Here is a 144,179-nt window from a genome sequence, read left to right as displayed (position 1 = left end):
CCCATTGTTATGGACTGAATGTTTGTGTACTCCAAATTCGTATGTTGAAGCCATAACTTCCTGTGTGGCTGTATTTGGAGATGGGGCCACCAAAGAAGTAATTAAGGTGGGGCTCTGATCCACTGAATTAGCATCCTTGTAAGAAGAGACACCAGAGAACACTCTCTCTCCCTGTGCACACACGCTGAGAAAGGGTCATGTGAAGACATAGCAAGAAGGTAGCCATCTAAAAGCCGGGAAGAGAACTCTCACCAGAAACCGAACTAGGCAGATCTTGACCTTGGACTTATAACCTCCTGAACTGCGAGAAGATAAATTTCTGTTTTTAAGTCACCCAGGCTATGACACTTTGTTATGGCAGCCGAGTTATCTAATACACCCATAGAGATGCTTTAGGGGATAAAATAAAAGAACACCTAACCAGCTTCCAGTGTTCAATAAATACTGGCAGTGATCATTAAAAATCTGAGACCAGTGGATAGAAATGAAAGGTGAGCACCCAACATGGAAGGGGATGCCTTGGCAGCTATAACAGCCACCATGAAGAAATTCAAGCATAGGCCAGAGTCCCTTTGGGGAGTGTTGTCACAGAGATAATTCAAGCATCAAAAAGTGGTTGGAGAACATGTCTTTTCAGCTCCTTTCCAATCCCAAGCGTTTTGGAAAGTTTGCACTAGGATTTTAAAGTCCCTGCAAGCTGCCTTAGTATTCACTTTCTCTGGGTAATATATTCCCAAACCTATAAAGTGATGGTAAATGCCATAAAAAATAATCAGAGGGCTTCCCTGGTGGCGCAGTGGTTGAGAATCCGCCTGCCGATGCAGGGGACATGGGTTCGTGCCCTGGTCCGGGAAGATCCCACATGCCGCGGAGTGGCTGGGCCCGTGAACCACGGCCGCTGAGCCTGCACGTCCGGAGCCTGTGTTCCACAATGGGAGAGGCCACAACAGTGAGAGACCCGCGTACCAAAAAAAAAAAAAAAAAAATCAGAAAAAGTGCCCCTGTTGAGCTGTCCTCTTTTGTGTGTGTGCGTGTGTACATGGTAGGTGCCATGTGTATATGTGTGTGTGTGCTTGTAGTATTGAAAATTTCTGCTTTCATGCTTCTCTAATATCAGTGTAGCAGCTTTTTCACAGACCACCTGCCGGGTGACAATATTGTCATGTACACACACGCAGAGAGGAAAAAGCCAACAGAACAGTTCATCTGTGGCTTCTTCAACTATGTGCAACAGGGCAGGGCAGCCCTAACAAATCCCTCCCTGTTTGGCTTATCAAGGAAACTTCTTCCCCACCTGAGTCACTGCATAGGCATTAAGAGCTGATTTTCTTAATGGGCAACTCAGGGTTCTTAGTCAAAGGACCCACTCTTGGCTCCAAATGTGTCCCAACATTTTCCTCCTGAAGAGAGACCACTCCCTGGTCTGCCAGCATCCCATCACACCAGCCTGCTGTGTGCCTGTGAGGCGTCCAACTTGGGCTCTGGTCCTGGGATCCCCCTCACAGGACCCCAGAATCATCACAATGACTCAGACAACTCTGCCCTTCTCCACTGGTTTCCTCTCCTTGAGAAAAGCCACAACAGGACGCTACAATGAGCAGAACTCCATCTGTTTCACTATTTGGAAGTAACAATTCCTTTGTCTGTGCTTTGAACACCTTTGAGTTTTGTCAAAGATGGACAGCTGGGTGAGGCTGGCTACTGTCATCAGTAGATGATGGCACAGACCCAATGTGTTCAAACCACGAAAGATGCTGAGAATCGTGAAGTCGGGGATTGTGCTGGCAGCGCCCTCTGGTGGACAAAGGGAATGCTGCCTCTTGGTCTCCGCAAAACTACAAAAAAATTGTATTAAACTGTAAAATCCATCTGATAAAGTTAATAAAGTCATACATATTTTCCTGTTTTCCAAAATTAATTGGTAAGTTTATTTAATGTTATTGAAGTAGCACAGCGGCTAGGAGTGTAGGATTTTTTTTTGGCGGTACGCGGGCCTCTCACTGTTGTGGCCTCTCCCGTTGCGGAGCACAGGCTCCAGACGCGCAGGCCCAGCGGCCATGGCTCACAGGCCCAGCCGCTCCACGGCATGTGGGATCTTCCCAGACCGGGGCACGAACCCGTGTTCCCTGCATCCGCAGGCGGACTCTCAACCACTGTGCCACCAGGGAAGCCCCAAGACTGTAGGATTTATAGATATCCAGATTGTGGGACTTCCTTGGTGGTGCAGTGGTTGAGAATCCGCCTGACAGTTCAGGGGATACGGGTTCGATCCCTGGTCCGGGAAGATCCCACATGCCGCGGAGCAACTAAGCCCGTGCACCACAACTACTGAGCCGGCACTCTAGAGCCCACAAGCCACAACTACTGCGCCCATGTGCCACAACTACTGAAGCCCGCACGTCTAGAGTTCGTGCTCCTCAACAAGAGAAGCCACCGCAATGATGAAGCCCGCGCACAGCAATGAAGAGTAGCTCCCCCTCACTGCAACTAGAGAAAGCCTGCACACAGCAACGAAGACCCAACGCAGCCAAAATTAATTAATTAATAAAAATTAAAAAAAAAAAAAGACAGCCAGCTTGGGTTTGACTCTCAGCAAAGCTATTTTGTACCTGTATAAACTTTGGCAAATTATTTTAACTCTTTATGCTTCAGTTTCCTACTCTACAAAATATCTCATACTGTGTTGTAATAATTAAATGGGTAAATACGTGCAAAGTGCTTAGAACAGTGCCTAGCACTAAATAAATGCTAATTTTTAGTCTTAAAAGATGCTGAGAAATCAGGTGTCTAATTCAAAGTTACCTTTTCTCCAGAAATCTTTTATTAACCAAGGGCCCTGCTTTGATCAGTGCTATAATCAAGATTTCTACCTCTGAAACTGACACAATCTTTGTATCTACCCTTCAGCAGGTGTTTCCTGCCCTCACTGCAGGCTCTTAGCCCCTGTACTGACCCGGACTAGTCTAGCTGGGTCACACCACTATCCCATGGTTGTGACAAATACAGTATGATGTCACTTATATGTGGAATCTAAAACAGCCAAACTCAAAGAAACAGAATAGATTGGCGGTCCCAGGAGCAGGAGGGGTGGGGGAAATGGGGACATGTTGGTCAAAGGGTATAAACTTTCAGTTATAAGGTTAACAAGCTCTGGGGATCCTGTGTACGCATGGTGATTATAGCTAATACTACTTTATTATATATTTGCAAGTGGCTAAGAGAGTAAATCTTAAATATTCTCACCCCAAAAGAGAAATGGTCATTATGTGACGTGATGGAGGTGTGAGCTAATGGTAGCACCAAAATGGTAATCATTTTGCAATAGAGAAATGTGTCAAATGTACACCTTAAACTTACACAGTGTTACGTGTCAATTACATCTCAATAAACCTGGGGAAATTTTTTTAAAATAAATGTCTGGGCATGTCCTTTGTTCATTTATCTGTAGGGTCTTGTGTTCTGCTTATCTGTTTTTCTGAGTACTTCATCTACGGAGCTACTGATGTCGCTCTATTAGTATCGAATATTGTTTGCATTATATTGTGTTCATTTTTCCTAAATCTTACGTTTGTTTCTAGATAATCAGGTCTTTGTTTTTAAATAGAAACCTATCTCAATGGAAAAAATAAATAATAAAAATAAAAAATGAGCCCACAGAAGGATTATGGGTGAGGCTATTGGCACATAACGGCGTTCTTTTTTTTTTAATAGATTATTATTATTCATTTATTTATTTATTTTTGGCTGCGTTGGGTCTTCGTCGCTGTACGCAGGTTTGCTCTAGTTGCGGCGAACAGGGGCTACTCTTCATTGCGTGCACGGGCTTCTCATTGCGGTGGCTTCTCTTGTTGTGGAGCACGGGCTCTAGGTGCACGGGCTCAGTAGTTGTGGCGCAGGGACTTAGCTGCTCTGCAGCACGTGGGATCTTCCCGGACCAGGACTCAAACCCATGTCACCTGCATTGGCAGGCAGATTCTTAACCACTGCGCCACCAGGGAAGCCCCATAACGGCGTTCTTGAATCAGACAGATCGGAATCCCACTAAGTTTTTCAAGGGGTTATACATCCAAATGAACAACCAGTATAGACTAAAGGGGACTGCAATAACTTCAGGCCCTATTTGAGACCCAGTCTGGGCACCTCCGCAGACAGCTGCCCCTGGGCCTCAGCCACTTGCCCTTCTCCCTACACAAAGCGACCCCAGCAAAGGTTCACAGCACTCCTCTGCTCATACAATCTGGCTGCTGCCCCATTACTTCATCTTCTTCTCTCATACAATATTTATTGGGATATAATTCACATACCACAAAATTCACCCATTTAAAGTGTTCCACTCAGTGGTCTAGTATATTCAAAAACTTGGGCAACTGTCATCACTAATTCTAGTTCATTTTCATCACCCCAGAAAGAAACCTTGTACCCAGGAGGAGTCACTCCCTCCCCCTCCCCCCCCCACCCCCAAGTCCCCGATGGTACTAATCTACTTTCTGTCTCTAGGAGTTTGCCTATCCTGGGCATTTCATATAGATGAAACAACATAACAGCTGGCCCTTTTGTCTGCTTTCTTTGACCTACTGTAATGTTTTTATTGTTCATCCATGCTGTAACATGTTTCAGTACTTTATTCTTTCTCTGTCTGAATAATATTCCATTGTATGGCTATACTACATTTTCTTATCCATTCATCAACTGATGGACATTTGGGTTATTTCAACTTTGTGGCTATCAGGAATGAATAATGTTCATTCGTGTACGAATGTTTGTGTGGACCTAGGCTTTCGGTTCTCTTGGAGAACACCTAGGAGTAGAATTGCTGGGCCACATGGTGTCTTTATGTTTGACTTTTTGAGGAATGCCCAAGCTGTTTTCCATGGCAGCTACAACATTTTACCTTTCCACCAGCAGCGTATGAGGGGTCCAGTTTTTCTACATCCTCACCAACACTTTTTGTTTATAGTCATCCTAGCAGGTGTGAAGTGGTATCTCGTGTTCTTCATTTGCCTTTCCCTAATGGCAAATGATAACAAGTCTCTTGTCATGTGCTTATTGATCATTTGTGAATATTTTTTGGAGAAATTTCCATTCAAATCCTTTGTCCATTTTTACACATATCCAGAGAAGCTATGGTTCAAAAGGATACGTGCACCCCAATGTTCATTGCCGTGCTGTTTACAATAGCCAAGACATGAAAACAACCTAAATGTCCATCACCAGATGAATGGATAAAGAAGATGTGGTACATATATACAATGGAATATTACACAGCCACTAACAAGAATGAAATGATGCCATTTGCAGCAACATGGATGGACCTGGAGATTATCATTCTAAGTGAAGTAAGTCAGAGAGAGAAAGACAAATATCATATGATATTGCTTATATGCAGAATCTTTTAAAAAATGATACAAATGAATTTATTTACAAACAGAAACAGACTCACAGACTTAGAAAACAAACTTATGGTTACCAAAGGGGAAAGGTGAGGGGGGGTGATAAATTGGGAGTTTGGGACTGACATATACACACTACTATATTTAAAATAGATAACCAAAAAGGACCTACTGTACAGCACAGGGAACTCTGCTCAATATACTGTAACAACCTAAATGGGAAAAGAATTAGAAAAGGAAGAGATACATGTATACATATAACATATATATATGCATCACTCTGCTGTACACCTGAAACTAACACAACATTCTTAATCAACCATACTCCAGTATAAAGTTAAAATTCTTTTTAAAGAAATTAAAAAAAAAAACAAATCCATTGCCCATTTTGAAACTGGGTTTTCTTTTCATTATTGAATTTTAATATTTCTTTGTATATTCTAGATACTAGTCTTTTATCAGAGATGATTTGCAAATATTTTACTCTATTCTCACCTCTGATTTATCTTCTAACCCTACTGATTATCACAGTCTTTACCAGGTGTGAGCACCAGGGTTCATCACAGCTTTGTTGTTTTTATCACAGCAGTATTCAAAAACTCCAGCGCCCAGTTCAGCCAGCTGGAGCCAGGGAAACTCTGGCTTCCCCAGTGGCCACTCAGTAGGATCAGATACTACAACCCAGAAACATGAGGGAGTTAGTGCCTCAAGAGGTGGGCACTGGTTAGTGAGGGACAGAAGACTGGAAGGGTCAGCAGACAATCGCCTATTCCTCCTCCATATGATGGACGATTCTGAGACACAGTAGCTTTGATGTGATCAAGCAACCTCCCGCATTTTCTTGTGAAGTTGTGACCAGCTAGGGACCCATAGGCTGAGACAGGGGCCCCACCTATCTACAAGACCAAAAAAGCCGGTCAGCCCTCAAAAAGGGCACATTTTCCAAAGCTCATTTCTTATGTGACCAAGGAAGATCACGGAAAAGGAAGACCATCACAGAGGCTGGAGTAAGGGACCATGGGAGGAGCACCGGGGACTAGTCAATGCCGTTGACTAGAACACCATGCACTGGCTATCCATCCCCAAGGGGAGAACTCCAAACACTGCTTCCCACTGCATCTTGGTATCAAAAAACACAACATACTCAAGCACTGAATGGAACAATGCTTTACTTACATGGAGAACAGTCAGAGCCAGTTCAGCTCCAATCATGCTCAATGGTCCCTCATGACCAGTGGGTCCCCCCGGCAGCCAACAAAGGGCAAATGGTTTATGTGCACCCCTCTCATGCCACAGTCCGTCCCCCAGAGAGTTTGAAAGACTGAAAGCTGAGGGCTTAACTGAAGGCCCTTGGTGCACACACTTAAGTAGAACAAAGGAATATTCACTGAACATGAAACAGGAGAAGACATTCCCGCACAAGGCATAAGCCCTGCGCGGGCTATGTGGGCTTCCTCTTGGTAGGAAGTGTTCCAGGCCCAACGCCCATCCTTCTACAGCTGAGTGGAGGTTGAAAGACCAAATGCATGAGACTCTCTTTCCCAACAAATCGTGGGTCCTGCTGTCACCCGTCTCTAGGTTGCTTCCCTATCCTGTGTATCTGCTCAGCTCTTTCTTCACTTGTGTAACGGAGTCTCTGTTTCATAACATTTCTTTGAGATGCATAGAGTGCTTCTGAGGTCCAAGAGTTTGGGAGTTCCTCAAAAAGTTAAACACAAGGAAATCCCCCGCAAATATGATTTAAGGACACCTCAGGATAATAGCTGTGCCTCAGGTACAGAGGAAAATCATTCTGAACTGGAGACGATCAGAAATTTCAGGGTGACTATTCCTCAGGAAGATGAAATTGATAGAATACCTGATGAGTCTGAATATCATGAGAGAAGATTTAGACAATTGTGGCTTAGGGGTTATATGTGTGGTAAGCTCATGAAAAAAAATAATACCGCTTAAACCATCATTACATTGGGAAAACAGTTTTATCCTCATATTCCATGGAGCTTAAAACTAAAAAGAAAAAGCAAAAACCAATAAAGCCATGTTCTTTAGAGTTATTGAGATAAATCCCAAAATTATCAGCTAAAAGGAATAAAAAGAATTGCTTCTGGGAGAGGGACCAAGGGGCTACTGCTACTTTTTCTAACAAACCTGGTGGGATGTGGTACCTTTTAAAGTCCAAAACAACAGCATGCATAACTTGACACCAATAAAAGCTGAAAAAACCAAATTTTTTCAAAAGGCATAGGAATCTAGAGGCCTGAGCTGCATAGGACTCTCCTCCCGGCACGGAATGCAAGGCTGAGTTTCTTGTTGTTGTTGTTGTTTCTGGCTGCATTGGGTCTTTGTTGCTGCGCGCGGGCTTTCTCTAGTTGCGCGAGCGGGGGCTACTCTTCGTGGCGGTGCATGGGCTTCTCGTTGGGGTGGCTTATCTTGTTGCAGAACACGGGGTCTAGGTGCACGGGCTTCAGTAGTTGTGGCTCGTGGGCTCAGTAGTTGTGGCTTGTGGGCTCAGTAGTTGTGGTTCGTGGGCTCAGTAGTTGTGGCTCGCAGGCTCCAGAGCGCAGGCTCAGTAGTTGTGCCGCACGGGATTTGTTGCTCCATGGCCTGTGGAATCTTCCCCAACCAGGGCTTGAACCTGTGTCCCCTGCATTGCAGACGGATTCTTAACTACTGTGCCACCAGGGACGTCCCAAGGCTGAGTTTGAGAAAGGTGAGAGTATATTTCTTGTTGGTGAAGAGGATAATATATTTTGCTAGTTAGTCAAAATCAGCTGTTATAGCCCCTTGCTCTTCTCCTCCCCCACAAATATGTCACTACACCAGCAAAGACCTGTGAGGACCACACTCGACACTGAGAAGCAAAAGGACCAGAGCCAGGTAATGTGTTCTGTCTCATAGCTCTGGGGTGGGGTGGGGGGGTGTCATTTTAAATAATCCCAGAGAAAGAGCTCTGATGGTTTTATTTTTTTCAATTAAATTGCTTTTATTTGAATTAAAATTAAATTTTGAATATAATTGGTTTAGCTATTGATTCAGCTAGGTCAAACAAGTAATTTTTTAGTTTTACAAAGACAGTCATACTTCATCTCAGGCAGCTCACCCAGCATTTTTTACAGATAACGTTGTTTATAATCCCCATCAAAGAGTGCTCTAAACGTGCAACTGAGTCATGCTGATAGACAGTAAACATCTAAGTCGTGAGCATGAGGATCTGCTTTCTTGTAACACTGACTTTCTATCCTTTGCAAATTATTCTAACTCCGTAGGAAAAATGGGTAGCCCTTTGGCATTGTGCCTGTTAGCTCAAGAAGCTCTGATGTTTTTAAAATCTCAAGGAGGAGGCTGGCTAGAAGATGTCTTGAAGCTGCCAAAGGAATAGGAAATCGAAGGCCATTTCATCTGGGGGTGGTGTCTTGGTCATGTGTCACCTTGGCTGGGCTGAGTTACATTTCCCACAACTGCCTTTCTTTTGTGTTTCCGGTTAGAGTGATCCCAGAGCAGAGGGGAAACGGCAGCTCGCACACTTTGCTGAGGATCTGCTGACTCATCTCACTGGCGTGAAGCAGCGGCTGGACCTGGACCAGCTCTTCCTTCCCCGGGAGCCTCCCTCCACCTCTCCGACTCCCGGGTCAGGCGTGTGTGTTTAGCTGCATTAAAAAAGTCTCCACCTTCTGCAGGACACTCATACCACAAGGTCAGAGGCAACAAGAACTGACACGGTTTCAGTCCATCCTCAGGGGTTCCAGCCATGCTTGCACCTTCCAGGCTGCCCCTGACATTCATCTTCCCTTCCCGACTCCGTGTCCCGTGGACTTAAAGCTCCAGCATCATGCGTGGAGACCACAGCCTCAGAGAGACTGCCTAACCAGCTCCCACGATTGTGGAGGCCGTCTCTGTAACAATCCCTTGACCCTTTATCCTGTGGCATATTTAGATTCCTTTTCCTATGGGTTCTGCTTCTCTGGTTGAAGCCAGAATAATACACTTGGGATTTTTAGATGAATTTTATCTCCTTCCAGGGATGGGAGTGGGGCAGACTCTGTGTGGAGGCTGGCTTGGAAGAGTTAGAGCAGCAATGTTGCACGCTGCATGTGCGGGGCCGGAAAAGCCCGAAGCAAGAGGTGACTGAGGTATCAGAGAGGTCGCAACCACGCTTTTAATGGGTGAAGGAGGGAGCTGAGGCACAGAGCCAGTGTCAGTCACATGCAAAACACGTTAGTAAGAGCCATGATAGTTGATGGCAGACAAGCGTCATACCTGTGCTACAGAAGCCACAGTGGCCAAGGCGCTCGGGGTTGAGTAGAGCAGAGAAGAAACTGGCTTGAGAAGCCAGTGACCCCTTCCCCCCGTACCCCATCCAGACACACGCCTGATCAGGGTGTGTTTGCATCAGCTCACCTGCACGTTGTGTCAGTCAATACCCAGACAGAGAAACAGAAATCGCCCTGCATCGTTAGAGTAGAATGGAATTTAACGCAACGTATTGCTTACAAGTGTGTTGGCATCACTGCAGACGTAAAATAGGAGGGCTTGGGGGTTACCCAGAGATCAGGAAGCTGCTCCCCGAGCTGCAGCTGCACTTGCTGCTTCCTGAGCCAGAAACAGGAAGCTCTTGGTATCCGGTTTCCCGCTAGGGCTTCCACTGACAGCCCTTACCTGGGAAGCAGCTAGCAACAGGGACTGGGGAAGGCGTTTTGGGGGCAGTTGTGGAGCTGAGTAGTAACAGCTTCTGATATGCATGGAGCACTTTTATTTTTCCAATTTGGCTACAAGGAATGGGGAAGACATTTTTATGAACCGCCGTCTTGGGGAGAAATGTGGACAAGAGGAGATGGCACGAAATCTGTTTCACCTAGTCCCTTGGACCAATTATGATCCATCCTGGAGCAAAGTCAGAGGCATCAGCAGCTGCAGGAGATGGTTTTTTGAAAGAAAGCGGGAGGGCCCTAGGGACAGGGCGTGAAAAATCTGCAGGAATTGGGTTTGCTGGATCGCAACCAAGTGTTGAAATTCCTAGGAACATGAGACAAGCGTGCAAACCGCTTGTTCAGCTGTAAGGATTCAGGTACAAAGAGGGTGGGAAGGAAGATGGAACACTGCTTTGCAGGCAGAGGGAGTTTGTGAAGCTCTGAGGAGCCCCGTGCTAGCTGGCTGGACTCCCATAAAAAGGCACCGTGGGCTGGACAGCTTAAACAACAGACCTATAGTGTCTCACAGTTCTGGAGGCTGGAAGTCCAAGATCAAGGTGTTGGCAGGCTTGGTTTTCCCTGAGGCTCTCTCCTTGGCTTGTAGATGGTGGTCTTCCCTCTATGTGTCTGTGTCCTCATCTCCTCTTCTTATAAGAACAGCAGTCATACTGGGTTGTAAGGCCCATCCTAATGACCTCATTTAACTTAACTACGTCTTTGAAGACCTCCTCTCCAAATATAGTCACATCTGAGGTCCTGGGGGTTAGAACTTCAACTTATGAATGGGGGGTGGGAGATACACATTTCATCCTATAACAATTCCAGAGGCCAAAGAATCCTCAGTAATTTCTCCAGCTCTGAGCAGCCACTCTTCCGTACCAGAGAGCCTCATGCAACTTCTCAACATAAAAAGACATATATAAACACATTCAGGTTAAAAGGACACCTATGCTTCTTCAGCAGGTGCCACTGCTTCTGATCACTGCCTGCTAATTTATAATATTGGATGTCTACAGTCAGGGTCCTAGCCAGTGTTTCTTAAACGTTCATCTGCACACAATTCTCCTGGGAGCTTGTTTACATGCAGATTTTGACTCAGTGGGTTGGGGGGATGGGGCAATGTGGCCTGAGATTTTGCATTTCTGTACACTGCTAATGCCTACCCATATTCCTGGTCTGCAGACCATACTTTAGGTAGCAAGGTAGTTAGTGATTCTCAACCTTGACCATGTCAGAATCTGGGGAGCTTTTACAACTTCCAAGGTCCAGGCTATACCCTCAAACCAATTAAATCAGAATGTTGATTTCCAGGGCAGAGGCATCCGAATTTGTGTAGCTTCCCAGGTGATTCCAAGGTCCAGCCAAGATGGAGAACCACTTCTGTTGTTGAATTCCCACTACCCAAAGTGTGATGGAACTGGGGAAAAGACAATTCCTCCACCTGTACCCGCACCATGTCACCCCTACCAGGCATCTTTGACACCAGGTGGCACTCAGAGTGGCAGCCAGTGACACTGCATTCGTGTGGCAGTGCCAGAAACAAAGGCATGGGACCTCTACCAGAGACAGAGAGGATGTGGGGAAACACAGGTGACTCCCCGAAATAACTGGGGGAGAATTTAAGGAAGCTTAACTTTCAGTCAGACCAGCATGTGGGAGATACAAAGTTAGAAAAGTCTGGTGTCCGTTTTAAAGTGACCACTTTCACACCACAAGTCTGGTGAAATGCAGGTATGAAATTCAGCTTACAGAGGTTCAAAGACCAGAACAATCAACGAGGCGAGTGGAGCTATCATCAGAGGCAAAAAACAGCCTAAAAACCTGCACAGCATCAGGAGACGGGAAACTGGTCACCAGGCACAGGCCTGCCTGTTATTCTGCAAAGTGACTTAAAGGTATGAAGCAAGGCAGCCTGGTCCGGACTCATGCAGACGCTGGCCTGACTGCACACAGCTGTCGTCCTGTGTCTAGGGAAAGCATTTCTTTTTCTTAGTGCATTTGGGCAAATGTACAGGACATCTGAACGCTCCCCACACGCATGTACTCTCAGAATAAAGAAGAGGCTTAATGTATAGCAAACAAAAGATCCTATACTAAGTTGACAGATTTTAGAGGGGAACCGAGTTTCCTCCATATTCCAATTGTCTAAATATAACTGGATCACCCTGGGGGCTGGAGGGATGAGGGTCTGCCTGTCTGAGGTCCTCCACGTGGAACATCTTCAACCTGAACTAGGCCGCTCAATCCAGACTCCCTGGTCTCAGTCTGCCTTCCCCCTGCGCTGTGCTCCCTCCACCCTGGAATCTGCAGGATGCTAAGCAGGCAGGCGAAGCAGGACGAAGGAGGAGGAATTGCCCTGTACTTCTGCTACAATGGTGGCCTTTCAATTTTCCTTCTCTCTCCTTGTTCAAGTTTTGATATTGGAAGCCCTCTGCTCACCCTCAACGTGGGGGCCACGTAAAGAACATTCTCCAGGGATCTGTGTTCTTCTTCCTGTAGGTGGCCACGCTGTACTATATGACGCACTACATGATCGCTGATCATGGAGGACAGGACCAGGGTGGGCCCCGGAGCACCTTTACCGTGCCAGGCCAGTTAAAGCCCTGACCTCAGTGTTTGGAATCCAGGACACGTAGAGTCAGACCCTTGATCTGCAGGGAATCAAACTGTCAGATCATGAAGGTTAGGTCTGTGTCAAGCCAAAGCCACCTGCAAAGCAAAGTGGACAGGGAAGTCAGCGAGGAGACTGGTCTCCATGGGCCGAAAGCAGCAGACACAGAGGCGTGTGATCGCTGAGAGCAGGAGGGGAGCCAAGTTCACATGAAGCCCAGCGGCATCTCATTTCCTCGCCTCAAAGTCCCATGAGAATAGGAGCTTTAAACTCGGCTTCCTCAGAGAGAGGGATTCCCAGGACTAGTGTAGCTGCTGGCCTGGAGTGCGGTGCTAGTGAATTTCTCCTCCCTCCAGGTTCATGGTTCAATTACCAGATACACAGAGCGGACCCTAAGAAAGAGGCAACAGGAATTGATTTGCCCATGGAGAAGGGCATTTTGACGTTGGGTGATGACACGGTACTACCTTGACATTGATAACTGGGAACTATAGGCAACTGGGCCTGTGCTGTACCTGCTGTCTCTGAGACGGTGAGACCCTTGCTTAGTGGAATGCTCTGTTCCCATCAACCTCTCTCAGGTTCACTCACTTTGGGCCAGTGTCAAGTTATCCAGTCCTGACTGAGAAGTGTTTAAACAACATCATTTCTTCTGTTGCTGGTAAAGATATAGCCAGGGGCCTCTGTTCTAGTCAACATACAGTTTACACCTCTTACTTAAAGCCTTAGCTTCCTGAAAAAGGGAAACCCTAAGTCAAATAACACAGAGGGAGCCCATCTTTTCTTGGAATGGATGTCAAGGGGCTCTGTTACTTTAAGGAGGCCTCTTCAATACATCAAGCATTTAATAATCCCCCAGTCTTTACATACAAAGCAAATCACGTTCCCTTAATTGTGTACATTTATAACCTAGTTATGGCTCTAAGCAAAGACAGTTTTGTTTTTGGGTTTTTTTTTGCGGTACGCGGGCCTCTCACTGTTGTGGCCTCTCCCGTTGTAGAGCACAGGCTCCGGATGCGCAGGCTCAGTGGCCAGGGCTCACGGGCCCAGCCGCTCTGCGACATGTGGGATTTTCCCGGACCGGGGCACGAACCCGTGTCCCCTGCATCGGCAGGCGGACTCTCAACCACTGCGCCACCAGGGAAGCCCAGCACAGACAGTTTTATGGGCAAGTCTTTTTGAACTTTCAAAAAACAGACAATTCTTATGCTATGTAAACTATTCTGTAGCACAGAAACAAAAGGAAACGATCCCAATTAGTTGAAGAAGATATCATAGCCCTAAAGCCAAAATCTGCCCAAATTAGCATATACATAAAAAATAGACCAATCTCAATTACAAAAATATACCCAAAAAGTCTAAATAAAATTCTAACACATCGATATCAGTTTTCTGATAAAAAAAATAATATGCCTGAGTTAATTTGATTTGTCACTTTAAGAGATCAAAAAGGAAAAATCACATAATCATCCCAATAGTATTTGTTACAGTTTGGCATCTGTTCTTTAAAAAAAAGAGAATTCTTCCTAAAATAGGCTTTAAAAAACACGTTCCTAGCATGATAAAGAATAACTATGTGAACACAATAGCCGTATTTGGTATTTCTTACAATGTGTTCTAAATAATTTTAGTACTGAGGGATTTTATCAGTAAGTGTAGAAATGGTGCTGTGGTCAAATAAACTTGAGAAATGACTAACCACATTAAACAGGCTTTTATGTGCTTATGTGGATTCTAACTTTCCAAATGTTCCATAACCCTTTGACCTTATAGGACATTGTTTGCACAGAGCATCTCATCAGACTAGTATTTTATAGGAAGTCACTTTGGAAAATGTTATAGTGATGGTCTCTCAATAATGTGGAAAACAAAATAAGAATGTTACTGGCTCCACTTGAATGTTGTTCTACAATTTCAGATCAAATTGTTCTCAGCTAACATACCGGGATGAGTTAATGTAAGAAGTAGACAGATTATCACTGTGGACATCAGGAGAGTTGAATGATTCTATCAGCCAACTTGACCTACTGACATTTACAGAACACTTCATCCCCCAACAGCAGAAAATCCATTCATCTCAAGTGTGCTTGGAACATTTTCCAAGATGGACCACATTTAGGGCCATAAAACAATTCTCAATAAATTTAAAGTTATTTAAGTCATATAAAATATGTTCTTTAACTACAATTAAGTTAACATAGAAATGAATAACAGAAAGATCTCTAGATAATCTTCAAATATTTAGAAACTAACATACGTCTCAATAACTCATGGATAAAAGAAGAAAGTAAAACAGTAACTAGGGTAAGATTTATGGCACTAAAGGCCTATATTAGAAAACAAGAAATAGTTCAGATTCACTGTGGGAAACTAGAAAAAGAAGGGCAAATTAAACCCAAAGCAAATAAAAGAAAGGAAATTATATGGGACTTCCCTCATGGCGCAGTGGTTAAGAATCCGCCTGCCAACGCAGGGAACATGGGTTCGAGCCCTGGTCCGGGAAGATCCCACATGCGCAGAGCAACTAAGCCCGTGCGCCACAACTACTGAAGCCCGAGTGCCTAGAGCCTGTGCTCTGCAACAAGAGAGGCCACCGCAATGAGAAGCCTGTGCATGGCAATGAAGAGTAGCCCCCGCTCACCACAACTAGAGAAAGCCCACGCACAGCAACAAAGACCTAGGGCAGCCAAAAGTTAATTAATTAATTTTAATTAATTAACTTAAAAAATGTTTTAAAAAATAAGGCACGAAAAATAAAGGCACCAAGATTAGAAAGAAAGAAGCAAAATTGTTTTTATTTGCAGACTACCTGGTTGTCTAGGTAGAAAATCAAATAGGACCTACAAAAAGCTACTGGGACATATAAGCAAGATTATCAAGATTGCAAGATTGATATACGAAGATGACTGTATTTCTAAACACTAACAATGAAAAATTGGAACTTAGAATCTATGAAACAATCCCATATAAAATAACATCAAAAATACAAAGTACTTAGGGATAAATCTGACAAACATGAAAGATGTGTCACTAAAAATCTACATGCTCTGCCCTTAAAGAAGTGGGGCATAACTCTTCACTCCTTAAGTGAGAAATGTGCATAAAGTAAGTCCCTTCCATACTAACGAGTTCCGTTCGGAGAGCGTGTTTGTAAGTCTAATTTGTTCGTTAAGTCCAACAAAGTTAGCACAGGTACCCAACTAACACAATCAGCTATATAGTACTGTACTGTGATAGGTTTATAATACTTTTCACACAAATAATACATAAAAAGAAACAAAAAAATAAAGAAAACATTTTTAATCTTACAGTACAGTACCTTGAAAAGTACAGCAGTACAGAACAACAGCTGGCATCCAGGGGCTGACATGGAGTGAACAGGCAAGAAGAGTTACTGACTGGAGGAGGGAGAGGAGGTGGGAGATGGTAGAGCTGAAGGATGGTCAGCAATAGGAGAGGGAGGGTAGGCTGCAATGTCACTCACGCCTGATGTTGATGGCACAGGTTCTGGTTCCTTGCTGGATTTAATTCTATCTACCCTCTTGAAAAGACAATCCAGTTTTTTCAAACGATCCAGTTTTGCATCTTTGAAAGTTCGCAACTTGAAGGTTCATATGTAGGGAAATTACTGTAATGACTGCCTTCCAAAGGGGACAGTAAGTAATGAAGGAAAAAAAGGGTAACTTCACAGAAGAGAAACCTGAAAAACACTACCTCAATCACGAGACCAAGATTTACATCAATAGTAATAAGCTATGTCGATAGTATATACCCTTGATATGTGATGAGAGACAATATGACACTTTACCTTTGTGGTCATCCTCCAAAAACCAACAACTCCAGTCTAATCATGAGAAAAAACATCTGACAAATCCCTACTGAGGGACATTCTTCAAAACGCCTGGCCAGTACTCCTCAAAACTATCAAGATCATCAAACACAAGGGAAATCTGAGAAACTGCACAGCCAAGAGGAGCCCAAGGAGACATGACGACTAATAATGTGGTGTCCTGGGTGGGATCCTGGACCAGAAAGAGGACATCAGGTGGAAACTAAGGATACATGAGCAAAGTATGGACTTTATTATTAATAGCATATCAATATTGGTTCACTAAATTTGACAAATGTGCCACGCTTACATAAGATGTTAATATTAGGGGAAACTGGGTGTGGAGTACATGGGAAATCTCTGTACTATCTTCACAATTTTTCTGTAACTCCAAAACTATTATAAAGAAAATATATATATAATTTTAAAATATATATAATTAAAATAAAAATGTATATGCTGATAGAAATTCTATAAAAACCTTAATAAATGGAGAGATGTACCATGTTTACAGGTCAGAAAATTCAGTATTGTTAGAATGTTAATTCTCCCCCAAATTGATCTATCTAGTCAACGCAATTCCAATCAGGCTTTTTCTGTAAAAACTGACAGACTGATTCTAAAATTCATACAGAAGTTCCGGAATAGCCCAAGCAACTTTGAAAAAGGAGAACTAAGTTTGAGAACTAAAACTAACTGATTTCAAGACTGATTATCAAGACAGTGGGACACTGGAGTCAAGACAGAAAAATAGGTCAACACCACAGATTATAAAATAAGTTCACACAGAGATGGACATCTGTTTTTTAATATAAGTACAAAGGCAATTCAGTGGAGAATGAAAAGGCAATCCATAAATTGGGAGAGAATACCTAAGAACTTGAATCCAGAATATTTTTAAATGCTTAAATATCAACAATATTAAGTGCCAGAGAAGATAGACAGCAAATAAGCATATGCGTCATTGAGGAAACGCAATTTAAATATTAAAAAGACAGACCATACTGTGTATTAGTTAGGGGAGGAAGCAATTGGAACTCTCATCTGCTGATGGAAACGTAAACTGGTGCAACCACTTGGAAGTAGCTGGGCAATTTCCTTTAAAAAGTCAAACGTGCCGTGTGACCCAGCCATTCCACGCCTATCTACATATGAACACATATGTCCAACTGTACAAGAAAGTCCATAACAGTTTTTATGTTATAGCCATAAACTGGAAATAATCCAAATGTCTATTAACAAGCGAATGAATAAACAACCTGTCTCTGTGATGTAATACGACCCAGTGATGAGAAAGAAATGAACTCTTGAGATACGCAACAACATGGATGAAAATAAAGTGAATTAAACTGAGAGAACGAAGCCAGACAAAGAGAAAGAATCCAGGTAAAATGAATCATCCTTACCACATGATTCCATTTACATAAAAATTCTAGAAAATCCAAATTAATTCATAGTGACAGAAAGCAGGTTAACGGTTGCCTGGGGATAGGGATAGGAGGCAGGGAGGGGAGAGAGAGAGGAATTACATGGGTTCAGTGAAACTTTCAGGGTAATTGAAATGTTCATTATCTTTTTGATCATTACCTTTATCAGTCTATGTCAATTATACTTCAATAAAGCTATTTTAAAATTAAAATGAACACTTATTTGGGGCTTCCCTGGTGGCACAGTGGTTAAGAATCCGCCTGCCAATGCAGGGGACACGGGTTCGAGCCCTGGTCCGGGAAGATCCCACCTGCCACGGAGCAACTAAGCCCACGCGCCACAACTACTGAGACTGAGCGCTAGAGCCCATGTGCCACAAATACTGAAGCCCGCACACCACAACTACTGAAGCCCATGTGCCTAGAGCCCATGCTCTGCAACAAGAGAAGCCACCACAATGAGAAGCCCGCGTACCACAACGAAGAGTAGCCCCCGCTCACCGCAACTAGAGAAAGCCTGCGTGCAGCAGCGAAGACCCAGTGCAGCCAAAAATAAAATAAATAAAATTTTAAAAAATTAACACTTATTTTAACTTTTAAAAAGCAAGTGACGGGACCTCCCTGGTGGTCCAGTGGTTAAGACTCCATGCTTCCACTGCAGGGAGCACCAGTTCGAGCCCTGGTCGGGGAACTAGGATCCCACGTGCCACTTGGTGCACCAGAACAGAAAAAAAAAAAAAAAAGCAAGTAAAATTGGAGAAAATATTTGTACATTACAGGAAAAGGGTAAATATAATTCACATACAAAGAGTTTATACAAATCAATGAGGAAAAATCACTATAAATTGTAAATGGACAAATGACATAAATATACAGTTCACAAAGAATAAGTACGAATGGTTAATAAAGATAAGAAACAGTAACATAAATAACACAAAAAATAGAATACTCTCAACTATCAAATTGGCAATACTATTTTAAAAGTTATTATATTCAGTGTTAGAGAGGACACGAGGGCTCATACACACTTTCTCAAGGTCACTTTGATGATGCTTATCGTCTCAAAATGGGCATACCTTTTAACTAAAGAATTCAGCTTCTAGCAATTTGTACTAAGGCTATAATCATGAATGAAAACAAATATTTATCTGCAAGTATGTTCATTAAAGAATTAATTATAATAGAAAAAATGAAAACCAACATAACTACCCAAGAATAGGGGATTAAACATATTATACTTCCTTAGAATCGAGAACTAGCCAGTCATTTAAAATGATATTACTAAAAACTATGTCTGTACAGTATACACAGAATGATATCAGTTTGGCAGTGGTGGGGGGGGAATATATGAATATACATACCAAAATGTATTTGCTCCTTTTTGTTTTTTTTTTTTTACATTTAACATGTATTACTATATTGTTTTTTAAAAGCTTACTTGTCATGTTCCATTCATTTAGGGTGCTAAGCCTTAATTAGTACAGATAAATGAATTTGCATCAGTGGTATATAAGCAGCTAATATATTACCTATCCCAGTTTTCGTAACACCTTGACTCACTTAAAATACAAATGTAAAGAGAACACCTCTCCAACAAATGACTCTATAATGGAAAGCCCATGTCTCCCAGGATACCCTAAACGGCAATGTGTATCCTCATACGCCTGTACATCAAGCAGTAGGACAGCCAAACATGGGCATGGGGAGTGGGAACCGGGATGGGAAGGAATAAGATGAAGTATGGAGAGAGAGAGAGAGAGAGAGAGAAACTGACTCTGACTACAGGACATCAACATGAAACACCAAAACAGCCTACAAGAAGAAATGAAGAGCCCAATCCTATTGTATCTGGTTAGTTAGTTGACAACTTGGCAGTAAACTATTAGAAAACAGGCCACCTCTAACAGGAAGACCATCTTATTAATGAGGGACTTTGAGACTTTGACCCCTAGTAGTCAACTGTTTTAGTGATTCGTAAAATCTACACACCCACTTTGCATTAATACATAAAACTCTCCAAACAAGGAGCCATCCCTCGGTCTCTTCATGGACAGAACGTAGCCCATGCATTAGGGAGCTCACTGGGCGCTTGTTTAGGAATGGGTCATTCACTGACTTTCTCTGTTCATGCTCTGTTTCAAGGGTTGGGAACTGGTGTTTGCACAGCTCATGCACTGCTGCCATCTACTGGAAAACCTGTGCAACCTGCCAGAGCTAAGTTTTTTTATTTGTTTTATAAATTTGTTTATTTTTGGCTGCGTTGGGTCTTTGTTGCTGTGCGCAGGCTTTCTCTAGTTGTGGCGAGCAGGGGCTGCTCTTCGTTGTGGTGCGCGGGCTTCTCATTGCAGTGGCTTCTCTTGTTGCGGAGCATAGGCTCTAGGCGAGTGGGCTCGGTAGTTGTGGCGCACAGACTTAGGTGCTCCGGGGCATGTGGGATCTTCCCAGAGCAGGGCTCGAACCCATGTCCACTGCACTGGCAGATGAATTCTTAACCACTGTGCCACCAGAGAAGCCCCAGAGCTAAGTTTTTAATAGGCTTCCTTCCAAATTCCTCAACAAATGTTTTGTCAACCGAGCCTATCATCTTGTCATAGCCCTGCCATCCAGGAGGGAAAGGACACAGCAAGAGCAGACATGACCCTTATTAAAGTGGAATTAAGCATTTAAAGGCCATCAGGTGAAGGACCATTCTAAGTAAGAACCTGAAGAAGAGGATGCCCACTCAAATGGGTAGAAGCTGAAATGTCCAAGTGGGGTGTGGAGGAAAACCTGGAGAACTGGGAATGAGGAAGAGACAGAGAAATAATAATCCCAATGAAGTAACCCTTTATGAACATTACAGCATTTCAATAAGTGGCCCAATATCAGATTTGCAAATGAGTCACTGAGAACGGGTAGAAAATTCTTGAGGAATAAAAAACAGGACCAGAGAAATAGGACTTCTGTCACATCACTAATCACAATTATTTGCTTATACATTTGCCTTCCCCTCTAGACTGAGACCTAACTAGATTCATTTTCTATTGTATTGGAAGAGCCCACAGACACCTGGGTTTGGTGGGGATTCACCTCTCTACAAGCAGACAGCTACAGTTACCAAAGGGGAAAGGGATGGGGCGGGAAAGGAGGAATTGAGAGTATGGAATTAACAAACTACTATACATAAAATAGATAATCAATGAGGATATACTGTATAGCACAGGGAATTATATTCAATATCTTGTAATAACCTATAATGGAAACTAATCTGAAATACATATATAAATGTATATATATATACACATATAACTGAATCACTTTGCTGTATACCTGAAACTAACACAATATTGTAAATCAACTACACTTCAATAAAAAAAAGAAAGACTCAAATAAGCAAAATAAGAAAGAGGAGAAATAATGATAAGTATCACAGAGATACAAAATAACTATAAGACAATAGTACAAACAGTTATATTCAAACAAATGGGACGACCTAGAGGAAATGGACAAAAAAACTATTAGAACTAATAAATGAATTCAGTGAAGTTGCAGGATACAAGATTAATACACAGAAATCTGTTGTTTTTGTATACACTAATAAAGAACTATCAGAAAGAGAAAGCAAGAATACAATCCCGGAGGCTTCCGGGAAGATGGCGGAAGAGTAAGACGCGGAGATCACCTTCCTCCCCACAGATACACCAGAAATACATCTACACGTGGAACAACTCCTACAGAACACCTACTGGACGCTGGCAGAAGACCTCAGACCTCCCAACAGGCAAGTAACTCCCCACGTACCTGGGTAGGGCAAAAGAAAAAAGAAAAAACAGAGACAAAAGGATAGGGACGGGACCTGCACCAGTGGCAGGGAGCTGTGAAGGAGGAAAGATTTCCACACACTAGAAGCCCCTTCGCGGGCGGAGACTGCGGGTGGCGGAGGGGGGAAGCTTCGGAGCCGCGGAGAGCACAGCAACAGGGGTGCGGGGGGCAAAGCGGGGAGATTCCCGCACAGAGGATCAGGGCCGACCGGCACTCACCAGCTCGAGAGGCTTGTCTGCTCACCCGCCGGGGCGGGCGGGGCCTGGAGTTGAGGCTCGGGCTTCGGTCGGAGCGCAGGGAGAGGACTGGGGTTGGCGGCGTGAACACAGCCTGCAGGGGGTTAGTGCGCCACGGCTGGCCGGGAGGGAGTCCGGGGAAAAGTCTGGACCAGCCGAAGAGGCAAGAGACTTTTTCTTCCCTCTTTGTTTCCTGGTGCGCGAGGAGAGGGGATTAAGAGCGCTGCTTAAAGGAGCTCCAGAGACGGGCGCGAGCCGCGGCTAAAAGCGCGGACTCCAGAGACGGGCATGAGACGCTAAGGCTGCTGCTGCCGCCACCAAGAAGCCTGTGTGCGAGCACAGGTCACTCTCCACACCCCCCTTCCGGGGAGCCTGTGCAGCCCGCCACTGCCAGAGTCCCGGGATCCAGGGACAACTTCCCCGGGAGAACGCACTGCGCGCCTCAGGCTGTGCAACGTCACGGCCGGCCTCTGCCGCCGCAGGCCCGCCCCGCCCTCCATGCCCCGCCCCTGCCCCCCCCCCCCCCCGCCCCCGGCCAGAGTGAGCCAGAGCCCGCGAATCAGCGGCTCCTTTAACCCCGTCCTGTCTGAGCGAAAAACAGACGCCCTCCGGTGACCTACACGCAGAGGCGGGGCCAAATCCAAAGCTGAGCCCCGGGAGCTGTGAGAACAAAGAAGAGAAAGGGAAATCTCTCCCAGCAGCCTCAGGAGCAGCGGATTAAAGCTCCACAATCAACTTGATGTACTGCATCTGTGGAATACATGAATAGACAACGAATCATCCCAAATTAAGGAGATGGACTTTGAGAGCAAGATTTATGATTTTTTCCCCTTTTCGTCTCTTTGTGAGTGTGTATGTGTATGCTTCTGTGTGAGATTTTTGTCTGTATAGCTTTGCTTCCACCATTTGTCCTAGGGTTCTATCCGTCCATTTTGTTTTGTTTTGTTTTTTAAAAATTTTTTTCTTAATAATTATTTTTTATTTTAATAACTTTATTTTACTTTATCTTCTTTCTTTTTTCCTTCCTTCCCTCCTTCTTTCCTTCCTCCCTCCCACCCTCCCTCCCTCCTTTCTTTCTTTCTTTCTTTCTTTCTTTCTTTCTTCTTCTACTAATTCTTTCTTTCTACTTTTTCTCCCTTTTATTCTGAGCCATGTGGATGAAAGGCTCTTGGTGCTGCAGCCAGGAGTCAGTGCTGTGCCTCTGAGGTGGGAGAGCCAACTTCAGGGCACTGGTCCACAAGAGACCTCCCAGCTCCACATAATATCAAATGGCGAAAATCTCCCAGAGATCTCCATCTCAACACCAGCACCCAGCTTCACTCAACGACCAGCAAGCTACAGTGCTGGACATCCTATGCCAAACAACTAGCGAGACAGGAACACAACCCCACCCATTATCAGAGAGGCTGCCTAAAATCATAACAAGTCCACAGACACCCCAAAACAAACCACCAGACGTGGACCTGACCACCAGAAAGACAAGATCCAGCCTCATCCACCAGAACACAGGCACTAGTCCCCTCCACCAGGAAGCCTACACAGCCCACTGAACCAACCTTAGCCACTGGGGACAGACACCGAAAACAGCGGGAACTACAAACCTGCAGCCTGCAAAAAGGAGACCCCAAACACAGTAAGATAAGCAAAATGAGAAGATAGAAAAACACACAGCAGATGAAGGAGCAAGATCAAAACCCACCAGACCTAACAAATGAAGAGGAAATAGGCAGTCTACCTGAAAAAGAATTCAGAATAATGATAGTAAACATGATCCAAAATCTTGGAAATAGAATAGACAAGATGCAAGAAACATTTAACAAGGACCTAGAAGAACTAAAGATGAAACAAACAGCGATGAACAATACAATAAATGAAATGAAAAATACTCTAGATGGGATCAATAGCAGAATAACTGAGGCAGAAGAACGGATAAGTGACCTGGAAGATAAAATAGTGGAAATAACTACTGCAGAGCTGAATAAAGAAAAAAGAATGAAAAGAACTGAGGACAGTCTCAGAGACCTCTGGGACAACATTAAACACACCAACATTCGAATTATAGGGGTTCCAGAAGAAGAAGAGAAAAAGAAAGGGACTGAGAAAATATTTGAAGAGATTGTAGTTGAAAACTTCCCTAATATGGGAAAGGAAATAGTTGGTCAAGTCCAGGAAGCACAGAGAGTCCCATACAGGATAAATCCAAGGAGAAATACACCAAGACACATATTAATCATACTGTCAAAAATTAAATACCAAGAAAACATATTAAAAGCAGCAAGGGAAAAACAACAAATAACACACAAGGGAATCCCCATAAGGTTAACAGCTGATCTTTCAGCAGAAACTCTGCAAGCCAGAAGGGACTGGCAGGACATATTTAAAATGATGAAGGAGAAAAACCTGCAACCAAGATTACTCTACCCAGCAAGGATCTCATTCAGATTTGATGGAGAAATTAAAACCGTTACAGACAAGCAAAAGCTGAGAGAGTTCAGCACCACCAAACCAGCTTTGCAACAACTGCTAAAGGAACTTCTCTAGGCAAGAAACACAAGAGAAGGAAAAGACCTACAATAATGAACCCAAAACAATTAAGGAAATGGGAATAGGAACATACATATCTATAATTACCTTAAATGTAAATGGACTAAATGCTCCCACCAAAAGACACAGATTGGCTGAATGGGTACAAAAACAAGACCCATATATTTGCTGTCTACAAGAGACCCACTTCAGACCTAGAGACAAATACAGACTGAAAGTAAGGGGTTGGAAAAAGATATTTCATGCAAATGGAAACGAAAAGAAAGCTGGAGTAGCAATTCTCATATCAGACAAAATAGACTTTAAAATAAAGACTATTACAAGAGACAAAGAAGGACACTGCATAATGATCAAGGGATCGATCCAAGAAGAAGATATAACAATTGTAAATATTTATGCATCCAACATAGGAGCACCTCAATACATAAGGCAAATACTAACAGCCATAAAAGGGGAAATCGACAGTAACACATTCATAGTAGGGGACTTTAACACCCCGCTTTCACCAATGGACAGATCATCCAAAATGAAAATAAATCAGGAAACACAAGCTTTAAATGATACATTAAACAAGATGGACTTAATTGATATTTATAGGACATTCCATCCAAAAACAACAGAATACACATTTTTCTCAAGTGCTCATGGAACATTCTCCAGGATAGATCATATCTTGGGTCACAAATCAAGCCTTGGTAAATTTAAGAAAATTGAAATTGTATCAAGTATCTTTTCCGACCACAACACCATGAGACTAGATATCAATTACAGGAAAAGATCTGTAAAAAATACAAACACATGGAGGCTAAACACTACTTAATAACGAAGTGATCACTGAAGAAATCAAAGAGGAAATAAAAAAATACCTAGAAACAAATGACAATGGAGACATGACGACCCAAAATCTATGAGATGCAGCAAAAGCAGTTCTAAGAGGGAAGTTTATAGCAATACAATCCTACCTTAAGAAACAGGAAACATCTTGAATAAACAACCTAACGTTGCACCTAAAGCAATTAGAGAAAGAAGAACAAAAAAACCCCAAAGTTAGCAGAAGGAAAGAAATTTTAAAAATCAGATCAGAAATAAATGAAAAAGAAATGAAGGAAACGATAGCAAAGATCAATAAAACTAAAATCTGGTTCTTTGAGAAGATAAACGAAATTGATAAACCATTAGCCAGACTCATCAAGAAAAAAAGGGAGAAGACTCAAATCAATAGAATTAGAAATGAAAAAGGAGAAGTAACAACTGACACTACAGAAACACAAAAGATCATGAGAGATTACTACAAGCGACTCTATGCCAATAAAATGGACAACCTGGAAGAAATGGACAAATTCTTAGAAATGCACAACCTGCCCAGACTGAATCAGGAAGAAATAGAAAATATGAACAGACCAATCACAAGCACTGAAATTGAAACTGTGATTAAAAATCTTCCAACAAACAAAAGCCCAGGACCAGATGGCTTCACAGGCGAATTCTAACATTTAGAGAAGAGCTAACACCTATGCTTCTCAAACTCTTCCAAAATATAGCAGAGGGAGGAACACTCCCAAACTCATTCTATGAGGCCACCATCACCCTGATACCAAAACCAGACAAGGATGTCACAAAGAAAGAAAACTACAGGCCAATATCACTGATGAACATAGATGCAAAAATCCTCAACAAAATACTAGCAAACAGAATCCAACAGCACATTAAATGGATCATACACCATGATCAAGTGGGGTTTATTCCAGGAATGCAAGGATTCTTCAGTATATGCAAATCAATCAATGTGATACACCATATTAACAAATTGAAGGAGAAAAACCATATGATCATCTCAATAGATGCAGAGAAAGCTTTTGACAAAATTCAACACCCATTTATGATAAAATCCCTGCAGAACGTAGGCATAGAGGGAACTTTCCTCAACATAATAAAGGCCATATATGACAAACCCACAGCCAACATCGTCCTCAATGGTGAAAAACTGAAAGCATTTCCACTAACATCAGGAACAAGACAAGGTTGCCCACTCTCACCACTCTTATTCAACATAGTTTTGGAAGTTTTGGAAGTTTTGGAGTTTTGGAAGTTTTAGCCCAATCAGAGATTGGGCTAATCTAACCAGCCCAGCAATCAGAGAAGAAAAGGAAATAAAAGGAATCCAAATCGGAAAAGAAGAAGTAAAGCTGTCACTGTTTGCAGATGACATGATACTCTACATAGAGAATCCTAAAGATGCTACCAGAAAACTGCTAGAGCTAATCAATGAATTTGGTAAAGTAGCAGGATACAAAATTAAAGCACAGAAATCTCTGGCATTCCTATACACTAATGATGAAAAATCTGAAAGTGAAATTAAGGAAACACTCCCATTTACCACTGCAACAAAAAGAATAAAATATCTAGGAATAAACCTACCTAAGGAGACAAAAGACCTGTATGCAGAAAACTATAAGACACTGAAGAAAGAAATTAAAGATGATACAAACAGATGGAGAGATATCCCATGTTCTTGGATTGGAAGAATCAACACTGTGAAAATGACTATACTACCCAAAGCAATCTACAGACTCATTGCAATCCCTATCAACCTCCCAGAGTGCTTCTCGCTGCAATCCGTCTTGGCTGAGAGATGTGAGCGCCACCAGGAAGGACCCTAAGTCAGACCAAATATGGACCAAGCAAGATGATTGGCCAGAGACAACCCGAAAACTAACCCCATTACCGTAAAACCTGAGACTGAGCCATGTGACAGAGCGGTTCTCCTGGGTTTCCTTACCCTGCTGCTCTCTGCCCGGGAAACCCTTTCCCAATAAAATCTTTTGCTTTGTCAATTTGTCAGCACGTGTGTCTCCTTGGACAATTCATTTCCAAATATTAGACAAGAGCCCACTCTCAGGCCCTGGAAAGGATCCCCATTCCTGCAACAAATCTATATACCTCATCCAAGAAAATTGGCTCTGAAGAGGGGATAAAATCGAATGGTATCTGAATGGAAATATAGAGTTAGGGGAGTGATTTTTTTAAAAAGATATTTGAACGTGTTTCGATGTTGACAATATTAGCCAGTAGAGAGAGAGAGAGATTGAAGGTACAAGTGAGAGAGTTTTCTGAGATGGTGGGAGCATCTGGCAAAGGTAGAGGGACTGACTTGGATAAGCTGTGGGATTAGGGAGCGGGATAGGGTGGGTGGGTATAGCTGCAGATAGCTTTATTCATCTGGAAGAGAGAGTCGAAGAAGTTTCTGCTTGCTCGTTTACACCTTCCTTGTGAAGTGAGAGGCAAGAACACCTCCTGGGGCGGACATGGGGGAAAGAGGGACAGAGATTTGACATACAGAATGTAGGGCAGCAGGATGGTAGGATTCCTGGGAAGTAGTCAGTGCTCAGTGTACAGCTGGGGTTAGTGCCACGATGTTCTCAGGATAGCAACCTGCCTAGTTGTGCGATTTCCTCTAATGTAACTCTGGGGTTCGTGCCCAAGCTAGAGAGGAGAATGGTTGGGTTCATTTAGGTTTGAATTTTGACAAAGAAGAAGCAATGAGAGGACAAAGGTCAAGGGATTTGGTTGTTGGCCAGAGAATGAATGAAACGATGTATCTAAGTAGGATAGGGAGGGAAGGCAGGAGGAAACCGGTGGAGGGAGAAGACAGGTGGAATGATGGACAGGAGGGCCTGGTGCCGCCAGAAAACGGGAGCAGTGGTGGTATTTGAACAAGTCAACCAAAAGGACCAGAGGATTGGTCAGAGAAGGGATGCGATTGCAGCAAGTACAGCAATTCGGGGAAATGCAACGGCCTGGGGAGTAGATGGTAGCTACGGCAGAGCGGGGATTGGATCACAAAATTGAAAGTCTAGGACACTGGATGGGTCATCTACACGGACGTTGAAGTAACTCCTCCTGTTTGGTGGGAGCGAAACTGTGCCATGGTTTGATACCAAATGTCTCCAAATCGGGAGACAACAGCAGGAAGCACGGGAGGGGGCAGTGCAGCCAGATGGCCGAGCGTGGAAGAAGTATTGAGGCTTGAGCAGCGAGGTCATCAACCCCCCACCACCTGAAGAATATGGGAAGTTAGACGCAGAGGAAGCTCCACCTAGAAAGACTAAGGACAAAACTTTGTCCTCAGAAAGGGGGACCAGGTTTTCTTTGAAGACAAAGATATAGGGATGAATGTTCCGTGAAGATGGGTGTTTATGGAATCATGTCAGTAAGTTTGTTGACCGTAAAGCATATATAGAGAGAGAGCTTGGCAGTGGTCAAGGGGAAGACGCGCAGAAGAGAACAGATGCCCAGAAGGACAATATGTGGGTGAAAACGGAGAAAAGAAAGGAAGATGAGGTACGAGGAACTGGCTTTCCCTAGTCCTGTAAAAAATTAACAGATGGAAATCTCAATTAAATAGAGCTGGGCCACCAGAAGGGGGAGCTCTCACGTCCTGAGATGATCACAGGGCCCAACCGGAAGAAGAAAGACTCTTCTTCCCTGGCAAGAGTTCAGCCAATGAAAGCCACCGACTCTTTGTTTACTAGAGCCTTCCAACTTCATTTTCCTCTATTTAAATTTTTTTTTTAAAGTGTTCTCCTTCCCTTGCCCCACGGGAACTTGCACATGGCTCACCGTGGTCACAGACGGTTAAGGGCAATTCTCTGCAGATCCCAAATAAACCCATCTTTGCTGGAGAAATATCTGGCAGCGTGTTTCAGGTCAACAGTCCCATGTTGCACAGTAGCCCTTGGGCCTCCCGGAACTCAGCCGCGGCCTGGAAGGAGGCCAGGCAGTTGGGGGTTGGTCACGAATTCACATTCCTCACGACCTGGCACATGGTGTGGATTGCCAGGGAGGAATTAAGCAGTAGGCAGGGAGTCCTTCACCTTGGTGGGGCTGCGTCTGCCCTTTGCAGTTGGTGCTCTACATCAACATAGCAGTGCAGGGGCTGCTGGCTGGCAGGGCTGCTATGCTTGGGGATCCAGAGCCAGAGTTTGTTCAACGGGAACAGTGGGAGGACATTAAGGGAACTAGTAGGAGAGTGAAAACACCCACCACGGGGCCCTGGTGGGATGCTAGGGGTAGGCTAAAAGTTGGAGGACAACCAAGTCACAAGACTGAAGGTGTATGACATCAAAAAGTGGGTGGTCAGGGCTTCCCTGGTGGCGCAGTGGTTGAGAGTCCGCCTGCCAATGCAGGGGACACGGGTTTGTGCCCTGGTCCGGGAAGATCCCACATGCCGCGGAGCAGCTGGGCCCGTGAGCCATGGCCGCTGAGCCTGCGCGTCCGGAGCCTGTGCTCCGCAACGGGAGAGGCCACAACAGTGGGAGGCCCAGGTACCTCAAAAAAAAAAAAAAGTGGGTAGTCAAAAAGAGAGTGGAAGTTAAAGCTGGGAGCCCACTTCCCTGCTGGCCCCCCAGAGTATCCCAGCAGGTGGCTGGCCCGTCTCCTCCTTGCTCCCTTGCGAGACAAAGTGGTCCCTGACTACATTCTGTGCTTTTTCACCTAACACTTAAACATGTAGGAAAAGATAAAAGATGTGTGTCTCCAGCTGGGGGAGAGCAACACCACAGTAAGCTGACCCCTTTTACTAGGCTTATTCAGGAGGTCCCCAGAAGCCCCCTGAATTGCTGAGGGATGGAAACAGCAAACCTTTGGAGTGACAGGAACACTCAAGGGGAATAACCATCAGACATGTAAGCTCAGTGTGAAGTCCACTGCACATCCGGTCTTTCCTGAGGAGGGATGGACCCTAAAGACCTGTGAAGAGCCAGACAGGAAGTTCTCCCCTCCTGCCCCCTTCTGCCCTGAGGGGTCCACCCTCAGGTGCTATCCAGGGTTCCTGGTGTCCCCAGATCCCAAGATGAAGCTGAAGGTCATCACTGGAGGAGGTCAGAACACTTCTCTCTGACACCCCCCTCCCCCCAGCCCCATTCCCATCACACACACCAGGTTCTGGGCTGCGGGATGAAGTTTATTAGGATGTGGACCGTTTGTGTAACTACAGCACGGACAAGGCTTAGCTGCCAAAACTAATCACATAAATAATCTCAATGTAATAAATTATTTGAACCATACAACTTTATCTGACATACTATTTGACCTTCGACCCTCCCAGTGTTCCTTCCAAGGGCCCCTCATGTCATGTCCAGCCCCGCAAAGCCCAAAGCCCTGATCAGAGGTTACGCTCCTTGCTGCTAAGGGCGGGGGTGTTACCTGCCTGCCCCATCCGACTGCAACATCCCTCTCCTGACATCAATCTTCAGAAAACGACAACGCGCTCCCACATCTAGGTCCCTTTGCTCTTCAAGTATTTTCTTTTCCTTTTTTTTTTCAAGATTTATTTTTATTTATTTATTTATTTTGGCTACGTCGGGTCTTAGTTGAGACACATGGGATCTTTAGTTGCGGCATGCAGGTGGGATCTAGTTCCCCAACCAGGGATCGAACCCAGGCCCCCTGCGCTGGGAGCACAAGTCTCACCCACTGGACCACCCTGGAAGTCCCCAAAGTGTTTTCAATAGACACTATTTTATTCATTCTTTTGAGATCCTTATAAAAATTATACACATATGTTCATCTCTGCATATACACACATTTGTAATTCTTCACCAAATCAACACAATTTCCCCACATCTGGTATATAAAACATAATGGCCTCAAATTATTGTTTTCCCTTACCCTTTTTGCCCTTCTCTAAACTCTTTTTCCCCTGGCTTTCTGTGTATTTTCTAGGCCTCTCATTTCTTCTTACCTAAAGGCCACATAGCTCCAAATCTGTGTTGGGCTTCGTGAGATCATCATTCTTTTCTGCAAATCTCTCATTTGTCCACAATTCTGCTCCATGAGTCTCCCTCACTACCTGCACAGTCATATTCTCTGGCACTTCCCATCTCTCTTTTCCCACCCCCTTCTAAGCAGGAGATTTCTCATAACAGAGAGTGGAATCACCATGAGTATAAATCTGGCCACTGGCCCCAGACTGAACGAGGGCCAAAGCCTGGTTCTGGGCAAGTCACTGACGCTCTGTGCTTCTGTACCCTCATCTGTGTGATGGCATAAGTCATAGTACCTTCTTCTGGGTTGCTGCAAAGTCTGAGTTAATGTGTGAAACGCCCTTTGGAGCAGGGCCTGGGACATAATAACCTCTGCTATTATCAGCGTGACTTCAATAGATGTTTTTATTTAACGACTGACACCAGCTCTGATGTCTCATTGTTCTGAGGTCTCTGCAGTCATCAGTCTTCATCAGCTAATCTTTCTCTTTCAGGAGAGACACTTAGGACACCGTTCCCGACAGCTTCCTGTTCCTCTACTCTGCACCGTATCTGATTTATGGCTTGTCCATTATGGGAGTTAGGTTGGGTAGATAACATCATCTCTCTCACAGAGGGGGGAAATAAGGCCCAGAGATGTGAACCAGCTTTCCCAAACATACATACCTAATCAGTAGCACCGCTAAAACAACCCCATTTCAGTTCATAGGAAAGGAGATCTGCCTTTTCTTTCCTTTTCTTTTTTTTTTTTCTTTTTGTTCGTTCAATACTGAATTTGATCATTTTCATTTTAGATCTGCCTTTTCTTACAGGACGTGCACTGCAGAAACTTGCCAGACAGTATAACCTTCAACTCCCATCAATTCAGCCCAAAAACACTTCCGGAAGGATATGCGCTCCACTTACTTATTCTAGATGCTCTAACATCTGTCTTTGGATTAAATTATACCACCAGAGTTATATACCTGGCCCCGTTGTTCAGCCACCTGGCACCCATGGGACTCCCCTCTTTAGAGTACCTGCTCTCTGGCCACCTGCCTTCAATTCCCTCCTCAGATGGACACAAGCCTCTTCCCAGCATCTTCACGGGCCTCTCCGTCAGAGGGCGAGCCTCACAGCAGGTGTGGACGGCCCTTGGACTCTTGCGGGGAACCAGGACCTGCCCTCAGGGCTGCGGACCAGGAATCTCTGTATTCTTTTGGAAGGACTAATTCCTCTTCGGATCACTATAGATGTTATACAGTCTTCTGGCTATGTTTTTCTTTTTTTTCTATTTGTTGCTAGAACACTCAGCGTTCCCTCACAAATTTACCACCTCATGGCAGTGTGTTGTACCAACCAAACGCCGACCTTCTCTTACTTTTCCTGCTCTTATTTTCCCTTAACTCAAACACCCTGTTCATCAAAGCTTGGTAGAGTGTGCATATTTTTGTATCTGTGTGCATATATTTGTACCTTCTATCCTGTTTGCATAGGGCTGCATAGAAAACAAGAGAAAAGAGTAAAAGACTTCATCAACCACATGATGGGCCAGGGGAGCCCCCAAGCACACACCCTCTTCGTGCAGTTTTGTGAACCAATAATACCGATGCCAGTTAACAAGGTAACTATGGGAACCAAGCACCCGGTAGGCAGGGGTGGGCATGGCTCACCCTCCCCCCACGATGTACATTCTTGGCACTTGCCTGGAGGGTAGAGGAACGTGTGCTTTGCGTCCTGGTTTCCTGCAAGCTCCTTTATTTTTGGCCCGCAACAGGGATTGAACCAGGCCCTCAGCAGTGAGAGCAAGGAGTCTTAACCACTGGACCACCAGGGAATTCCCTCCTGCAAGCTCCTTAACTGGACTCTGGATGCAGGCCCATATATCTCAGTCTCTTATCTTCCATGCCCCCCCTGTGGCTTGAGGATTTCCCAGAGTGCACAAGCTCTAAGGACGCACAGATCCCGGGGGTCACTACACTAACCCACATGGTCCCACCGGATTTCTGAATCAGCTTGAAGGTGACACAATTCCCGACTTAACGTGTGCAGCTCGATTCGCCTGTCTTGGGGTAGAGTCTATGAATTTCTGAGACTCAGGGCTCCGCCCAGAATTAGACCTCAGTGGCCTGGACAGAACCACCCGCAACACTCAGTGAAAACACTTGAATTGACACAGGCATCAAAACGAGGCCAAAGGCATCCAGAATCTTCCAGAAAGGGAAGTTCTCATGGAGGCCCGGGCCGAGCAGCCACCTCCTTGAACATCTCAACACAGACACACCCGGAAACAACCACATTTTGCTTTATTAGGCGTTCCATGGTAATATAACACAGAGTTCTTAAGGAATAATAAACACGAGACTTGTTTTTTTTACCATAATTATTTTGCCATTAAGACAGTGGTAACAAAAAAAAAAAAAAAAAAAAGGTACTCTTCTGGCTACACACATAATCAGCTTTAGCACTGAAAGTTCCTCCACTCGTGGGTCACAATCACAATTCCAAGGATTAAAAACCATCTATGATTAAATCCTACACTGGTTTAGAGCATCAGGTCACTGCAGTTATTCAGTTCTGAGACACGGTCAATTTATTTTAGCATTTACACATGACATTCATTTAACAGACACACAAAGCAAGCCAACAGGTAAACATGCTTACACAGCCTGCGGAAATCTTCAGGTTTTAAGTTGTTTGAAGGAAACAATCGAAACAACCGAAATGACCATCATGGAAAAACAGGAAGACTCAAGTGAAGAGAAGAGAGCTGCAAGCGTTTCTCAGAATTGAAACAAAATTTTTTTTCCGACTGGTTCAAATTCCCTCGAAGGGCAGAGGAGAAGAAAAAAAGCAAATATATTAAGTTAACCAATTATTCTTTAAAAGTGCAATTTACTTTTAAAATAACAAACAACAACAACAACAACAAAAGAAACCCCAGCCATAACCCCAAAGGCAAAACATGTGGAGAGACGAGTGTCATGATGGGATGAGCTACTTCTTGATGTTACGCTTTACAAAAGCAGATTTGGTTTTATAAAAGCCTGCAAACATAACGTGGCTTGGGAGGACCTGTAAACACACTTGGAAGGAGATGCAACAAAGCTCAGCTAAGACAGGGACAAGCACGAGGCAGCGAGTGGAAAGGGTCTCCGAGACCAGAAGAGGGCGGGGTGTGGACACAAGGTCGCCTGCGGTCTCTAAGGGGCCACTCGTCAAATTTACAAGGTTTTCTCCCCACAAGAGCTCTGACTCACAAAACAGATTTTTCCTCTTGCAAACTGAAATGGTCTTTAAGTCAAATTTCCCATGGGTTTCCCGAGGTTAGCAGGCTTCCCTATGTTGCGTGATGTCTTTCTAAATAATTGGACAAGAAAACAAATTTCTTTTCCTCCAAAGTGAGAAGCCCAGTGTGCTCTGGCATCCCCAAAACTACCTAGTTGGTAAACAGCAGGCCCTCAGGGCCAGACCACCATCAGCTCAGCACCTCTGAGCTGGCGGTTGGCTTGAGGCTGACTGGCTCCCTCGGGTGTTGGGCTTGATTTACAGATTTGCTTGTGTCTTTAGCCACTTAGCATTGCACAGAGGAAAAACTCTCAGGTCCTAGAGCCTCAGACTTCTTCAACAGCGCGGCACTGTCTGAGGTCTATCCTGGGCCCGCGTGTGACAGTGTGGATAACCTGGCCCTTTTCTGCACCTGGGAAGCATCTCAAACTCAATCGCACATCCTGGAGACGTGGGTGGGTAGCGCTGGTCTTATATGGACTAGGATAGCACATTACGATGGTTGCGATGACAAAGCTCGTATCTTTCCAGGCAGGTTCGTGGGGCCACAGTAAAATGGCGGACCTGGTCACTGGAAAAGACCACGGGGGATAGAAGGCAAAAACAGCATGTCAGAGACGAAGGCTGGAAGAAACACAAAGAAAGAGCCAGACACGTGAAAATATCCATGAATGAAGAAGCAAGAGGGAGAGAGTGCAAGCAGAAGAGAGGTGAAGAGAGGAGAAGAGAATCCTCCAAAGATTTCATCTGCAGCAAAATCTAGGCCAGAAAGAAAACCTGCCCTTTATTAACAGTTGACCCAGAAGATGATGGAATGGTGGTGTGGACGCTGTACAGCCTCTCAGGAGGGACATGACGAGTCTGCCCACCACCCTGAATCAGCTTGAAGGTGACACGATTGCATCATTAGGATGTCCAGTTCAAACCCCTTGTATTAATATTGCATTAGGCTTTCCAATTTAGTATTTAAAGAAAAACAAACCTCTCCCCCCCCTCCCCTGCCCACCCCACCTGCAGCCCCACAAAGAAAAATTTTCTAAATATTTAAAAAGAAAAAGGCAGCTCTGGGCAATTCACTTTATCTTCCCCTCCCCCCGATGAAAAGGAAGATGATGCAAGCACAACAGAGGCTGGAGATGAGCAACACCCTCACTGTGATTTGCTTTGTTTCGCATGTCTGAGTGTTGGACGCAGTTCTGTGTACGGGCCTGGTGGAGAGACGCAGGTGTGATATTCGTAGATGTGTAGGGAGGTGGGTGACCAAAACTGGTGACTCCGGGTGAGGGACGGAGTGCGGGGGGCCCGAGAGAGGGAGCCCCAGGAACTGGCTGCCCCACAGTAACTATCACAGGCTCTTTAAAAAAAAAAAAAAAAAAAGTAGGAAGGAAGGAAGTCTCCGAATGTCCTCAGGTGTCCCATCCCCCATCCCTAAGCCGACGGTGGCCCTGAACTCTAGCCCAGGCTGGTGATGTTAGCACGGCCACCAGGGGGCGCCACGATGCGCTGGGTGGTGCGGCGGGGAATGTTGTCATCGATCTGGGCACCTGGAGACGAGAGAAGATGAGGGTCAGCGAAAGCTATACGGATCCCTGTTCTAAACCGAAATAACATAGCTTGTGTTTTTTAAATTAATTTTTATTGGAGTCTGGTTGACTTACACTGGTGTGTTAGTGTCTGCTGTACAGCATAGTGAGTCAGTTATCCATATACATACCTCACTCTTTGTTAGATTCTATTTCCATCTAGGTCATTACAGAGTATTGACCTATAGGGTAGGTCCTCGTTGATTATCTATTTTACATATAGTCGTGTGTATATGTCCATCCCAATCTCCCAATGTATCCCTCCCCCCTCCCTTTCCCCCTTGGTAACCATAAGTTTGGTTTCTACATCTGTGACTCTATTTCTGTTTTGTAACGAAATAACATAGCTTGGGAGAAAAAGTGTCAGGCCCATTCTTTGTTCTTCTAAAACCTCACCAAAAGTATAAGCTACAAAAAAAGGACGGGCCTCACGTGGCCTAGGAATCACACACTGAATAAAGCCATCCTTGTGGAAGCTAGTTGGATCCCATACCCAAAAAGTAGAACTATATGTAAAAGGACACTATATTTCAGGTTTTTGAGCAACTCAGACTACATCTTGTCCCTGTTCTCAGTGATCAAATCGAGTGTGGCTTTTCCAGAGGTGCATTCTGTTCGCCTAACACTATCCATCCTCTGTGTAATCAAAGATAGGAGTCATGATATTGAATATAGAATATAGTTCCTTGTGCTCTACAGTAGGACCTTGTTGTTTATCCATCCTATATATAATAGTTTACATTTGCTAGCCCCAAACTCCCACTCCATCCCTCACCCACCCCACTCCCCCTTGGCAACCACAAGTCTGTTCTCTATGTCTGTGAGTCTGTTTTTTTTTTTTAGATATTGCACAGGGAACTATATTCAATATCCTGTGATAAACCATAATGGAAAAGAATATGAAAAAGAATATATAGGTATAACAGAGTCACTTTGCCGTACAGCAGAAATTAAGCTCAACATTGTAAATCAACTATACTTCAATAAAATTTTTTAAAAAAAGACAGGCGTCATGATGGTCTTTATATTTCAATGGCCTGGTGAAAGACAGCACAGACTGTATCATGCCCATGTTACTTTATGGAAAAACTAATTTTCATTATTTTTAAATTTTTTGAAAATGGGTAATCTGTATATGGCAACTTTCTAAAAACCAGTATATCTGACAAGAAAAAAAAATGTATCTGCTTTACTGTTTCTTTAACCCACCATAAAAATTTAGATACGTATCTGTGACTCAAGGAACTAGAAAAGTAGGTTTTTAATCACAGGCAAAATGAAATACTGAAGTTCAAGTAAGGAAGCTCTAAAATCTGGACTCTTCCCTCTCACCTCCCCTGACATCACATAGTTTATCCAGGCAAATAGCTAACAATTATCAAATGGCTTGATTCTAAGCATTTTACATGTATATTAAGTCATTTAATCCTCAGAACAACCCCATGAGGTAACTACTAACATTATACCCATCTTATAGGTGAGGAGACGGGAGGCACAGTTCGAATCTGGGCTACGAAGTTAAGCTGTTGAAACTCTAGATTCCACAAGCTGAACCACTACAGTATATTGCATACGTCGGGGAGAAGAGAGTCCTAAAACACCACAATACCCTTTTCCACAATGGACATGATGCGCTGAAAAAATGTCCTCTAATATCCTGGGTATGACACACAGTGTACACATCATGACATTATATGTGATATAGACTCGTGTCAAGATTCTGAAACCCAACCCGTCATCTGCTATGAATTACATCTCTGGTGAGTTACATCTTTGGGAAGAATAGGTCCATCATTCACTTCCACTTCTTCTCCTTCTCAAAAGTGATCCCAGACCCACCAGCAACATGGAGCACAGCCCTGCAGAACTGGGCCCTGACCAAACCATAACCATACCAGACAAGCTGAATCCAGACTGATGCAGGTTCCGGACAGGTGGGGCCTGCTGCTTGGCCGGAGACGTCTTAGCCGAGGAGGCCGGAGTGACTGTCTTGGGTGTCACAGACACCTCACACACAGGTCCATCATACAGGCCACGAGGAACCCCTCTCAGCTCTGCCAGCTGCAAAAACACAAGAGCCCCTCGACTCAGGCCACATTCACAGAGGACGCCTCCCTGGCAACCCTCCTGATGGGGAAGGAACAGGTGCCAGGATGGGCCAGTGACATTTGGGGATGGAGGGCTTTCTATGGTCGGGTACAGCAGGGACAGATGTCAGCATGAGGCAGGGCCCCTGGTTCCAGGGCAAAGCTACCCCAACATGGGTCACATAAAAACCGATAAACAGTTCTTCCTATTTTCTCCCAAGACACTTCACCTTAAACCCTGCAGGAATTCCCAAACATGCTGTGAAAAGGATCTGGTCTCACGTTCAAGACCTGGCCCCATACTTACCAATCTTACTGTCCCTTTAATTCCTTTACATCCCTACCCATTCCCTGCCTCACAGTCCCCAAGCACCAGTGCTGGAGACCGTTCACCATGTCCTGAATACTCTCTACATTTTCCATGCTCGTAACATTCTCTCTACTTAATTCCCTTGTCTCCCTTCTTTGACTTATCCGACTTCTACTTAACCGTCAAGATCCAACTCAAAATGCCCTCTCCCCATGACACTTTCCCTTAAGACTCCGCAGCAGGGCTTCCCTGGTGGTGCAGTGGTTAAGAATCTGCCTGCCAATGCAGGGGACACGGGTTCGAGCCCTCGTCCAGGAAGATCCCACATGCCACGGAGCAACTAAGCCCGTGCGCCACAACTACTGAGCCCACGTGCCACAACTACTGAAGCCCGTGTGCCTAGAGCCCGTGCTCCACAACAAAGAGTAGCCCCTGCTTGCCACAACTACAGAAAGCCCGCGCACAGCAATGAAGACCCAACACGGCCAAAAATAAATAAATAAAATAAATTTATTAAAAAAAAAAAAAAAAAGACTCCGCAGCAGCGGTTCCCTCCTCTGAGTCTCATCACACACTCCTCATGACAGCAGTCTCACTTCAATCTGGCTGGCTGCAGACATGCCTGGCTCCTCCGCTGGCATTCTGAACTCCAGGAATAAAAAGACTGTGTTTCCCTTATCTATGAATCCTCTGTATATACCTCAGAAGGTGCTTAGTGATTTTGGAATTGAACTTAATCCACGATAGGAACCACTCATAAGATCAGAGGTACTCACCCTGCTCCTTGCCTTGATACGCTTATAAACAAAGTCAGGGAAGGGCTTCCGGGGGATGTAGCGCCCAGAGCCTTCGGTGACATGAAGGGTGCCGTCTTCCAGAACAATCTTCCCCTGGCTGATGACCACCAGAGGAGAGCCACGGCACTCCATGCCTTCGAAGATGTTGTATTCGAGAGACTAGAGGAAGGGAACACAGTAAACTTCAGAATCCACCCTCCATCCTGGCGAGATCTCATCGATCTGGCGCCACCCATGACCCAACATCACTCAGACGAAAAAAAGCCCAGAGATGAACTCCCTCTCCTGACTGGCCACCCAACAGGACTTAATCTCTATGTCTTAATTCTGTCTAGAACATGGAATAATCTTTCCTACCTCTCAAAAATTTGCGTTTGTTCATTCCTGGGTTTCGGCACCAAAAAAAAAATAAATAAAATTGGGGGGTAAAAATAATTGAACAGAAAAATCGTATGGAAAAGCAGGAGGGTTTGTAAATGCCACACGAATGTAAGAAAATGATGCCTCGTATTAGCGGTGACTTTGTTCTTACTAACTCAAGCTCCAATCAGGTTAAAATCCCAAGAAGCCTTCTCTGACCAAGTTCTAAATTTAATCTTGAAATGAGCCATCCACGAGTAGGTTTTCCCACTGGTTTGCCTGGATTTCCAATCTCTTAAGAGATGTGGTCAAGCTGACGTTCCTAAATGAAAGGACTGTGGTAACTCCAGAGACAGCCCTTTGATAAAATGTTTGAGGTTTAATTTCCCAACAAGGCAGCCATCCTTTTAGTTTCCAGCTTTTCACGGTGAAAGGGGGACGTATCCACGTGCCCTCTTGGAAACTATGTGGGGTCTCTGAGTGAGTTTGTTGCTGTGACAACAGGAAATAGGGGCACTACAGTCAATGGTAAAACCTCAACTCCTCCACTGCTTCTTCCCCAGATTCCAGACGCCTGCCCTGCTCACAGGTACACGTGGCCGGACCTGGAGAATTAATAGGCAGCTCCATCCATAAAAAGCAGCTGGGCTTCTGGGGAGATTCAGACCAGGTTATCAGCACTAAAGAGTCCGTCTGTGACTAGAGCTGTTGCACTGCCATTCAGGGTAACAATCCCTGCCTGGTGCAGAGGCTGGTGAGTATGGAGAAGCCCCAGGCTGGCTCTACAGCTCACATTCGACCAGTGGTGTTGACAGAAAAGGGCAACAGGGGGCTGGCAGCCCTACTCAGAGACTCAAAGGAGTAACGTGGAAGCTACTGAAGGAATGAGGGAAAGAGGCACCTGGGGGAGGGAAGGGGTCTCTACACGTGGATTCCCGGGACCAAATTCCCAGGACCAAAGTGTGTCCCCCCCAAGCTTTTCATCGGTTCTAAGACGCTCATCCCTGAAATGAGAATGTGTCTCACAGCATATGGAGCTGCACAGTCAGTGTCAGCCCAGGCTGAACCGAGTCCTTCCAGGGGATTGGGGTCAGCTTTTCCCACTGGCCTGGGGAATGACCACACCGGGGCCATCTTATGAGAAAGTCACCGCCTCTGGTTTTTCTGGACCATTGCTGGATGCAGGACTCAGACCACCAACTTGCCTGACTCAGTTCAGAGGAGTCATTTTTGCCCTTTCTGCACCCAAGGCCAAGGTCGAGGAAGGCAATATTCTTTGCCACACTTTCTATCTGGCAGATCCACATCTCATTATCCCAAACTCAGAACGAGCTGGCCCTCGGCAGCACGGCGTATTTTTAAAGGAGTCTTGCATTAGACTCCTCCTCCTGGGTACATTTTCTTTCACAGCAGCGCCTAAACTAATGGAATATCTTAAAATCAGTGGCATCTTAGATCTGGTGAAATTCAGGAGTTGTGGGACTCCAGGCAGATCCAATTAATCCTGCCTCAGACCTTCAGTTTTTTCACTTGCCTCCCGTGCAAGGCTTATGTGAAAATGACAACACAAGAAGCATCATATGGGTGTAGATTACCAGCAGAGAATTCGGTCCACTCTGAAATGACCTTTGAAAGGGTCATCCTTTAAGGGGTGAATCGAGCCCCATCTCTTCCATGTTCCCGCACGGCTGTCTATACAAGCTCCTCTTGTGACCTCCTGGAGTCATGGAGACAACTTTGGCCATGGTACCATTGGCCTGGGGTCCACATCCCAGGTCTGCTCTTGGCCAGCTGAGTGACTTTGGACAAATCCCTTGCACTGATCTGAGATCCAGCATCCTCATCTATAAGGGGACACGGCCCACCTTACAGAAATGATGCTAGGATCACAAGAAATAAAAGGAACAAAAGCATCTAGCCCACTACTCAGCACTAGGTAGGCATTTAGAAAATCCCTGATTGACTGTCTGGTTTTTTATTGCACTCTCCCAACAAGACTGCAAGCCCTTTAGTGTCGGAAGACATCCTAAGACGCAGATATTGAATTTAGTTGCCTATAAATGACTGACCACAGTGCCCAGAAGAGCTTTGGGCCACCTCCCAGTCTTCCAAGACGGAGGAACCAGTCCCATGACTCTAAGTGACTTAAAGTTAACAAGTTCAACGGTCAGGTCACAGCTCGGGGCATTCAGAGCCTACTCTGTCCAACTGTGAGGCACTGAGGCTTCGTCACGTACCAGGTAGAGACATTTTTAACCTCTATCCACATAGGTCTCCTAAAATGACTCATCTGGCTGGATGCTTGGCAAATCCAGCAGAGACTTAGCAACAGTGCTGTCAACAAGAGTTAGCTAACTACTCCAAATTAAAGTTAACTAGCCCCATGGTAGGAAACACTGTATCACACGGGGAAAGCCTCTTGCTCGCGTTCTCCCAGATAATGAAAGCTGCACAAGCATGCTTAGTGGGGGCGCTTTCAAACAGGTGAGGACGGGCAAGAGGCACTTCTAGAAGCCATGATTTCCTATATGGGGTTGCCTGGAGGTAAAGCCAGGGCAGTGCTACTGAATGTCCAGAGAGCAGCATCTGTCTTCTCAAATCATCACTCCTTTACATCCTGTCTTGCACTGGGTTAAGAACTCCAAACGCAGGCTCCCTAGCTAGGTCATCTGCAGCTTACATGATGAGTCCAGTCTGCCCTTTCCATTACCTCTGGGGAGGGGGACTCTGGAAGGGAGGAGGAGCATGTTCTCCCTCTAACCCTGACCAAGAGGCTGCACACGCAGTCTGGCAGGGAAGAGCCCTGGACAATTTTGGGTTCTAATTCTGGCTCCACCGCAAAATAGCTATGTAATGTTAGACTGGTCACTTAAGTTCTCTAAGGGTCCGTTTATTTATCTTCCCGATTGGGATAATAATACCATCCCTTTATTGAGAAGGCCAAATGAAAGGGTAAATGGAGCTGTGATGCTAAATGCATAGGAAGAGATAGGTTCACCAGGCAGGACCCTAGGACCCCTGCCCATAAAGAAGCCAATTCTGGACCCCCGGGAGGTTATGATCTAAGTCACAAGTTGGTGCGGCTGTAAGGCTCTGCTGCGTAGCTAAGCCAGCCAGTGTGGAAGAAGGGAAGAGCCAACTATTAATACTGAGAGCCGAGCAGCCTTCCCTAAAGGCACCCACCATCCTGGCACCCACGGGCGCCAGGGCACCTCAAGCCCCTCTGCCCAAAGGAGAAAGAGGACCGGGATTTGGCCAAAAGTCCAGTGCTGTCCTGGAGAAATGCCAGAAGCCCAGCCCTGAGCTGGCCCTTGGAGGAGGTGTCGGGACTTGCTGGCCCAGGCCACCTGGGGTGGGCAATCTAGAATCAGATTCCCCATTGAGCAGGCTTTCAATTTAGACCTTGAACTTGAAGAGCCTCTTCATTCACTAAGAATTCACTTCAAGAGTCATACGGGTTTCTGACATAAAACACTCTGTCCTATGCCCATTTCTTTTCCAAAGCTCTCCCTTTGTCCTTGGCCTCTCAATATTAAACAGACACACACAATTTTTTCTACGAAGAACCAATGGTACCTACACCTCTACCTAATGCGCACTGACCTCGCAGAATCACAGGACACCCAGGGGCCTCGTCTAAGCTCCTCATTCCCAGCTGACGAGCCTGAGACATGACATGAGGTCACCTACCCAGGGTCCCCTTAACAAGACAGGGCATCCCCAATCTCCGCAGTCTAGACCAAAAGGCAAGAGACACCCCAGAACTGCAGATCCTAAACTCCTAATCAGAACGGCTGCCAGCGTATTTCTTCTATTTCTTCAAAGTCAATTCATTCCTTTAGGACATAAGAGCATCTGCCTTTTAGGCTTTCGGACGACAACACTGACATGAGAAAACAGTTGCTTCAAAGAATAAAAGTGCCCAGTGGGCATCTCGGGAGTGGACATTTGAATGTTTTATTTGGATCCTTGCACCAAGGGACGCCATGAGAGGTGCTGCACCAAACTACTAAAATGGAATGCTGCCTGACTTCTAGAAGCTTCTGACGTCCAGGCATGACGCTGGAGGCTCTGAAGGTCCATAGATAGAGACCTCTATCCAGAGAGAGGCCATCGTACTCCAAAGTGATAAGATTAACAGTCTTATTGACCTCACTAACGAAAAGGAAAGAGCTATTTTTTCTCAGTAAATTGCAAGTTATAACATATCCTGGGGAAGAGTTCTTTCCTATCACAGCGAGTTCTTTTCATAAATCCTGAGGACTCTCCCTGCCTCTGTCCCTTTCTGTGACTGTAGTTCGTTTGGACTGGGTCCACGTGGCCTTACACTGTTGTGGGTCTTGGCAGAGACGGTTTTCACGCTGTCAGGGTCCCAGATGACCAGGTCAGCATCAGATCCCACAGCAATGCGGCCTTTCCGGGGGTAAAGGTTGAACACTTTGGCTGCATTGGTGCTGGTCACGGCCACAAACTGGTTCTCGTCCATCTTCCCAGTGACCTGAGGAGGACAACACACACATGCACAACACGCACGCACACAACAGAAGCAGACTAAAAAGTTGAAGGGTGGAGTACTACTTAGCCATAAAAAGGAACACGCTTTTGATACACACAACAACTTGGATACTAAAGGCATCACACTGAGTGAAAAAAACAACCTCCAAAGGTCACATACTGTATGATTTCATTTATGCAACACTGGCAAAATAACCAAGTTATAGAGATGGACAGACCAGGGGTGAGACGGAGATTCTTCCAAGGGTTAGGGGTGGGTGTGACTATAAAGGGGCAGTAGGAGAGGGGTCTCTGTGGTGACGGAGGACATCTCTATCTTGATTGAGGTGATGGTTACATGGATCTACATATGACAAAATGGCACAGAACTATACACACACGTTGCACCACTGTCGATCTCTGGGTTTGGATATCACACTCTAATTATGTAAGATGTAACCATGGGGGAAACTGGGTGAAGGGTACACAGGACCTCTCTGTCCTATCTCTGCAAGTTTCTCTGGATCTATAATCATTTCAAAGTAAAGACTTTTAAAAAAAAATTTGAAGGGGCTGCAGGGCCTCTTCAGGAAACATCATTTGGCTTATGTCCTCTTCAAAGATACAGGCACAGACCTTGTAGGCCAGCCAACATGGGAGTCTCAGCCGCCCGTCCCGCAGCAAACCCTGGGTGCCAATCACACTCCCCATGTCCTGCCCCCCACCTTCTCGTCTCTACCACTTGCGCCTCATGTCCCTTTAAATGCAGAATTTGAGGAGATGAATGCATTTCTCCGAGTGAGGAAACCTGCTCTAAATGCAACAGAAAAATGGCCAAAGGAAATGAGCAGGTAGTAAGAGGGAGAGAAATATACGCTTTAGTCAGTCACTGAAGAGACTGAATGTAAAACAATGAGACACAACATTCACCAATCAAATCGGTGACACTTTGGGTTTTTTGATGATAACACCAATTCAGACCTGGTAGAAGTAACTGGGTAATGCCACATATTGCTGGCAGCATACAAATTGGTGCAATCTTTTTGGAAGGAATTTTGACAATATATATCAAAAGCCTTAAAAATGTGCACACCCCTTGACCCAGCACTACCACTTCTAGAAGTTTCTCCTACAAGCATCATTAAAGATGTATCCAAGGATGTAGCTATAAGGGTGTTCATCCCAGTAAGAAAATCAGAAACAACATAAGTGACCAACCAAAGAATTACAAATGAATTACAGTTCAGCATTAAGATGGAATGGTCTGCTCTTAAAAACCAAGTTGTTCAAGTATGTTTAAGGATGTGGAGACGTTTTCATGCTATAGGTTTTTTAAAAGATAGGCTGCAATAGTATTCCAGTCACACACTCACACACACACACACACACACACACACACACACACACGCAATCTCTCACTGGCAAAAAATGAAAGACATTTGCTAAAACGTCCATTGCAGTTGTATCTGAAATAGGGTGTCATAAGTGATTTTTATTTTCTTTTTGGAATAACGATACACAGTTTACATAATTGAAAAAATTCATTAAGAAACAGAAAACCTATTGTTATTACGTTTTAAAATAGTAAAAATAAAAAAACCCACAGATCCCTTAAAGGTCAGGACATGTTCAAAGCAGGCTGAGCCCAGAGAGTCCAAAAGACCATTTTAAGGAAACTGAGTCCATTTCCACGAGTGGATTAACTAAGTCACCAGGTTGCTAAGGAAGCTTTTTCTGGACTGATCGAAAGAGTCATATGGTAAAGACTGGTTTTTTCCAGTCTCTACTGGTCCACAGACGATAATGGTGACAAATACATATGGGATATTTAGGAGGAAATGACCTCTGAGGAGTGGTCTTAGATTTCTAAACCTAAGAAATATTACCACACAAGTTCCAGTTTCTAGAATTCTCTCAACTGCCGTTTCCAGGCCTGCATGAGGCCCAGGGCCCTCCCCCTGTGTGAGACCATCGCCCCTTACCACAGCCTTATCCCAGATGACGGACATCCGCTCCTCTGTGCCATTGGTGCCTTCAGGGATCAGGGTGAAGTTGTCCTTTCCTACGGCCTTCTGGGCAGTGTTGAAGGTACAGTGGGCACTGCCAGTGACCTGGAGATCTCCACTGGAAGGAAAACATACCACTGGCTTTTCACTAATCTTTGACCTCAGATCATCATTGAATGTACTTTTTTTTTTGCGGTACGCGGGCTTCTCACTGCTGTGGCCTCTCCCGTTGTGGAGCACAGGCTCCAGACGCGCAGGCTCAGCGGCCATGGCTCACGGGCCCAGCCGCTCCGCGGCATGTGGGATCTTCCCGGACCGGGGCACGAACCCGTGTCCCCTGCATCGGCAGGCAGACTCTCAACCACTGTGCCACCAGGGAAGCCCCTTGAATGTACTTTTCAATGGGCCAGGCCACTGAAAGTTTTTGACTTAACTGTCTTCCCCTCAGGAGACAGGAAATTTGGGAAGCTATGGCCTGACGCGGAAGCTTCATTCTAATGCTGTGTGTCTACGTCTAGTTTGTGAGGTATCTTAGAGTGACACTGCACCACGGTAGAACCCTTTTGCTACCTCATTCATCCGCTTTGGTTGACTTTCAAGAGGGCCCTGGTTTTTACCCAGAATTGCCCCCAAAAGCGTCAGGGTGATAACCCCCTGCTGCCGTCCGGCAATCCGAGTTTGGAGAACGAGGTCTCTGTCTGCAAGTTTGCTTCTGCCCACCATGTTGGAACCCGCCGGTCAGCTTGGTGCAAGGAAAGACCAAGAACGGAAGGTGGGAACAAGTCGCCAACACTCACCACGACAGCAAGGAGTTCAGAAAGTCCGGAGTGGTCGGGTCGGGGCTCAGGGGCGGGGAGGTGACAAAAGCAGCAGCCTTGGCCCAGTTCTTGCTCCAGTACTGGGAGCCGTCAGTCCCCAAGCTGGCGGTGATGGGCTCGCCATACACCACGGTCCCTGACAAACAGAGGGCAGAGCTGAGCGCTGTGCAAAGAGCGGGGAGGAAACCACCACTGCTGGGACTCACTGCCTGCCCAGAGGCCATGGCTCACGGGCCCAGCCGCTCCGCGGCATGTGGGATCCTCCCAGACCGGGGCACGAACCCGCGTCCCCTGCATCGGCAGGCGGACTCTCAACCGCTGCGTCACCAGGGAAGCCCTTCTTTTTCTTTAATTTTTATTTTATATGGGAGTAGAGTTGATTAACAATGTTGTGTTAGTTTCAGGTGTACAGCAAAGTGATTCAGTTATACATATATCGATTCTTTTTCAGATTCTTTTCCCGTGCAGGTTATTACAGAGTATTGAGTAGAGTTCCCTGAGCTGTACAGTAGGTCCTTGCTGAGTACCTATTTTCTACATAGTAGTGTGTGTATGGTAATGCCAACCTCCAAATAATCCCTCCCCCTTACCCCTGCTCTTGTAACTCAACCTTCTCCCGCTAGGGGATCCCAAACATTTCCACCTCCTATTCTGTTGATTCCCGAATCTATTCACAATCTCCAGCTCAGACTGCATTCGAACACCCAATCCCGAGCGCCATCTAGACTCTTATTTGGGGTGATGCAGGGCACCTCACACTTGACCTCACTGCTCACCAAAACATGCCCCCTGCTCTCCCAGTGTCTCCCAGCCCTTCTCCCAGTGTCCAGCTCTGGTTAATGAGCTGAGAGAGGAAACAATACGTGACATCAGTGGGATGAAGCATTTGAGAGGAAGTACGCAACTCTCCACACCTGCCCAAGAGACAGCCTGGATCCCCGGGTCACCACCCTGAGGGTCCCCAGATTCACAGCAGACTTTGTAAGAGGGCAAAGGAAAGGACTTTGCACACTTACGTTACTGAGATTTCAGAGTTTGCAGAAGCCTAGCCTAATGCAGTATATTGTCAAGAAAGAATGCTGATTTCCTGATGCTTAAATCACGTCCTCTTCTCTGTCCACTCATGTCCAAGCCAGAAAATTGGGAATCATTTATATCCATCGAATGCCAATGCTTTAATGCCTTAAATGCATCCTTTCCTTTCCACTCTGCATACCTTCCCTTAAAATCAGGACTTCCTCATTCCTCCCCAGCTCACCTCCTTCCCCACCTCTTCATCCATTCTCCATGGCTCTTCCAGAGTGATCGTCCTAAAACACAATCTTCCCGTGTCACTCTCTTGCATAAAATCCTCCCAAGGAGCCCTTCTGACTTCAAGGATAGAAACAAACTTCTCACTGAAGCATCTCATGCCTTTCATTGGCCGGCCTCACAACAAAACTGGTCTCTTCTCTACCATCATCCAAAAACTCCATCCCGTCCTCCACTCCAATAATCCGATAATCATTCGGTTTTAAATTTTTTGATTTTTCAGACAAAGACAAATATCATATGATATCACTCATATGTGGAATCTAATTTTTAAAAAAATGATACAAATGAACTTATTTACAAAACAGAAACAGACTCACAGATTCCAAAAACAAACTTATGGTTACCAAAGGGGAAACGTGGAGGGGAGGGATAAATTAGGAGTTTGGGATTAACATACACACACTACTATATATAAAATAGATAGGCAACAAGGACCTACTGTACAGCACAGGGAACTCTACTCAGTATTCTGTAGGAACCTTTATGGGGAAAGAACCTGACAAAGAATGACTATATGCATAACTGAATCACTTTGCTGCATGCCTGGAACTAACACCACACTGTACATCAACTACACGCCAATACAATTTTTTAAAAAATAAGAATCAATGTTTGACTTTTCCACTTGATGGAGATGCCCTGAGGAAAGCGACTCAGTAAACGTGTGTTGAGCTGATTGAAGGGTGAGATATTTTATTAAGTAAAGGCATCAGAGCTGGAGTTTGATCCCAGGCCAGCCTCACCACCACCGGGAATTCACCTCTTCTACCTGCTCCCACCAAGGGCTCCCCTGCCCCCACAGTGGTCCTGCCAAGTGGGCCCTTTTCTCCAAACCCAGGGCCCTCAAGGCCAAACACTCCTCAGTCTGGAATGCGTCTCCTTTCCTCTCCGCGGCCTCTTCCAAGACTTTATCTCTTGGTAACACAGCACTACACCCACTCTGGGACAGCCGCTGCCCTGAGAGCTGGCTCCGGGAGCTGGCCCCTACCCTGACCCCAGCCTCAGGAATCTCACAAAGGACGCTCTGTTCCGCCAGGGAGTGTTAGAGGCCCTAGAGGCCCGGCAGGCAGCTCACTTGAGGAAATCGGTGACAATCCCCAAGCAGGAGGGAGGGCTCCAGCACTCAGGGGAAGCCTCCCTCTGAAGGAAGCCCCAGGAAGAGAAGGGTAATGCTCAGAATCACCTGGAAGGTCCCCAGTGTTCCTGACCTACTCAAAGCCTCCCAGGCATGACTGGGTCAAGGAGCTGCTGGGCAGCTGCAAAAACCACTCTAGCTCATCCCGAAGTAGTAAAACCCTGCAACAAGAAGGCCTCGGCTGCTGCAGGTACACGTCTACGAAATGCAAATGGCTGACCAGGCCCCAGCTCCCCCAAGGGTCACAGTTTTCGACTGGAGCGTCGGCCAGAATTGGCTGAACTGAGGGTAGCTCTTCCAAGCCAGCCAAGTCTGGAGGTCCCCCTGGCTATTGACTGAGCATGAAGGTGAGGTCTGGGTGAGTCACCAGGAAACCAAAGGATCCGCAACCCTAAAGGTTTCCTGGCTTTGTGGACATGAAACCAATCAAGAGGCAGAACTGCCTGGAGAAAGAGTGGCTGTCGGTCTTTGGACATCCTTGGACGAGCATCAGTAGTTTCCTGATTTCCCGTAATTTGATATTCCTCACCCTCTCCCTGAATCCGCACTTCAGTCCTGCCTTTGGAAACTTGAGTACAAGGAGGGGCTGGTTCCTGGAATGTGTCCTGAATCCTACAAATGTGAGTGCCCTTGACCTCGGCCTTCATCTTACTCTGCAAAATACAACTCAGATTTGGGTGGAGGAGCCGGTAGAGGAGACAGGGCCCGTCCCCTCCATGCCCCGGCCCACGCACCTCGCCGCAAGGGAATGAACTTGGCCTTCGGCCTATGCAAAACCCAGACGTGGGTCAGAATTCAAGGCCACTGCTGACCAGACCTGCCTCCTTAGACCAAGGCAGAGCCAGGACTCCTGGGCCGGGGCCAAGCAAAGATGTGGGCACTTAGAGAAGGAGAAAGACATCTTTCTTTTTTTAAAAATTGGAGTATAGCTGCTTTACAACGGTGTGTTAGTTTCTGCTGTGTAACAAAGTGACTCAGCTCTATGTATACATATATTTCCTCCTTCCTGGACCTCCCTGTCACTTCCCGCCTCATCCCACCCGTCTAGGTCATCACAGAGCACCGAGCTGAGCTCCCTGTGCTATACAGCAGGTTCCCACTAGCTGTCTATTTTACACACGGTGGTGTATATATGTCAATCCTAATCTCCCAATTCGTCCCACCCTCCCCTTCCTCCTTGTGCCCACATGTCCATTCTCTATGTCTGCGTCTCTATTCCTGCCCTGCAAATAGGTTCATCTGTATCATTTTTCTAGATTCCACATATATGCGTTCATATACGATATTTGTTTTTACTAGAGTCTGTCATACAGAGTGAAGTAAGTCAGGGAGAAAGCCATCTTTGCAGCTCATTCCTGCTTTGCCCTGTTCAGGGATTCAGAGGTCCTTGCTGTCTTTTGCGTTTTCTTCTCTTCGGTCCCCAAAGGCAGGGCAGGAGTTACACCGTCCTGAGGAGGCCTCCACCTCCGCCCGTTTTATAAACACTGTACCTGAGACAGCCATGGATGGGCTCCTGGACCTCGGTCAGGCAGCAGACACCACTGCACTGCATGCCGGAAATAATTACCACTAATAATAATAAACCAGCAGACAGGCTTCACTGGCCTTTCTGCCCTCCTCCAAACACGCTTCTGATGTTTTCTTCGTGGCAGTTAGACCTTCCTGCTCTCCTTCTGCGGGGAAAGTCTACACTGAAGGATGTGATCCCAGGCCGGCCTTTGGCAGGCTCCCTAGGATGGCTGGGAACAGCAGGGCTGGGGGTGGTGTTTATTTACAACAGGCCTGAGCGCATTCATGAAGAATAAAGGAAGGCTGGGGGTTAGATATGCTTGACAGCTTCCGCCCGGGCGGTTAGTCATTTCCCATGAACGAGAAGCAAGAGGACAAATCCAGAGCAGAAACAACGGAAAACCGTGTGTGTGTGCGTGTGCGCGCGCGCGTGCGCGTGTGTGTGCACGCGCGCGCGTGTGTGTGCGTGCGTGTGTGTGTGTGTGCGCGCGCGCGCGTGTGTGTGTGTTTCAAAACACAGCCACAAAAGCACAGTGAGAAACTACACAAACACTGGGACTTCCCTGGCGGTCCAGTGGTTAAGACTCTGCGCTTCCACTGCAGGGGGCGCTGGGTTCAATCCCTGGTCAGGGAACTAAGATCCCGCAGGCCCCTTGGCACGGCCAAAAAAACAAAAAACAAAAATCTACACAAATACACACACACACCACTCTCCCTCTCCTCTCAGGCCAGAACTCAACACCCTGGCACCTGTCCATGGATAACCCTGTCAGATTTTGGTATCAAGAGTGGTTCTAAAGGAACAGAATCTTAAAAGTTTTCTGAACTGGCTCTGGGCTTTCTGAAGTTGGCTCTCTAATCTGATGTGATTTAAAGCACTAATGACTCCACTCCCACTAGTTCAGAGAGCACTGATAGTACATGGCGTGATGGGGCAAAAGAAATGCACAAAACACCACACCCGGTACTTAAAACAGGCAAAGTTCTGGGTAACTGTGTATTTGACACCTTAGAACATTTCTGTCAAACCGAGTGTAACAAGATTAGCTGGTTGTTCCTAATTACACTGGACGAAGTGGGGAAAGGCAAGGATGACTCAGGGATTCAAATTCCCAGCTCAAGGGTCCCATAAATGACCCATACGTTTCTATATCGGCCGCAAAAGAGATCCTCATCTCCAGTGGCCTCAGCGCTAAACCAGCTGAAAACTGAACCCAGAGTCTCACCCTGCAAGTGGCTGAACTGAATTCCCAACTTGCAAGCATCTGCCATTAAGGTGAGGGTATTCGGCTGCAATGGCAACTCTTCCGAGTCTCCAGCCGGCCAGCCCACCCTGTAGACTCCAGACTTGCCGGTGCCCATATGGCATGAGCCAATTCCTTAAAATGTGTGTGTGTGTGTGTGTGTGTGTGTGAGAGAGAGAGAGAGAGAGAGAGAGAGAGAGAGAGAGGGAGAGAGCGAGAGAGGTAGAGAGAGGGAGAGAGAACGAGAGAGAGAGAGAGAGAGAGAGAGAGAGAGCGAGAGAGGTAGAGAGAGAGAGAGAGAGAGAGAGAGAGAGAGAGAGAGAGAGAGAGAGATTGGTTGTGTTTCTCCAGAGACCTGACCAACACAGATCTTGGTGAGATTTTATAACATTCACAGCCCAACCCATGGGCCACTCTCTGGGTTCAAGATTACTAGGTTGTGCATTAACCTAACACGAAGGAATCGTCCCCCAGGTTGGGTCAGTCCTCACGGGGCCCGTGACCATGTGCTTCTCGTTACACCGCCACCATTCCCACTGACGTGCAGGGCACAGGAAGTCTCGTCTCAAGTTTGGGTTGTGAACGTTTCTGCATCTGGGTTCCGGGGGTGGGGAGGGGGGAGGGGGGAGGAGGGGGAGGGGTGTGCACGGGATGAGGTCATCAGGCACTGCCTACGCGCCACCACTCACACACGGAAGGCATCAGCGCCATGCTCGAACCCTCACGTGGACAAAATGCAGACCGAGGGTGCCTGTTCGCGAGAAATCCCGACACTGGATCCTCAGTGGAAAGAGAGCCGGCCCGGAGTCTGGAACTAAGGGTTCTATTTCCCACGGGCTGGATGACCTGGGGCAAGATAGTCAATCTCTGCATTGCAGCTTCCTTTCTGTGACATGAGCCTATTACGTCGACCTGTGTCTAAGTTCTTTTGAAGAGTGAAAACTGCCCAAGGTAGCGTGGTGCTGGCTGTGTCTTCATTTCCTTATCTGCAGAGTGGGGCTGGTGACACGCTGTCCTGTGGAAGGACACAGAATGAAGGAAGCAGCACGGGCAATGCAGCCCCGTGGAAACAATCCTCACTCACGCTCTATCTCACACCTTCACTTACCTAAACACCTCCTGTCTTGGATTTAGGACCTGCAGGTCTCTGGGTGCGAGCCGTGGAGACCAGTGAGGGGAGATGCTACTGCTCTAGACATTGATGGGGTTCTGCTTTTTCAACAGCTCACATGCGCACAGAGATGTTGAGTCGCTTTACACAGCCTGACCCCTCTAAGACCGGGTAGGGGGCTGCAGTGCGTGTCTGAACAGTGGCGCCTTCCTCTGTGCTCTAACCATACTTGGCTCGCACCTCTTTGATAAACTATTTCCCATGTGACCATCTGCTCCTGCACCCTCCCACTGCTAGGAAAGGAGCTAACAGGGCTGGGACCATTCCTCACCTCCAGCTCAAATGCCTTAAGTATCACATAGTTAAAGTTCGTGGAATAAATAAGGGAACTCTCTATTTTACAGGGGAAGAAAAGGAGCCACAGCATGTTGGCAGCGTCCCATACCTGCCTCCAGGGTCCAGAAGAAGGCACCCGAAGCTGAAAAACAATCCTCAGCAGAAAATCCTTGCCCCAGGTCAGAGGCATCTTTGCTTTGCTCTTCTAACAAGCCCAAAGTTAAACCAGCCCTTCACTCTTTCATCATCATAGTAGTACATAGCCCTTACGTGCATTATCTCATTTAAGCATCATCCTTTTGCCTTTGTCACCACGACTATCCTCCCCTGCAGATGGAAAATGAGACCTAGAGGTGGTAAGTCACCTGCCCACCATCACTTGCTAGTGCCTCGTGGAGCTGGGATTTGATCCAGGACAGGATACTGATCCCAGAGCCCTAACGCTCAATACAGCTTTATGTTGTATTGTACGTATATGTATGTACCACTGAAGTGGTCCCTTCTTGGTGCTCAGCCCCCAACACACACACAGGGTCTAAGTCATAAAGACAACAGAACGACATCCTGGGGTGCTGAGTTGCAGATATTTGAGAGGACCTGGACTCCAGCTCTGCGTCTTCAGTTGGGAAAACTGAGACACAGAAAGGAGAAAGGAGCCTCAGCACTGCCGGCAGGGAGGCCTGGAACCCAGAGCTCCCTCTGCAGCCCCAGAGCAGGGCCAGTGCCACCTGCCCCAGAACCGAGACACCTCCATCTTGAAATCCAGACAAGTGAGAATCCGCATTGGAAAACATGGCCTCGGTGTTTCAATTCTGCTAAATTGAATGTTTAATTATATTAAAACTATATTAAAATGTTCGCTTAACTTTCTGTCTCTTATTTTCACCTGGGTATGGTACGGTTCCTAAAATAAGCTGCCCCCAACTTCCCCTTTGCACACGTCGTGCCAGCTGTCCACCCCACCCCGCTACACGGAAGCAGCGATTCTGTGATGCGCGTTGGGCGCTGAGGCTGATTCCCGTATTGCAGATGCGTGCCTGGGTGATAAAGGGCCCAGGTGAGGGAGGGTCACCGACAGCAATCATCCACATGTCTCCTAGAAACAACTCGGAGCTGATTCTCAGTGAATGTTCCATTGCAAAAAGGCAGTTCCTTCGAGCTGCCAGGAGAGGGCAGGTTTCCAAAAAACTGGTATCGCAGCAACCATTTCATGAAGAGCCTAAGGACAAAGGCCCCAGGGGAGTTGCAAAGAACAGGGGCTAGGAATTCATTGCCGGGTCCATCTAGAGGCCATCAGCTCCTGGGACAGGCTGACTCAGCGGTCATTGAGCAATTTGTTCTAAGTCTCGCACCAACTCACCCACCAGTGAAAAAATCCGGATCCACGTGGATCACACCCCGCAGAGAACCAGAAACAAACCAGAGAGGTCAGAGTGCTCCCTTGCTGACAGAGGAAGAAAGACACATGGGGAGAGGTAAAGGAATCAAAAAAGAATGAGGGGTCGGGGGGGAGGGAGAGAGAGACACCAAGAAAGTGGTACAGAGACCAGGAGAAAGCTAGGAGAAAGTCAAGAGGGAAATGGAGACACCGAGCTGGAGAAATGCAAAGAGGCAATCGGGTTGGGAAATAAAATGGGGAAAGAGGGAGGAAGGAGGGAGGGAGGGAGGGAGGGAGGGAGGGAGGGAGAACTCTTCTATGATACTCATGTTCTGATCCAGCCAAGACCCACCCCAAGTCCACTACACAGGATCAGGCTTTCTTTCTGTAAGTGGAGCTACACTCCCAAGCACAGACCACGTGTTGTGATTACCCGTACTCACAGTCAAAGGCAGGTTCAGTAGGGCTGCGCTGCATTCATAATGCATTAAGGTGCTCACAGCACATCTCCTGGAAGCAGCACTTAGTATATTAGTTTCCAAGAACCTTCCCGCTGGAACAGAGGACCAGCCTCAGCCCAGAATATATCGCTGTAATCTACAAAGAGCCACTCCAGCACAAGGAGAACAGGACACGAGGGCGGCCAGGGCAAAAGCCCCATCCTACGCCCCCATGAGACTCACACACCCCAGCGGAAATCACTACCAGCCACGGAGGGGAACGGTGCTTAGCCATAGAAGGTTCCCCAGGATTCTGCGGCGCATGGACGGACGTCATCTGTGTATGTGCCTGGTCCATTTAGACTGCGTCAAACGAACTCCAACTTTTCTACAGAAGTGGGGGCAGGAGGCGAGTGTGCCCGTCCACCCACCCTGCGCGGCTTTAAATAGACGCCAACATGGCCGCGGCCCCGGAACACAGCAAGAAACTGGAGCTCCCCGCCGCGCCCAGCTGTAATTAGGTTAATGCTGGAACATGAGGAGAGCAGAACGACCCACTTGGCAGGAGGGGTTGGAAAAGCAGCCCTCCCCCTCCCCCTCCCCCCCGGAACCTGCGCGCAGTCAGACCGCAGGCGGCACTTACCCTTTTTCCGGGCCTGGGCGATGACTTCCGCGGCACTCTTACTCATCACCTTGGTGATGTACAGGGGGCAGTTGGTCTGGTTGGCTATGGTGATGGAACGGTTCACGGCTTCGGCCTCGACCTGCAGTAGAGCATCCAAGCGTGAGAACTGCACCCACACTCAGTCTGTCCCCTGAGCCCGTCTCTACCCTCGTCCCACCGGGAGAGGCCACGGTGAACCAGAGACCCCTGTGTCCTCAGGGCTCTACCCTGAGTGGCACTGCAGGCGGGGGAGGTGACGTGCCCAGTGTCACTCAGTATTGATTGGTTGAAAGGACGGGGCAATTCCTTCCTGGCCCTTGTGGATGGTTCTAAGTGTGGTCGGCATCGGCTGGGGTCTGTAAGACATGCAGATTCTCAGGTGCCTCGGGCCCTTCCCCAGACCCACAGGATCAGTAACTCTGGGGGCGGGGCCCAGAAATGTGGCTCTTATGGACCCCAGGTGATGTTTACACTTGCTAATGTTGGAGAACCACCGTGCTTGGAAACCAGTGACTCCCGGTTTGGTGCATTCACTCCAGGGGCATGGTCTCCAGTCAAAACATTCAGTGATGAATTTTTGAGTTGGGCTTCTGTCCCACGCCCACAAATGAAGCCAGCATCATCTAAGAAACAATGCGACCTCACAGGGCTCTGGGAACGGAGCAGGCAGATTTGTGTAAACCAAAGGCCCCTCTGTATAGGCAAACCGCATCATCGCCAGCCACAGACTGGTACACCCTTCAGCACGAGACGGGAGGGCTGCTCTAACCAGAAACCTGATTCTTTAAGCATGATGCTTCAGCGAATGATGTTCCAAAGACCCCAAGGGATTACTGCTAAATAACCCCCAGGGATTACTGATCCGGTGAGACTAGTTCTTAGACCGTTATACCGTACAGGGGAATCAGCAGTGTGTGCTTGGCATGAGCCGCTGAAGGGGCAAGTGAGACGATGTAACAGAGGACCTCAGAAAGCCTTTTGCTCCCTCCCGATTCCCGGCAAAAAGTCTGGCTTCGACTCTTCCAGGCAAGGGACTGGGTCTTCCTTGGTTTGTTGCATCCTCTGGGCAGTTCTCCCAGGGTAGCACCTGGTACCCAGCAGGTGCTCAAAAATGTTTACTGAGCAAATAAGTGACTTCATTTTGGGTTAATGGTTTAAGCTAGGCTGTTCCATAAAGAGCTGCTACTTTTCATAAGAAATGACCAAGCTCTGGACTGAATCATCTTAGCTAACCAGTCTCTACGGCAGCTCGGCCAAGAGCTGAAGTTCCGCAACTGCGCTAAGGGGTGATCTAATTTAATACACGAGGACATCCTTCACATTTGGTCTCTTGGGCTTCAACTATGTGAAGAGAGATGTCTCGAGATGCAAAGGGAAACCAAACAGCTCTTGAAAAAGCTCATTAAACATCCAAGTGTTTTTAATTCCTGGCACAGCTGAACAATCGGCCTCCTCTCTCCTGGGCTCCAGTTGCAACACAAGGGCCTCTAGCCCAGGCAGCACAGAGGAGGGACGTCTTGCATCTCTGCGGTCACCATAAAAGTCCACAGGGTGAAATGCAAACAGGACGCCACTAGAATCTGCATGGCTTCCAGGGGTGCAGGTGACTGCCCAAATTCACTGTCCCAACCCAGACTCTTCTGAAAGCGAACAGAGGCGCTATTCACAACTTCACGGGGCAACGGGTTTGGACCCCGGGTGAACCAGAATGCACAGTCATGCTGATTAAGGAGTAAATGGAGCAGAAGTGCCAGTTCTAGGGGGCCCTACCCTGGAGCACTGGCTTCTGTGAAGACTGCTTTGGTGGGAGAATCTGGGCCCCAGGGCCCTGTCTGGATTGGCTCATCCGCTGGAAGGTGAGCTCTGAGCCCTCCCCACCCCGCAGTCGGGCAACTGCCGTGAGGGCAGAGGCTCTAAGGTCACCTTGCAGAGAGAGAAGGTCATGTAAACCCCACGTCTCCACGTTTCACCCAGACCATGGAAGGATCCACGTGTACCATTCTGGTGCACATGTGTATGCCTCCGATATTAACATAAACTGTCTCACACACAGTGAACTCTGGCTTCAATATTATGACAACGGTATTACAGTTTAAACATAAAATTTTGTATTTGTCTCCTTACAGAGCTGTCAGGGATTTAGGGGGTCACCTAAGCCCTGGTTTCTGGTTTTAAAGATGGACCACCCCAAGGTCCAGGGAGCAAAGCAACCTATACAGGCACGCACAGAAGTGTCAGTACACGACACTCCCCTTGTGGCCCAGGTCCCCAGCTGTCTGCATACCCCAGCCATCCCATGCTTCAAGGCCCAGTTAGGAGGTTCCCTCCTCCATCAAGAATTCTGTCACCCTTACCTTCAGTGCCCCACTCTCCTCCCAGACACCAGTCTTTGTGTGTGTGTGTCTGTGTGTGTGTTCTGTGCCACATCACATGGCTTGCGGGATCTCAGTTCCCCGACCAGGGACTGAACCCAGGCCACAGCAGTGAAAGCCAGAATCCTAACCACTAGACCACAGGGGAACTCCCCAGACACCTGTCTTACAGCTGTAACTGGCTCAGAACTCCATCACATGCCACGCGCCTACTTACTTTGCATCTCCCCCTTCCTCCCCAGCTTGTCTGGAATCCCTCTCAGAAGGGACCACTTTCTCATCCACTTCTATGTCCCTCACAGGCCTCCATCATAACACGTGCTTGGGTACCACTGACGGACAGGAGGTTTCTAGATGTCCACATCCCCTATCGTCTCCTTTTCAATCTTCTCAGCTGAAAACTGGGGGAAATCCGACTGGCAGTCTCACACGGTTGGGTTGGAAAGGCCAGCAGAAAGAAGAACAGGTTTTGTGTGGTTCAAGCACAAGTTAACCATCATGATGCTGGCGATGGCTATAAAACCAGGAAGGAACTACATTTTTGTATGTTCTGAACCGTTTCTTGTGCACTGGCGATATCCCCTTACCGGACTCTAAATCTCAGTTCCCTCAGGATGCATCCATGTTTTATCCTCTTTATCTCTTACGGAGGGTTTAACACACTGTTAACAGATCTCTGGCGATGAACTCAAAAACCACCCCCAGCAGCCAAGGGAGAAGGGGGTGGCTGGCGCCTGGCAGCTCACGGGGCTGACCTAGAGGTGCACCTGCTCAGGGGAAGCACCGCATGCTGGGCCCGGCCTGGAGTCGGTGCCTCTGAATCAGCTGAGAGGCAGGTGACCGTGGAAAGCAGACAGAAGAGAAAGTCCCCAAAGCAGCCTCTCGTGAGACCGCAGGACCCTCCCGAGGAGCCAGAAGCTCCCCGTGTTGGAGCGTTGCCGCTCTGCCAGCCCCTAAAGGAGCCTTCCCAATCTACGGCTGGGGATTCGGAGGTTCGCAGTGCAACAGCGGCTACAATGTGGAAAAACAGGTTTGATGTCTGTGGTCAAAAGAGCAACCAGGACCCCTCTCCTCTGACAGCTTTGGCCTGTTCAGTAAACCTAGGGCGGGCTTGCTTTCTATGTGGGGTTTGCAGGGACCTGGGGATGCAAAGCAGATGGTGGGAGAGACGGAAACAAGCCCCAGGGAAGGCTCTGAAATGGAAACAAGTGCGCGGCTCTCACGAGGAGCCCCGGGTATCAGGAAGAGGGGCGTTTGCTTTTCTCAGAGGACAATACCCTCTTCCTCTTCCCAGCTGATCCAGCCCAGCCACCGGATGAGGTGAGAGTCCACTTTCCAATGAAGCCCAGCCCCAGGTGTCACCACCTGGTTACACAGGTCCGCTGGCTTCCCACTGGGCTTGGGTTCCGGGGTGTGTGTGTGTACACACTGAGGGGTCGGGAGGGCTTGCACTTTCTAGCTCTCTGATGCTAAACTTCACACCCCCGTGATTTCTTTACACGAGACACACTTCACTGCAGGACACCTCCGGGCAGCACCACACACAGGCAGCAGAATGGAATGGGTCCCCTGGATCCAGCCGTGCAATGGACTGAATGGCGCCCCCTGGAGTTGTGAGAAGGAGGCTGTGTTGCGTTGCCCTCACAGGACGCTCTAAAGCTGAAATGTGGGCTGTTACGCAGTGTCTGGCACCTCTGGGTACTCAGGAAATGCTAGCTCCCAGTGGGGCTTACAAGGAAAAGAAGGGAGAGGCAGCCCTCTGCCCCTCCTGGAGACCTTGCAGCTCCAAGGCTGGATCCCAAAACTGTTTCAAGACTGAACGCAGGGCCAGCCACCTCCAAGGAGGATGGGTCTGGGGACCGTCATGCCTGCGCCGCCCTTCCCACTCCCACAGCTTTATCCAGGGAGATGCGGTTAAAATGATCACCGAGGCCAGCCTTGAAGGGGAAACAAAGGCACAGAAAGGAATCTTCGGAGTATCTGTGCAAGTACCCCTCTCACCCAGCAACTCCCTCCACCTGTTTCCAGGAGGAAAAATCCTAATTTTAAGTCACCATCCGCTCCCGTGATGATTTTATCTGCCCCCTCTGCCTGTCTCTTTTCCTGGAAGGACAAAAATCTATTCATTTCCATGAGACCCCCAGCATCCTCTGCTCAGAGCTGCCAAGTCCTCCAACGCCTGACCTTGAGCCTTTCCTTCAAGAGCCTGAAAAGCATTCAGAGGCCACAGATTCTAATTTAGAAAAACAGGTTCTCTGTCCCGTAAGATGTGAGCACCCCCTTCTCACTCACGAGCCTCGCCACCCAGGACAGTGACTCTCGACGTCGGGGCCAGCGAGAACCCTGCTCTGAATTTTCCCTCCTCGATTTTGAAAGATTCTGTCTACCACACTCTGCTGATTACGTTATACCCTGTGCAGACTTACCATGGAAAAACTTACGGTCCCCCTTCTGCTTTCTAGACACTTAGAAGAGCTGTTATGGTAAGATTCTGAAGGCCCTGGCTTATGAACCACAAAACCCCAACTGCTGGATGCTAATAAAAAGCTGTTTGTGTCTGTCTACCCAAGAAAGGGCTTGAAGAATTAGAGACAGAAAGAGGAGTCTTTAGGCTAAACAAGCCATACTGCTTTACCCCACAGCACAGTCTAACCCTTCACTTCGCCTGTGTAGACACTTCTCAGGGGGTGATGTGACTTCTCAGAGGGACCAAAACCAGCACCCGAGAAGCCCAATTCTCAACAGGCAGGAAGTGGGTTCTCTGTGGCTCTGGTGGCGCCCACCCCAGAACAAGGATTCATGCATTCCGTCCAACAGACGCTCACCTCCTCGGGCCGGCTCAGCACATGTCCCTCAGGGCCCGTGATGCCCAGATCCAGGATCCTCTGCTGCTCCTGCAATGTTTAAAGAAAAGCAGACTTTCAGGGAGAGCTGGACCCCAGATGGCTCTGACTGCTGAGACGTGGGTAAAAATTACTCGGGCAAGACCTCAAAATGGCACGCTGGGGCTTCCCTGCTGGCGCAGTGGTTGAGAGTCCGCCTGCCGATGCAGGGGACACGGGTTCATGCCCCGGTCCGGGAAGATCCCACATGCCGCGGAGCGGCTGGGCCCGTGAGCCATGGCCACTGGGCCTGCGCGTCCGGAGCCTGTGCTCCGCCAACGGGAGAGGCCGCAACGGTGAGAGGACCGCGTACCGCAAAAAAAACTGGCACGCTGACCACTCAGCTCTCATCCCAAGACCCCACGAAGAGAGGGCACGGTACCCTGCTTCCACTGCTGCCCGAGCTATGACAGATCAGTTACAGCCTCCCAAATATGTGCAGCTGTCCCCTGAGATGCCGAAAGCCAATGTGTCCCCAGCCCTGGGCTACAGTGTAAGATATCTATACGTGGACATCCACAGGCAGCCGCGTCACAGCGCTGAGAGGAAGGACTTCTCTGTGGAAAGGCTACACATCCTACAGAAGATGCCGAGCGGCACGTGCGTCCCCAACATTCACGCTGTCAGTGAGGCTGTCTGTACAGTCCTACTGGGTCACTCCGCTTTTCCCCACCGGAGCTGAGCTACGGAAGCTGCTCCACTCTCGAGCCTGCCTCTCACCCTGTGGGTCACGTCGAGGTGATGAAGAGAAAGCACATACCTCTGCGATGATGTCGCCGTTTTCCGCGTGGACCTGAGCAATCGCTCCAATGTCCCGGATCACACTCAGGACTTCATAGATCTGAGAGAGGGAGGGGGTGGGATCAGAGACAGGGACCTCTGTCTTCCTGGTCACAAGTACAACACCTCCCTGACAGCCACAGGGACCAGCACGGGGACCCCTCACTGCTTCTATTAAGGCCGGCTTTTCTGACACTCCCGAGGCCAGCGGTAATTAACAGATAATTAACAGAGGCAGGGTAACCTAAAAGGGCTTGAATTAGGAGAAGCTCTCGGGTGACACCTTCTCTGCACCAGGTTTGCTGAAGAGGGTCGGGGAACACCTCTCGGCCACACTGGCCCACGGCAGGTGGCTGATTCCAGAGCTTGGTGGAACACCTGTCCTGGGGGACCAGGGCACTGGGTTCGTACCCTCCCTAAAGGGAGTTACATCCGGGGCTTCACCCACCAGCCATTTCCCGTGAGCACTCACTGGAGGCAGCTTTCAAGACACCAGCAGTGGTCCGAACATACCGAATGCCAGTGAGCAGGCTTTTCTTACCTGGGAATCCGTTAGCTGGAAGCGATCTTTGAAAGCCATGTACACGAGGAAGGAATTTACCCCTAGTGGACAGACAAAACAGAGAGGTGGAGATGTGACAAACAGATAAACCAATAATCTGGAAGAGAATAAGGAAGTAATAATATAACGCATATGTATGCAGAGAGACAGAAAGAGGGAGAGACAAAGAGAGACAGAGATGGAGACAGAGAACGGTAAAGCGAACGTGGTAAAATGTGAACAACGGGCGAATCTGGCAACAGGGTGCATAAGGATTCTTTATAGTATTTTTACAATTTTCTCTAAAGTTAAAACTGTATCAAAATTTTAAATTGCCCGTATCTGTACACCCCTGTTCACAGCAGCATTACTCACAATAGCCAAAAGGTGGAAGCAAAATGTGTCTGTGGATGAATGGATACACAAAATGTGGTCCAGCCACACAATGGGATATTATCCAGCCTTAAAAAGGAAGGGAATTCTGACACAGGCTCACTATGGAGATGAGCCTCGAGGACATTCTGCTAAGGGGAGTACGCCAGTCACAAAAGGACAAATACTGTAGGATTCCACCTACAGGCCAAATGCATAGACGCAGAAAGTAGAATGGGGGTTGCCAGGGGCTGGGAGGAGGGAGAAGGGGAAGTTATTGTTTAACGGGTACAGAGTTGCACTTTGGAACGCTGAGAAAAGGTCTGCAGATGGATGGTGGTGACGGCTGCACAACAATGTGAATGTCCTTCATGTCACTGAACTGCACACTTACAAATGATGAAGATGGTAAAGTGTACACTAGGTTGTATTTTACCACAATTAAAAGTGAAAAGTTAAAAATAAAAGTTGTTCCTAACGGTTGTGACTTTAACAAGAAGATGAATTAGAAGACCCTGCAGATGAAGAGCTATAATAAATGTCGTTTCTCTGGTAACCCGATTGCCTTTCAGGCCGATTTTTAAGAAACGTTTTTTTAACAAGAAAAGGGCTGTGAGTGTGACAAGCAGATGTCACAGTTCTCACCCTGGCATGTTAGGGTTCTTGCTGCCAGAGGCACCAGACCAAACATCCCTGCTCAACATTCATCACAATGGTAAACAACCGTACTGACAACCTGCTAGCCTTGGAGCTTAATTCAAGTTGTCGGGGGTGCTGGAAGCTGCCTTGGTTCAGTGCCTCAGGACGTCCCTGCCCTTGTCCCCTGCTAGGCAACAGTTGCTATGGGAACCCTCCAGGCTGAGGTGGAGTAAATTTATTACAAGTATTGAATCCATTTGAGTGTCGGTACTCTCAAAAGTGAGAAAGGTCAAGGGTTACCTAGTTGCAGTCACATGGGACCTTCATGCTGCAATGAATCTTAAGGTATCTAACCCAATAGCCTCATGTGAGATTTTTTTTCCTAATTGAGACTCATAAAATATAAGTGATTTGCCCAAGGTCATACTAGCTAGCTTCTGGAAAAGCAGACAGAGAAACCCAAGACTCCAGATTTTTATTCTAGGCTTTTCCTACCAAATCTACGGATAGCTGCCAGGTCCATGCCTAGATTCTACTCATAGCTCATGGCATTTCTGAGCTTAGCAGTCCCAGAACCCTAAAGCGCAGATGCTTCCTGGACGATTAGGATCCCAAGAGGTCAACATGTGACCCCACGTGACCTCCAGTCTATAGCCAAGGTCAAGGAGACGCCCAAAGATGATGTGGTCTGGTAACACCACCCAAACCCCCAAGGTTCCTGTGGACAAGAGGGTCCCAGAGGCACCTTGAGGTGGTTAAGATTTCCCCCAGCCTCCCTGGGAATCTTTCAGAACCCAATCCTTAGAATCTTCCTCCCCAAAATAGTCCTATGGACAAAGACAGAGCCCACAGGTGGTCCCAGAGCCTCATCTCCCTCAAATCTACCCTGATTCTTCTGGGTCTGCAGGAAGAGACTGCTCAAGTCCTGTACTCAGCGTCCCGGGCTCTCTCCTAAGACCGCCCAGAATCCTCCCTGGGATATCCATGTTATCCTTTGAGGGCAAATCACTCTCACAGCCTCAACTCTCCAGCCTGGCTGGTGCACACAGCTCGCTCACACCAGTAAGCTGTGACTAGCTGTCTGGCCACCTGCAATGAGCACGAGCTGCAGCCTAAGCCCTCCCTCCTGGCAGGCACGGGGATGCAGAAGGCATCGATCAGCACTCTTCCCAGAAGCTCTCCTTCAGGGCTCAGCCAGCTCGTGGGCTGAGAAGGAAATATCCCCAGAAGGCGCTGGGGCAGCACAACCTACCGTGGTCCTTCACCAGGGTCTCCATCTCCTCCTGGATGCCCTTGTGCCACTCGGTGATGTCCACGTGCAGAGAGTAGTCGCAGCAGGACTTGCTGTCGGCCCATTCCCTCCACTGGTCGAAGGCAGCCAGCAGGCTGGTCCCAGGCTCGGGAACCACATGGTCAACTAGAAAGGAACAGACATGCGTCGTCACCAACAGGAGCTTCAAGGGTTGCGGGCCAGCAGCTGTTTCCCCATTTCGACCCTGAACAAGGGCTTCTTGGGTTCAAAATTGAGATGGTGATCTCTACAACCAGATTCTAAGAATCCACTTAAGCCAGCCGACTGCCCAAGAAGGAGAAAGCAGAAACTTGGCACGGCACGACTCCTCCAGTGAAACCACGCACGACCTGCCCTGATCTGATTTCCCAGCTCAAAACCGCTGAAAGCACAGAGCTCGGGCACATTTCAAGGACAATGAGTCCTTACGGACAATGGCAGTGTCAGATGGCTGGCCAGAGCCGGCAAGCCCTTCCTTGTGTTGATAGCTGGCTCGTGAGACGCCCCCTACCAGACGGCAAGGAACTTGAGGATGCTGGACCGGAGCCATGCAGACTGGGCCTTTTAGAAGTTCCCCGGCATATCCACTCTCTCATCACCACTCGGATTTCTGCGGCATAATACCACTTTGTAATTTAAGGGAGATCTTTCATCCTACGAGTTCAAAGCATTTTAAAACTGCGGTTATTGTTATATTATTATTGAGGTAGGCTGATACGGAGGACAGAGGCCTCTGGAGTCAGGCTCACCTGAGTCTCTTTCTTGCCTCCACCCCCCACCAGCAAGGTGAGCCACTTAATCTCCACCACCCTGAGTTTCTGTGCTGGTTTAAAATAGGGATATTACGTACCTCATACATTTGTTATGAGGACTCAATGAGACGGCATGTCAACCTTGTGTCACTCCCCAATTTAAATCCTCCAACGGCTTCCCCTTACTCTTCAGATAAAAATGAAAGTTCCCAACAAGGTCCTCAAGATTTTGGCTTGGCCCCTGCCTACCTCTACAAATCACCCTGGACCACCTACCCCTTGCACTCTGATCTCCAAATACACAGTCCATCTTTCAGCCTCCTCCCTTCTGCCACATGGCCTTTGCACATGTTGTCTCTCCTAGGTCCTGAAGAGCTCTTGCCCAGTTACCATGATTATTATTACTCATCTTCTGCACAGAGACACTGAAATACAAACTGAAATGACGTGTCCAAGGTTGAATCAAACTTACATAACCAAGAAGACAAAACCCAGGACTCTTGATGCCTAAAGCAATGAATCATTCCTCTAAATATTAGATTTTCTACACCCAGGTAAGCAGTTCTCAGCTAAGAAAATGCCAGCCCAGGCAATGCTAGTGAGCTCAGATTTCTGAAGTGGATCAAATCTTGCAGACGCTGCTCAACTGTAATCAGCTGAGCTTGGCTTCATATGCTTGAAAATACGGACATCTAGGCTGAATTTTCTTTTGACAAAATTTACTTTTTATAAGTAGTAGTATATGTAATTAAATGGGTAAATACATTGCTGGTATTGTAATACATATAACATATAATGTTACCTAACAAAAGCAATGAGCATATACACTTCTAATACGAGTCTGTTCCATCCGTAAAATACTAACATAGAAACTCTGACAAAGTGATTTCAAGTTTTCTTCTTAAATTGTGTCCCCCTGCCCCTGGCAAAAAGAAAAAAGAAAAAGAAAAAGAAAAAAAGGATGAAAACCTGACTTTGTAGCAATCACAGTTTGGGCAGTATCTCCCTAGTCACGCCTCTGGTTTCATCACCTGCCCTCCTCCAAAAAGCCTTTGGTAGCTGTCCACCATCTCTAGAGTGAAATTCTAACTCCTTTTCTTGGTTCCTCCAAAAAGCCTTTGGTAGCTGTCCACCATCTCTAGAGTGAAATTCTAACTCCTTTTCTTGGTCCTGAAGATCGGTCCCTGCTCATCTCTCCAACATAATCTCTGCCACCTACCCCCTGCTCACCACCTTCAGGCCACCCCAGCCTTACTTTACTCTTTGACCTGCCCAACTCCCCGACCTCCAGGCCTTTGCACAAGCAGTGCTCTTTCTTTGGAAATCCATTCACCTTGCTCTTTCCTTGGGCATCTCGTTTTTCTCCCTCTGATTGGGTTAAATGTCACCATCCCAGGGTCGCACCCCCATGTGCAGTAGTTTCTGCATCGTTTCCGTACTTTACTCTCTGATTCTCCCCCTCCCATCCCCTGTCGCTGGGATGTAAACTCCCTCAGAGCAGGGGGTAGGTGCCTAGACATAGGAAGTGCTCAATACCTATTTTCAACAAATGAATGAATGCTCCCTTCCAGCTCCCACGCCACCCTGCAAGATCAGGACATGCCCTGCTGGGAACACAATCAGATTTTCCTGCTCAACTCCAAGCATAGGTAAGATCATTGGGTGCTATGCTCCTTGAAGTTCAGGGTGTTTAAAAATTATCTTGAGAGCTTATTAAAACCCAGGTTCCGGGCTTCCCTGCTGGCACAGTGGTTGAGAGCCCACCTGCCGATGCAGGGGACACGGGTTCGTGCCCCGGTGCGGGAAGATCCCACATGCCGCGGAGCAGCTGGGCCCGTGAGCCATGGCCGCTGAGCCTGCGCGTCCAGAGCCTGTGCTCCGCAACGGGAGAGGCCACACAGTGAGAGGCCCGCGTACCGCAAAAAAAAAACCCCAAAAACCCAGGTTCCTTGACATCACCCCCAGATTTTCGGATTCTGTAGGTCTGGGCTGGGACCTGAGAACCTGAACTTTTAATAAGCTCCCTGGGAGCTTCCATTCTGAGCATCAGTAACTGAGGGCAAATCTTTTCCCACTGATTTCTTCTGCCAAACCGCCATTCACTCATGCCCACTTTACCATCAGGGTCCTGTTTACTACACAACAGCATTATCACTGACCAAAAATATCTGGTTCTCTACATATCCAAAAGCAGCTCCTAGAGTTATGAACCCTTGAACACTCAGGACACAGGCAAAGTTAAGGGCTTCAGGGAAAGAAACACATTTCCTCCAAGGGCTAATGACACTCAGAAACGTGTCCACGAAAAGCCTCCACATGTTTTCCCACAGTTCTCTTTAAATAGAAGCTCTCCCGGGAAGAGCTGCTCCAGGGAACAGGGCAGAGCATCATACTCATTTCCGGAGGGAGCAGAGATTCTCCTCTGAGGACAAAGCCTGGAAATGACTTGCATGGAACTCACAGGCCTTTTCCCTGGTGACTTTCCTAAGCCATCTGTCCCTACGAGAGCCTGGCTTCTGCCTGACAGTTGACTTCTCTCCGCTTTTGTAAGACGTGAGGGACAGCTCATCAACCCAGCCTGGCATCGGACCAGGAAAGGATGGCCTTTGGGGTTGGTGAACCCCAAGCTCTGATTCTGACTCCTGCTGCCTCACCCCCCTGCTGTGTATATTCCTTGGGACCCTCCTCTCTTCACACATAAAACGCGGGCATGAAACAACTACCGTTGAGTGCAGGGCTGTAAGTTCAAGAAAGCGTGTGAAAGCACCTGGCAAAACATCTGGCACACGCCGAGTCTTCATCCCCTCGGGATGAGCCATCGGAAACACCACTGTGGTTTCAGGAGGAGGCCTGTGAACCTGGTTTACGAGACAGCCAAGAAGATGCCCCAGGACGGCAGCCTGAACTGAGGGGTTCCAACCAGCGTCCAGAAGTGCTTGTAGTTAGAAGACACCAGCTCTTTCCAAAGGACTGTTATTACTTCTCTTCAAACTGTCAAAGGACCCTACTTTTTTTTAACAGCTTGACTGAGATATAATTCACATACCAGCCAATTCACTCATTTCAACTGTTCAATTTTTAGTCTCGTCAGAGTTACACAGCCATCACCACAATCTAATTGTAGAACATCGCCCAAAAGAGAAACCCCATAGCCGTCAACTGCCCCTCCCCACACCCTCCCGTCTCTGCTACTCCCGGCCCAAAGCAACTGCTAATTTGCTATCCGAGTCTATGGATATGTCATATAAAAAGAATCATACAATATGTGGTCTTTTGCGTCTGGCTTCTTTCACTTAGCATAGCATTTTCAAGGTTCATCCACCGTCGCATGTATCGGCACTTCATTCCTTTTTATTGCCTTGAGTGGTTTGGGTACCCTGTTGTTACGTTTATTGGATATCGGCAAAGTGTTAACACCACGTAAACATGCTGCTCCAGGACCTCTTTGGAGTTTGTAGTATTTAAAAGATCCTATTGTTTAAACGTCTTATAGTAACTGTAGATTCACAGGCAGTTGTGAGAAACGATACAGACAGATGCTCAGACCCTCCACCCCGAGACACCCCCCCAGCCAGGGGTGATGTCTTGCTAACCTGAGTACAACATCACACCTAGAAAGTCAGCCCTGACATAATCCAAGACCCCAGAATTTTTAAAAGCCAGCGGTTAGTGTTTCTGATCAATCTGCATGGGGTCCTTCGTACTCAGAACACATAGAGATGGTAGAAAATCACCACCGCGGTCCCGGTTCTGGAATTGAGGTGGCTGAACAAGGACAACATTCCAGGTCTGCTGGGGGGAGAAGCAGGTAAAGCAGGAGAAAGATGTGGGGGTGGTCAGCCCTGCCGGGTCCCCGCTCGGGCCCTCCCCCTGCCTCTCCGAAGCCTCACCCACAGATCCCTGCAGGGGCAGGTCTAGAATCTCCTGCAGTCGGTACACACACCACCAGCGCTCCCTGGGGCCGCTCTTGAAACTATCAGAACTGCCCATCACCAGCCTCCCCTTCCAGAATCAGCACTGCCTCATTCTCCAGGCCCTGCATTTAACTGTGTGTGTGCGCGCGCGCGTTGGCCTCACCCATTTCCATCTTAGATAAATTAATGGACTTGAATTAAAAGCAAACCATCAGGGAGATAACAACACAAACCACCGCCGAGTTTCGGGGCTGGCGTCTACTCAGCGAAATGCCAGGTGCCCTAGTCAGCAGGGAATGGCTTTTGTTGGTAGAGAGATAAGAGCCTTTGGGGAGCCCAGCCTGACAGTTTCGTTCTGAAAAAAGGCAGAAAGGGAAGAGAAAGCACCTATGCCTGGGGATAGGAGAGGGACACATAGGAGAGGTAATGCTTGAGCTCCTGACCAGTCCTGTCACCTCCTCAGCATGTGACTGTGGGCAAGATATTCAGCCTCCGTGGACTTGAGATTCCTCATCTGTAAAATGGGGTTAATACTAGTACCTAAGCCACAGAGTTCTAGTGAGGTGTAAATGAGTCAATATGGGAACTACTCCGAAGAGTGCCTGCTACGGGAACACGCTGAAAAAGAGCAGCAGGTAGACAAAGTCACATTCCTTCATAAGGAAAACTCCCACATAAATCCCTTTGTGAAGCATTAAGGTGCCTCTAAAGCACGTGCTTCCAGGGCTAACTACTCGCCTTGCACAAATACACTGCTTCTCCCACAAGGCAAGGAAGCATTTTCCTAAGAGCTGGAACTATCTAGAACATTTTTTCTTATATAAATTTATTTAGTTATCATTTACTTTTGGCTGCGTTGGGTCTTCGTTGCTGCGCGCGGGCTTTCTCTAGTGGCAGCGAGAGGGGGCTACTCTTCGTTGCGGTGCGCAGGATTCTCATTGCAGTGGCTTCTCTTGTTGCGGAGCACGGGCTCTAGGCACGTGGGCTTCAGTAGTTGCAGCACATGGGCTCAGTAGTTGTGGCACATGGGCTTAGTGGCTCCACGGTGTGTGGGATCTTCCCGGACCAGGGCTCGAACCCGTGTCCCCTGCACTGGCAGGCAGACTCCTAACCACTGTGCCACCAGGGAAGCCCCTAGAACAATTTGTGCCTGGTTTTCTCATCTACAAGCCGGCAATAATAATGCACCTCACCGCATTTTTGTGAGCGCTCAATACGATGTCGTCTACCAGGTGCCGGTCAGATATGACCAATTACCATTTGTATTCTCTTCTCTGTGTCCCCCAAAGCATTAATTAAGCAGGAAGACTGGCACACAGAAGAGACCAAACATCACACGGGCCTCTAGCAAGCAAGGCCTCGGCCATCTCGAGGACTGGACCACTCTTCCTCCCAGGGGCCCAGCCGTGGGACTCTGCGAATGCACACACCCAGCTTAGGACCCCTACCCTCCACTAAAGTCCTTGTCACACACAGCAATCCCACCCATCCCCCATATAGACTCACCACAGCGACTGGTACATCCCAGCCCTCCTGAATGCATGCCGGCAAGGGGCCCCCAGCCTCAGGCTAGCCCTGGCCAAAGAAAGGAACAACAAACTCAAGTGTCATTCGCGGACTCTGAAGATGCGAGGAATGGCAAAAATAATGAATATTCATCAAGTATTTCCCATGTGTCCAGGACTAAGCTGTGCATCTTCCTTGCATTATCCCCCTCAATCCTCACACCAGACCCCTGCAGGAGGAGCCATGGTGGCCTGAGTTCTCAGTTAAAGGAGCTGAGGGACAGTGAGGTTGAGTCAGCTGCTCACGTTAGTTAGAGCGCACGGGGCAGAGGGCCCGGCCTGCAGGAGGTGAGCAACGTCACGGCACCTGGGCTGCAGCCCTGCGAGGCCCTGGGCAGAACTCTGGAAGGTGGGCCATAAAGTGGCCTTAGCTGGCACAGGTGAACTGTGACCCCAGATGGGAGACTCCAGAGCCCCTATTCAGCCACTTCTGCTTAAAAGCAAGCCGGGGGCTTCCCTGGTGGCGCAGTGGTTGGGAGTCCGCCTGCCGATGCAGGGGACGCGGGTTTGTGCCCCGGTCCGGGAGGGTCCCGCGCCGCGTGCCGCGGAGTGGCTGGGCCCGTGAGCCATGGCCGCTGAGCCTGCGCGTCCGGAGCCTGTGCTCCGCGGCAGTGAGAGGCCCGCGTACCGCAAAAAAAAAAAAAAAAAAAAAAAAGCAAGCCGGGAGGGGTGGCTCATTGAGAATTAAAGTGCCGTCTTATCCCTTTACTTCGTATAAGGGCAGCAAGTAGTTCAATAATTCAATAAACAGAGAAGAGAACTCTGTCATTAGCCTAACAATCGCAGGCAGACTAACTGCTCGAACCTTGAGGCACTGGGGTCATCCCCTAATTTCTCTCTTTCCCGAACTTCCTTTAATGTAATCTTGTTTTTAAAACTAAACGAGTATATTCATATGAAGTAAGTCGAGCCATAAGAAACCGTTCAGTGTCCAGTGATCGCTGGTAGAATCGTTAAGCCAGATCTGGGGGGAATAAGGGCCGAGGCAGAAGCCAGGAAAATGTATTTCTAAAACAAACAAACAACCTCTTAAGTGATCTTATGATCAGCCGGCTTTGGAGGAAATAAACCATGCTCCTGAAATACTTAAAATCTATTTGGGAAAAAAAAATACATTAAACGGTTCACATAAGGGTACTTCCCTGGCGGTCCGGTGGTTAAGACTCCGTGCTTCCACTGCAGGGGGCATGGGTTCAATCCCTGGTCAGGGAACTGAGATCCCACATGCCACGCAGTGTGGCCAAAAATAGATAAATAAAAAGAAAGTCCATTAAAAAAAATATTTTTAAATCAACATTAAATAAAAGGTACATGTAGGAATGACTCTGCTCCATCCTTGGGCTACTGCTCTCTTCCTGCCCTGCCCTTCCCACCAAGCTCTGGAAAGGGCTGAATCGCTGTCAACGCCCCATGTCCCAGCCTCCCTTTCACACCCACTGCACCCCTATCTATCCCCTGACTGAACATGCTCCAGATTCATCCCAACCCCGTCCCTACCACCTCAGTGTGACTACCCACAGCACCACGGACCCTGCTTCCAGACAGCACTCTGCAAGTTTCCTGTGTCTCAAGTCTTCCTGTGTCTTGGACTCAGCACTCACTGGTGGATGGATCTGGGGACCTGGGCCCTCTTCAGCCTCCAGCAAATCCCCGTGACCAGCAGCTGGAGAAGCAGGTGGGACCCCCATGCTGCAGCACCTGTAAGGGTGGCTCCTGCTGCCCCAAGAGAGCTGCCCATCCAGAAGCTGCAAGCGGGCACCTGGAGCTCCCCACACCTGCAGCCCATGCCCCCTGCCCACCAGATTTCCCTTCCCGTGGCCTGGGCCTGGTGGAATGAGGTTGCCCCTTGCTTCCAGGCTGCTGGAAGGTAGTAACCCTGGGAGCCCAGGAATCAGAGCTGGAGACAGAGGGTGAGAAAGGAAAGGTGCAGAGCAGGGCAGAGAGAAGACCCAGATTCCAAACCCAGTGTTAGTTCTGATTCTAACGATGATCTTGGAAAGGCCTCTTGGCTTCATTCCATTTTCACAATTTAGCACAAGGCATAACCAAAGCTTCCCACTTTAGGGAAACATATACACGCCTCCAGAAATTTTTTTTTAATAGGAAAGGGACAGTTAGATCATTTTCTAATGTCATACCATTTTATAATTTCACACCACTGTTTGTATTTATTTGAGACCCACAATATCAACCTCACCTCGGTATAGCTCTGTAGTGGTTCACCACGTGCTCTCACATGCCTCATCTTGTGTGATGCTCAAACCAGGCAGGCGGGGTGGGTTCACAATGCTTGCACCACAGATGAGGAAATGGGGGCCATGGGACGTGCCTGCAGAGCTCGAATCCCAACCCGCCTTGTTTGACAGCCTTTACTCACCATCACCTTCTTGGCATATCTACGAATAGCACGTACCTCAACTTTCCAAACCTAAACCCTTTTCTATCATCAAAAACATATGCAGTTTCACTTAAGTGGGCAGCTAATGAACTGAACCCGGTGGGCAGAGGGGATACAGCCAACGTGGGTCATTGAAATTCAACTTGGGCCGCCAGGTAAGAGCTTGTCAAAATGTCAGCACCTTGTAAAACCTTTTTCTTTGAGGCTTGGTATAGCTTGCCCACGGCCTCCTTGCATGTATGATCAAAGGCTGAGCTAATGAAATCTACGTGTGGCAATGAAGGGTCATTTATAATGTGTAAATCCTTTAAGAGGATTTATCAACCCAATGATGCGCAGAAATCCTCTCCTCGACTCATCAAAAGCAGACGTGGGGAGCCTGAGAGCCCATCTGTAGACAACGTGTGGGTCAACCTTCCAGGAAGGCGCCCACCAGCGTCGACCAGTGGACATGGGGAGGGAAGGAAGTGGAGTCACTTTGCCAGACAGGGCTTTACTTCAAAACCAGCCTCTGTGGACTCGATGGTTTGCTCTCCGCTCACTTGAAGTGGATGTGCGGAGTAGCGCCTGCAGGCAAGGCATCATCAAGGCGCGAAAGGTGGCAACAAATCTGCAGCACTGCTTGACCACCAGGAATGCTTAAAGGACTCCATGGTCTGTGCACAACGATGGCACTAATTGCCCACGAGTTGTTTTTTACTAATTGCTTATTGATATAAGCAAGTCCGGCAGACTCCACTTAAAGAGACTGTTAATGGCTATGACAAGGTTCAGATCCAGAGACCCTTAGAAATGGTTCTATCTTTTTACTGTTGAGAAATCTGAGTCCCAGGGAAGTTTCAAAAGTCACTAAAGACACATAAAGTGATGTACCAGTACCAGAATTAATCCCAGGGCTGAATCCACAATGTGTCCTGTTTCCTTTACTTGTTTTATAACAGGATAAAATATTACCGATAATCCCACCATCCTAATCATAACTGTTCATCTTTTTCGATATCATATTCCACAACTGTCATGTACATGTTTTATGTGGGTGTAATCAAAAGCCCACTCACTCTTAACTGTGGCTTTTTTCTTAATACCATGCTGTCTCAGAGTCTTTGTAATTCCATTTTTTATGGGAACTATTCTCAGAAGAATCTATTACAACTTTCTTCACCATTCTCCTATGTTGAACCTATAGAGCGCTTCCAATTTTCCTCTCTCATACGTCATGTTTCTATGGACATATTCACGCAAATAACTTTCACCTCATGTTAAATGGTTTTCTCTGGAGAGGGTCCTAGAGTCAGAGTTACTACAGTTCATAATACAGATGACCACGTTGCATTCCAAAGCATCATCACTTCCTACCGCCCCTAGCCACGCATCGGAACGTCACCCCAGGCAGTGCTGGTATTTTCACTTTATTTGCTTGCTATTTAAGGGAGTAAAAAACAAAGCTCTTTTCACTATTCTAGGCCATCTCTGTTTCAGATAAATGGCCACCTTCCAAGACCCAAGTAGGGGACTAAGTAATACATAAAAGAGCAGATCTACCCGCTGTACAAAGAGGTTACTGACAATTTAACCAGGATATGATGAAATGGCTAGGCCACCATCTTAGTTCTCCTGTGCCCTTATCTCTGCTCTTAGTTTTGTCAATCGGAGCCCTAAAATGATACCCCTAAGGGCGCCTTGTTAGGCCTTCAAGACAGAGGCAGGGCTGCAGCCCAGGCCCCTCGGACCCAAGTGCAGGGACCGAAGCTGTGCTTTCTCTCAGCTCCATGTGGGCTCACAGACAGACGGACAGACACTTAATAGGAAATGCCAGCTCCGAAGCAGGATGATGAAATCGTGGCCCAGGGAGAAGGCAAGAAAAGCCAAAGGTGAAAATTCCAGCCAAACTCATTAGAAATCAAAGCTTCCAACTCCAGGCTCATGTAGAATTTCTCCAAGAGATGTTGAAATCATTGGCTAACTGCTGGAGGGGGCTCTGTTTCCTGTAATTAGACAGGCATTCTGAGTCTCAGCCTGGAGACAAGCCAGCTTTATGCCACCTCACACCCACCTACCGGTGGGAGAAACACAAAGTTTGCTCCAGGCACGTGTCTGGATCCTGGAATTCCTCTAAGCCGCCTGAAGTCCCGGGGATTCTCATGGACTTCACCGGCCCTCGAGCTGGCTGGCTCTCAAATGCCCTGGTCGGACAACTGGGCCTCAACTCCACGGGCTAAGTACAGTCGTGTTCATGAAAAAAACGTTAGAGCACCAGTAAGTTTTTAGAACCAGTAACTTCTGTGTGGGCATGGTCTCCAGGGCTATAAGTGTCCACACTGAATGTGCCGGAAACCCCACAGAGCGTGCACAGGTTCAGAGCCCCGGCTCCAAGCTCTCCTGTCTGGAGATGAATCTTGGCTGTGCCACTAACTATCTCTAGGGCCTTAGGCGAGTTACTTAAACCACCCACCCCCCTACCTCAGTTTCCCCATCTGCAAAATAAGTATAGCAACCGTGGCTACCTCATAGCATAGGGGTCAAAAGCATGAACTCTGGGGTCAGATTGCCTAAGTTGGCACCCGGGCTCTGCCACCCACTAACTATACAACTCAGGATCCTTCACCCTCTCTGGGGCTCAGTTTCCTTACCTGTGAGATGGAGATAACAGTACCTCCTCACATGGTTGTTATGAAATGGTGTTTCCAAAAGGTGTATACGAGTGGCCTGGCAGAGTAGGTCTTATACAAACATTCATTAAGTAAATTGAAAGTAAAATAGTACCATCTTGAGCATATAAGGCTGCTTGGCCTAAGTCCTGGCACAAAGTCAGTCTCCATAGGCTCGATCGTGCTTTGAGGTAGAATGTGAGGAGGGTCAGGGCTCGGGCGTCGCAGGGGCACGGAATCTAGGAGGCTGAGGGCACCCTTCAGGGCTGCTGGCGCGCCAGGTGGCAGGGGCAGGGCAGGGGGGAGCGGGGGGGAGTCAGGGTCAGGTGGAGGACCCATGAGGGGTTAACAGAGTGCGGGAAGGGAGCAGATAAAGATGTTATTGAGAGAAGGTCCAAGGTTCCCGGTGCCACAAGAAAGGACTGGAACTTTGAAGTGTTCATCTAGCTGAACAGTCTTCTGCATAAAACTAAATAAGACTAAAACAAGCAAAACAAATCTGTCCTGTTTATACAGCAAGTAGGCATGGGTCGTAAAATAAAAGATAGTAAATGCTAGAGCAGGAAGAGTCACAGAGACCCTCTGTCAAGACATAAATATAGACCTTTCACCTCCCAGGGAATCACCCTCCCCACCCGGCTCCCAACCCCGGGACAGCATGATGGAAACAATCTTCCTATCAAATGGAATGTCTTAGGCATGAAGAAATGTATCCATTTGCATTAGGAATCAAACGCAAGAAAAACGGCCACGCAGAGCAGAAAACACAAACTAATCATCATTAACAGAGTCCATGTCATTCCGATCACAAGCAAAGAAACCTGATCTTACCCTGGAAACATCACTGCAGTGTGAATCTCGGCAGGCTTTTAGAATATTGAAACTATTTGTATTTTCAAAACCCTAAGGGCCGTGGTAACTCCAGGCTGGGATGCATGACCTTGTTCTCCCCTTTCCCTTTCCATGGTGGGTTCCCTAAGAGGTGGAAGCACAGACCCGGAGGATTGGCAGATTTCCTGAGCACACCCCCTTCCATTAGCATCCTTTATCAGACACAAGGCCCTGGGTACCAGGATGATGACCAGAGGGTATGCGCATGCCTGTGTGTGTGTGTTCATGCGTGTGCATGCATGCGTGTGTGCCTACATGCGTATGATAGGGGCAGAGGGGTAGGAGGTGAGCTCCCTATCCTACTTCCTGTGGACTTTTGGCCACACCGCACAGCCAAAAACAGACAGACCCAATCTTTGCACGTGCATGTGGGATCTTAGTTCCCCGACCAGGGATCGAACCTGCATCCCCTGCAGCTGAAGCACGGGTTCTTAACGGCTGAACCACCAGGGAAGTCCCACTCCGGGCTGCTTTAAAAAAATGGAAGAGACTTCCCAGTTTTCACCACAAAGTCTGCCATAAATAAATTCCAGACTAGAAACAAATTACGGAAAGCATGCAGGAAAGTAATGAGGGAGGGGGGACCCTAGGGGTTGGGGGGACAACCAAAAGGGTCTCCGTCTGGGGCTAGGACAGACTCGGCTCTGAACAGCTCCACCTCGAAGAGGGGTGGCAGCTGGCTGTGTCAGGCCAAGATGAGGTGGCTGGGGAAACATGTGAGCAATGACACTTCCTCTGTTTGTCTCAGCTTTTGGTTGCCTGGGACTACCAGACCACAGATTCTGAACTGGCCTGCCAAAAGTAAGAGATTACAGGGCTGTCCGGAACATCATGAAAAAATAAAAGTCACACCACAAGGCTTTCACGTGCTAAGATTGGGTCTGTTTTCCTTCCTGCTGGTTCCTTGTTGGGAAGGGAACCCGGCGAGAAACTCAAGGACTTGCAGCTTCCTAATTAGAGACCGACATAAACATACGTACTGACACACGTAATGTGAAGGACTATGTCAAAATGCTCCAGCCCGAGGTCATTGTCAATAACAGGAAAGAACAACCAGCAACTTCATCAAACAGGGTCAGGTTTGCACTCCTATTGAAGTAGATAAACAAACAAACCCTATGATCTAATGACAATAATCTTTCCGTGAAAATATGGACTGAAGTAGTGTGAGGTTCACACCTACTCTAATGCACGACGTCACGTGTGGACACACACCAAATAACATAATAAAGGCGAAAGCACCTAGTTCAAACAAGAACTGTGGTAAACACTGGATTCTAATTAGCAACTGAACAATGATTGCTCCCTTGTACAAAGCCGCTATGACACAGCCTCACTGTTTATGGTGAAGAAAACAGCAGCTATCAGACTGGAGCTCAACCCAGAAACAAAAGCACAAGGAATTTGGGCTCTATTCTGTTTATTCCAACGTTGCACAATTCTCCCTGCATCCCCTCCAAATAAAGGCGGGCAGGGAAATAAGAGCTGGTGATGTCATATGTTGACTGGGATCTATCTAGAGCCAACATAATTGATGGGTGTTTTCCTCCTAGGAACCTGGACTGAATTCAAAAACATAACATAACATCTCTGGAGTCTGAACCATGGCCCTTGTACCATGATGTGCTCCCCATTTGGGGCTGAGGGCTGGCTATTCAATGGGTCTTTTTTTCCCCCGATTAATAAGACTCTGACTAACAGCCAGTGTATCTGGACAACAAGGTTTAAGCTTGATAAGGGACCCAGTTGTTCAGGGAGCCTTAATTACACTTTATAACTGTGTCGATGGTGGAGAGTTCAGGTCCTACACAAAGACCACCCGCACGGCTGTACATAAATTCAAATACTTCCTCACATTATGTTCTCTTCCTTCCCAGGAATGACAGGGGAAAGAGACAGCAACCCAGATGAAAAGGACAGCTCCAAGGGAATTTTCTTTTTATAAAACTCCTTTAAGTGTGAAAGCACTTAAATGCCAACAACTTGGAAAACCAGAAAAAATTGAGGAAAAAAATTTTTATTATTCCGTCACCCAAAATCACTATTAATATGTTGATGTGTGCCTATAAAATCTTTATTCCTACCCACTTATACACACACATACATATTCTTTATGAAAATAGTATCATAATTTTATAGTATAAATTGTACTTCACTAAACTCTTTTTTTTCACTAAACTTTTAAAAAAAAAAGTAGAATCAAATTGGACACAGTGATCAAGGCCTGCTTTTCTCCATCAATATATTGTGAACATATCCATATTAACAAATATTTCCTACACTGGTTTTTAATGACTCCATAATATTTTGTCCTAGAAGCGGCCATAATTTAACCAATCACTTATTTTGGTCACTTAGGTTGTTTCTAATTTTTTCTCATAAATAATGTTGCAGTGAACATCCTTAGAACTAAATGCTTGGGCTTCCCTGGTGGCGCAGCGGTTAAGAATCCGCCTGCCAATGCAGGGGTCACAGGTTTGATCCCTGGTCCGGGAAGATCCCACATGCCGCGGAGCAACTAAGCCCGTGCACCACAGCTACTGAGCCTGTGCTCTAGAGCCCGCGAGCCGCAACTACTGAGCCTGCGTGCCACAACTACTGAAGCCTGTGCACCTAGAACCCGTGCTCTACAACAAGAGAAGCCACCGCAATGAGAAGCCCGTGCACCACAACAAAGAGCAGCCCCCGCTCACCACAACTAGAGAAAGCCTGCACGCAGCAACGAAGACCCAACGCAGACAAAAATAAATAAATAAATAAAATTTATTTTTTAAAAAAGAAAGAAACAAAGAACTAAATGCTTGCACATAGATTATTCTGGGTCAAGGGGTATGAATATTTTTTGCTCATAAGTTTTTAAAGCTCCTGTTAGATAGTGCCTTACTGTCCTCCAGAAAGGCCATACCAATGTAAACAACTGCCAGCAGTCTATGAGTGCCCATTTCATCACAACACTGGATGTTAGAACTCTTTTTAACATCTGAAAATTTAGTAGAAAAAACTTAGCTTATTGTTATTTTAACTTGTATTTCTTTTATTAATATTTCGGTTGAATATTTTTGCATAAATTTAGTGGTAGAATTATGTCTTCTTTTGTGAATACCTCGTTCATACTCTTTACTTTTGCTATTAAAGTATTCATCTTTTTATTAAAATGTTAAGATTTCATATTTTAAATGTATCAACGCTATGTCATATATATATTGCAAATAAAAGTTCCTACTTCTTGTTTTTCTTTTAACTATTTTACTCTGATAATGGTTTTAGTTTCTATGTAGTCAAGTGTCTCCATCTTTTCTGATTTCTGCCTTTGATGAAATATCTCCTATGACTCTTTGGCTGTATTTTTTTCTGGTTCTTTTTTGACTTTGTTGTTTAAATTTAACTCTAACCCCAAATCTAGAAGGTATTCTGGCATATGATTTGAGGAGCTTACTCTTCTTTGTCAAATAGTTAACTATTCCAGCATAATACTGCAACTATATTATAGTTTCACCATGAGTTTGAAATGTTATCTTTTTCATACACTAAATACTTAAATACAGCTGGCACTTAACGGATTTTCTTTTTTTTCCCTATTGATGTATATGTCTCTTCTGGAGGTAGTACCATACCACCTAAATTATTATATTTTTATAATTTTTTAAATATCAAGCCAGTAGTGGTCTCCTCCCCTTCTTCATTATGCTTTTTAAAAATTTTTCTTAGTTCTCATTACATATTAATTCTTCCACCAGAACTCCAGAATCTTTCAGTCAGGTGTCCAAAAAAAACAAAAACAAAAACAAAACACATTTTGAAGTTTTGGTTGGAATCACACTGAATGTATAAATTAATCTCTAAAGAATCTGCTTCTTTAAAGTATTAGGTCTTTCTATTCATTAACATAGCACTTTTTAAATTTATTGAAGTCTTCTCTTAGGACCAAAACATAAAAATGTATTCTTGTAATTCCCAGTTACTTTATATTTTGTGTTGCTATTGTGAATGGGATTTTTAAATTATATTTTCCAATTGGTTATTTCTGTTATATGGGAAGGCTATTAATTTTGAATACATACTTTTATACTGGGTCATCTTAATAAACTTTCTTCTTAGAGCCAATATCTTCTTCAGTTAATTCCTGTGAATATTTAAGGTAAACCATCTAACGAATACCAGTCATTTTGTTTTTCCTTTCCAACAGTTTTACTTCTTCTTACTTTTCTTGTCATATTACATTGGCTAAGACTTCCAGAACAATGTTAAATAACAGTGATAATAACTGGCATTCTGGCTCCTTACTCATCAGGAGGGGAGACTTTGAAGTATTTGCTGGGCCAGCCCAAGCGCTCCTGCTCAAATTCCACAGCCCAGAGACCTCATGCAAGATGCAGGTTCAAGGCAAAGAGAGAGCTGTTTCAACACATTTTCCACAACTGAACAAAGTGCCTTTGGGAAACACATAAGATATCGGATACCAAAAGAGACCAAATGAAGACAACGCTAATATTTCCTATGGTAAATGCCAGACTTGACAAGTGAGGGGATTAGGATGGAGATGGTCAGATGTCAGATGATCAGTCCTTCAGTGAAGAAGTGTTCAAAGCCTGGTGGCCCTGGAGCCTGAGGGGCAGCCAGTGGCCCATTTCCTAGCTCTGTGCTTCCCTTGATTCTCAATAGGAGGGAGGCAGGCTCTCTCACACATTTCTTCACCTCCTCTTTCCCCAACTAGGTCCATTTCACCCTCCTCCAGGAAGCCTTCTGAGACTGTCCAGATGGAACCTGGCCACCTGCCCTTCAGTCCTGGCGGAGTACTCACCTGGCTTTCACCTCCTCCCTGGCGTGACTTTCCCAGAGGCAATGACACCTCAGTATCTAAATCTGGCCATTGACCCCCTCACTCAAACTCCACCAAATGTCCATAAAGGACCTCCATGCGATCCAAATAAATTGCCCTTGGGAGGGGTGGTTATAGATTCTCATCCAGGGTCTGTATCTTCCTACTTTCACAGAATTATGAGGATCTCAATCATCTGGTCCCCAGGCAGAAGGAAGGCTTGAAATGTGAACTTAAATGGGGGAGGGCGACAACCACAGTCAGGTACACTAACAGCACCAGGAAGTGAGAGAGGACAGGAAGGGAGGAGGCGGAGAATGATGAAACAGAGACAAATATTTCCAACAGCTAGAGACCATTTGTGGGAGTTGTCAAAGGCCCACCACTTTGAAGGTGAGCACAGTGCTAGGACATGGACTCAAAATAATAACCCTGGGCCATAAAGCAAGGTTAAATTACGTTCTGTTTCCTCCACTTAGAAGGAACTGTGCACTAACTTTGGAGAGAAATTTTTCATCAAAATAGTTTCAATGGCTTTTGTTTTAAAAGGTAAACTTTTCAGGAAAGGATGGAAGGGGCCTTTCAGGAAGGAAGGGACTTAACATTTATTATGAGCCAGGCACATGCTCAGGACTTTGTACCCTCTATCAAATTTAAGTCACCTCAGTAACCTTGAAACATCGTATTACAGATCAGAAAACTGTGGCTCAGAATTACCATATGATTCAGCAATTCCACTTCTGGGTACATGCCCAGAAGAATGGAAAGCAAGGACTCAAATAGATGTTTATATACCCATGTTCATAGCAGCATTATTCACAATAGCCAAAAGGTGGAAACAATCCAAATGTCCACTGAGTAGATTTAAAAATGTAGGTATACACATACAATGGAATATTATTCAAAAGGAATGGAATTCTGACACATGCTACAACATGGATGGACCTTGAAGACATTATGCTAAGGGAAATAAGCTAGTCACAAAAGGACAAATACTGTATGATTCCACTTATATGAGGTAGGGGGAGTTTGTGTTTAATGGGTCCAGAGTTTCAGTTTGAGAAGATGAAAAACCTCTGGAAATGGATGGGGACGATGGTTGCACAACAGTGTGAATATACTTAATGCCATTAAGCTGTACACTCAAAAATGGTTAAAAGGGCAAACTTTATGTTATGTATATGTTACTACAATATTTTAAAAAGGAAGGAAGGAAGGAAAGGGAAAAAAAAACGTGTGACTCCTCTGAAAATGGAAACTACTGTCCAGCAGTGAAGATAGAACTCAAACACCATAGGCCAGGGGGCTTCCCTGGTGGCACAGTGGTTGAGAATATGGCTGCCAATGCAAGGGACACAGGTTCGAGCCCTGGTCCGGGAAGATCCCACATGCCGCGGAGCAACTAAGCCCCTGCGCCACAACTACTGAGCCTAAGCTCTAGAGCCAGCGAGCCACAACTACTGACTGAGCCCACGTGCCACGACTACTGAAGCCCGCACACCTAGAGCCCGTGCTCCGCAGCAAAAGTAGCCCCTGCTTGCCACAATGAGAAGCCTGCACACCACAACAGAGTAGCCTCCGCTCGCTGCAACTAGAGAAAGCCTGCGTGCAGCAACAAAGACCCAATGCAGCCAAAAAATAAAATAAATAAATTTATTTTTAAAAATAAATTTAAAAATTATAAAAAAAAAAACCCACCATAGGCCAAATTCAGAGTCCAAGACCCCTTCCCTCCATGTACCTCACTAGAACTTCCCTGCCCCAAAGACTCACTCCATAAGACCTGCCCTTGCACAACAAAGGCTCTGTCACACCCTCCTCCAGCCTTCCAGGACCCGTCTCTCTAGTGAAGGAGATTCCTCCACCCTAAATCCCCCCTTGCATGCTGGGCCACATACTCTCACAATCGGAGTCTCTTGGCACTGTTTGTGAGAGTTCTCGCTGAACTTTGACGGTAAACAGAAGGGGCTAGGGACTGGAGAGGAGCTGAAAAAAAATAGGTAACTAGGGCTCACCTTCAACCTCAGGGAACAGGGAGCACCACTCCCGCCCCACCCACAGGATGACACACATGGGTATCAGGCCCTCACCACAACCCTCACCCTTCCCACTCAGCTTCCCTCCAGACTCCCCCCTACACCCTTCCCTCCGAAACTCTTTTTTTTATACCCAGCAAAACTAATGTACTCGTACATTCTAAAGCATACCAGACTCTTTTTTACCAAATTCCACATGCCTCAGTCCATTCACCCATGCCTCTCTTTTGCCTGGACACCCCCTCCTGCTGCCCACCCCACAATCAGACTCCAGGGCAAAATCATGATGGTCCTTTAAGGCCCTCAAGTCTCAGATCTGTTCAGGGAAACCTCCCCCTGACCGTCTCCGGCAGACTGTCAAGATTTCTTCTTCTCTATTGCCCCTGAGCCTTCATCTAGAAATGATCGTATTTTATGATAATCCTTTCCTTGTGGGTCTCCCCAGTAGATGGCAACTTCTTTAAGAATAGAGCCCAGGGACTTCCCGGGTGATCCAGTGGGTAAGACTCCACACTCCCAATACAGGGGGGCTTGGTTCGAGCCCTGGTCAGGGAACTAGATCCCACATGCATACCGCAGCAAAGAAACCCGCATGCCTCAACTAAGAAGGCCACATGCCGCAACTGAGTCTGCATGCCGCAGCTAAGAAGTCTACATGCCACAATTAAGAAGACCACATGCCGCAACTAAGAAGTCCACATGTCGCAAAGGAGATCCTGCGTGCTGCAACTAAGACCCAGTGCAGTCTAAATCAATAAATAAATCTTTTTTTTTTTTTTTCTTTTGGCGGTACGCGGGCCTCTCACTCTTGTGGCCTCTCCCGTTGCGGAGCACAGGCTCCGGACGCGCAGGCTCAGCGGACATGGCTCACGGGCCCAGCCGCTCCGCGGCATGTGGGTCTTCCCGGACTGGGGCACGAACCCGTGTCCCCTGCATCGGCAGGCAGACTCTCAACCACTGCGCCACCAGGGAAGCCCAATAAATCAATCTTAAAAAAAAAAAAAAAGAATAGAGCCCATATCTGCAGTTCTAATGGCTAGACCAGGACCTACCATGTGGCCTACTAAAGACCAACAGAATGAGTGAATGACTGTATGGATGAAAGAACAGGGTTTCATAGTGGTGGAAACCACAGAGATTACACAGAGCAATACTGTGATGGCACTGGGCAGGACCTCATCCTTCTGTTGTTATCTCCCTCCCCCGACCCACATCAGTGCAGCCCCCGGCACCCAGCACCATTCTCAGTTCGCAGTTTTATTAGGTGTTCATCACTATGTCAGAAGCATCCGGAAAGCAAGGATGGAGTCGCCTGAGATCCAGTGCACATACTGAAACCATGCATCACACCCGAGGCCCCCAGCAACACGCCAAGCAGGACACATGCTGTCCAGGGAGCCAGACGACCAGGGTCTGAGTCCTCATTCAGCCTTGTATGAGTTGGGTGGCGTTGGTCAAGTCACTTAACTTCTCTATTCTGCAATTTCCTCATGGGGAGTGGGGGATATTCCCCACCCTATCGATCTTACAGAGGGAGAGGGAGGGTCCCAGGAGACAGCAGCTGTGAGTAAAGCCTCTGCAAGCTATAAATGCAGGATGTGATTAGTTTTATTACCGTGGCCTATGGAGAGGGGGGATGCCCATCTGAGGCAGGAACAGACGGGCCTGGGAGATCCCCGGTCCGTGGCTGAGACTGCCCCAGCCTGGCAGGCTACAGAAGGTGTCAGAAGAAGGACATTGGAGCAAAGAGGCTACAAGGCCACCAGCCACTTCCCTCCATGGCACAAGACCATTTACCTGCCCACCCACCATAAAGCAGAATGAAGGGTGGTCGTAGACAACCACAAAACAGGATTCACTCTGGGGCCCATCGTTGAGACAGCAGTGCGTCTGGAGGAGCAGAGGGGGGCCTGAAGGGAAAGGAGGTGGCCATTCCAGCCAGCCAGGGACAGTGAACCCCAGAGACAGTGAATCCCAGAGTACCCTCTGTGGGGGGGCAGAGAGCCCTAGTTTCAATTAATCTCTCTCATCTCTACGAACATCCTTGTACTTTTCACATCAGATGTCCCCATGCAGGGTTAGGAAAGCACACTCAAAACCAAGTTCTCACATCACGGATCAAGAGAAGGGTGACTAAGGGTCAGCGAACAAGCGGACTGGCCTTGAAATAAAGCCTAGAGTCAGAACCACAATGAGATACCTCTCACACCCCTAGAGATGGCTACAATCCTAATGCAGAAAGGAACAAGCGTTGGCAAAAATGTGGAGAAACTCGTGCCCTCTGACACTGCTGGTGGGAATGTAAACTGGTGCAGCCACTTTGAGAAACAGTTTGGCAGCTCCTCAAAAAGTTAAAGATAGGGGCTTCCCTGGTGGCGCAAGTGGTTGAGAGTCCGCCTGCCGATGCAGGGGACGCGGGTTCGTGCCCCGGTCTGGGAAGATCCCACGTGCCGCGGAGCGGCTGGGCCCGTGAGCTATGGCCGCTGAGCCTGCGTGTCCGGAGCCTGTGCTCCGCAGCGGGCGAGGACACATGGTGAGAGGCCCGCGTACCACAAAAAAAAAAAAAAAAAAAAAAAAAAAGTTAAAGATAGAATTACCACACGACCCAGCAATTCCACTCCTGGACATATACCCAAGGGAAATGAAAACATATGTCCACACAAAAACCTGTCCACAAGTGAGTATTATTCATTCACAGAAGCCAAAAAGTGGAAACAAACCCTAATGTCATCAACTGATCAGTGGATAAGCAAAATATAGTATATCCTACAGCATAATATTACTTGGCCATAAAAAGGAGAGAAGGACTGATACATGCTACAACATGCATGAGCCTTGAAGACATGATGCTAAGTGAAAGAAGCCAGTCACCAAAGGCCACATAGTGTATGATTCCATTTATATGAAATGTCCAGAGTAGCAAATCCATAGAGAACTTTCTGTTTTACTGTTTGCCATCGGCTGGGAAATGGCAAAAGCAGCTGCTAACTGATACGGAGTTTCTTTGGGGAGTAGTAAAAATGTTCTGAAATCAGATAGGAGTGATGGTTGCACAATTCTGTGAATACCCTAAAAATAAAAAAAAAAAAAGATTGTACACTTTAAAAGAGTGAATTTTATGGTAAATAAATTGTATATAATTTTTTTTAATTTTTAAAGAGTCAATATGGTTTGTGTAGGCCAACACATGTATTCATACATAAATAAATAATGAAAGAATAAATGAATGAAGCCTAAACTGCTAAGGCTCTGTTATGCGGCATCTTTTCTTGATGCAATTCCTAAGAACAAGCAAGAACAATAGACGGCTTTTTTGCAAATTGCCTTAAGGGCAAAGAGAATGAAGAAGAAAGGGCAGAGCCAATCCACGAAGAGGGAAAATTATCAGGAAAATCACATTTTTCTGGCACAATCATGGATGGAAAAGCCATCAGTGGCTAGAGGTCGCTTTTGACTGGCAAGGAGACAGTGGAAAGAGAGGATTTATGTCAGAGAGGCAGAAACGTCACACAGCACGTGGCTTCCGGATCCCCGACTCTCTCAGAACTAAGATGGAAACGTTTAAAAGCCCCTCTGCAAAAGCGGAAGGATCTAGAAAATACAGTGAGAACTTTCCAACCCCCGACATTAGCAGAACCTATTTCTTTTTTATTGATCAGCTTTTCCAGTTTGTGTTTCATTAAGAGGCCTTGCCAGGTAATGAAAATTCACATTTCAAAGAGGGATGATAAGACCATCTTCAGTTATCCTCTGGAAAGTAAGCTCTTTCTGAGAGTTGAGTTTTTGTGCAGTGGGAAAGCTTCTCTCGCCATCACCAGAGCTCGCTGTTGGTAGCGAACTAAAATGCACATAAACAGCGCTAGTCACAGATATAAGCGTTCACTAGGGAGAAAGGGCACAGACGTGCAGAAACCCCTGGGCCTCAGTTTCCCCACTGCAAAATGAGGAGACTTCAATAAACCACCTCTGTGTCCCAGACAGAGCCCGCACCCGGAGCTTGGGATCAGGTGTTGGACTCCCATCCATCCCCCAGTAACAAAGATTTGTGTGTTGAACCTTTACCTGTCCTTTGAGCCAACCATTCATTAAAAGCACCGTTTTCTACACTGTAAAGAGAGAACATGATCAGATATTTTGAACATCCCACTGAGCAGGATATATAATTCAGCAAAGCGAACCCTCCTTTTCCAAAGTAAGATGGAAAATATGTTTTCGTTAAGGGGAGTCTGGAGGGGAGAGGGGTGGCGGAACTCTCCAATAAACAGAGATGAATGCTTTCGGTCAGAAAAGAAATTCGGGCGTTGGTGAGGATGTACCTCTGTAATGTCAAAGAAAATGCCATTTCAGAGCTATGCTGACCATTTTAATTGATTCCCAGTGAAAGAAGAAAAAGAGAAGAGGTGTATAATGAAATGAGAAATGATTGCTGAAACCAATCCCCACAAAACAAAGTTAGCCCTTCAAACGTCTCAGGAACCAGGTGTCATGGTAAAAAGTCTTGGCCATCAGGAGCAAAACGGGGCTGCAGGGCCTACCTCTCCTCCTGTATAACCTGCCCAAGCCACGTCATACCTGCCATCTCACCAAATCCTTCCACCGACCCTATTAGGTAAGAAAGGCCGATCCAGGGCTTCCCTGGTGGCGCAGTGGTTGAGAGTCCGCCTGCCCATGCAGGGGACACGGGTTCGTGCCCCAGTCCGGGAGGATCCCACATGCCGCGGAGCGGCTGGGCCCGTGAGCCATGGCCGCTGAGCCTGCGCGTCCGGAGCCTGTGCTCCGCGACGGGAGAGGCCGCAACAGTGAGAGGCCCGCGTATCGCGAAAAAAAAAAAAAAAAAAAGAAAACCCAAAAAGGTCGATCCAGGCCCTTCTGACAATTGACAAAACCAAGGCCGAGATGTGACGCAAGTTGCCTGAGCTAATAAGCAGGAGGGTCGAGGTCAGAATTAAGGTCTCCTGATTCCCGGCTTCGTGAAGATGTGTTGTCGAGACGTTGAGGCCTCAAATTCTTTCCATTATACCTCATGCTTCTCCTTGGATGATCTCCATAAAGGAAAAAACAATGCACAGAGCAGCAACCCCGACTCTGAACAACTGTTTGATCTGCCCTGTCCCTGCTTCTCCTCAAAGAGTGCCATCTGCCCGAGGTGTTTCCCAGCCAGACTGTAAAGAGCTGAATCTGATGGACCTCATAGCAGGCCGTGCCAAAGCGATTCAGGGAAATGGGAAAAAACCAGATCCGGGCAAGGAGACCTTGGAAGCAGCTTGCGTAGCACAAGCTAGCCATGCGTGGAAAGGGCCTCCCAGAAGAGGGATTAAGTTCAGTTTATGAGTGCACGGCATGAGTTACTCCTTTTGATTGCTGGCCAAATCCCCCCCCTGGGATGCAGGGGGACATCAAGGCCATCAATCCAGTGCTTCTGTTGGGAGAGCAGAGATACTCGGCACACCAGCATCTCAGTGAGCATCTTCCCCCGCTGGACGCAGCCTCCTGCTTGGTGACAGACAGTCCCTATGTGATCACTTTCTCCCTTCACAGTGCAGAAAAATCACTTTTAAATAAAAGTTGGGTTGAAGGACAAGATTAAGCTTGAACACCAAAATCTTTCTGTTTCTTGGGGATTGGAGAGCCCAACGCCCCATCGCAAACTGCAGGTGGGCAACCGCATCTGGGATATTTGTAAGCACCTGGATGCTGGGCACCGAGCAGCGTTTGTGAGCACACTCTTTCCTGTTTGTTTGTTTGTTTGTTTTTTGGCCGTGCCGCGAGGCTTGTGGGATCTTAGTTCCCCGACCAGGGATCGAACCCGCGCCCTCGGCAGTGAAAGCGCAGAGTCCTAACCACTACACTGCCAGGGAATTCCCATGAGCACGCTCTTTGATTGTTCGAAAGCCAACAGTGCTCCTTATTCTGTGGTCTGAGAGCGCCACGAGCCCAGAGCGTGGATCAGCCCTAACACATGCAAGCTCTGTGGCTTTAGGCAAGTCAGCTGGCATCTCTGGGCTTCCCATTCTTCATTTATGGCATGAGGACAAGCCCAGCTGTCTTCAGGGTTGACGTGAGGATTAGAAATGGCGTGTACAGGGCTTGTATTGGGGCACAGACTCCAATCGATGGTATCCATTATCTGCTGCCTCCAAATCCTCTCACTTTCTTCTGCTGTTTTTTGTGCAAAGGACGGAATCAGGCAGCTCCCCGCTATGATTCCCTGCAGGTCAGTGGAGGGGTCCGGAGAGCAGCCACTGGGTCATTCCCCTTCCGAGCTCATCGGAGAACAAGAGAACTAAACGCAAGCCCCTTGGAAGAAGAGTGACATATACCTGGGTTTACCTGGTTTATGCTGTTGTCCTGGGATAACAATTAGCAGCAGCCCTTTCACTCTCAAAAGTGCATCCAATTTGGACAATAACTTAAATGCCCATCGTACACGTAGGGCTGAAGCCCCCATCTAATTGTGTAAAATGACACGTAAAACACACCACCAATTCCGAACCTGTTGCTGGGACACTCCGTTGGGTTTCATTTAAAACTCTGAAGCACAGATTGCATTTCCTCCAAAATACTAAGTCTACCCGCCTCCACCGGGCTCAGAGGGGCCCCCAAATTATCTGTCAACCCCTCAGGACATAGTTTTCTAACTAAACTCTCTCCTTGCCTTAACTATGGATCTGTTCTGCCTGCTTTTTCTACCCCCATGATTTGTGGACCTAATGAACAAAGGCAAAAAATAAATAAATAACAATAATAAAGACTCCCAGCTGTATGAAAGAAGTATGAGATGTGAATGTCGAAGCAAGAGCAGCTGTCTGTCTGCAACAACATGGATGGACCTAGAGATTATCATACTAAGTGAACTAGGCCAGACAAAGACAAGTATCGTATGATATCACTTACATGTGGAATCTTAAAAAAAAGAAAAGATACCAATGAATCTACTTACAAAACAGAAATAGACCCACAGACATAGAAAGTAAATTTATGGTTATCAAAGGGGAAGGGGGGTGAGGGATAAATTAGGAGGTTGGGATTAACATATACATACTACTATATATAAAATGGATAGCCAACAAGGACTTACTGTATAGCACAAGGAACTAAAATCAAAATTTTGTAGTGTCCCATAAGGGAAAGGAATATATATATATATATATATATATATATATATATATATATAGCTGAGACACTGTGCTGTACACCTGAAACTAACAGGACGTTGAAAATCAACTATACCTCAATAAAATAAAATAAATTTTTGTAAAAAGCAGCTGTCTGTCTCTACCAGAACTGGTCACCAATGGTCAGGACCAGCGCTGTCATCTCTGAGGGGTCTGACACAGTCCCTTCATTTGATGTTACAAAAGAGGAAAAGGACCCTGGCCGCGTCTGCCCAGAGAGGAGTGAGCTGAGTCCCACAGGACTCTCATGCCACATGTCTCTGAGTGTGAGGCCCTCTATGGCTAAAAGCTTTTTTAGACAAAACAGCCCCTGGGGAAGAATCTGTCACCAACACTGCCAAAGGAGTGACCCCAGGCCGTGCCCTGGAAGCGCAGCAAGCCCAGGGCTGTGGGAAGGGAGATGCTTGTGCAGAGAATGCAAACCTCCATGCAGACACTGTAATGAATCCACCATGAGAAACGAGGGGCCCAGGCGTTCAACAGCACAGTAACGACTCATGATAAAGTTGGCCCCGTTTAAACTCATTTTTTGGCTAAAAATTCAAACCTAGTAAGAGTTATTGACTAGATCAGCCACTTGTTGATGACACTGCTTTGCATCTGTGGCATCAAGTGTGTTGTCAAGAAATTTAAGCCCCAAATTCTCTAGCGATTATTTGGAAGGGGAAGAAAAGTGAAAAGTAAAAAAAATAAATTTTTTTTTGTATAAGAAGACATTTTAAAGGGCTTTTTATAGATGACGGTTTTTCCTGCTGGGTTGGAAACATGAACTCCATTATGGGCTTGAAGATGAAAGAAGCCTGAATTTCTTCCTGATCCCCCCCAAGTGGCAGAAAAGGGAGATATCCGTCTGGAATCAGCTGGCATGTGACTGCATCCTTGGATCAGGAGTGATGAACAGCAGATAGGTAGATAGATAGATAGAGAGATAGATGATAGATAGATAGATAGCTATCACATTAGATAGATGGATTAAAGAGATCATATTGATTTACATAGATAACAAACAGCAAGATATACAGACTAGATATATAAGATAGATGATAGATGATGATAGCTTAGGTCATTGAGATATTGATATGGAGACAGTAGATGGCTAGATCATAGATTAGATAGGTAGACAGATCAACTGATCAACTGATTCACACATGTGCCAAACGTGTCACAATCATCATTTTTAAATAAAATAGCACAGGGACTTCCTTGGTGGTCCAGCGGGTAAGACTCCACGCTCCCAGTGCAGGGGACCCGGGTTCGATCCCTGAAACTATTAATAGATCCCACATGCATGTCGCAACTAAGAGTCTGCATGCTGCAACTAAGAAGTCTACATGCTGCCACTAAAGATCATCCCGCATGCCGCAACTAAACATGCTGCAACTAAGACCCGGCACAGCCAAAGTAAATAAATAAATAAATTGTTTTTAAAAATAAAAAAATTTAAAAAATAAATAGTATAGCACAAACAGTCTCACCTACTTTGCATATAACCCTAAGAAATAGGAATCTATTGTCTCCATTTTGTAGACATGGAAATTGCCTCTAGAAATATATTAGATGATCACACTCAAACAGAAAGTATCAGAAAGGGAAATTAAACTTAGACCTTCTGATTGCTGGAGCTCTCCCATCCTTGTCCTGCCCTGTTCCTTGCAATCTCACCCTCTGAAACATGCTCCAGTAAGTTTCACCCAGCTGAGAGAAGGAGAGGCTGGGACAGAAGATATGAATGGTTGCCGTAAAAGTCTATGATTCTGTGTTATTACCAGGCCCTTTTGATTTTTCCCTCAGTCTCCCCACAAGGAAGGATGCCAGTTCTGACCTATCATTAGAGGGAGATTAGGTCATAAACACTACTGATTCAACCTAAAGACAGTAGGGTTTTCTCAGGGAAACCAGCACAGCAGGTGGCCCACAGGGCTGGGTCCACATCCCAGCTCCACTCTGCCGTCAGCACCCCCTGTCATCCCACTATCGGGCCCTGTCCTGTTCATCACCTCTCACCCCCCGCTCTAAGCCCTAACCACTGCCCTGTGAGGCAATCAGCTAAGTAAAACCTTCCAGGACACCAAGGACAGCAACTGAAGGAGGGGGCCCTTTTCAGGGACCTGAGCTCAGCCCCACCCTGTTTTCTAAGCTTCTGGAGGGCACCTGGCTACAGAACTCACCCACCCCAGGTCACACCAGTGGAATCCCTGTCCCTTTGCAAAGAGGACAGGATACAGCAGGGAACTGGGGGCAGGAGGCAGCTCTGGCTTTTAGGAAACCTTGGCAGACATTCATTCAGTTTCAACAGAAGTCCAACTGTTGGACTAGGCACCTAGATCCACGGCTCCTAACCCTGGCCACCCCCTGGAAGCTTTAAAACTACCAATGCCCAGGGGACCTCCCTGGAGGTCTAGTGGTTAGGGCTCCACACTTCCACTGCAGGGGCCACGGGTTCAATCCTCAGTTGAGGAACTAAGATCTCACGTGCCACGTGGTGTGGCAAAAAAAAATAAAATAAGTATTAAAAAACAAAACTCAAAACTCTACCAATACCCGGGCCCACCTAGAACAGTCAAGTCAGAAGTTCTGGTCTCTGTGCTTAGTGAAAACTCCCCAGGGGATTCCAGCGTGCAGTTGAGGTTTGTAATTGGCTCATCGCAAAATTCCTTTCACAGGATAGTCAGCCTTGGCCACAGAGACCCTACCCCGCTGCATCCTCCCTATCATTAGGGGCACATTTAGTCACATTCAAAGAGAGCCGGATCCCATATGGGTTAACCAGAAAGAACTCTAATTTCTACTCACTGTCATTCCCCTGGGTCATTCCCCTGGCAGTTAAGGAGACTAAAAGCAAGGAATCTGGGTAAATGGCTTCATCCAACAACGGCAGACAGTTGAAGGCAGAGCCCTCAAAGCCCAGGGAAATAAATAATCATTTCCAGAGAAGCAACAGGGAGGTCTTTGCAAAGAGGAGAAAGGGGGAAAGCAGGGGATAGGGCCCCACATGGAGTAATGGGTCCCAGAGCTACGGACACATCCCTAGGCCAACCCCTTCCTAAGACAGTCATCTATCCCTTTAAAACATTGCACATCATTAACTGTTTAAAGGACAGAATGTCCACCTATTACAAAAAGGCGCTCTTATGAGAAGCACAGCAGACGGACACCAAGCTGGGCAGGGAAATGAAATGGGGCACTCCGTGCCAGTTCCTGTCTTGAACAGAAATCACCTTCAACAAAACCACTGAAAACGTACAGTGTGGTTAGGCGTTCTCCTAAGTGACTAAGTGGGTATGTCCCTTCTTCTTACTTTTCCCCTACAACTCAGCACAGAGGCTGTGCTGGGACCAGTCGCGTTGCCAGGCTCTGGAGGGAAGGTAAGCAATGCGGGGGGGAGGCAGTGATGGAATGGGGGCTTTCCAAGTGTGTTTCCCCAAGCCCTAGGGTTCCCCAGAGGCAGAGGGGCTGCCAACAGGGGGAGGAAGGGGAGAAGCGGGAGAGGATCTGGGCTCTCCCATTGGCCCATCGTTCCAGCCAGAGCTGCCCTGCTTTCCTTAGTCTTACCTGCCAGGTACGGGGTCCCGTGTTAAGATTTTCGTCACGTGAGAAGAGGGTGACCCGTGGACAACAATGCTAAAGATCCCAAGAGGAAGAGCAATGGGGTCCAGGTTTTGGTCCAGACGCATTCAGCTGATTATTAGGCAGCCAGCATGGGCAGCTTCCGTGTTTGCTGGGGGTCGCATAACAATGGATATGACAAGATCTCTGCGCTCTGTTAAGTCTTCGCCCAGCTCACTCAGCCGGGACAGGGAACAAGGGTATCCTTGGACATGTGTGTGTCATGCAGGCTCTTAACTAGCCATGCAGAACCCTGAGCCTGCGCGACGCTGACAGCTGAAAGTCCGTCCCTCACATCAAAGGCCAGGAAGACCTTGCTGGAGCCCATCACATCCACATCCCCCTGTCCACGAATGGCTGGACTGGAAGAATCCGGGCACTCCCTGGGATACTTTGGGCCGACCACCTAATACCTGGTACCGAGCAGAACAGAGGAAGAGACTGAAAAAGATGAAGCATGCTGGGAGGTGGCACCGCTCTTCCGGAAGGGCCAGCACGCTCTTTACTAGACGCTCTTCTCAGGAAGGAGAGCAACTCTGGGCAACAGGATTGACAAGACATTCCCAACAGTCAGAATAACCCGCTCCACAGAAAGTCAGAGAACAGGCTCTGGGAACATCCACTACTGAGACTCTCCACGCTCTGTACACAGCACCCACGGGCCATGTCAGAACTAGATCATGGAGGATGCAGATGCCTCTTTTTATTTTTTACTTTTTGGCCACGCTGCACAGCATGTGGAATCTTAGCTCCCCGACCAGGAATCGAACCCGTGCCTCCTGCAGTGGAGTCTTAACTGCTAGACCGCCAGGGAAGTCCCCAGATGCCGTCTTAAGAGATGAAGCCCACCCTTCTGTGGGCTGGGGTGATTTCCAAAGCTGTAACCACCAGCTCTCAGGGCCAGAGCCAGGAAAGACACCCTGAGTAGGTTAGGATAACTGCCACAATGTCCATGAAACAGGGCCAGGGACCCAAACAGAAATGTCCCTGATTCTGGAAGGGCCGGGCAGACCCTAAACCCAACTAGACTATGAGGCTGGCTGGAGCCCAACCCAACGGCCTCCTTCCTGAGAAGAGCGTCTAGTAAAGAGCGTGCTGGCCCTTCCGGAAGAGCGGTGCCACCTCCCAGCATGCTTCATCTTTTTCAGTCTCTTCCTCTGTTCTGCTCGGTACCAGGTATTAGGTGGTCGGCCCAAAATATCCCAGGGAGTGCCCGGATTCTTCCAGTCCAGCCATTTGTGGCCAAGATTTGCACGGTGACGCCTGAGCAGGCCCCGTCCTGTGGCATCCGCTTGCAGAAGGCAATCGTGTCCGTAGGCAAAACGTGTGACCTCGGCCAAGGGGGGACTGGGGAGACGCGAGGAGGAGCAGGCAGAAAGAGGCCACTCCCACAGCCCATCGGATAACGTCGCTTTCTAATCGCCAGCCCACAGGCAGATTTTGTGGTGACAACTTGGGTCCTGGACTTCGAGACTTTCGTCTGACGTGGTCAGGGTTTTTTGTAAACACTTTCTAACCCGAGTCAAATGAATGATGCAAAGGGAATAATCAAAGTATCGATTACAGACACATTCATATTACAGTGTGTGTGTGTTCACACGTGGACCCGTCGGAGGCGGGGGAACAAACCCAAATGCCACATGGACGGAGAAATGACAAGCAGTGGATGTGCCCCAGGGACACTCCGAGGACACGTCTCCCCAGGAAGGCCCGGCCACCGGGGCTGTGGGAAGTCACCTAGCCTTGATCTAGGCCTCCTGCCTCCGCAGGCACGGCTCTCTAGGAAGCCCGAGGGCTTTCGGGGATGACTGCTGAGTCCACCGTGGCACTCGGGGCCCACCCCGTGCACACACAGAGAGAGAGCTCCCTCATGGGGGGACCAGCATCCCCGCCACCTGCCGAAAAGATGGAGGGAGAAATACCCATTCACGACCTCAGGCCGATGCTCGAGCTCTGGGCTTTCCCCTCCTGCCTCTCTCCCCCTCCAACTGTTGCAACAGCTGACTGGACCGCAGTGACCAGGGGGCTGAAGCGGCCGCAACGGGGCACGGCTGAAGAGACAGCTGTTTCGGTGGAAATGAACACAATTAACACCAGACGTGTAAACCCTCCTCCCACCCCAGGATTTTCGATCCTCTGGCATCACACTCAGATGAAGCAGGACACCAAGTCCCATGAGCATATAAACTCATCCAATCATTCATTCATTCATTCATTCAACTGCAGGCATCAATGGAGTCAGTGTCTCAGGAGTGAGACGCTGCTGGGCGGGGAACGTTACCAGAAAGAGGCAGAGGAGCCTTGATCAAACTGTAACACAGGATGCATGTCCCGAGGGCCAGGCCATGAAGACCCACTGTTGGCCGAGGTGCACAGAATAAGTGGTAGATTACGGCAGAGCGGGCTGCATGGGGGCTTCGGGAGGGAGGTAACACCTAAGCTAGCCCTTGAAGGGTAACGAAGATTTCCAGAGGCAGAGGAAAGAAGGGAAGGGCCTCCCTGGCTGGGGTAACTGACAATGTGAGTCTCGGCTGGGACAGCAGGATTGGGTTCTGCCACTTGGGCTGCATTCTCAGAGCCAGAGGGGGTCGCCGAGGGCTTCAGAGAATGGAGGTAGCACGATCGGTCCACAAGAAGAGCCCAGGCTGCAAGGTGATGTAGGTGATGTATGGGCTGCAGAGGTAGGGATCAGGGCAGTGAGACTCTCAGAAGCTGGGGCCAAAATCCAGTAGAGACGACAAAGGTCTGGATTGGCAAAGGAAGAGATAACACGCCAAGAGATAATACAGAGACAGAAATAACTTGATTCGGCACAAGGTGACCGTGGGTTTGAGTCAGCCTGACCCTGAGGGCAGCCCTCTCCAGGGTTGGGCGCTGGGGTAGCAGCAGGAGATGCAAAGACGAGGGTGAGTCTGACTGGGGGTGGCTGGGTGCGGGAATCGGGGTACCTCTGGGAGCCACATCCAGCAGGTAAGTGACAAGCCCAGAGTTCAGGAGAGACAGCCCCTTCCAGCCCCGAGGCATCTGGCTGTCCTCTCCTCGTCTGTGCTCAGGTCCCGTCCTGGTCTCTGCTGTACAGCAGCTTCAGGGCGGGGAAGAAGCCCCCTTGGGTGTGTTGTGCCGGGGGCTCCACACCCCTAGGGAAAGCCCTGAGTTCAGGTTAGCAGGAACATTTAGGCTCTCTTCGCTGAGCAGTGGCTTCCGATCCTTAGCGATCTAGAGTCTGTAGACCTGGCACGGACCCCCGAGATCCAGACTTTCCAACAGCTCCCCAGGTGCCCTTGACAATCACCAGATTCAAGTACAGATTCACAGGTCCCATCAGCAGACTCTCCACTTCAAGGGGTTGGGTGGGCCCAGGAAGCTGAATGTTTTAGGAGGCGTTACCCCAAGTAACACCAGGGTACCCAGTCTGCTGACCATGCTTGCAGGACCCCTGCTCCCAGCAAATATTCGGGTCAGACCCTACCGCTGGAGCCTCTTTTCTCTGCCTCCGTTGAGAGAGTTGAGATCCAGAGGGGGCCTCTATGGAGATGGGCGGTAGCTGGTAGCCGATGTGAGATGGAACGATAATAACCACCACGGCTGAGTGATAACTGCGGGCCAGGTACTATTCTGATGCCTCCACTGTCGATCTCTGTAACAACTTTCCCCGTTTTGCAGGTGAGGCGACCGAGGCTTAAAGCAAAGGTCACACTGCTGGCAGGTAGGTGGTGGAGTCACAGTCGCAGGTGTGCGCTCCATCACGGCCGCCTGCGCTGATGCGCGGGGTGAGTGCCCTGCCCTCTGGCTCCCCCTCTATAAAATGGAACTAACCGCTCCCGCCTGCTTCCTGGAGACGCTAGGGTCTCAACAACTCTGATGATCATAAAGTCCCCGGGGACGCCAGCAGCGCTTTCTCCAAGCAGCACCCCTGCCGCTTCCGTGACCCCTCAGCTGGTCTGAATGCCACCTACAGGGAGCATGTCTAGAGCCTCTGCCCACGCATCACTGGATGGGAAGGGCAAAGGACATTCCCTCTGCCCCACACGGACGGCCCCTTACAAAGATAGCGTTGTACGTTTCTCAATGGGAGGCTCTGTTTGATGGCAATAATATTATTTTCTGCTGCTGACGTGTCACCTCCGTTCCCAAACTGGGAATATTCAGCTGCATGTTCCACCACAGGCTGTGCCATTTCAGACCGAAATGGAGCCTCCAGGTCCCGAGACCTGGGAAACACACAGCAAGCAGCAGGTGAAGACACGTCAGGTGACACGGCTTGGAGCAACTCAGAAAGCTGGGAGGGAGGGGCTGCAGGTGGTATGGTGCCAGTTTCCTTCAGTGGCTTTTGTTTCTGTAAGTTCTCACTTGAATCCCTTCAACGTGCCCGAAATACTTCGTTCTGGCCTCGATACTCATTAAAGAAGCTACCATCTCACCGAAGGAGCAGGTCGCAGGTCCCGACCCGCTAAGCTAGCTATGCCTCTGCAAGGCTCCCACTGTGAAGCGGGCTCCAGCCGCGGACTCAGTTAAAGCAACGCAGAATGCATTACTGGCAAGCAGGAAGAAGAAGCCTGATTTCCTCATCTGTATTATTGCCACGTTATCTCCCGAGGGAAGGGCAGGCAGTGGGAATTCTATAGAGGTCAGTAACCACAGGTGGGCATTTGCAGGAGCAGATATTTTTCTCAGGATACACAAGCAGTGGAGTTTGGGGTGTGACCCCTGTGACCACATCGCCACTACCTCTGATTACTTTCGTCCTTTGAGATCTCCTTAAATCGCCCTCCTCTTTGACTGCGTCACCACCCCTGCATTAAAATACGCTTGCATTCTGCTCCAGTGAGAGGGGCAGGCAGTCTGATTTCTCCCTCCTCCTTCGTTCCGAGCTGCCATAAGGTCATCCGCTGCCTATTCTGGGCCCTCGGTACAGGTGCAGGACTTGTGGAGACATCCCTGGTCCCTGCACACAAGGAACCCACCTGGCAGGAAGGGAAAGATGCCCACAACCGCTGAGAAAGAAGGCCAAAGGGAAGGTCAGGGTGTCAGCAGGAATGGATACGCCCACGTGTGACGGTGGTGATGGGAGGGAAGGCAGAAAGGGACAAGAAGCAGAAGAGGGGCCAAAGCACCGGTCAGGTGTTGAGGAGCGAAAACGGGCATTCGAGAACGCAGGATGGGGTCTTTCAAGGAAGTAGGAGAGAAAGCAGGGCTTTGACACATCGTGGCGCGAAGTGCATCAGATTGGAGGCAAACTGTCTCTGAGCTCAGTGAATTGCCAAACGTGGGCGCTGGAAAGGGCACCCAGGGTCATCTAGTGCAAATCCTTCACTGTGCAGACGAGCAGCCCAAAAAAGCGAGGTGACTCGTCCAAGGTCACACAGCAAGTTAGTGCCCTGGTTGGGGGTATTTCCACCTCGGAGGGCTGCCCCTCAGCCCAGTGATAGATGTCACCGATCGCTCCCTTAGGAAATATGATTTGTGACCTATTAACACTCTGCGACCAAGGCACAGGCCTACAGGGCCCCCACAGGGACTCCAAACTGAGGCAGATTATAACCTTGGCTTGGTCCTCTAGGCTGACGCCCAGGCCATCTGTGCTTCTGCAAGCTCCAGTGTGGCTCCACGGCTGGCCCTGGAGGAGGGGCGGAAATGCCCACTGGTGCCAGTGAGTCCTGACAGATGCCACTGACAAAACAGCAGGCGTCAACACCAGGCCAGAGTCCCAAGGGGTGTGCAGATGCCAACACCGCCACCACCAAGAACAGCACCCTCTAGGTTAGAAGGTAATACGTGCGGAAAGAAAGAGGCGGCAACAGGAAGGCTTAAACTTGGATGCTCTTTCTGATCAGTGATGACACCCCGAAGACCAGAAAGGACACAAGGAGGTGAGTGTGTGATTTAAAAAGTCGAAGAGCTCGAACTAGAATGGGATAGCAGCGTTCTTCTGGGTGGTAGGGCAGACAAGAGGAAGCTTAGAAACAGACCCTAAAGTTACACGTAAAGAGAGCACCATTCTGAAAAGTAACCAGCAAGATAGGTTTTTTTCTAAAGCAGAAAGAGCTAAGTTCTTTCCACTTGGACCCTCTTCTGAACTGAACTATAAGCTTTTAAGACCGACTGTATATTGCCTTTCACTCCTGGATAAAATCTTTAAAAAAAAAATGAAATAGTGCCAATGGCAGCAACACGGATGGACCTAGAGATTATCGTGCTAAGTGAAGTCGGACAGAGAAAGATAAATATCATATGACATTACTTATATGTGGAACCAAAAAGAAAAAAATGATACAGATAAACTTATTTGCAAAACAGAAACAGACCCACAGACATAGAAACAAACTTATGGTTACCAAAGGGGAAAAGGGGGAAGGGATAAATTAGCAGTTTGGGATTAACAGATACACACTACTATATATAAAATAGATAAACAACAAGGTCCTACTGTATAGCACAGGTAACTATATTCGATATCCTGTAATAAACCATAATGGAAAAGGATATGAAAAAGAATAGATACATAGAGATATATAACTGAATCACTTTGCTGTACACCTGAAACTAACACCACATTGTAAATCGACTACACTTCAATAAAAAAATAAAAATTAAAAAAAAAAAAGTGTGTCTGGTGGGCCACTGTGCAACTTGCCTGCCTCCTCAAACTCAAAATGATATCTGCTAAAGGGACAATCAACAGGCATGCTGGAAACCTACCATTCACAAGCAAACCCTTCACATTTGTTAGGAAATATACTTTAGATTTAGCTGAATGAAAAGCATAAATCCAACTGAGCGATGCTTACAGGGCACCCAGCTGTTCACAGCAGCAATTTTCATATCTAAACAACCGATATCTGTGGGTGCTTCTGCAAGCAGGACTGCCCGATTCCATTTATGTCAAACCCAGGCCAGGAAGTAATCCCTCCACTTGATTTTCCTATCAGTGGAATTGACGTTCCTGGTTCAACAGTTCATTTGCTGTACCCCGGCCTCATTCCAAGAAGATACACACTCAGGAATTCTTTAAAAGTCAAAATCAAATAGTTAGGAGCAAAGGCTCAAAACTCATAGCTTTGAAGATTACTCCAAATGCTGTGTTTTCCAAGTGACCACAATCAAATCACATTTTTCAGGTTAAGGAAGACAGAAGTTCTCAAGCAGAGAAAGCAAGAAGCCACTCTTTTATCCTACAAAAATTCTCTAGAAGCGTATTCTCAAGTTCAACTGGAGAACCTCGGGGCTGGACAGAAAATGAGACTAAGGCTGGCCCACCCTCACCCCCTTACGTGGTAGATCCGTCCACTGCTTAGTTCCGCAACCTTTAGAAGGAAAGACTCAAACGACACAGACTCATTTTCAAACGATAATTTGAAAGATTATTCTTTGCAAGCTGTCTTACTGATCATGGTGGTTCCCCCAGCCAGGGCTGCCTTGGTGCCTTGAAAGAAGTCATCAGCAGAGGTCATCCCCTGATCAGGCATCTGGAAGCGGGTATGGACATCGATCCCTCCAGGGATCACCATTCTGGAGTGGGCTTCAATGGTCTTCACCCCTCCTGGCACAATCAGGTTTTCTCCTATTTGCCTAAATAAAGAGGGTAGGTGACAATGATTGTAAAGAAATGTCCTAAATCAAACGGGACCTGACAGGCATTTTCAGCACGCCATAAACAACCCCTCCCTATGTTCTAAAGACTCTTCAGATTATTGTTAGCATTCATAATCTGTGCACCCCTCACTCCCGACCCTCAAGAGGCAATGCAGAGCATACTAGAAAACGAAATCTAAATAAGGCATCAGAGGCCAATCAAAGAGGCTTAGTTACCAGAAAACCCATATGATCAAATGATAACAAAGCCCTGAGATATTTACATAAAATATCACTATACTTTCCTTACAACACACTCAGTTGAGTTAATTATCCTGTAACAATTTTCTCCAGACCTGGTTGCACTTTACAAACATTTATTTTCACCATATCCTTTCCAACTAAGAGAAATGAGGAGTAGAAGGGTAGGGAATAGAACAAAACAAAGCAAAGATGATAATAATAAGTAAACACTATGATCGCAACTATTTAAAAATTTGGAAGCCTGTGATCAGCAACTCAGATAACAAAGGCGGCAAAATTAATATTCATTAAGTTGGGTAACAAGGATTCATTTCCAATTTTTAAAAAATATCTCTGCTACCTCTTTATGCTAGTTTTTGGAAAAGGAAAAAGTAATCAAGGGGGAGTTGGTAAAGTTCTAAAACAAATTAGTGATGACTAAAAATACCACACAGGCTTGTTCACTTCTAGGCCAGAGTCTTACAGACCAGATCATGCTGCTTTCCACTTGGGGGAAAATGGAACATGAAAGTCATGGTATTTCAGAGCCTGGAGCTGAGACTGTCACAAGCAAACACACATGGAGAAAACATTAAATGTGGAAATGTTAAAACCTCTTTTAGGATCGTAAATCAGGGTGTGAGTTTCCAGGCAACAGACACGTCCACTACAATTTTCCACTCCTCTGGACTGGTTTGCTGCTTGCCCTTGATAAATGCTGCTTATTTAAAAGATGTCATTTGCAGCAGTGTTTGTCTTTAAACAGATGTGCTATTTCTTCAGAGCCCTCTGAGCTGTCCCAGTCGGAAGGGCACGAGGATATTGAGACGTTCTCAGCTCACTTAACCCTCTAGGACCCAAAAATACCCTAATTCAGTAACTGCTTTGTTGTTTTCTCCTTTGAAACACAATACACAATAAACACAAGGGCAGTCCCATTTGTGTTAGTTGCCACTTAAAACATGAAACCTAAAATTCCCTCGGAATGAGGCAGTAATTTGTCTCTGTGACGTAGTAATTAATTTGGTGTCCATTGCCCCCAACAACTTGGATTCTTGATTAAGAAGGCAGATGTGCTATCATGATAGAAGAGGCTGTACTTCACGTTTGTGTCCTTTGATCGTCCTATCCACCCCACACAAGTACATTCTAGTAAAACCTTTAATATAGTCAATGGATCATAACCTGAGTATGTGACAACAAGAAGATGTGTCACCTCGGTTAAAAATAGTCAATTACATAACACGTAAGGAAATGGGTGTGCATTTAATTGTGCTTTTGAATTCCCTAAATCTGAGTTTTCAAACTCACTAATTACCACCAATCAAACTAGGCTTAAACAGATACTGAGTTAGTCTCTAAATCACTACAGCTTGATACTATGGGTGTGAATTGTAGCTAATGCTTAGGAACACTGCAAGGTACCCAAATTTGTGGCAATATTGAGTTACACTTACTTGATCAACCCATCTTCCATGTATATGTCTGCATAGAATGACTGGTCGTCATTAACGATTTTACCTCCTTTGATCAGAAGACGATCACTCTGAAACAAAGAAGTAGTAAGGTCACAATTCATAACTGATCCATGAGAAACAGTTGGTAGTAAGATAAATGAGCTAAGACCACATTTTCACTGCTCAAAAGTGATGCTCAAAATGAGCCCATTTTGGAAAGACTCAGTGACAAAGGTGAATCTGTATTTGGCAATCTACTCATCACTCGATGAGTCAGAACATACTGGCAAAGCTCAAAGCTTATCCTAGAGAAAAAAAAGAAAAAGAAAAAAAACACAACAGAGACAACAACCATCTATTTCCATTAGACCTACAAGCACAAAAGAAAAAGAATGATAAAAACAGCCTAACAATCTTCCTTTAAAGATCAGTAAAAAGATTTCAGATAAAGAAGGCAATCACTTTAAATGGCTTTAGGCTAAACTTCATTGGAAAAAAATAATACACCCACATGTAGCGGAAGTCGATTCTTGTTGAGATTTGTGTCGGGAAAATTTAACCAAAAGTCTGTTGTCATGGGATACTATACACAAACACACTTTGTTCATCCATAGCAATGTTTCAATTCAGTATGTTCTTTATATTTGCATTTATCCTCGAGGTAAATCACAATTGTAGCAAAGAGGGGGAAAAACCACTTCGAACATGCACCATTTTAACTATTTTAAGCTGTTAAGAAAAAGGTAAAGTTTTAGAATAAAGTAGGTGAGATGGCAAGTTCTAAAATCTAACACTATTATTGACTGTACACAATACTGATACTTTAATTGGTACAAAAAATATATGACAAGCAGCATATAAGAGCCAAGAATGTAACAGAAATGTTACATTATGATTCATCTCTATCCCAAATGCTGTTGATGGAATGCTATGCCACTTCAAAGAACGGCGTTCATTTTGACAATGGTTAACTCAAAATTCAGTTAAGAATAATATTCTCAGCAAGTGCTTTATATTTAGCACCTACCAAGAAGAAATTACAGCAACTTTTAAAAAATATATATAAGCTACTAGAGACCTAGAAAAAAAGATACTTCTACACAGAAATGCACACACCCCTGGGTTTAGAAAGTATTTATTGTTTTTCTAACGTCATGAGAAACACTAAGATTATTTTAATTGTTACACTGTAGGGACCTTCATCCTGCTGTAGGGTTTGGAAAGTCAAATGGGAATAAATAGTCAGCAACGATTCCTGCATTTATAGAAGGCAAAGGTTAAGACCTTTACAAAATCCTGTCCTGTAAACCATGTCACCCAAGCCTCAAATCAAATCTGTGAGGTGATGGGAGCTAGATTCTTGTCTCAAGGACACATAAAGAAACTGAGGCTCAGAGATGTTAAGCCACTGGCCCAAGGTCACCTGATCCAGTGCACCTATCTGTCTACAATGATCTCCCCCTCTTCCGCAGAATCCAGCTCTGATGGGATAAACATCGCCTGGGGAGGCAAAGAGAAGCCCTGCCCTTCACCACCTGTTCCCCTTAGTCACTGCAGTACCTGTTCCAGCCATCATGCGAATCCCCGAGCCAACATCTTGTTGAGAAAAAAAATGAAACATCACAGCCCCGCTCACTCGAGTGGTATCTTACATAACAGGCTGGCCGTGCTGACGGAGGAAAGGAAACCATGCTATAGGTCCTAGGATAATGCCACCAGATTTTGTTTAAGGGCAGAGGGGGCGCTCTTCTAAAAAATCAGTCTTGTTGATTGTTTGCTTTTTGAATTATTTTCTCCCCACACTGTCAAAACGAAACTGCCTTTTTCATTCACGAAGACAGCAGAGTACTTGTGGCTTGCAGCAAATCTGCTCTCCACCCCACCCCCCAGATTCCTTCCTGCAGTGCAAGGAACACATAACGCTGGGTCCCCCGGCGCTCTGCCCTTTGGGATCTCGGGTCCTTGGCCCTCAAGAAAAAGCTAGTACCCACCCCCCGCTGTAGAAGAGCTCATCCTATAAATCCTCCCGAGCACACGCCCCTTCCCCTGTGCATGTGCTCCCACATCTCTCGCCTGCGGATGGGTGTGCCCTTGTACATCCAGTGGAAGTCGGGGTACCCGTGGCTAAGGAGGAAACCAGAGCGAAAGCACTCCCTCAAACCCAGCCCTAAACACATCTGGACTTTTCAAAAATTCTTTCGGTCACCGCCTCAGCCCTGGGTTCTACCCAGCAATCAGCTGGCCCATTGCGATTGCACATCATTACATAACAATGAATTTCCCTCGCGTTCCTCCCTCCCCGGGATTTCATTCGGGGATGTAGAGAAATAGGACTGGCGAGACTTTTCCGGGAAAAGATGGGGAGAAGATGGGGGCGGGGGAGCGGCGGGAACAAGAACCTGTGTTCATCGCCGAAGCATCGCAAAGTCATCGCTTGGAGCTTCTTGTGATTTACAAACTAACAACCCCAGGCCCCAGAGCTGCGCCGGCATCTCCGGCCTCTGCGATCATTGTCTGGCCGAGGCCGGGCCATCTGCTCCGCGCGTCGCGCAGCGCCATTACCTCCCAGAGCCCGGCTCGGCGCTGTCCCCAACGCCCACCCTCCCAGCCCGCTTTCCCCAACGCCCACCCTCCCAGCCCGCTTTGTATGCGCCAACACGGACGCCTCCCCGGCTGCAGAAGGGGCAGAAAGACACAAGAAAGCGAGCCCAGAGCCGCCAGGGTCCCAGCCCCAAACCACTGGGCGAGGAAGCCGAGAGGGCCACCAAAAACCGGACCCGGTCAACAAAAAGCCCACGCCTACCTCCCCCCTCCTCTGCTCATCACCGCGTCCCTGTTTTTCCTTCCCGTTTCCACAGGATCCTGGTACACCCAGCCCTTTTCAGCATCCCTCTGCTGTCATTACGCCTCCGAGCTAAAGCCCGCTCCTTTTTCTGAGGAACCGGAGGAAGGCTCCAGAAAGCCCTTTATGGTGGGTGGCGGGAGATACAGGGAGAATCCATTTCCCCATCTCCCCATCCAGCTCCTGGAGTCCAGCTCCTGGAGTCCAGCATCGCAGCACGCAGCCGGGAGAACAATATCCGAGCTTCAACCATGCATATTCAATCTGGCATCCATTTGCTTACACCCCGCAGGCCAGCACTACAGCATCTCGCTCTGACAATAAAAGGATACAGCGGATCTGGCGCGCTACCTAAAACGACCTTAATGCACTCACGCTCCTATTTTAATGCCTTAGAAACTATATGGCTTACAATTCTATAGGATTGCGTCTCCCATCACGATCGCCTTCTTTAGCAACAAGGGGAAAAAAGGAAAAAAAAAAAAAGTTGGGTCTCTCTTCCTCCCCCTCCTTTAAAAAAAATTCCTTATATGTTCTGTGCCACAAAAGGTTGCTGGCCCATCGCAGATTTCACAAGTACCAAACTCACCGTGATGCGTGGAATATTTTTCTTCCCCTGATAAGACATCTCTCTCCTGGGAAAAAATTAATTTCAAGAGGGCAGCTTTAAAACAAAAATTGCCCGGAAAGAGACTTGGTATTTTTTGCAGGATTGAAAAATGTGCAGCCGCTTAGCTGGTCTTGCTGATAGAAATTTTCAGGAATGTTAAGGGATAAATGCAATCCTCTGTCTCCCTTTCTTCCTCTCCTCCAACACTGCCTCAGCTAGGGTGGAAAAAAAGAAAGAGAGAGAGGGAGAGAGAGACAGAGAGACAGAAAGAGAGAGAGACAGAGCAGTAGGGAAGGGGGTGGAAATAAACTACAGCAATAAAAGCCTCGGTTCAAGTCGGCCACCGCGGCGCATGCGCCGCCAGCCACTCCCTTTCCTCTCAGGCCAAACCCGTCCGCTTCGAGATAGACGAGTCCTGATTGGCCACAATCGTGGGATATGCAAATGAGCGCAGGCGGGGAGGGGTGCGGCGCGAGAGCGCGAATTGCTGCAGTGTGCGGCCGAGGGCGGCGGTCGGTGCGTGCGCCCGAGCGGGGAGCGCGCCTTTCGCGCCCTTTCTTTGCACTGGTGCATCGGCCACCCGGGCTGGCAGCGGCCCCAAATGCAGCATCAGCATCGCAGGGACAGCGGAGGGGTGGTCATTATGGGCAGGGAGAACCGCGCCCCGCGACGGTGGGCTTCGGTGCGGCCCGGGCGGCGGGCTTCGGTGCGGCCTAGGCAGCACGCACCCGCTCGCGCGCGCCCCGGTGGATGCTCGCCCGCGCGCCAATCCGCGGAGGCCGCCGCTGCAGCCCGCGTGGGGTGACTGCGCCGAGCCAATAGCTTTGCTGGCGGCCAGCGCGCGACTGCACGGCCGGCCGGCGCCGCGCCGCCCGGGAGGGGCGCCCAAGTACTCCTCCTGCCGCCGTAGCCTTTCGCGAAGGCTCGCTCGGCCTCCGCCCAGGAGTCGAAGGGGGAATTCAGATGGCCGCGAGCGGAGGGAAGGGGAGCGGGGCGGGGAGTCTCCGCGCGGTGCCGCGCCGGCCGCGCCGGCCACGCCCAGCCCCGGAGAGGGGCCGCTGGCCGCGGGCCTGCGGGCGGCCGGCGCCGGGCTGGGCTCCCCCGGGGTAGAGGAGCGCGGGCCCGAGGTGAGGCAGCAAACAGGAAGTGGAGCCGGAGGCCGGGCTTCGGGCATCAGTGGCCTGGCAGCTAGCTGGAAAGGAAAGTCCGAAGCCCTCACTGCTCTGAGTAGGGAAGGAAGGCAGCCGGGGAAGACTGTAGCCCGCTGCTGGGGATGGAAACCCCGCCCTGAAACGTCCTTTTGTGCCTTGGGGTCGCAAGGAACTTAGGGGCAGCGGGGGAAGCAGCAGCCGCCTGTTGAGACCGAAAAAGGCCCAATCTAGGGCCCGGGTCTCCTCTTTAACAGTCACGCTCACCTACACCCATTTCGGGGTATGATGGAGAGAGTGCACTTCGCTGCTGCCTGCAGTTTTGTTGAGGAGAAACTGTTGGGATTGCAGCGCCCTAAGGGCCCAAAGGATTTGCATTGCTAAAGGCGGGCCCATACTTCACATAATGAGGCCGGAAGCCGGGAGATAAACTGGAGAAGCAGGAGGAATGAAAAAAAGGCGAGCTTATATCCTGAAAAGCAAGGGATCCTGAGTCATGGAGAGAACCTCCCAGAATCTGAGTTTAAAACACGGGGAGACTTGACTCCCCAGCCAGAGATCCTATCACACTTACAGCAGCTTTTAAGGCCCCTCTTCTTGGGCTAGCAACTGAGCAGGCTGGGACCCCTTGCCTCTGTCCAAGTCCTGCTCTGATGCTCTTACTTCAGAATCCCTGTAGAAGGAAAAAGCTGGACCAGTTGATCCCGAGCAATCTACCAAAGGTCATCTCTTTGGAAAGCTGCCCAGACAGGTACAATGACAAACATCTGGGCTGGCCCACAGCTTTGGGCTTCTCTGCTTGAGATCAAACAATAGATAGAATCCCTACATAATCTAGGCCTTCAGGCAACCATGAAAAAGAAAAACAAAGAATCTAATTGGCTCACACCTGATCAGCAAAGATTAGCCAGATAAATGCAAAATAATCCTGAGGCTACTATGGGCCCATGTTTCAAAGTCTTTCTGCATCTAGCCACTTTGGATGGTTATTTGTCTTCCAGAAGGTGTAAAATGCACCCTTTCATTCCTATTCCTGTAAATTCTGAAGTCCCAGAAAGGGGCTGTGAGGCCTGCAGCAAGCTTCCCGGCTGGTTATTTCATTCCAGTTCCAATTAGCTGTGCATCTTAAAAATAAAAAGGGAGCACTTCCCTCTCCAACTACGTGATGTGCTAAGAGCCAAGTGAGTTGAAGTCAGCAAGTATTGGTGTCACCCTAAAAGGGTCAAAGTCACAAGTCTGAGAAAGCATAGAATGCACCCTCCTACCCGAGAAAACCCACTGTAGGTTCCAACTAGCAGTGGCGGGGGAGAGGGCAGCAGGGGGACGAGTGTCCTATTAAATCATAAGGAAAATACTACCTGGCAAACAAATAATGAGTCAAATGAATGTAAAACAAAATAACCTCTAATTCCATTATTTGTTTATATTCTTGTTCTGTCTTCCTGCTCCTGAACTGCTTGATCATAACAGCTTTAACTATTCCTTGTTAGTTATCAGTTTGCCCTTGAATATTTTGCTCCCACGAGCTTTTATGTCCATCTTATTTGTATCAGCCTTGTTTCTATACCCATTCATATGAGGTTCCTAGTCCATGATAACTGACATTACCACTCATAAATATCTAAAGATGTAAGGTGTAAACTGATTTGTCTGTTCTGAGTAAAGCCTAAGAGTATTTGGCACATAGAAGATTCCAAATAGTTTTAACTGACCAAGGAAAAGAACTGTCAGCAATCTGCATTTTTTAGCATACTTCCCACTCAATGCAATGCAGAAAAGCAAAGGACGTAGGGGAGACTTTTCCACCCACTCTGCATTGATTGACTTGTTAATATACAGTATTTTTACACTGTCTTTAGGCAAACACTCAATGACAATTGCCTGTAAAGTTAAAAATCATTGTCCCTGAACCATATATATGAACCGATTCTCGGGCATTGATTTTTCTGAATTTTTAAAAAGTTAAAGCATTATGGGCTTCCCTGGTGGCGCAGTGGTTGAGAGTCCGCCTGCCCATGCAGGGGACACGGGTTCGTGCCCCGGTCTGGGAAGATCCCACATGCCGCGGAGCGGCTGGGCCCGTGAGCCATGGCCGCTGAGCCTGCGCGTCCGGAGCCTGTGCTCCGCAACGGGAGAGGCCACAACAGTGAGAGGCCCGCGTACCGCAAAAAAAAAAAAAGTTAAAGTATTATAAGCTGGCCTAGTCCACATTCATGACCCCTTCCCAGAGCCCCTGCCTCTCCACTTCCCATACTCCTCCCCCAGCATCCAGAAAGCGCAAGTGATGAACAGTGGGTTAATGAAATGGTTCTATCCCGGGCATTCTGGTGATCTGGAGGAAGGGAGAACTTGCCTCGTGATCCATGAGCAGCAGGGGTGAGTTCTACTCCAGGGCTGCACTTGACCGACCACAGTCTCTCTGGAGCCTCATCTCCCACCTCTCAGCACCCACGACCCCACACCCAGGCTCAGGGGGGTGCATGCAGACACACACGCAGTGCCCTCCGGGCCGCGTGCCTTCTCAAATCCAGGCCCGCGGACGCTGCTCCCTTTTCCGGCTCCCTCAACACTTCCTCTAAGCGCGAGCTGAGGGACTTCCGGTTGGTCCGGTGGTGAAGACTCTGTACTTCCGTTGAAGGAGGCATGGGTTCAATTCCTGGTCGGGGAACTAAGATCCCACAGGCAGCACGGCGCGGCCAAAACAATAAATAAATAAGAGTGAGCTTAAATGTCACCTACTCACCGGGTGCATCTGCACCCATCCACCCCCCAAAGCATTGAGCACAGCCTCCTGTATTCACCTCTGCTGTGTAACACACATCCTGTTGCATCGTAATTACTTGTCCAGTTCTTCTATCAGAGCATGTCTCCCAGAAGCTAAGAGCCTTGTATTCCTCTTTTTCCAGTTACCAGCACACTGCCTGATCTGTGGCGGGACCCTCAACTTTTGGTACATAAACAAATGCTGTAATTGCTATTACAAGAAAAAAGACTCACATCCCTACGGAGGTGAGTTTGGTTGTCAGCAACATCCCCAGCTCAGGCCTTTCTTTTAGCCCTGCCACCTTGCTGGGGATTCCTTCCTGGCCAGCCCACTCCTGTCCTCTGAAACTGCATGAGGACCTCGTTAGAATGCAGCTTATTATTCCTCGCATAGGTGTAGCTACCTGAATCTTAAGCTATGCCTCCGCTAAACAAAACTGCCACATACCACCAAGACTGAGAATGCACGGGGAGAGAGCATCGAATCCTAAAACAACTCCAGCATCAGACGAGGCCTCTCTAATCATTTTTTCTCAGCATCAGTTTCTTCAATCGTTCTTTTCTCCACCCTCCCATTATTCCTTGCATGTGCCCATATGATGCCATTTATCGTATTCCTCCATCAACACACTACTACCTTCACCTATAACCAGGTGAGCACGGTTTTCCTTCCATGTAAAGTTTGAGTTCGTGGAGTCTAGGAACTCTCAAAAGTCTTACTCATCTCTTACGCTAATATGGGGCCCGACAGAGTAGGGGCTCAAGAAGGATGGGGTGCATGGAGTGATGACGTCCAGTCAGGATTTTTGAGGTGTTGCCATGCTACAACCTGCCAGGAACTGCGGGCGGGAGGTGAGGTACTGTCACTCAGGCACTCCGGGGTGACTGGGCTGCTTTCGGTTCCTCAGCTCCCTCAGCAGCAGTCCCAGACCAGCCCTGCCACTGCCCTTGGTTTCTTCTTCCCCCTTTGGGGAGCAAGGGTAACCATTTCTGCTTCTGTGGTCCCCTGGGCCTCTGTGGAAGTGGAACCTAGAGGATGTCACCGAGCAGGGAAAGTCCAAATATAAACTGCTGGCAAAGAAGAGAAGATTTCAAGTCCCCACTTTGCTGCAGTACAGACGCCAAGGGCTGTGGCCTCCAATGCAGCCTGCTGCAGAACGTAAAATTAATGAGGTGGTAAAGAGAAAGGACTGGAATTCTGCTTTGCCAAAAACTAAGGGCATCGACTAGGACACCAAACGGGAAGTGATGCCTGCTTCTCTGCAGCTGGAATCAGGCCATGACGGTCCTTTGTTTTGTGCATGTAACTCTGAAGGGGCAGAGTCTGCAGAAGGACAGCCAAGGACCAATAGATCCAAGCCTGCCCACTGCCTTTTCCAGTGGGTGCATCCTTTACCGGGGGGGACAGAGTGGGGGCAGATGAGGGTCGGGAGTGACTGGCCCTCTGAGCCAGATGCTGATTTTTTTTTTTTTTTTTTTTTTGCCACTCCGCGGCATGTGGGATCCTCCCGGACCGGGGCACGAACCCGTGTCCCCTGCATCGGCAGGCAGACTCTCAACCACTGCGCCACCAGGGAAGCCCCAGATGCTGATTTTGCTAGAACTGGAAGTTGGGGCTCTGAAGCGTCCTGATGAAGTCCTTACTGCACGAAGTAGCAAGTTTCATCGTCCAAATCTTGTCCGACATCAAGGCACAGAAGAAAGCATACACTTCACAGCATCTAGTAGACGCTGGCTTTCTCCTCTTATCTCCAGTTGGCACACAATCCTCCCAAATGACCCCTGCCTTATCTGTCTCGCACAGCACCCTCTGTGGGACTACAGATTTTCCCTGGGCTCTTTCGGTCACAGCCGAGACAGACAGCATCTCGCTCTGGCCATCGTGCCTCACGCTCGCCCTCTAGTGGCAAATGAGGAGAGTGGTTCTGGTCCCCTTGGTCCTTGTCTAGTGTGATGGATGATGACTCAGGACTACGAAAGGGTCTTGGAGACACTTATTCCAGTGTTCCTGGGTCTTAATCACCTGGAGTGATTTTGCCTCTGTGTCAGAATCATCCAGGGCCCCAGCTCAGACCTGCTGATTAGAATCTCCAGAGATAAGGCCCAAGAATGTTTTTATTTATTTTTTTATTTGGGGCTGCATTGGGTCTTTGTTGTGGCGCACGGGCTTCTCATTGTGGTGGCTTCTCTTGTTGCAGAGCACAGGCTCTAGGTACGCGGGCTTCAGCATTTGTGGCGCACAGGCTTAGTTGCTCCGTGGTATGTGGGATCTTCCCAGACCAGGGATCGAACCCGTGTCCCCTGCGCATTGGCAGGCGGATTCTTAACCACTGCGCCACCAGGGAAGTCCCCCAAGAATGTTTTTAAACTAGTCTAACTCTGGCCTGTAGACCACCACTACCCTCCTTTTACAGAGGAGGGAGCTGGGAGAATATGAACTAAAATGCAGGACTCACTCCCTACCCGGGACTTCCCCCTCCTCAAAGTACATCGATGGTCCTGCTCTTCCCCCAGTACGAGCACCTTATGAAAGAGTGATTAATATCATCATCACTATCTTTCTACTTATCTGTCTTCACTGTTATGCAGTCAGCAAGGAGGAAATTGACATTCATTGAGCACCTACCATAGTCTAGGTACAGCACTGGGTGCTTTAAATACATCTTATTCACTCCTCTCCGAAATCTTATTAGGTAAGTCTCCATATCCTTATTTTCCAGGCAGGAGAGTAAAGCTCAAAGAAATCTCTCTTTCAAGAGCAACAGCAGGATTCTAATCCAGGTCTGTGTGGTGAGCCCAAGCCCAAGGGGCTAGTTCTTTGAATAATTAAAATACTTGTTTAGCAGAAACCAGGACCCGCCATGAAAGAGGTGGGTGGAGGTGGTCTTCAGTATCATTCTTTTTTTTAAATTATTAATTAATTTTATTTATTTCTTTTCTTTTTTTTGGCTGCATCGGGTCTTAGTTGCAGGATCTTCGTTGAGGCATGTGGGATCTTTCTTTGAGGCGCAGGCTCTTTGTTGTGGCACACAGGCTTCTCTCTAGTTGTGGCGTGCGGGTTTTCTCTCTCTAGTGGTGCGCAGGCTCCAGGGCGCGTGGGCTCTGCAGTTTGCAGCACGCGGGCTCTCTAGTTGAGGGACGCAGGCTCAGTAATTGTGGTGCATGGGCTTAGTTGCCCTGTGGCACATGGGGTCTTAGTTCCCCAACCAGGGCTTGAACTCGCGTCCCCTGCATTGGAAGGCGGATTCTTTACCACTGGACCACCAGGGAAGTCCGTGTGGTCTCTTTCTTCACCCCGTTTGCTACCACTCGATGCGCCGAGAACTTCCATCAGTCAATCAGGACCCGTGTGCATCACTTAGACACTTCCCCGGTCCCCAGATTAATTCTCCATCTCTTTCTTTCCGCATCATTCAACGGGATTCAGTTTCTCTCGGTGGCCCAACTTTCCTCTCCTTGGAAACATGATAGATTAACATGTGACTGACAGGGGAAGAGCTTGATCAGCTGCTTCCATAAATAAAATGCAAACTCTCACTGCCACCTTCTCCTCCCCAGACTCTTCCTGGGCTCCCTCCCCTCCCCCACTCTGCAGCCCCCTGGTCTCCTTCTGTTTCCTCTTCTCCTATTCGTGGCAGGGCCGGCTGCTCCTCACTCTTCAATAGCCTCTTCAGGGTGCTCCTTGCTGCCCAGCCTGTCTGAAGTCAGCCCACATAGTCGCCACTCTTCCCTGTCTCAGCAGCATCTCAGCAGCAATGATCACAAGTTGGAAGTATTTTCGTGTATTCGTTTACTTGGGGAATTTCGCTTCTCCCTCTCAACTGCAAACTCCCTAAGTGACCTTGCTCTCCACCCCACCCAGGACAGACCTCACAACACTCAGTAAACACAAGGTGAATGAGCAAACCGATGGCACGGCCTTCCTAACGACCCCATGCAGGCATCCTCCTGCCACCCGGCCCCGCTGAGCCAGCCCGCAGCCTAGGTGAGCACCTCTGCCTCCCTGCTGTAAACCCCAGGTTTTTAAAATGCCAGATATCAAGAATTCGCCCCATTGGGTTGAGTCCTGTGGGCTGGCTTTCAGTTATCCATGACAGAGCGAGCGGATTCCCCTCCCACTAGTAATCTCTCCTCCAAAAGCATCCTAACTCTCAGCGCCACCTGCAGGCCAGTCTTGGGCACTGCAGTCAGGTTCCTCTTTCCAAGCCCACACCTCAGGCTCGGACTCACCCACACCCAGAAAACACAGCGGATCCTCGTCGTCAGTCTGGGCCCTCCTTGATTCAGAAGCTGTGTCAGTTCCAAAAAGGGCCGAGAAAAAGGATGAACTCTGTTCCCAGGGAATGTAAATAATATTTCAGGAGTTTAAGTCTCTTAAAAGAATCCAGCCATGTTCCAACACTGAAAACTACTCACTGATTCAAAAACACTCCATGCCTCTTGACTATTTTTTTGAAATAGGTTCCCTAGAGACCTCTTTGGGGCGATTTATTAGCTCAGTCTGTGAATTCTTGGAAGTAGTCCAGTTGGATATTGTAAAGATTTCAAGAAACGCGGAATTTCCCCTTAATCAGATCGGTCTGCCTTTCCCCCCTTCTTCCTTCCTATCTGTCCAGCCCACCCAATGTTTGTTTTCAGGTTAGCCAGAGATTATTATCCACTGTGGACCGGCCCAAGGAGACCGAAGGGAATTTGGGAGGTGAGCTCACAAGCTCCCTACACACGGCCCCTCCTTGCATTACGACGAAGTGCTGTGCATGGCGAGGCCATCGGGCAATGCACGGGTGCTTGACCGTCTCCAGAAAAGTGTGCCCCTCTGCCTTAGGCCTGGGCTGGGGGCTCTGTGCCCCCAGAGTGTCACCCATCCAAAGATGGAGCACTCCAACTTCTGAGCACATCCAGCCTCCCTCCAGAAACAGAATGAGACCTCACTAGACACAAGCAGACAAGGAAGTCAGAGAAGGATAAACGGCCAACGGAAGCTGTGCTGTGAGCAGACTCTCCATCGGGGACGTGGGCCTTTAGACCAGAGTCTACACCCACGGGCAACACGGACTTCGTGCGGGCCCTGCAGTCCAACTGCGGGCAGAACTGGAGTGCCTGCACTGGTCGACCCGGCTCAGGAGTTCCCCTCTGCTCCTCGGGAATTGAGAAATGGAGTTAAATTAGTAAAATGGCCACTTTAAAGTGACTGGGCTGAAAGAGGAAGAAAGTAATCCTGGTGGCCTAAGAGACTGAGGGGGAGGCGGTGCCCTTCCTCTCCCCTTCTCTCTCCTCTCCATCCCAGGCCACTGTCTTCGTCTGAGGTGTCACCATCTATCACAGGCCTAATTAACTGGGACCCTGCTTCTGGGTCTTATCCTGTCCTGAAGCCAGTACTTTTTCAAATGCGCACATCTGGCCATGTTACTCTTCTGCTTATAATGCTAGAATGGCTCCACAATACCCGTGTGTTAAAGGCCAAAATTCTTGGCATCGTGTCCAGGCTTTGTGAATAATCCAACCTCTGCCTACTTCTCTTGCCTTCCTTAGCCCTCTCTGCTGCCCTAGTTCACACCCCGTGCTCTAACCACACCAAACTCTTTGCTTTCCGTGAAGGTGTTGGGCTATTTGTAGCCTCTGTGTCTGTACGCACATCTCTATCTCCCCCAACACAGCCATCCCCTCTCTGACTCCTGTACCTCCTCTGTGCAGCCATTCCTGAGCCCCCAAGTAGAGCTGACCGCTCTCTCTGTTATGCACCGTTGGGCCCTGTGCAGACTTCTAACAAAGCACCTGAAACAGTTTCCTGCACCTATTTCTTTATACTTTGCCTCCTTCTCCTAGAAAATAAACTTTTTGAGGGCAGAGATGACACTTTCTTTTTTGCAGCACCCACTGTAGTGCCTTGCAGACAATTAGCACACAACAAATTCCGAAAGAATGGATGGGTGGGTAGATGGGTGGATGATGGATGATGGATGGATGGACTGGTGGGTAAAGGGCGGATAAATGAATAAATGAATAAGCTTCCTGAACAAATGTCCCAGTTATAAAATACAGTTACACTGGAACTTGAGTCTAAAACGACCTTCTAAGGCACAAAATTCATAACCAGGCTTTGTCCTAGGCCCCATCCATTTAGGGAAAGCTCCCAGGAGGACCGACGGGCACTCAGGACAACCGTTCTCTCCTAGTAGAAGAGTCTGTGGACCTGTCACTAAGGCCTGGGTGCCCTAACTTGCTACCAGTACCACCTTATATTCATAGATGGATTAGGTCTTCTCTGGGAGACACTCTCCATGTTGCAGAAACTTCTAGAATCTGTGTGTATCTCCAGACACTTCTCCTTAATGGATATGGGATAGAATAGCTTGAGCAAAGAACTTCTTTATAGCACTGGCATCCTCCAGTGTGACAAATATCCTTCTTGGTTGGCACGTGGGAAGTTCAGATAGGCAAAGGCAGGACGATCAAGGTCACCTTGTGAAATGTTCTTTCAATCCAGTATTGGGATATATGTTCTTTACCCTGCCTCCTCCCACTTTTTTTTCTTTCCTCTTTTTCTCTTTTTCTCTATATCAAATCATTTGGCCATTTTGCCTACAGAACCAAAAGTGGTCATGATCTGGTGGGCGATCGAGGTTATCATCAGAACCGCAGGGATCTGAATCCTAAACTCATGACCCCCGGGGAGCCACTGGTTTGAGGCCTTCCCTTTCACCCCCCTTTGGGGTCAAGACCAGAGCTGAGAGACACAGTGCAGATCAGTTCCTGAGTCCTCCTCTGCTGGGGAGGCCGGATCTGGGTATTCATATGGTGACCTCAAAAGCAGAATCGTGGAGGAGACTACATCAAGGCCATTGTCATTTCTCCTAGCAAAGATGCAGCGAAATATGTTGTCAGGCTGCAAAGTCATAATGCAAAACACAGCATGCAATATCAGGACACGTGGCCATCGCCAGCTTAAGCCGCCCTCTCCGCCTACGCACATCCACAGCTGATTGGCCAAAATGCAGCTGGCTTACATCTCTGTTTCAGCCTACCTAGGTTAATATTCAGCAGCGGTTCCTACTGGGACAACCCGGGAAGTGTTCCGCGCTGACTTGTGAAGGTTAATTTGGTCCTCCGAACGACAGCGATGAGCAGGACAGTTGACCACGATCCAACTCATCCTCTGCCTCACCATGAACAATAGGGAAGTGACTTAGCCTCTCTGCGCCTTCGGACCTTCAGCAACTCAGACAGCAACACCTGACTGAATGCCTGATTCTCCCTTCCCCAACCATGGCAGGGTCCTTCTGACAGCTTCCTCCAGGCCTGTTTAAATTGCAATGTCATGTAGCTCTCCCGTGGCAACTGTGTCTGCCCACACCAGTCTGAGTCCAACCAGAGAATTCGTGGCTGAGAGAGATGCTGCCATTTGGAACATGACAGGCTGTGGTTCCCATCAAAGCATGAAGATATAGTGGTTCCAGGTGATTTCAGGCTGCACCCCAGCCTGGTGAGGTCCAGGGGCTGGGACGATCGGTATGGGGGGACCTCCTGAAAAATGGCGGAGCTCCCCCGGAATAGCTGCCTGCTACCTACCAGATGGTACTCCTCAGAACCCTACTCTCAGATCCCATCCCAGGGCTCTACTTAACTGATGAACCACTGGCCTTTGCATCCTAGAGATCTCCCTCCAAATGCCACCACTGCCACCCATTTTGCCTGCAAAGTGACTACAGGTAGCCTAATCATTTGACGGATGGTACCTGCTCAACTAAGCACCAGTGTCAACCTCTGTTTAAGAGTCAACCTTCCATATTCATCCTGGTGCAGACCACAGCCCCTTCCCACTGGAGGAACCAAGAGTTCTGCCTCAAGGGTATTAAGATAAAACTCCTCCTCACGCAGGGGGTGGCTCTCTTACGCTCAGGGTAGAGTGGCTAGAAACAGGGTGGAGAGGTGGGATTTTCCATCCATCTGACACTGTCAAGTCCCCATAAGTCACCAAAGGGACAGCCCTGAGAAGCGTGAGACGATATGAAACTGCACGAATCATTCCTCTGACCCACATCCTGGCTATGTGACAACACCTAACAAATCAGCGCAGATAAAACAGCCGTATGTCTATGTCTGAGAAAGGGAACCACTTCTGATACAACATCGCCTTTCATGCCCCTTCCATCTAGAGCACTGTGCTTTGTAAAAGAACTTTCTGTAATGAGAGAACGTTCTATACCTGCTCTGTCCAACACAGTAGCCGCCAGCCGCCGCCCATGCCTAATGGAGCAGTAGGAATGTGGTTAGTACGAATGAAAAACGGAATTTTACATTTTACTTCATTTAAGTTAAATTTCAATTCAAATAGCCTCTTGTGCTTACGGCTATTGCCGTGGGCGGCACCGATGTGGAGACCAGGGCTTATAACTGGCCTTAATTGACACGGAATACGCCACAAGTTGCAGCTTGGTGGCCCCAGGGCTAGATCAGCCCAGAGACACATCTTGTTTGACTACTACGCAGTGATTTTAATTGATTTGTAGCCAACATTGAAAAATTAGGACGCTTTGTATGAAAAAGCCACACTTCTACCTTCAGAAGCTCTAGGCAACCTAGTGTCTGTCCCCAGGTGACACAGGTGGCTGGAGCAGGGTAGCGGCTGCCCTGGAGGGGGCCCTGTGTTCTGTGCAATTCGCCACACGCCTTCCATTTCCCTCACACTGAGGCTGACTTCCAGCTACTGTCCCTCATGTACCGCGAGACCCTCCTCATTCATAACCATGGCACATCTACCTACCTGGATCCAGGTAAACTTTGCTCTAGCCAGCCACAGACCTCTGGCAACTGTTTGAACAAAGTTTTCCCTCTGTCTGTGACTTTGATGAGCCTTAAATAAGTAGAAGGAGAAAAATAACTTAGGAAACAGCTACTCATCGCCAAGAAATTGTCACCTACATTATCCATTTACCACTGTGAAATCTGTGCTATTGCTCCCATTTTACAGATGGAGAGACCAAGGCTGGAAGAAGTTAAATACATAAGTTAAATGACTGGGTCAAGGTCAGACAGCTAGAAAGTAACATACCCAGCATTCAAATCCAGATCAAGCTGACTCCTTTGAACACCGTCTGTCCTCCCCACAGTGTCATTTCCAGACCATCAATCTCTCATCACGTTGCAAAAGCCCCACCCCAGTGCACCCAGTGCCCTGTGCATCTCTGTTTCCAGACCTCTCTCACATTTATTCAGGATGTAAGCCACTGGATCGGTCTTTCTCTCTGTGGCACTGCAATGTGTCAGAGGCCGCCAGCTGTTGAGGAAATCCATGTTCCTTCTCCTTCTAAGACAGCGGTCCCCAACCTTTTTGGCACCAGGGACCGGTTTCCTGGAAGACAATTTTTCCACGGAACAGGGGTGGCCGGGGTGGGGGATGGCTTCGGGATGATTCAAGCACATTACATTTATTGTGCACTTTATTTCTGTTATTATTACATTGTAATATATAATAAAATCATTCTACAACTCACCATAATGCAGAATCGGTGGGAAACCTGAGCTTGTTTTCACTTGCCACTCACGGATAGGGTGTTGATATGAGTCTGCAAGCAATTGATTCATTATGGCCTCTGTGCAGGCAAACCTCTCTGCTGATGAGAATGTGTATTTGCGGCCGCTCCCCAGCTCTAGCATCACCGACTCATCTCCATCTCAGATCATCAGGCATTAAAGTCTCATAAGGAGCGTGCGACCTAGATCCCTCGCATGCGCAGTTCACGGTAGGGTTCGCGCTCCTGTAAGAATCTAAGGCCGTCGCTGATCTGTTAGGAAGCGGAGCTCAGGCGATAATGCGAGCGATGGGGAGTGGCTGTAAATACAGACGAAGCTTCGCTCGCTTGCCCACAGCTCACCTCCTGCTGTGTGGACCGGTACTGGTCCATGGCCTGGGGGTTGGGGACCCCTGTTCTAGGACGCACACCTGGACTACATTTATCATTATCCTCAGCAACTAGATAAGACAGAGTTTCTAGCCAACTGAACGTGGTTGGCTGACAACTATGGTTGTATCTTGGGGGCCTTGAGATACAGAGAACTCCCTCTATGCTCCTGCAAGTTCTTTCCTCCTTCTAGCCGACTGGGATGATGGTCCCCCAGACAACCTTGGGAGCTATGTGTTCTAGGTGGTAGAGCCATCAGCAGCCCTAGTCTCCAATTCACTGCATGCAGCAGGAACCCTGTGTCCATCCTTGCCTGCAGATGAAGAACACACACCTTGAACTATTACATGATACAGAAATAAACTCCTCTTCTGCTTGAGCCATTATACATATTGGAGTCTATTTGTTATAGCAGCAATATTCTTTCTATCGCAACTCCTATCATAATCCTATTTGGATTTAAAATTTGTGTGAAACACACACACACACACACACACACACACACACACCCCTCAGTTCATGCACCTTCTTGATCCCAGCAACCTTGGCTTGCCCTTATCTTCAGCCATTGCCTCTCAGGGCTACATGAGCCCTCATCCCCACCACAACATCAATAGCTGAATCACCTTCTTCCTTCCAAGCTGGACTCCACGGTCCATCACGCGAACAGCTCTCAGCAGCAGCATCCTTTTATTCCTCTTACCCTGCAAACTTCCTGTCCTGGAGCAACCCTAAAAGTCAATATTCCTGCACCGATGCAGTGGAAGGAAGGCAGAGAAAACTCCCACTGCCTTAAAGATTGGGACAGATAATCCCAGAAGAGCCCCCACTTGCCCTTGTCCTTGCCTTGGTCACCCCCTCACATGTCTCAGCAGCTGTCATGACCTTTACCATCTTCTCGGGCCACACTCAAACCTGCCCTCATGGAACTCACAGTCCAGCTGGCAAGGCAGATGCCGAACAAAGAATTACAAATGGAATGAGTGTTCCTGGGAGAGAATCGTGCACGCCCATCTCTTCCCCTTCCCCATGGTCTCACTGGAAGAGGTCAGCCTGTTCCAGGATTATTCCTGAATCCATGCTGTCTCCCTCCCTCCTGGATCTCCATCTCTTTCTCTCTGCTGGTCACTCCCTTCAGCTTGGAAACATCTTTCATCCTTTCGCGACACCCCACCCCCACGCTTGGCTGTGTGCTCCTCATCAGCTATTTCCTCGTCATTGATCTCCCCTCACGGCTAAGTGGCATGGTCACCATTTCCTCAACTTCAACTCCCATTTGCTTCTCAGCCACTATAATGTGGCTTCTTCCCCTGATTCCACTGAAAGAACTCTGGCAACAAGCCCCGTCCTTGATAAACCTAAGGAACATTTTGCAGTCTTCATCTAAATTAGCCTCCCCGTGGTACTTAACATTATTGCCTCTACCATTTTTCTTCAAATTCCCCTCCCTTCCTCCCTTGACATCTTTCTTCTGGCTCTCTTGATGGCCTTTCTTTCTAAATGTTCATTGTGGGTTCCTCTTACGCCATCCTAAATACCAATGATCCTTGACAGTATCTCCTGAGCCTCTTTCTCTGCCATGGTTTCAATAACCACTTAAATGTTTGTGACTTCCAAATCTTCACTTCTGACCCCTCCCAGCCTTCATTCATTCATTCATTCAACAAGGGTATATTAAGTGCCTCCTATGTGCCAAAAGATACAGTAATGAAAAAAATGTATTCCTCTACTTACGGAAGTTACATTCTATAAACAGGTAAAGAAACAAATACGCAAGAAAACTACAGATTGTGGTAAGGACTATCAATGAAGTAAACAGAGGATAGAAAGATGGAGAGGCCCTTTAGATACAGTGGTCTAGGAAGGGCTTTCTGGGGAGTTGACACCTGAGTGGAGATTTAGTCACAAAGGCAAACATCAGGTCTTTGCCTCTGGAGGGAAAATTCTGGACTTAGCCTCAGGCAGCAGAGGTTGGAACAGACTCCACAGGCAGAGGTCAGACTGTGGTGCCTGGGAACTGAATTGAGGGCTTCATCTCTGGCAGCAAAGCTTCAGACTCATTCTGTGAATTGACAGTGAAGATAAGAAGATAAGAAGAGAGTTCACATCAGAGAGAACAAAAAGATGGAAAAGCTCTGAGGTTAGGATTAGGTGGTATGTTTTTAGGACAGAAGGGAGTCTGGTCTGACTGGAGAACTGTGATCAAGAAAGACAGAGGTGAGTGTGGCAGTATGAAAGCAAACATTCCCACAGTTCTTCAACACCCTCCTCTTCTGGGTGGCGTCTGTGTGCCCTCCCCTTGAATTTGGGTGGGACTGTGACTGCTTTGACCAACAAGTATGTGAGAAGAGATGCCATTTGCCTTCCAAGTATAGCTCATCATATATACCATGTCCTGAGTTCTGAGCCACCATGTAAGAAACCCACTACCCTGCGGCCACCATGATGTAAAGAAGCTCAAGCCATGGAGAGGCCAACACAGGAATTTCAATGGACAGTCCCTGCTGAGCGTGGCTTTTCTGCCGTCGTTGCCAAGGTGCCAGACACGTGAATGTAGAAGTCTCCAGATGCTGCTATCCCTTTGTTCAAGTCACCCAAAGCCATTCAAGTTTCCCCAAATGAATCCCCAGACATTGTAGAGCAGAAACAATATATTCCTGCTCTATTGTATCCAAATTTCTGACCCACAGAATCCATGAGCATAATAAAACTAATGTTGGGGAATTCTCTGGAAATCTAGTGGTTAGAACTCTGCGCTTTCACTGCCGAGAACACAAGTTCAGTCCCTGGTCGGGGTACAAAGATCTCACACGCTGCACAGTGAAGCCAAAAACAAAAAAAACCAAAAACAACTGCTATTGTTGTTTTTTGCCACTCCATTTTGGGGTAGTTTGTTATACAGCAATATCTACCTTGTACAACTGAAGTTAAATCAATAGGTAGGGGCCACATATAGAGAAATTTCTAGACCATAGAAATAAATTTGGATTTTATTTATGTTTGTAAGGAAACCATTGAAAAGTCTTAGGGAGCAACAAAATCTGATTCATACTTTCTGTATTATTCTAGCTTCAGAGGTGAAAGGATTGTTGGGAGGCAATCCATAAGAAGGGGAGAGTTGATCGTAGCTGAGACTAGGGTAGGGCAGGTAGCACTGAGAGAAATGGACATATATGTCATTGACTTTGGAGGTAATATTAACAGTTACCACTTTTTTAGTAATTACTGAGCCAGGCATTGTTCTGAGTACTTTACATGTATTAGCTCAGGTTAATCCTTATAATACTTATATTTAATACTCACAAAACCCCTGTGAAGTCGGGTGGAAACAGAGAGAGATTAAGGAACTTTCTCCAGGACACAAAACCAGTAAATGGCAGAGCCAGGAATCTAGCATCTGCTGTCTGGCCAGAGTCTGACCACTTACCTCCTCATACCCACTCTTGTTGCTACTGTCAGCAGGAGTCACCCACAGATTGCATAGGAGTTAAGGGCAAGGAAAATATCATGTGGGAATTCCCTAGTGGTCCGGTGGTTAAGACTCTTTGCTTTCACTGCTGAGGGCCCGGGGTCGATCCCTGGTCAGGGAAATAAGATCCCACAAGCTGCATGGCCAAAAAGAGGGGGGAAAAAAAAAATATATATATATGTATATATATCTCAAATGTGAACCCTAGATCTGAGACCTGATTCTAGGTGAATGATGGTCCTATTGATTGATATCAGGAAGACCACAGGAGAAGCAGGGTGACATGGGGGTGTGAGAATGTGGGAGCTGGTCAAGATTTCTATTTTTGGGGGGAGGAAGATTTCCATTTGAGCATGGTCATTTGAGATGTGTTTAAGACATCCGAGTGAAAATAAAGCGCTCAGGTGAGAAGTCAGGGCTTACGACCTTAATTTAGGAGCCATTAGTCATGGATGCTAATTGCTACATTTTGAATGTTTTGTCCTCTCAAAATTCACGTATTGAAACCTAATCCCTAAGGTGACGATATTAGGAGGTGAGGCCTTTGGGAGGTTATTACATCATGAGAGCCTTCCTGAATGGGATTAGTGCCCTTATAAAAGAGGCCTCAGAGAGATCCCTCGCCCTTCTACCATGTAAAGACACAGTGAGAAGATGGTTGCCTATGAACCAGGAAGCAGGTTCTCACCAGACACCACATGGAACCTGCCGCACCTTGATCTTGGACTTCCCAGCCTCCAGGACTGTGAGAAATAAGTTTCGGTTGTTTATAAGCTACCCGGTCTATGGTATCCTGTCATAGCAGCCTGAATGGACCAAGACAGTCATTAAAGCCAGAGGACACCATGAGACCACCTGGGGAGAAGGTGAGGTTGATGGGAAGAAGAGGGGCCAGTTCTGCTATTGCTAATTCAATTAAAAAAAAAAAATCTGCCGGTGAGAACGAAAAAGGAGTGGCCGGAGAGAATCAGAAGGATGTGGTGAAATGGGCACCAAGGAGGCAAGCCCTTCAGGAAAGCGGGAGTGGTGGATCAAGACTGCGAGAGGCTGACAGAATACCCCCACCCTGACAGCCTATGAGCATGTCGCCTCAGACACGCTTAGTGACAAACTGGATGGACCTTTCTCTTCTCGTTTGCCCGCCTTGCTTCTTTGAAGGTTACCGTGGGCGGGCAGAGAGTGAAAAAATTGATCCGACAGCTATGGGATTATATAAGGTGTGTTAATTACCACGGACAACTGCTCTTTCCTCTCCTCTGCGAGACCCCAGTTCAAATTCAAATTCGTCTTTAGACCTGGAGGCCCCATGAAAACTCAGCATATAATTAATGGAATTTCTTTCCTTTCTGGTGAGAAATAAGTGCAATCAGCAGATTGTAAACTCCTGTCAATTAGACTTAGGTCACCCTGAGGTCCACATGCATATTTACGTATACAAAAATGAACTCAAACACAGATCAAAGACCTAAATGGAAGAGATAAAACTATAAAACTCTAAGAAGAAAACATAGCGGTAGATATTTGTGCCCTCAGATTAGGAAGTTGGTTTCTTAGACATGACACCAAAAGCTCAAGCAACAGAAGAAAAGATAGATAAATCGGACTTCATCAAAATTTAAAGCTTTTATGCATCAAAGGACACCATCCAGAAAGTGAAAAGACAACCCACAGAATGGGAGAAAATATTTGCAAATCATGTATCTGATAAATGGCTAGTATCCAGAATATATAAAAAACTCCTAAACTCAACAATAAAAAGACAAACAACCTGGCTAAAAAATGGACAAAGGAGTTGAATAGATATTTCTCCAAAGAAGATATACCAATGGCCAATAAGCACGTGGAAAGATGCTCAACATCATTAGTCATGAGGGAAACGCAAATCAAAAGCATGGTGAGATACCACTTCATATCCAGCAGGATAGCTATAATCAAAACCACTAAAAAAAGTGTTATCGAGTATGTGTAAAAATTGGAACCCCTCATATACTGCTGGTGGGATTGTAAAATGGTGCAGCCACTGTGGAAAACAGTTTGGCAGGTCCTTAAAAAGTTAAACATAGAGTTACCATATGATCCAGGAATTCAACTGTTAGATATATATTTAAGAGAGCTGAAAACATATGTCCATACAAAAACTTATACATGAATATTCATAGCAGCATTTTTCATAATAGCCAAAAAATGAAAACAATCCAAATTCCTGTCAACTGATGAAAAAGTACTATATCCATACACTGAACTATCATTTAGCCCCCAAAAAAGGGAGTGAAGTACTAATACATATTACATGTGGGTGAACTTTGAAAATATTATGCAAGTTCCGGCTGCTATACCAAAATGCCATAGACTGGGTGGCTTAAGCATCATTCATTTCTCACAGTTCTGGAGTCCAAGATCAGGATGTCAGCATGGTCGGGTTTCGGTGAGAGTTCTCTTCCTGGTTTACAGATAGCAATCTACTCATCGTACCCTCACATGGCAGAGAGAGAGAGAGAGAGAGAGAGAGAGAGAGGACTAGCTCTCCTTCTCTTTTTAGAAGGGCACTAATCCCATCATGAGAGCTCCACCCTCATAAACTAATTACCTCTCAAAGGCTCCACCTCCTAATACCATTCTAGTAGGGATTAGGAATTTAACATATGAATTTTGAGTGGACACAAAACTAAGTGAAGTCCATAAAACTAAGGGAAGGAAGCCAGTCACAAAGGGCCATACATTGTATGATTCCACTTATATGAAAGGTCCAGAATAGGCAAATCAATAGAGACAGAAAGCAAATTCATGGTTTCCAGGGGCTGGGGGTGGAAGAAATAGAGAGTAACTACTTAATGGGTGTCTCTGGGGAATGATAAAAATGTTTTGAAGGTAGATGGTTGTACAATTTGTGAATAAACTTAAACCACTGAATTGCATTCTTTAAAGGGGTAAAATTTTTATGGTATGTGAATTATATCTCAATAAAAAAATGCTTTTTCCAAAACTCACTCCTCTCCTGAAGTCCACTCTGACCTCATATGCCCTTGGAAGACATCTTTCCCACCCCTTTTGTCTGAAAATTGAGCCCACCAGGGACAAATTCCCTCAAGTGCCTCTCTTCACCTTCAGCCTTATCCCTGGGTTCACATAGTCTCTTCCCAGCTGCAAGAGAAAGCGCTGATCATCCCCAAGCAATGTGATCGTCCCCACATTTACCTCTGCTTGAAGCCAGTCCCTCCCTCCTTATCAGGGAACCACTCCCCACTCTCTATCAGTCCTGCCCTCCTACTGGGGCCTTCCTCTCACTACGCAAATACATACAATCAGGGTTCCCCATCTTACAAAAAGCAGATGAACTTACGAACACACAAGGATCTTCCCTGTGCCTGCCTCCCTAGCAAACTTCCTGTCTTTCTTAAGGATACCCAAATGTGATCCCCTCACCTACCCCCACCACCTCACTCCCACTCTCCCCAACCTCACAGCACACAGCAGCTGCCACCCACCCTCCACCAAGACTGCTCCCACAAAGACCCAGCAACTAACAGACAACCAGTGGGTCCTTTCAGGCTTCATCCTACTTTATTTTATTCTGCATTAGACACTACTGACCATCCTGCACCTTCTGAAATTTCCTTCTCTCCCTTCTCTATCTTAACTTTTCTGATATTAATTAACATAATTGGCCATCGATTAAGCATCTGCTAATACCAGGCGCTGTATGTCTACAATCCTCTTGGTTAATCCAAATGATGCTATGGAATAAGGGTCGTCTCTATTTCTCTTATTGGCTCCAGAGCTAGTAGATTCATTATACTGCGGCCCAGAATAAAATAATTGACTCACCTCCAGCTCTAGATGGCTCTATCAGTGCTCTATCTACCGTGCTACCACTCTTGCTTGCAATTCATCCTATTCCTCTGGCTGCTGCTTCTTAATCCCTTTTAGTCATTTTGCAACCAGACTTATCTCACCTCTAATAAATTCTCCACCCTCCTGCTAGGTCATTATATAATGATAAAGGGATCAATTCATCAAAAGGATATAATTGTAAATATATGTGCAGCCAACACTGGAGCACCTAAATATATTAAGCAAATACAATACTAACACATCTGAAGGGAGAAATAGACAAGAATACAATAATATTAGAGGACTTCAATATCTCACTTTCAACAATGGATAGATCATCCACTCAAAAGCAACAAGAAAATGTTGGATTTGAACTACACTTGAGACCAAATAGATCTAACAGACACATATAGAACATTCCATCCAGTGGCAGAAGAATACATGTTTTTCTCCAGCAGATCTGGAACATTCTCCAAGATAGTTCATATGATAGTTACAAAAAAGTCTTAACAAATTAAGAAGACTGAAATTATGCCAACTATCTTCTGCAACCACAATGGTATGAAACTAGAAATCAACAACCCGAGGAAAACTGTAAACTTCATAAATATGTGAAATTAAACAACACACTCCTTGAACAACCAATGGCTCCAAGAAGAAATTAAAAGGGAAATTTTAAAATACCTTGAAACAAATGAAAACGGAAACACAGCATACCAAAACTTACAGGATGTAGAAAAGCAGTTCAAAAGGGAAGTTTATAGCGATAAACAGCTACATTAAAAAAAATCATAACCTAACTTTATACCTTCAGGAACTAAAAATTGAAGAACAAACTAAGCCCAAAGTTAGCAGAAGGAAGGAAATACAAATATCAGGGCAGAAATAAACGAAATAGAGACCAGAAAACCAATAGAAAAATCAACAAAACTAAGACCTGGTTTTTTTTGTTTGTTTGTTTGTTTTGCGGCACGCGGGCCTCTCACCGCTGTGGCTTCTCCCGCTGCGGAGCACAGGCTCCGGACGCGCAGGCTCAGGGGCCATGGCTCACAGGCCCAGGCGCTCCGCGGCACGCGGGATCTTCCCGGACCGGGGCACGAACCCGCGTCCCCTGCATCGGCAGGCGGACTCTCAACCACTGCGCCACCAAGGAAGCCCCAAGACCTGGTTTTTTGAAAAGATAAACAAAACTGACAAATCCTTAGTTCAGGAAACTCAGTGAAAAAGAGAGAGAATTCAAACAAATAAAATCATGAATAAAAGAGTAAACATTACAACTGACACCATATAGGTACAAAAGATCATGAGAGGGACTTCCCTGGTGGTGCAGTGGTTAACAAACCGCCTGCCAATGCAGGGGACATGGGTCCGAGCCCTGGTCCGGGAAGATCCCACATGCCACGGAGCAACTAAGCCTGTGCGCCACAACTACTGAGTCTGCACTGTACAGCCCACGAGACACAACTCCTGAGCCTGTGCTCTAGAGCCCACGAGCCACGACTACTGAAGCTTGCGTGCCTAGAACCCGTGCTCCTCAACAAGAGAAGCCACCGCAATGAGAAGCCTGTGCACCACAATGAAGAGTAGCCCCTGCTTGTGCCCGTGTGCAGCAATGAAGACCCAACGCAGCCAAAAATAAATAAATAAATTTATTTTTAAAAAAAGATCATGGGAGACTACTATGAACAATTTTAAGTCAATAAACTGAACAACCTAGAAAAAATGGATAAATTCCTAAAAACAAAGAACCTATCAAGACTGAATCATGAAGAAATATAAAATCTGAACAGACCAATGAGTGAGACAATTGAATCAGTAGTCAAAAACAACAACAGAGGGGCTTCCCTGGTAGCGCAGAGGTTGAGAGTCCGCCTGCCGATGCAGGGGACGCGGGTTCGTGCCCCGGTCTGGGAGGATCCCACGTGCCGCGGAGCGGCTGGGCCCGTGAGCCATGGCCGCTGAGCCTGCACGTCCGGAGACTGTGCTCCGCAACGGGAGAGGCCACAACAGTGAGAGGCCCGCGTACCGCAAAAAAACAAAAACAAAAACAAAAAACAACAACAACAGAAAGCCCAGGGCAGGTGTTTTCCATGGTGAATTCTATCAAACATTTAAAGAAGAATTAACACCAGTTCTTCTCAAACTCTTCCAAAAAACTGAAGAGGAAAGAACACTCCTAAATTTATTTTACAAGGCCACCATTACCCTGATAACAAGCCATTTAAGGACACTATAAGAAAAGAAAACTACAGGCCAATATTCCTGATTAACATAGATGCAAAAGTTCTCAAAAAAATATTAACAAACTGAATTCAACAACACATTAAAAGAATCTCACACCATATTCGAGTGGGATTTATTTGAGGAATGCAAGGATGATTTAACATCTGTAACTCAATCAATGTGATACACCACATTAACAAAATGAAAGGTTAAAAACCATATGATCATCTCAATATATGCAGAAAAAGCTTTTGACAAAATACAGCATCCTTTCATGATAAAAACTCTCAAATTAGATATAGAAGGATGCCATACCTCAACATAATAAAGGCCTTTTATGACAAGTCCACAACTAACATCATACTCAATACCTCCTAGCACTGGAAGACCTATACAGAGCATTTAGTCAAGAAAAAAAAATAATGAAAGACTCTAAATTGGAAAAGAACAAGTAAAATTGTATCTGTTTGTAGATGATATGATCTTATATTTAAAAAATCCTTTAGACTCCACCAAAAAACTATTATAACTTATAAAGGAATTCAGTAAAGTTGCAGGATACAACATCAACATACAAAAATTAGTTGTATTTCTGTACACCAACAAAGAATTATCTGAAAAAGAAATAAAGAAAACAATTCCATTCAATAAAATACTTAGGAATAAATTTAACCAAGGAGGTGAAAGATCTGTACACTAAAAACTGTATGACTTTGGTGAAAGAAATTGAAGAAGATACAAATGGAAAGATATCCTGTGTTCACGGATTGGAAGAATTAATATTGTTAAAATGTCCATATTAAAAAAAATTTTAATAAAAAATTAAAACAAATGAAATGTCCATACTACCCAAAGCCATCTACAGATTCAATGTAATACCTATGAAAATTCCAATGGTATTTTTCACATAAATAGAAAAAAAATTCTAAAATTCATATGGAATGACAAAAGACCCCAAATGTCCAAACCAATCCTGAGAAAGAAGAACAAAGCTGGAGGTATCACACTTCCTGACTTCAAACTATATTACAAAGTTATAGTAATCAAAACAGTATGGTGCTGGCATTAAAAACAGACCAGTGGAACAGAATCTAGAGCCTGGAAATAAATCCTCAGATATATGATCAACTAATACTTGACAAGGGAGCCAAGAATACTCAATAGGGTAAGAATAATTTCTTCAAAAAATGGTGCAGGAAAAAACGGGATAATCACAGGCAGAATTTTATATAGTAGTAGGTTTACATTATAAATTTGTGTGTTTTCAGAGATTAACTCTCTTCTCAGGGCTTCTACTCAGAAGCTATCATAAGTTATGTGTGCTGTAATCTCTGTAGTCTCATCATCATTCTATAAAGAGTTATTTTGAAATCCCAAAGTTTTCTTGAGCCTATGTGGAAACATAACTAGAACTAAGTACACTTCATTGCTTGTTCTGCAATAATGTTTAAAATTTTTTAAACTATTTTCTAAATTTTAAATTTTATCTCAAACTGTTATTATTTAGAATAATATTTTATGCTAAAATAAAAGAATGTTTATTTATAATACTTTTATTATATTTACAGATGGGTTGTTAGCTCTAAAAAAAGATTAGAAGACTCAATTTCTAACCACATAGCCATATTATCTACATTTAAAGATGATGAAGAAAATGAAACTGACATATCAGAAGGTTCTTTGAGTCACTTGTTTCATGTAAAACATGTTATTTATGCTAACTGATAATGAGTTTATTATTGCTATTTTTAAATGAATTAATAAATGTTTTTAAATCCCCAGCTTTAATTTCGAACATGGTAAATATAGAGAGCTACAATCTACATAAACAAACGTTCTTTAGGGTCATCAATAATTTTTAAGGGGACTTCCCTGGTGGCGCAGTGGTTAAGAATCCGCCTGCCAATGCAGGAGACATGGGTTCTATCCCTGGGCCGGGAAGATCCCACATGCCACGGAGCAATTAAACCTGTGCACCACAACTACTGAGCCCACGTGCTGCAACTACTGAAGCCCGCGCTCTGCAACAGGAGAAGCCACCACAATGAGAAGCCCACACACCCAATGAAGAGTAGCCCCTGCTCGCCGCAACTAGAGAAAGCCCACACACAGCAATGAAGACCTAACACAGCCAAAATAATAATAATAATAATTTTTAAGAACGTAAGCGCACCTTTTAAGAATGTAAAATCATCAGTGCTTGAGAAGGGCTGATTTAGAGGACAGATAGAAGAGTGTGAGTCAGCAAAGAGGACTGAGAGGGAGGTTGGTGATTAGGAGGAAAACCAGGGGAGTGTAGCAACACAGAAATCAGAAGAGTGCTTCAAATAAGAGAGTACTAAATAAATGGGTTCAAGGTGGTCCCTATATCTTGGCCCCTATATTATTTATTTCTACACAGTACACTGGGAGGGTTGGCTCAAAGCCTGCCAGCACCAAACTCAAATTCTCATACATCCAATAGCTTTAAATATAGCCCCAGTAAGCTTATTTTCAGCCATTTGAAGCATGCCTGCTTTGCATATCCTGAAAAACCTCACCCAACATCTGCTAGCAATAGATTTTGAAAACCTTGTGTCTATAAAAGACTCCAAAGTGGTGCCGCCCTTCTGAGGCTTTGATGCAGACACACACTGTGCCACTGAGCAACATTACCTAGAATGATAAACTCCTACCCGCACCGTGTATGAGGCCCCTCTCTCCCTACGAATTCCCTCGCCCTTTTTCCCTTCTGGTGGCAGCCCACACCTGGGTCCCGGGAAGGGCTCCTGCTGGGAGGGACTTCCCCTCTCTAGCCACTTGTCAAAGTTCCGCCCGCAAAAGCTCATTGTGTGCTACTGCCATCTACTGGTCACGTTTTTCCCTTTACTTGCCCAAATTGTCCTCAAACCACTACCATGGGCACCCTCATAAACCACTGGGTTATAGGGTAAGATAATGACAGGAAAGGGTCCATTGAATCTACTCCATGGAAAACGTTATGCTCTTGACGAGTTTCAGCAGGTGTAGAAGTCATATGGGAGTGGGTTGAAGGGTGAGTTGTGGTATCCCAAATACATGAACAACTCTTAGAAACCAAAAAGAAAAAGACACATATTCCCACAGAAAAATGGGTAAAGATTATAAACAAGGCAGTTCACAAAAGAAACTCTATACATGACCAGTAACTATATGAAAATGTGCTCCATCCACTAGCACTCAGACAAAGGCAAGTGAAAATTATGAGATACAATTTTTTTTTTTTTTTTTTTTTTTTGCGGTACGTGGGCCTCTCACTGTTGTGGCCTCTCCCGTTGCGCAGCACAGGCTCAGGACGCGCAGGCTCAGCGGCCATGGCTCACGGGCCCAGCTGCTCCGCGGCATGTGGGATCTTCCCGGACAGGAGCACGAACCCGTGTCCCCTGCATCGGCAGGCGGACTCTCAACCACTGCGCCACCAGGGAAGCCCTGAGATACGATTTTTAACCTATGTCACTGGCAGATTTGTAAAATTTGGTATCAGGGGTCGGTGAGATCATGGGGAAACAGGTATGCTCTTATAGGGCTTATGGGAGTGTGAAAAGGACAGTCCCTTTCAAGGGTGATTTGACAGTATCTATAATAATGTTAGATGTGCTTACCTGGGACCCAGAAGTTACCCTATCCAGGGTTTACCACAGAGAAACACTCACAATCCCCTACAAACAAACAAGCATGTGCAGGATGCCCCCGAAGCATTGCTTATTCTCAATAAAAACTGGAAACAACAGAAAAATGACTAAAGATGCCATGGTACATGCGTACTCTAGAACAATGTCATGATTAGGAGCACAGACTCTGGAGCCACACGCCTGATTTTATATCCTGACATCATCACTTACTGAGCAAGCTTAACCTTAAGCAAAGGACTTAGTTGTTTTCTGCCTCGATTTCCTCATTAAGATGGAGACAATAATACCTGCTCCCCAGCGTCATTGAAAGCCCTAAATAGGTAACCCCATGTAAAACAATTAGGACAATTGGGACATGCTTAGGACATGGTCAGCACACAATAAATATTAGCAATCATTATTGGCATCAGCAGTTTAAAGAATGTGAGTTTATGGGAAATAACATAATTTATATACATGAACAAAGACCTCTGAAACACAGAGAGAAAAAAGGAACGGGCTGCCAATATAGAGTGGTATCTTTTATGTAAAACAAACACACACACGCGTGCACACAAATAATACTACACATTTTCTCCAAGGATACACGCACATGTAAATACGTAGGAAAGGGGCTGGAAGGATACAAAGGAATGGATAAACCTTGGTTACTTCTGGTCAGGGGAGGGGACCAGGATGGGGAGAATGGTCAAAGTGGGTTTTAGCCTTATCTCTATGCTTAATAATATATTCCTGTTGGTATATACAAAGTTCATTTTTTAACAACAGTGAATGGGAGAGGAAGAAACAGCAAATATAAATTAGACTTTAGAAAAGTTTGCTAAGAAAAGAGTAGAAAAATCGCAGGATCTGGAGAGGATTATGGGGTCAAGAGAGGATTTCATGAGTTTTACTTCTGTTGTTTTATAATGGAGGTGTTAAAGGATGTTTGTGTGCTGATGGAAATGAGCCAGTAGATGGCAATAGGGGTAGACAGTTTCCAGAGGGGGTAAGCGATGGTATTCAGGGCATATGTGAGCAGATGGCCATGGGCAGAGTAGGGACCTTCCTTCTGCTGTGAGCTGAGGGGAAGGGAAGTCAGTCCCAGTGATGGAAGGTGAGAAAATAAGTGGGTTCCTCCCTGAAGATCTGCTCCTCTCACTAACTCCCAGTAAATAGAGTGGAGTCATCCACTGAGAGGAGGCAGAAGGAAAGAGTGTGTAAGATTGGAATGGAGAGAAGAAGACGTAGAGCATTTGTCTTTGTACTCAAAAGGGTTGAATGTCCATTTGCAGTTTGTGGCCATCAGTTAAATGAAAATAAACTCTTCCCACCATGGTGCTCCAAGTAATGCCTCCATACTTTTGCTACGGACCTCATCAAATGGTGCTCTAATTATTTATACACACATCCATCTCAGACTCATTTTACAATAACACGTAAGGTTGCAGAGCCCCTACACAGGCCAAGCATTTTACATACAATATTCCACTCAGTCATCCCAGTAACCCCATAGGGTCACTATTTTGATGTCCACTTTTCAAATGAGGAAGTAGGTCTAAAGGAATAGGTGATTTGCTCAAAGCCATCATCTGGTATAATCAAGAACTCTCCGTAACATGGAAAACTCTCCTAACCTTCTGCATACTACATTCTCCAGGGACATTCAAGGAAACCTTAAGAACTGAGTGTGAAACACAACACCAGACTGGTTTGCTCACAGAAGGACATCTTCTTACCTAACTAAATGGCCAAAAGGAAAGAAACAGAACCAGCTGGTGATAATGTCAAAAACTTAAGTGTTCTAAAAGCAATCTAGAGTCCTACAGGGCCCAAGAAGTTCGTAAAATGTCTCTGCCTTGCTTTATCTGGCTCCAAACTTAGATAATTCCACGCAGGACTTAATTCCTGAATCCTGCATGATAATTTCAGAGTCCTCACCTAATTAGGATATGACCCAAAACGCCGCAGATCAGTAGAAGGTTATATCAAGAATAACTTTTTTTTTTTTTTTTTTTTTTTTTGGCCATGCCACGTGGCTTTCGGGATCTTAATTCCCCGACCAGGGCTCGAACCCAGGCCCTCAGCAGTGAAAGCGTGGAGTCTGAACCACTGGAGAGCCTGGGAATTCCCTAACGTTTTAGAGATATACTTCTGCTGGTGTATTATTGTTAAGTTAAGGACCACAGTGCAGTGATCAGCACGCTCACTGAATGATTTATGGTCAGGAGGTAACGCTGATCCTTCCCAGAAATCCTGTTTTTGCTAATTCTGTCACTGCAGTTGGAGGGTATTTCGTGAACAGAGCTGTAGATAATAGCTTTTTGCAGTTAATTTTTTTTCTAGTCATCTTCACTACCAATTTTGGCATCATCATATGCCCTGTAAGAAATGTAGTTCATTTATATAAATAAATTAAAAGCCCAGCAATGTGATGGACAGGTTTTGGCTCTATTGCTTTTAGTGACGGTGTCTTATAACTCTGAACATGCATCAGGCTTTTAAAAGTCAGATTATGGAATATGAAAAAGAATGTGTATATATATATATATATATATATATATATATACACTTACATATAATTGAATCACTTTGCTGTACGGGAGAAATTAACACAACATTGTAAATCAACTATACTTCAATAAAAAAAAGTGTTTTTAAAGAACTAAAAGTCAGATTATGGATTTCTAGACTTAAAAAGGCATTAGGGGACTTCCCTGGTGGCACAGTGGTTAAGAATCCGCCTGCCGACGCAGGGGACATGGGTTCAATCCCTGGTCTGGGAAGATCCCACATGCCGAGGAGCAACTAAGCCCATGTGCCACAACTACTGAGCCTGCACTCTAGAGCCCACAAACCACAACTACTGAGTCCGTGCGCCACAACTACTGAAACCCACACACCTAGAGCCCGTGCTCCTCAACAAGAGACGCCACCACAATGAGAAGGCTGCACGCAGCAACAAAGACTCAACGCAGGCCAAAAAATGTAGGAAAAAAAAGGCATTAGGTCAGAAACCCCGGATAGAACATTCCAACTAAAATAGTAATGAAGACCATACAAATACAGAAGCACCCAATAATTCTATAAATCTAAGACCAACAGACACATACGTAAGGCCAGAATCTTGTAATAATCTTAGGTCTACTATTGCCAGCTAGTATTATTACATTAATCATGCCTTTTTATGTACTGTATTTCTAGTCCTTGGACATCTGGGGCCTAGTTGACCCTGGAGAGACTGCTCCTCCCAGGGCTAGCCAGTTCCTAGATTCCTAGACTTTTCTGGGAGTGCACCTTTCATATGCAAACCAATCAATCCAGAATGCATAAGCCCACCTGCCACCTTTCTGAAGCTCTTAAACTCAGGGCCACGTCACCTTTCCTAATCAGGTATCAGACAACTAGAGACAGCCCTTATGTCCCAGGGCCCACTAAAATTATCCAAACTTAGCCAATCCTGTTTACCCTGCCTTGCCTGTTCCTTCCCAGAAATCAGAATAATAGCTCTTACCCCTGTCCTCCCCTCACTCCCACTGCCTCCTGACTGGCTCTGGTGCTTTCCCAGGTAGCCCTGCATGAATGCTCTGTCTCCTGCTTCTAAGAATCTGTGAGAATAAAGACTTCTTCCTTCATGGCAGTCATTTCCAAGTCCGTATGTCTTCCCATACATTATTGAAACAAATCCCAGGTGCATTTTAAAGCAATTGCCGATGCTGGCCTGGGAGAGGTCATGTCTCTTTTAACCCACAGAGGTGAGAAACTTCTGGAAAGAGACTGTGCGGGAAAGCCCAGACAGGTAAGAGGGGTGCCACCTTACCGAGGGGGGGAGGGTTGGGGGGAGGGATAGATGGACAGTTTGGGAGTGACATGTACACACTGCTATATTTTAGATAGATAACCAACAAGGTCCTACTGTATAGCACAGGGATCTGCTCAATATACTATAATAACCTGCATGAGAAAAGAATTTGGAAAACAATAGATACATGTATATGTATAACTGAATCGCTTTGCTGTACACCTGAAACTAACACAATCCACTCTATTCCAATATAAAATAAATATATTTTTTTAAAAAGAGAAATGCCACCTCAACCAACGCTGGCCTGGCAGCCAATACCAGGCTGCCTGGGGCAAGGTGTTCACAAATCTAAGTCAAAATGAGAAGAATAAGGACAATACATATAATTTTTCATAAAGCTCAATTTATGCATATGTTTAAATTCGAGAGTTATTTTTCTCTTTATTAGTTTTAGTGCAAAAATGTTCTTCATTTTGTAAGATGATACTACAGAGTTCTGCTGGGCTTTTTTTTTTTTTTTTGGTGTCCCTATATTGGCAACATAAAAATTTGGCAGTCATTAAGTTGTTCCCCAAAATTGTTTTTGAAATTTAACAGAAGAGCGAAAGCCAACGTCTGCAACTTCGGCACCAGAAAATGGGAATTGGACAAGAAGTTAGTGTTTGAATCAATCTTCAAACTCTAAACCTAATAAAGATTCAACTGGTACACACAGTCGGGGAATGAGGCCAAAGGCTGTTCACACACACTCATCTGCTAAAAACATGAATTCTGAAGGGACCTCACCTGAACTGAAGATAAAGACCAAGGAAAAAATATCAAGCTTATGAAAAATTATGGCAGAACAAGGAATGAGAGATACGACCTCCTGGGGGGAGGGAGGGGGAGTTGAGGAAACTCTTTTTGGCACCTTCAGGGGAGGACAGGAAGATATCTCTCAAATATAAACAGACATAAAACACTAAAGAATAGACTCTATCACACCAAGCCCTGATGTTAACGGTATGTTAAGAAACAGAAAATACTTGTCAAGAGATGGCCTGGCACTCACAGCAAGGCCTGAGCGATCTCTTGTCAAATGTGAATTTCACAGAGCGTCAGTATCAGAGGAGGCCACTCGGTGACCACGATGCATTAAAATAAAGACGCGGCCCCTCCAGAAAATCACACCTGATAAAATATGAACGTTGTCCAAGTCACAAAATACCAAACAAAATCCCCCATCCGCATTAATATGGGTGCCCACTGCTTAGTTACCAACCACAGCTTCAGTCTAATCTGCCCTTAGAGATAAGAGTTATTGAGATACCTAATCACAGAAGTGTCACCCCCTTATGACAGCACCCAGTCCAGAGGGAATGAATGCTCGCTTCCTTGGGCCCTCACCAAAACACCACACCAAAGCCCAGATCTCTCTCCAATGCCCTCCTACAGATGCCCCATGGTTCCCTATGGTGTGTGGTCTCTCTCATTGCAGCAAGTAATAAACCCAACTCATTCAATTCTCATTAAAGTCAGAAATCAAACAGGGAACCCTATAAAAAACCACCATTATTCAACATAGTTCTAGGAGTCCAAGCAAGGTAATCAGACCAGGAAGAGAAATAATAAACAAAGGCATTAGAAAAAAGGTATAAAATTAATATTAGATAATTAAACTGTCCCAAAAGAATGAATTGAAAACTATTAGAACGCGAACTGAGTTCAATAAAGCAATCTGTTATAAATTAATTTAAAACTCAAGAGTCATCCAGAATGTAAACTACTAAACATCTTGGAATAAATGTAACAAAAAATTTCAGAGGAATAAAGCAAAATTTCAGGAGAAAATGGCAAGACATGATATAAACTGGGGTAGAAAGACTTACCATCTTAAAAATAAATCTTTCTTATAATTCAATATATAAATTGAATATAATTGTGGTAAAAATCATATCAGGTTTCTGCCACTGAAAATATCTTTCATGGAAAATGCAGTTGAATGGTGGAAAAATATGAAGAAAATTAAGATATGAAAAAGTTACAGTACAGCAGAGGGAAAAAAGCCAATATTTTATAATAATCAGAAATGGAGTATAATCTATAAAAATTTTTAATCACTGTGTTGTACACCTGAAACTAATATGATATTGTAAATCAACTACACCTCAATTTAAAAAAAGTTACGGTAACTAAAGTAGTATTGAATCACTACGAAATCCCTACGAAATTGAATCACTATGGTAACTAAAGTAGTATTGAATCACTACGAAATTAGTAAGGCAAACCAATGAAACAGAGCAGGAAGACAAAAACCATGCAGACATATATAAGAAGTTGAGTATATAAAAAATAAGCGAAGAAATACTAATTATTCAATAAATGCCATTAGGAAAACTGGCTATTTGGAGAATTAAGTTATACCTTACTTCAAGTTATAGACAAAAATTAATTGTCAGATTTAAATGTAAATAAACACAAAACCCAAAAAGGTTTTAAAAGAAAATACAAGTAAATAAATCTTGAAAGTTAAAAAAAAAATATGTCAGAAAAGATGAACTGACTGAACTACGTAAAATTTAAATTTGGATGTCAAAAAATAAAGGTCAAAAAAATGAGGTGCAAACTAGGAAAAAACGTAACAAGTGATTTTAAAATGTATCCATTTTAATATATGGTTTTTTACATATCAGTGTTTAAAATATGAATATGTTAATAGGAAAGTCTGCAAAACGCAGGATAACACTTGTCACCTATAAATTTGAGAAATATCTATAGGAACTATAATACCTAGTGATGTCAGGGATACTGAAAAACAGTATTTCTCACTCACTTTTGGTAGGAGTATAAAGGCTGTATAATACACAAAATGCTATCAGTGGTTATTTCTAGCTAATAAGATTATCAATGATTTCTTTTTTTTTAATTGCGTATCAGAGTAATCACAATAAACATCGTACTTTGTCATGTTATTTCTAAAAAATAGAACAAAATAAAAGTGAATTCAATTAGTTTCTCAAAGTTATTTTTCCTAAATTCAGCTTGTTAGTCACTGCCCTCCTAATACCATCCCTACCACTCCCAAATCACTGGTTTGGAAAACAAATTTTCTACTTCATTAAAAAAATATATAAATATATTTACACATATAAACACATATATGTGCGAATACACACACACGAAAGCATTTTCTTTATATGAACAGGATTGTGAGACAGAAAGATCAGACTTAGGCAGTACACAAAGCACTCAAGGACACTGTGCTGTTGCAAGTGCGATTCTAAATGAATTTCAAAGCTCCCATAAAACAACAGAATTTAGTTACATGAATACGATTCTAGGATACAAGGCCCTGGAACTTCTTTGCCAGATTTCATTTGATCCAGCAGTTTTGACAACAGCCAGGGATAATATAACATCAAAAGCATGAGCAACAAAAGAAAAGACAGATAAATTGGACTTAAAATTAAAAGCTTCTGTGCAGCAAAGGACACTATCAAAAATGAATAGACACCCACAGAATGAGAGAAAATATTTGCAAACCTTTTATCTGATAAGGGGCTAGTATCTAGAGTATATAAAGTACTCCTAAAACTCAATGACAAAAAGACAAACAACTCAATTTAAAAATGGGCAAAGGATTTGAATAGACATTTCTCCAAGGCTATACAGATGACCAATAAGCACATGAAAAGATGTTCAAAGTCATTATTCATTAGGGAAATGCAAATCAAAACCACAATGGCATACCATTTTATACCCACTAGGATGGCTATAATCAGCAAATAACAAGCATTGTGCAGGACATGCAGAAATTGAAGCTCTTACATGCTTTTGGTGGGAATGTAAAATGGTGCAGCCATTGTGGAAAACAGTTTGGCAGTCCCTCAAAAAGTTAGACATAGAATTACCATATGACTTAACTATCCCACTCCTAGGTGTACACCCAAGAGAACCAACAACGTATGTTCAAACACAAACTTAAAAGAATATTCATACCAGTAGTATTCATAGTAGCCAAAAAGTGGAAACAACCCAAGTATCAATCAACTTGTGAATGGATAAATGAAATGTGGTCTATACAGTGGAATACTGTTCGGAATGAAGTGCCGATCCATGCTACAATGTGGATGAACCTTGCAAACACTACACTAAGTGAAAGAAGCCAGACACAAAAGGCCATACTGTATGATTCCATTTATATGAAGTGTCCAAAACAGGTAAGTCCATGGAGACAGAAAGTAGATGGTTGGTTGCCGCAGGCTGGGATGATGGAGGATTGGGAAGGGACAGCTTAAGAGATACAGGATTTCTTTTTGGAGTGATGCAAATGCTCTGGGATTCGTAGTGATGATTGCATAAGATTGTGAATGTACTAAAAGCTATTGAATTGTAGACTTTAAAATGGTGAAAATGAGAATTTTATTACATGAATTTTACGTCTATAAAACAAACAAACAAAGAACAACCAGGGATAGCACAGCTTTCTTTCAGAGCCTTTAGTGGAAATGGGAGAAGGAGATTAAGGCCTGGCCCAATGACAGCCCCAGGCAGGTGACTGCAGGTAACACAGCTTGTGAAGACAAAGCCAGGACTATAAGCTGAGCTTCCTGACTCCTAGCCCAGAATTCTTTCCACAAGGGAGCTGCCTTGGAATCAGGGCCCAGGCAAGCTGTCTGTATGTCTCAAAAGCAAGCCCCAAGCCACCTTCAAGACCAGGTGTTTTCCCTTCAAGGCACTATTTGTTTGCAGCTCTTGGCCTAAGTTACCAGCCTTGGCCATGGGCTGCAACCAACCCAACTCAAGTGTCCCTCAAAACACCTGCCAGTGTTTTTACTGACTCCCTCATTATTTGCTTGTAGTTCATGATTTACGTCAAGTGGGAAAATCACATTGTCATCACATTGCTCTAATCTTAGAAAAGCATGTCATTCATACTGTCAGGGTTGGCCTCTGTCCCAGTGATATTTGAAGCCATGTCTTGTGTTGAAAAAAATGATGGACAGAATATCAGCAGTGTAGGGCACATCCATAAAGACAGATCAAAGGTCTCTTTCATAAATGGCTTCAAAGAATACATTGCAAAACGGAAACAAAAAAAGTAGATTCTCAGAACCTACTCAGAACTATTTTTACAATAGTTAATTCTTTGGAGATAAAATGAGAAAAGAATAATTAATTCAGAAAGCAATTCAGTACCTCACAATGATTAAGATGCTCTTTAGTCATATAGACCTGGGTTCAGATACTGCCTCTGGCTTTTAGTTAGCAAGTTGCTTTGCAAGTTTCTTTTACCTTCAGATATTCCTTTTACAAAATATGGATAACAGTAATACCTGCTTAATAGAGTTGTCTTAGCATAAATAAGATAAGATACCAAGGGGGAAAGGTAGGGTGGTGGGATGAATTGAGAGATTGGGATTGACGTATATACACTATTGATACTATGTATAAAATGGATAACTAATGAGAACCTACCGTATAGCACAGGTAACTCTACTCAATGCTCTGTGGTGACCTAAATGGGAAGGAAATCCAAAAAAGTGGGGATATATGTATACGTATAGCTGATTCACTTTGCTGTACAGTAGAAACTAACACAACATTGTAAAGCACTTATACTCCAATACAAATTTTTTAAAAAGAGAGGATATATGTTTATGTATAAATGATTCACTTTGCTGTACACCTGAAACTAACACAACATTGTAAATCAACTATACTGCAATAAAATTTTTTTAAAAATATAATGCATGTAAAGCATTTAACACAGGGCATACCCCATAGAATATATAAAGTTTAATGGGATATGAAATATTTTGCCTACAAAACTAAATTGTACTTTTAAGTTCACTAACTATTTCTGCAGTGGAACTGAGTCA

At 46.4% G+C, this 144,179-nt stretch overlaps 1 protein-coding gene across 1 annotated transcript; it reads right to left on the bottom strand.

The window, feature by feature from the left end:
- Positions 1-35,611: 35,611 nt before the first annotated feature.
- DPYSL2 (dihydropyrimidinase like 2) lies at positions 35,612-107,832 on the bottom strand. The gene is made up of 14 exons (XM_082843281.1): positions 107,528-107,832; positions 104,097-104,185; positions 102,209-102,393; positions 64,982-65,146; positions 62,719-62,780; positions 62,158-62,238; positions 61,341-61,409; positions 56,123-56,243; positions 46,992-47,148; positions 46,171-46,312; positions 44,022-44,192; positions 39,314-39,493; positions 38,036-38,201; positions 35,612-36,101 (listed from the first exon to the last, which is right to left on the bottom strand). Exons 1-14 carry the CDS (start codon positions 107,564-107,566, stop codon positions 36,010-36,012), a joined length of 1,719 nt encoding a protein of 572 aa, XP_082699407.1. The 5' UTR covers positions 107,567-107,832; the 3' UTR covers positions 35,612-36,009.
- Between the last annotated feature and the right edge of the window lie 36,347 nt (positions 107,833-144,179).

Source organism: Leucopleurus acutus (genome assembly GCF_964270905.1).
Source record: "Leucopleurus acutus genome assembly, chromosome: 7".
In the NCBI taxonomy this organism is placed as follows: domain Eukaryota; kingdom Metazoa; phylum Chordata; class Mammalia; order Artiodactyla; family Delphinidae; genus Leucopleurus; species Leucopleurus acutus.
This window is presented reverse-complemented; position numbering and strand designations above follow the sequence as displayed.

Excerpts from the sequence above, each read along its gene's own strand:
- DPYSL2 (XM_082843281.1), bottom strand. The coding sequence starts at position 107,566 with ATGTCTTATCAGGGGAAGAAAAATATTCCACGCATCACG. Across the intron at positions 62,239-62,718 it reads TCCAGCTAACGGATTCCCAG|ATCTATGAAGTCCTGAGTGT; the intron begins GTAAGAAAAGCC and ends TCCCTCTCTCAG. Across the intron at positions 38,202-39,313 it reads GTATCAAGGCAAGGAGCAGG|CTGGCAGAGCTGAGAGGGGT; the intron begins GTGAGTACCTCT and ends GTGTTTTTGCAG.